The following is a 144,179-nucleotide window of genomic DNA, read 5'->3' as shown; positions in this document are numbered from 1 at the left end:
ACATATGCATAAGATGATATTTGCAAAACTGGATAAAATTTCTCCTACAAAAACTTGTCACACACACTACAGGATAGATCATCACTAGCCCCACACATCCATGCAAGGGAGTGAGGGGACATAAACCTTCCCCTTCCCCCCCTTACTTTCTTGCATGCAACCCATATCACAAGTTACAACATGGAAGAGCAAGCAAGTTCTGCACTGGCACAGGAAGACAGGAAAAGGTGGAGTCTTGGCTCTGCCCCTTTAGTATGCCAACCAGTGTAGCTGCACCAGCACCCCAGGTATAGGGGTGAGCAGTTTACTTCCTCCTTGGAGCACTAGGAAGACTGGGAGGCTGATTGTGACGTGGACTGTCACAGTCTGCTTCCTGGGGCAGAGCTATTACGCACTGCCCCTTGCTCAGCACACATCATAAAGTATCTAGTCCTACGTTAGAGTCATTAACATAAATATTTCCCTTCATTTCATTCTTTGAAAATACTTTACCCAGTGCTAGAAGGCTTTTTATTTGAGCCATTGCAATCCATCAAGGATAGATAAACATCTAAAACTAAGTGGATCATTATATACACACAGTGGCATAATATCAAATTATAGACCACCAAGACTGGACTACTTTAGCTTCAAAAAGGTTTGTTTACAAAAGAGTTTAAAAGGGAAATCTAATATTAAATTTAATATTTGTTTATTTTCAAAGACATTTAAATTTCCCAGCATCGTACATAAGTAAATAGTATTTTCCTTAACACCATAATCTATATTTTCACTTTCTATTAAATCCAAACCTTCAATGGCTTATTCACTATTTAAATACTACCTCTGTTGTCATCTCTACAGTATTCTTCAATCTCAAGTACCTACCTGTCTCATTTTTAGCCTATGTCAGAAAAGGAATATATTTTAGGTTACTGCACTAAACTTATATTGTATATTTTAATATACAGTAAAATATCCTCTTGTAGCATTTACACCAATTTTTCTAAGCATGATAACATCTGACACTAACGTATATTTTCCTATCATACTAGAAAACATAAGATTACATCAGAGACTTTTGTAAAGCATTTGCTATCGTCTAAATAGCTGACAATATAAATATGTTCAGAATCTTATTAGATCAATCACTTCAGATGGCCAACTTAGCCAGTGAACTAGAGTGCTCAAAATATTTTGAAGGCATTTTTAAACTTAATTTATTAAAACAATATGCCTACATTAGCTATAAATACAGGCCAAAATTTTCACAACTGGGTATCTAACATTGGTGCTCAATCCATATTTAAACAAACAACCTAATGAAAGTGGCCTGAATTTCAAACCATCTGAAAGCCCACAAATCCAATTGAAGTCAAAGGGTGCAGAATCTTTGAAAATCAGGCCACTTTTATTTAGATCTTAAATATGGCTTTTGGAACTTAAATTCAGGAATCCAGTTTGGAATATTTGGCCCCTGAATTTAGCATTCACAATTAACAAAATGATACAAGAAACAAAGGCGATATAGCCCTTAAAAAAAAAATCAAAGTGAGCTGATTTAGTTAGGAAAGCTCAACAACAAAGGCAATTAAGACTGGCCAGCTACATTAACAACACCTTTTTCAAAGAAATGTATTATTTTAAGAAAAAATTAATAGTTTTAGTAGGCTAACAATATTTTTAATTAACCTGCAGATTTTAAAAAGTGTCCCATTGTAAAAGAAAAAAAAGGGTCCCTGAATAAAGCAAAATGCACAAATTCAGTGCCATTAAAAGGCAGACACATGAGATCCCATGTATCTTGTGCCATTTGTAAAAAGGTTGTTTTATTATCGGTGTAACTAATCACAATGAAACCATCTCTTACAACCAAAGACATTATAATGAATTTTCTTTACAGCTACAGAGAAATGGGATTTGCTGTTCCATATCAAACTAGAACAGGCTGTATAAATTCTTCTTCATATTTATTGTTAAATATAATTTTTATCTATAAAATCAGCCATGAAATATTAAAAACTGAAACAACAGAATTTATATCCTTTACTTAATTTAGTATAAACGGTCTATTCACTAAAATGAGGGAAAAAAGGTTACATATGTATTATAGTCCCCGCATCCCCTCTCCCCCCAGTATTTCTATTATAAAACCCCTAGTTACAGGAATTTATAACTCAGTTGTAAAAATTCACTCCATACTAAGAGTTGGTATACTTTACTTCTAACAAATTTTTTAAAAATAAATCTGTTCCAGAAGAAAGACAAGGAAGGAATGCGGAGAGGAGGGAAGAAAGACAAGCAGAATAAAAACTTTAATGCTTATCTACTTAAGTCAATAATTAAAGGCTATATACTGCCCTAACTCCATTTGCACAACTGCTCTTGACATAAATGAGGCTTGTACACGAGGACTGAGGGCAGCACAGTATTTTGCCCTAAATAACATACCAGCAATAGAGAAGTCTGCTGTTAGTACCAATTACCTGTGGAGATTTAAGTCATCTGTTTATCCACAGAACGGATAAAATACAGGGAGTGGCAGTTCAGATTTCTTTTCATCACCTCCCACTAACTGTGCCTCAGCCTTGTGCCAGTGAGTTTTTACCTCAGTTTTCATGTCCATTCTAACATTGATGTCTGTGCCAAGACTGTTAAGAGAGGCACCATTAGTATAAAATGTGATCGTGTTTTGTGTGATCTGAACACCTGCCCACTAAGAACTGGCCTGAGACCATCAACTCATTTCACACAGGTCACTAAACAGACATTAGATGACAATTTTCAGTTACTGCTGACCAGGGCCAGATTCAGGCAAACTAGAGGTGAAAGGTTTTGTTCACCATTAACTCATCCCCGGAGCCATCCACAACGCTGTAAATTTGGAGGAATTAAACCTACTGAGTATGTGAAAACGAGATGAAGATTAAAATCTGCAGGTATTGCATACAACAGGGACTTTCTAAAATGCAAACATAAGCAACAGTCAAAATGGCTTCAAAGAGGAAAAACTTGCTCCCAAATTAGACAGTAAAAATTAGGGCAAGTGTATCAGCCAAAATTCAGTCTGATGAAATTTGCAAGAACAAGGTAAGTTAATGGCAGTCAAAGGGTTAAAGGGTATAAGGAAGAGCTTTTATTTAATGTAGCAGGGTAAATAATCACAAATGAATAAATTAACACATATGAATGTAGATTTCAAAAGGAACATTAACATGAACAGTAAGACAAAGGCAGGCAAACAGTGATGAACATTAAAGCCTTGGTTGTGACAAGTCCTATACAGCTGCCCATTAAGACCCCGCTCCACTGCACAGCCATGTGAGCTCCCCCATCACAGGAATAAGTATTGAAGTGAGAGAGAGCAGAGGCTGAGTGCCAGAGAGCAGTACTCCCCTCTGCAGCAATGTCTGCTGGGAGAGAAGAGAACCTTGGTTCTGCCTCACAATCCCAAGGTAGCTGACTGGCAGAGCTGAGTTGGCAGGAGAAGGAAAGCTCAGGAGCTGCAGTAAGTTACTTATGCCCAAGAGCAAAAGGAAAGAAGAATGGAATTGTGATTTAGAGAGGCTCATGTCTGCTACTGGGGTGCTGCAGCTGCACACTGTCCTTTAGGTAAGACTGAAATTGACAGGAATTCTACTCTACAAGCATTTAAGAGAATCATCTCACACAAACAAAAATGAGAAGATGAAAATAAAGACAGCATTTAATAACCAAAAGTCTATTTTATAAACTGAGTTTAGGCTGTCAGTCTTGACAATGTTCCTTTAAATTATCATAAGGTGAAATGACTGGATACATTTCTACATCTTTCTTTGCCTTGCTTATTCAGTCTACTAAGTGATTAAAAAAAAAAAAAAACAGGACACAACTTCAGTTTGACCCTCAATGAGTCGCATAAGTATTTTAAAAATTAACAGGACCACTGAATACTAATACTTTTCAACCTGTAATAATTGATCAAATGACACTGCCCTGTAATTCATTATGAACTGAAATCACAGAACTGACTAGTGTACTTTCAAACAAGTGGTTTATTGCTCTAGATTTAAAATGCAAAGTTTCCATTATATTTAATAACTAAAATGCATGCTGTGTTATGGTTGTATGTGGTGCTTGGATTAGTAGTACCCCAACTGAGTTAAACAATACCTTTGTCCTATTAGGGATCATATTACCATATCATCTATTTGTTTAAGAAAAGGCGGGAAAAAGCACAGCAAGGAAGAATGTATAAAAAAGAAATATGAACATCAAAACACACTGAAAGACAGCAAAAAGCAAGATAGTGAGAAGACCTGGAATCAGCAAGATGGCTGAGAGTGGAACAGCTGAAGTATTTATGCATTTCAAGTTTTCAGGTCTTAAGAAATAAAATGTTCTCCATTTGTCAATGAGCAGTCTCATTCAAAGTAAATGGTCTGAATCTCAGCATCTTCTCTTAGACACAATCACCACAAATTTAGAGAATACAGACATCACTGTCAAAAAATGGACTCTCACAGGCTGTCAGCTTCTTAATCAGGGTCTGACTTTGCTGGAAAGTGTGAAATTATGTAATTACCTACGCTTGGCAATTCTGATGGTTTAGACAATTCCAACACTCAGAACATCTTCTTTCATAAAACAAAATTCCTAGTGCATTATTGTTCCAGAGAAGATATTTGATGTGCTTTTTTCCCCTCTATCCCTTTAGCTTTCCTTATTAAAAACAAAACTGTAGTATTATACAGGCACCATTTTACTCAGGAAACAGAATTTATGAAGAGTGAAAAACAATTTTTAAAAAAGGGGGAAAACATGGTCCCAGTGAAATCAATTTCAATGGGGTTAGGATTTTATCCAAAATCTGCAACTGTAGGTCTCATAAAATGTGATTAACCTATGTAGGTATTTATAGCACATCCATACCCATAGCTATATTAACTGAGCCCTATGCAAATACAGATTACTCACACAGAGTTCTGCACCACTGTACAATATTTCAAACATAAATTTTTGGGATTAATAATCTTTAATTTCCAGTATAACCTATCATGATATGGCAGCACAAAACCCATTAATTAACCTTATGTATGCATGATTACAAATGTATCTGGTCTCTTACAAAACAGAACATTCCAAAAGGTACTCCAAAATATAATGTATTTAGGGTAGCAACATCTAAGACAACAGTAACCAAATGGGGGAAAATAAACAAACAAACAATTGTTTTCACCTCCATCTGGGTAGTTCAGCATCTTTTTCACCTAGGAATGAGAAATTGTGACTAGCTGGCATTTCTATGATAGGTTGCTGCTGCCCAGTGAGCTGTTTATTACTGAGGGGTAGAACAATGACTTCAGAAGTCAATCTACATTTCCCTTCTTTTCTCCTGCCTCTCCCTTCTCCTCTTATTCAGCTACCTACTCAATTTGTCATCCTATTGCAATCCTATCAATTGACATGAAATGAGTCAGAAGGGGCACTCAGACAAATATGGCTATGGATATCATTAGAGGAATAGTCTGATGAAAAATAATGCAAATCAGGGACAGTTTTGATTTTCTGTTAGTCTACAGGAAAGTTCTATTTTATTCATACCATCAAATTTTGGGAAAGGTTTGGATAAGGTTCCAATTTTGTCTCATTTATTAGAACATTTAAAGTGCCCAGTTTGAGAGATATAGTTTGTGGGTCAGATTCTGATCTCAGTCACATCAATGTAAGTCGGTGTAACTGCATTAACTTAGGTAGTTACACTCATTTAATGAGAAAATTCTGGTTCCATGTTTTCTTTCCTTTCTGTCTAAATTGCATATGTACACAGTAAACTCAAATTAAAGCTAAGTAATTAGTGCTGATCCTACTGTATTTCCCCTGTTGATAAAATAATAGTCAAATATTCAAAAATCAGACATATATAAGAATGTGTATAAGCAATGAAAGGTTTGTTTTTATCAACCATCTATCTAAATTCTTACAATAGCGACCCAAGTCTCAGTATGTGAAAGCCTACTTACTGTCCAAACCAGAGGGAAAAAATAAGACATCAGAGCACAACTTCATGGATTCCTGTAAATAACGTGTTTGAGGCCAGAAGTGAAAACTTTGTGTTGTACCTTCAAACTAGATACAGTTGAAAGATCTGACATTAGGGCATTTATATTCCTATCACTGTAGGTCAACTGCAGGCTTTTTCTTCATTTCTTGTATTGCATTTCCTTCTCTACTATTACAAACTAACAGCTTTAACCTGTTAAAAAGCACAGTTCTTTTCATTTAAACAAGAAAAATATTCTTTCACAGTTTAGGTAAAAGTTGTAAATAAGGCAACTCAAATTCTAAAATGAGAGTAACTGGGAGACATTCATTAGTGTTTGTGTTATAAATTCAAAACATGAAGCACAATATGCTTAAGGAAGACTTTTTTTTAAAAGCATTATTAGCCCTCAACTTCAAGCCTCCAACTTGTAAATAATTTAAAATGAAAATTTGAACAACAGAAAAAAATAGAAATGCAATTCAAATTATCCCATTGTTATACTAATAAAACTGAAAAACAATAGAAAAGAAGCCAGGCAGATCTTGAAGACAACATCCATAAAACATTTTTATGTACCATATCTTTGAACTAGGGCATTATGCTAGCACTGGATTCAATCCAAAAAAAATTAGCTCAGACTTGTAACAATCAGGCTGTGCCCGGTAAAGAATACGTATGCTAACCTAGCATTTTTAGTATTCAGTGCATTTTGCTTCTGACAGTGCTGAAACAACAAAGTATAAAGAAGATATGCTTCTGGGTGCCTTATCATTTCCCCCCCCATTTTGACTTCTCAGAAATATACAACCGATTTAACAATTTACCAGACATAGGGTGAGATAATTTCTTCCCTTTCACAAATGCAGAAAACCCAGATCTGGTGTATCTGGGATGCGAACATGAAAAGAAAGAACTATCACTTCTGCGGCATCATCTTTCCCACATGGGTACTCCACAAGAATTGGCCTCTGCAGGTGGAAAAGGCAGAGATGTAACAAAGGGGGTGGGGCAGAGAAGGCAAACATAAGGAAAGTCACCTCTGCCTTCCTCTGCAACTTCTCGCCCCCATCCCCCATACAAAAAATAAGGGATTCATGAGAAGCAGCCAGTGAAGACATCCATGGGAGCATGGCTCTTGCTGTTAAGGATTTTTGGAGTTCCCTATCTCCTGCCGAGGCTTTTACTTTATAGTGGATCATCTGAACTAAGCTGTAACACACCACTTCCAACTGAACATTAGGTGGAGGTGACACACATATAGTGTGCAACAGGTACAAAGCAAACAGCAAAATGCAGCTCAGATTGTCCCTGCAGAAAGTGTACAGGGTGCAGATGTATGGTTACATTATGAATTTGAGAGAAACTTAGCTGGAAATACTGTTGTTGCTAGAGTTATCTTACTTTTCCATTTCCAAGCGTGTTAACTGCCTGCTGTGGATCACCAGTAGGGCATAAACATGGTACACCTGTATTGCTTGGGACAGAAGTCCCCTCACAGGTAGCTGTAGCTCACTCATTAACATCTTATGTGGAGCAGCCATTAGAGAAGGACAAAGACACACAATGGGGTAACGTGCTTTACATCTGCTTTCAAATGTTTGGGTTAAAACATTTAGTTTTTCCTTAAGTCACAGATAAAAATTTACAAGCTTAATTCCAATTTAAAAGAGTTTATTGCATGATAATTTCTCTTTTCTTTTTACATTATTTTGTGAGAACTGATCAACGATACTTGTACATTTCTGTAATAAAAATGTCAACTAGATTTTGGGACCAGAGTTTTCATTCCTTGCACACACAAATCTCACAATAATTGCAAATGGAGATTTGGGGCACAAGAAAAGCCAGACCAGGCCCTTAGTCTGCATCTTAAACCATGCCTGATTCAGATATTATAAATTCTCTATACCCTCCAAATTTAGGTGTGGGCTTTTAAAGAGACCCTGCTGTGGGTTGTGCATCACATACTCATAGCCAAATCTATGAATTCTACCAAGTTACTAAGATAAAAAACTACAAACATCAAGGACACAAATGCCTTCAAAATTAGCTCACTAAACTTCATAAATAGCAAAGGGCACTAATGCTCTTTAAAGACAATAGAATAAAGTGATTTGGGAGTTTCTAAGGCAAACCATTTGATATATAAAATGGTTAAAAAAGATGGTAAATGTTTAAAGTGAAAACCTCCAATTTTTTCAAACTATCACTTTTCATATATGCCTTGACTGATTTTGGGAAACTTCCCTACAAAAATTATTTTTTACCACAAGATTGCACTTGAGAAATTGCAGGTGCATTTAGTATGAAATTTAGTAGGGTATGAATAAAAAAAAAAATCAGGTTTCTTTTTTAAAGTAATGAGGAGAGACTTTTAAGGAGAGACTTGTGTCTCACTATTATGAAAGGCAGCTGTCAATACTGAAAAGAACTTGTCCTCCTCTCAGATACATGACACACATCACTGTCAAGTTCGGTTTTTTTTAGTAAATCCTAAGTGTAAAATTTTCCTTAAATTGCACATATATCAAAATCCAAAGTATGTTAAAAAAAAAAAAAAAAGTCTCATAAAACACAAATTCATATTGGAATTGATGTGAATGAATTATACCTTGGTTAAAATTTGATATAAGTATTGCATAAACCAAAATATCACACATATAGATATTATAATGTTCTGATATAAAACCAAGAGTTAATAAAATCTTCCTTATTATTTATATTTTTAAAGATTCTTCTGCAAAAAAAAGTTAAAGTGGAAGACCAGTGTAAAACATGCCATGCTTCTTGAATAAAATGAGGCAAGTGTATGTTAGACCTTGCTATAAGTAGTTTTGAGATTAAAAATAAAAAGTGTCCTGATTTACATCCCTCTACTACCCCAAAAGGCAGAACATTCAACAAACTATATCTCATTGGACCTAAGATACTGTGCATGATACATACACAAAATCAGGGTAAGAGCTTAAATTCTCATATTTACACAGCAGACGTGTATGATGTTTTCCCTTTAACACTAAGAACCTGAGCAAGCCAAGAAGGTTTGCAACCCTCCTTTCCCTGTAAGGTCACAAATCCTGGCTAAGCAGTCAGACAAACTATCAAACTAGTCAGAGGAAAGGCTGACTTGTTGTGGAACAAAACAAAAGGTAATCAGCCCTGCAACCACACGTGGCAGAGCTTTTGAAGAAATGTCATACATCATCCAAAATAGTATTCCACATTCTGAACTTAACTAATGCAATTTTTAGGGTTTCCTAACTCTCAAATCTATGTAAAAAGCAGATGAGAATACAGATGAGGAATCTGTTACACTAGCGGTTGGGGTTTAAATTCGCACTAAGAATTGTGGAGGAGTCACATTTCTATAATTCAAGGTACACTTTCGAAGGACTTCCCTCTAACCAAAAAAGCTATAGGAAGATTCTGGGGTTTTTTAAAATTTGGAACACATGTGACCCTGTTAGAGTTCTTCTCAGAAGACCTGACTAGTGTTAAGATGTAGATAAGAGCCTACCTTAAACATATAGGTATGCCCCAGATAGCTGTAGAATCCTCAATCATTTCAGAAGCATAATTGGCATTTGGAGAAATAGGGCTGGCTAGAGTCAGAATCACTAGAGTCAATGAATAATTCCACAGAAGCAAGAAAGAAGTAGTTTCCCACCTTAGCACTCTGATTTCTCTTTGTGGAGCAAAGAAGGCCTGTAGAGTTTCCCTGGATCAGAAAGGTTAGAGAGGTAATTAACTGGTGGTCACATCAGATCCTTAATATTTTATAAGATCCTTCTCCAGTTTTAATATGTAGGTAGCTAAATACTTTAATTCATATCTTAGTTAAGTCTGATTTTGTATTCCAATAAAGTATTCAAATTTTTTGGATACAGTTTCCTCTCCTTATCTGAAGAGCGAAAAAAACACATCCACAGAAAATAGGGCAAAGATCGAGAATCAGAAAAAATGTAGGGTTTACAGATTTGTTCATTTTAAGATTTACAAAACTTAGTGAAGAGCAACCAGATGTTGTTTTGTGGTCTTGGCAGAGATGCCAAAGAGTCTTACAAAATAAACCACCCTTATGCTGCCCCTGCAGGGATTCCACCAGCTCAAGGTTGAGTTACATTGGGCCAGATCACACAGAGAAATTTTAATTCCACTGTCCACGCAGTACTTGTTCTATGGATAAATAAAGAACTTGATTTTCCAGAGCTGCCTGTCCTAGGCTTTTCAGGATTAAACCTTACACAACGTCGATCTATATGTTTATCAAACATTTTTTTATACAAGAAACACTGTCTTTTTTGTTTTGTTCATTTTATTGTTTACTTTAAGTCATTTCCTGTGGAAAGTGATAACATTATGACAAAAATGTTATTGATTGATGCAGCTTTTGTAACACAGTAATTGTCTCAACCTTTCCCTGGTCACACAGCAATAATGCCCTCCACCATATATTAATGGCTTTAGAACATTCCAAAACAAGTGAAAGTGCTTGTTTGGTTAGCTGGTGACAAGAGAAAGGTAAGTAAACTATAAAAATGAAGATGCTGTCCTCAGACCATCTCTTTATACAGATAATGTAAAGACCAGAACTGATAAGATAAACAACCCTCTAAGGGGGCACTGAAATGGGCCCAGTAGTTCTGGTGGTCTGAATCTTATTACTGTGTGTCTTTTCATACTGTGTTTCTGAAGGATATTCTGCACTCTCATACACAACCTTAATAATTTACAAAATGTGATTTCAGTGCATGTCCTAATAGTGCTTTTTTTTTTTTTTTTTAAATGAATGGATCAGACAGTGAGCTGTGATATCTTTTATTAAACAAAGCTCCATTGAAACCAAGATGGGTTTTTTTTCCTTCTTGTTCTCCAAAGGGTGACCACCCGCTTAAGAGTCTTCTTTTTCATAAGAGAACAAAATTCAATGCAACAAAATAAATGTGTGCACCATAATAGCTGAGAATTTAAATGCACAAATGAGAAAAAAATTCAAAGTTATTGCTCCATAGCAACCACAATTCAACCACGTTTCATATACCTATTTGGCCATAAGATGACAGCATAAACAAAAATACAAGACTGAATATATGCAAAGGTTCAAGTTACAATTACTAAGAAAAACATAACTTTGTATTTTTAAATTTTTGGTGTTTATACTCTCAACCATAATATTTCATTAATGCTTTTTTCCCCCCCAGTGAAGAGCTGCATTGACTTATAAGGAAATAAGGAAACAGTCCAATTAACTCAGTCACTGCAGTCCATGTTGTATGTTGTTATAAAAAGATGCAACTAAGCTTATGTTTTTAAAAATTTTCAACTAAGAAAACTTTAAATAACTTAAGTGATTGAAGCTATTAAAATACAGAAAAGTTTCTGCAGGAGAGTGATAGTAAAGGTTTGGCTCAGTGTTTTAACTTAGGTCATTTGAATTACATTTCCCAAAATGCTAATAAAACTGACATTTGAACATACTGAAAAAGTCACAGTCCATCATCTTCATGTCACATCAGTGCATTTGACTTTTTAAAAAAATGTATGGATTATACAATTACTGCCAGCCTCCATATATTATATATAAGAGCTACAATCTGATTATATGTCCATGTTGTAATAATTTATGAAATAAAGCTGGGATGACTATAATGTTACCTCTACAATGAATTTAACTTGCTGTGAATCGTCTAGGGCAGTGTTCTCAACCGTTTTGGGCTCAGGACCCATTTGTAAATCTTGATGGCCTATCACAACCCAGTAAATAGCTTTACTACAAAAAACATCTGTCTTAGTAAATATCTGTACTCACAATATATTATATACATATTAACATAGTAAGTATTAAGTAAATATTAATTAAGTATTTAATAACCACACTGTGCAGACAATAGCAGTGGCTCCTGCCTATGGTCACCATATATATATAGCAAGTGTGAAAAATCAGAACGGGGATGAGGGGTAATAGGTGCCTATAAAAGACAAAGTCCCGAATATCAAGACTGTCTCTATAAAATCGGGACATCTGGTCACCCTACTCCAGTTCCACAGGGCTGACTGGACTGGCCAATAGGGGCCAACTATCGTGACCCAATACATGGAGTCGCAATGCCACTAATTCAAATCTAATCTAGCTGGCCCCCTGTCATCATGACAGAAAGACAGCTAGGCCAAACCAGAACAGCAGTGCAACCCTAAGCACTAGGCAAAAGAGCAGGAAGCCAAGGCCAGCCAGCCTCTTGGGACTGGAGTTGACACTGTGGGGTGAGTGCAGAGTGAGCTCTGCAAAACCCTCCTCAGGGCTCCTATACAAACCCAGGGAGGACCAAACCCCCTCCCATGCAACCCTTTGACACACCCCAATTTTGGGATGTGATCCATATTAGGTTGAGAAACGCTGGCCCAGGGGACTGCAAGAGACCAAAATGAAGCTGGTAATTGTCTTCATCTTTCATACAGAGGTGTGACTTGCTGAAAATTCCAACATCTATCTTGGCCCCAGTAGCCTTACCCTTTACATCATAATGGAGAATTGATGTTAGGATTCAGTCTCTGCAGGCCATACCTCTATATTATTAAAATAAGAATAGCTGCAATCTGCTTTAATTATATACATTAGCTGAGCTGCTGGAAAGCTGTTAATGCAACCTTCAATGGGACGAAGTCCAGACAGCCTACATCTAAGGCAATTTGGATTCCAGTTATTATTATCCCATAAGTACCACAAATTTGCTTAATATATTACAGATAAATAAAAAACTCTGCTCCTAAGCTCTTGCAAACCTATTAAGAAAAATACTAAGGTGACATAAGGGAATAGGAAAACAAGGCTTAAAGCAATAAAATTATGTGGATGCTAAGATACATGAAAGTTACCCTTTGGAGTTTTTTCTCCTCTCTTTCTCCCCACCCATCCGCCCACATTTTGAACTGAAGATTAGGGTTTACAGACCTGATGAAAAAAATGTTTTAAAAAGAGAGACTTGGATAAGTAAAGGGTGAAAGCATGTGAAGTTGGATCAGAAGGGAAGGGCACCTACCTTAAAGGGCTTCTTAGAAGAAAGTAAAGGTGACGAGGATGGCTAATTTGGGTATTTAGGCAGACTAAAGAAAAATACTTAACAGCAGCCATTTTGGGTCAGACCAATGGTCCATCTAGCCCAGTATCTTGTCTTCCAACAGTGGCCAATGCTAGGTGCTTCAGAGAGAATTAACGAACAGGTCATCAAGTGAGACATCTCCTGTCGCCCATCACCTTCTGGCAAACACAGACTAGGGACACTTCAAAGCATGGTTTTGCATCCATGCCCATCCTGGCTAATAGTCATTGATGGACCTATCCTCCATGAATTTATCTAGCTCTCTTTTAAACTCCATTTTACTCTTGGCCTTCACAAAATCATCTGACTGAGTTTCACAGGTTGACTGTGCATTGTGTGAAGAAACCTGCCTATTAATTTCATTTGGTGACCCTTAGTTGTTGTGTTATGAGGAATAAATAAACACTTTATTTACTTTCACCACACCATGATTTTATAGACCTCTATCATATGCCCCTTTAGTCGTCTCTTTTTCCAAGCTGAAATGTCCCAGTCTAATTAATCTCTCCTCCTATGGAAACTGTTCCATTTCCCTAATCATTTTTGTTGCCCTTTTCTATACCTTTTTCAATTCCAATAACTTTTTTTTTTGAGATGGGGTGACCAGATCTCCACGCAGTATTCAAGATATGGGAGTACCATAGATTTATAAAGAGATAGTATATTTTCTAATTATCAATCCCTTTCCTAATGATTCCCAACCTTCTGTTAGCTTTTTTGACTGCACATTGAGTGGATGTTTTCAGAGAACTATCCATAATGTCTCCAAGATCTTTTTTGAGTGGTAACACCTAATTTAGACCCCATCATTTTATATGTATGGTTGAGATTATGTTTTCTAATGTGCATTACTTGGCATTTATCAACAATGAATTTCATCTGCCATTTTGTTGCCCAGTCACCCAGTTTTGGGAGATCCCTTTGTAACTCTTTGGAGTTTGCGTTGGGCTTGTTTTGTATCATCTGCAAATCTTGTCACCTCACTGTATACCCCTTTTTCCAGATAATTTATGAATGTTGAACAATACTGGTCTCATTACAAACCCCTGGGGGACACCATTATTTACCTCTCCCTTCTGAAAACTGGCCATTTATTCCTACCCTTTGTTTCCTATCTTTTAACCAGTTACTGATCCATGAGAGGGCTTATTTCATGACAGCTTATTTTGCTTAAGAGCTTTTGGGAAGGAACCTTGCTGAAAATCTAAGTACCTATATCCACTGGATCACCCTGGTCCACATGCTTGTTGATCCCCTCAAAGAATTCTAGTAGATTGGTGAGACATGATTTCCCTTTACAAAAACCATGTTGACTCTTCCCCATCAAATTATGTTCATCCATGTTTCTGATAATGCTGTTCTTTACTAAAATTTCAACCAATTTGTCTGGTACTAAAGTTAGGCTTACCAGCCTGTAATTGCCGGGATCACCTCTGGAGCCTTTTTTTAAAATTGGTGTCAGATCTGCTACAGAATCTGATTTAAATGATGTCACATGAAGTTAAATTATCTGTCACCTAAAAAGAATGGCTCATGTTGGGAAACCTCACTCACATCCTCAGCCATAAAGACCAATGGAAAGAATTCATTTAGTTTCTCCGCAATGGCCTTATCTTACTTGAGTGCTCCTTTAGCATCTTGATCAGGTACTGGGCCCATGGGTTTTTTAGTAGGCTTTTGCTATTACTTGTTGAGTCTCTATCAAAAACGGTTCTTCAGATTTTTTTTTTTCCTTCCTAATTACATTTTTACACTTTACTTGCCAGAGTTTATGCTCCTTTCTATTTTTCTCAATAGGATATAACTTCCACTTTTTAAAGAATGCCTTTTTTGCCTCTCACTGCTTCTTTTACCTTATTGTTTAGCCACGGTAGCACTGTCTTTAGTTCACTTAGCATGTTTTTTAATTTTGGGTATACATTTAAATTGATCCTCTATTATGTTATCTTTAAAAAGTTTCCATGTAATTTGCTGGGATTTCACTTTTGGCACTGTACAGCGTAACTTTATTTCTTGACAATAAGTTTCCAAAACAGTTCGTATACAAATGATTCTTTTCAGGGTCAGCAATACTTATTGTATGCATACTCGCTGCCACGCCGCCAGTTTTGAAGGCCGTCCACACATTCGTGCGAAAAGTGACCCTTTGCACAACGGAAATGAAAACGTTCCTTCAGAAAGTGGCACTGTTGGCATGTCACAACCCAACCACGCACCAGGTCAGGCCGCTTTCATTCACTGCCCAGGCAGCCTACAAACCTGCAGGCTTCAAACACGCCTCAACCTGGAGTAAGGCCCGAAGCCTATGTGGCGAGGTAACAAACCACCCAGCGCAGCCACAATTGGAGATTGAGTTTTTCTTGAGTGTCAGGGCCCTGCAAGGGGCACAGGCCACGCTGCAACCCAGCGCACCCACACCTTAACGTGACCAGGCCTCCAAGCAGCCCTGGCCTGCCTGCCCCTGCCACCACCTCCCTCCAAGCCCTCGGGCACAGCAAGTGCCAGACCAGCCCGTGTCGGGCACCCCCTTCCCAGCCCGGGCGGGGAGGAGGAGGAGGAAGAACAGGGCGGCCCGCACCCTGCGTATCACCACCCGCGGGGCCGCTGGGACTCCGAGCAGCCCACGCAGGACGGGTGACGACGCGCGTGGAAACAAACCCCAGCCCCGAGCGCGCAGCAGGCCGGGAACCCCATTCGCTCGCGCGCGCGCCGCGGAGACCAGTCCCCCATGGGGAAAGTACGCTGAGAGCATGCGCACTCCTCCTCGAATCAGGTACAGAGCGCTCGGCTTCTCGCGCGCGCCCCAGACAAATCCGCCGCCGCCGCCACCATCTTTGCCCCTCCCTCCGCGCAAAGCTCGGCGCATGCGCCTTTCAGTGCGCCAACCTTCTGCGCGTTCCGCGCATGGGCGTAGCCTTTTCGCCACCACAACCCAAATCGCATGCGCAGTCCTAGCGCACTGGGACCTGTCCCGCATGCGCACTCCCCCTTAATTTTTTTTTGACCGGGGGGCGGAACCATTTCAATGGCAGCGCGCGCCAGCCAATCACAGCCTGTTACGTTTTTCCCGCCCTCAACGTTCCAGCCACTCACATGCCCTTTCGTGGTGTTGGAGGCGGGACATACTAATAGATTGGCTGGTAAACGAGTTCCTGGCCGTCCGCCCACAAAAGCCAGAAAACGACGGCAGCAGAGAGGCCCCAAAAGCCTAAGGGAAAGCGCAGGGCCGATCTCGGCCAAACAGGAGCCCCATACACCTATCGAAGGCGTCTATAACGGTTGCAAAAGGCAGCCCGCTGGAGGGAGCCTTCTCAGGAGGAGAAACGGCCGCAGCCTGATAGGTTTCACTTACCGCACAGGGGGAGCCGTCCGCCTCCGCTTGTGATGATCTTGGTCACAAGTGGCGCGCCGTAGATTCGCCGTTCTGCGTCACTCACTCTCAGAACGAGGCACGTGGGGGGGGGAACGGGAGGAGAGGGAGGCGACGTGAGGTCACGTACGTGACACGCCGGAACAGGAGCGCGAGGAGGAACCGCTTGCATCTCCTCTGCCCCCCCACCCCGCTGCACCGCAGAACTCCGCGGCTGCCCGCGTTTAGTGCAATGCGCTGATGCCTCGCGCCGGCCCCACGCGCGGCCTGGGGTGGAGCCTCTGCCGCTGGCTGTTCGCTGCCTTCGCTTCGCGCGCCTCGTGGCAGCGCCGCCTGCGGGCGGGGGGGCGCGAGCGCAGGCCCGGGGCCTTTCCCTGCTGCCCTCTGTAGGCGGCAGCGGGCGGTGCTGAGGGGAGAGAGGGCGGGGCCGGGGAGCGTTGGGCGGCCCCGATCCGGCGCGGGCGGCCCCGATCCGGCGCCGGCGGCCCCTGCAGTGCGCCAGGGCGAGGCTGGCTGGCTGGGTGGGGGCAGAGAAAGGGGGCGAGCCAGGCGTGCCCTGCATGTCCCTTGGCCTCGCCTGGGGAGCTCAGTGGCAGGCCTGAGACCCCTCCTGGCAGGGTGGCGTGGCAGGCCAGGCCAGGCCGGAGCTCGGCCGCGGTTGCCCCCGTGGCCCTAGACTGGCAGGGTGGGAGGGTCGGCTAGTCCAGCGCCGGGCATGGGCGGCAGGACCCGGCCCTCTCTCTGCCAGGCCATCCCCGACGGGTGCCCGGTCAGACGGCTCCTAAAACGCGCCAGTGACAGAAATTCCACCACGGGCCTAGCCCACTTCTTCCGGTGCGTAGCTGCCCTGCCCCGGGTTGGGCGGTTTTCCTGGTGGCTCACCTTGCGCCAGCTTGAGCCCATTGCCGCGTGTCCTGTCCTCAGAGGCTGAAGAGAACAGTTTTTCTCTTTCCTCCGTGTAAAAACCTTTTATGTATTTGAAAACCGTTATGGTGTCTGTCCTCAGTGTTCTCTTCTCCTAACTATTAAACGACCCCGTTTTTTTCAATTTCCTCTCCTAAGTCATGTTTTCTAGACCTTTAATCCATTTTTGTTGCTCTTTTCTGGACTTACTGCAATTTATCCACTTTCCAGAAATTTGGCGCCTAGAACTGGACCCAAAACTTTGGTTGAGGCCTTATCAGCGTGGATTAGACGGGAAGAGTTACTTCTTGTGACTTGCTTACAACACTCCTGCTAAACAATACATCCCAGAATGATGTTTGCTCTTCCCCCCCCACCCCCCCAACAGTGTTAACACAGTCACATTTTATTTGTGATACACTATAAAGTCCCAGAGTATTCCTTCCGCAGTACTCCTTCCTAGGCAGTCTTTTCCCATTTGTATGTGTTCCTTCCTAAGTGGAATACTTTGCATTTGTCCTTATTGAATTTCGTTCTATTCAGATTATTTCTCCAGTTTGTCCAGATCATTTTGCATTTTAATCCTATTCTTCAAAGCACTTGCAGCCTCTCCTAGCTTGGTATGGACCACAAACATTGCAAGTGCACACTCTATACCATAAACTAAATCACTTATGAAGATACTGAGACCCATACAGTACTCCAGTTCCTGTGGCTTCTAGTAGAGATGCATCAGCAATGGATTGCTACATTCTTCCACCAGCTTGTAATGTTTCTGAATGATGTAAAAGAAGACATTTCCTGTTATTTTGATTCCAAGACAAAAGAAACCATTGTGATCATCTAGTGTGATCTCCTGTATAACACAGACTTCACCAAATAACTTTGCCAAAATAATTCCTAAAGCGATTTTTAGAAAAACATCCAATCTTGATTTTAAAATTGTCAGTGATTCATAGTACTTCTGTCTTCACAAAACATAGTATATGTGGTGTTTGCCACTGCAGCTTTCATTATTCTCACTTTATTATTACATTAAAAATAGAAGTGGTGAAGTTTTAGCTTTTCAGATTCTGTTTAAAACAGAGAATCAGTATGTACTAATCAAAACAAGGCAACTTCAACTATACCAAAAATTCTGTCTAGTTTTTTTTAAATAACTTTTCAGTTGTGGCTTTTATCTTTGTATCCTATTTTAAAACATGTCCTAATTATTTCTCTACCTATTATTCTTGTAATCTTCATCACATAGGTTAGGATCCTGCAAACTCTTTTAAAAACATACTTAGCTTTACTCACTATTCAAGTAAAGTTAATTACATACTTAAGGGCTTGCAGAATCTGGGCCTAATCCAGAATTGTTATGCAAGCAAAACATCCACTGAATGTTTTGGGGAGTTTTATGTGCTTTAAGGACTTCAGGACTTTAATGTTCCACAACTTGAAAAGGGAGCTATGGCTATTGTAGAAGTGGCAATAGTATTAAAGAAACAATGTTTTCAATGAAACATAATATGTAACAAAAATCTGTTGTTTTTTCTTTTTTTTATATAGGTACATATAAAAATTAATTTACTTTAAACTTTAACTGAGATATATACAATAATACATAGTGACTATGTTGAATTAAATTCTAACTTTATGTAAAGAATTTTAAAACAATCCTGAAAATTAAAAAATTTGTATCATTTGTATAAAAATAGTCAGGATGTAGCTGTTAAAATACATCAAAATGAGACATGCATGAACTTTTAATTCTAGTATCAACAAAAGATTATAAATATAAAAATATTTGCTTTTATTTTAAAAAGCGATCTAGAAACTATTATGAATTATTCTGCAATCCATATTCTTGCAAAACTGTAATTGATTTTACTGGGAATTTTGCTTGCTTAAAGAATGTAAGATCAGTTCTTTAATGTCCAGAGCAGCTGCTGTATTAATAACACTCTGCAGTTCAGCCAGCAGAGGGTATACTGTGCACAGAGACAGCGTTAACATTCCCAATCCTATTTCTGTGAACCAGGTGCCCATAGCCTCAGATTACCATTAAGCAGACGTTTCAAGGGCCAGATTCTGCTCTCTGTACACCAACACGGTGACTCTATTAATGTCAGTGGATTTATTCTGAAATTATACCAATGTAACTGAAAGCAGAATTTGTCCCTGTATCTGTACCTACATCAGAGTTTCATTTATGGAAGGCCAAACCTTTCCTGCTCAAAATTACCATTATAAAATGTAAAAAATCAAAAACTATTAAACATTAAAAGTATATAAAATTAATTATTTTAAAAGTAAATACACACAAAAAAAGTTACTTTCAGGCAGAAAGTGGAAAGATAATTTATTAGCTAATAAGGAAGGAAATTGGCAAACTTAAAATGCTAATGGTAATTATTAGAAAAAATTGAATTTAAAGTTACAATGATTCTCACTAATGGTTGGTTCTGCTCAGCTATATGCTGGATTTGGAGACTAGAACGGAGTGGCATAGGGTCTATTGCCCTAAAAATTTCTTCTTCGCTTTTACATAGCAGACAAGAGCTTCACTAAGCAGTTACATACACTACTCTGATGACTGCCTGCCCCAATAAAAGAAAAGGAAACCACAAGCACCTTTACTATACAAAATGTACAATAATTTGTGCAATTTTGCTCATATGATATTTCTGAAACAAATTCTATAAACAATTCTTCTAGATGTCTACATCAGTTACTATTATAAAAGTAACAGTCTGAACCTGAACAACAACAGACAATCCAAAGTATTCCCAGAATACTTCAACTAGAAAATGTGGTTAAATGGTTTGCATGAACTTGGAAGCTCAGTAATAGTGTTCTGCACTGCCATGCAGGGAAATGAGATTTGACTCAAATCCTAGTCTCTTGCGCCTCCATATCAAAAGGGTCTGGGAGCATTGTGGAGATGTAGTGTATTTAATCCCTAGTATAGAAAGCCTCATGCAGGAGACTGATATGATGTGAACAATTCCCTGGAAATAGGCTCAGATGCCCATATTTATGTCTCAATTTTTAGTGAGATCTACCAATAGAAAATTCAGAAAACTAGTTCATAGGCTTGCTAGTGGTCTAGGCAACTAGTGAGAAAGTATGCATCCACGTAGCTCTTACTTAAATCAGTAAAGCAATATAAAGGAAAATGTGGTCCCTTATCAGCTAAGCCATTCGTGGCCCAAGTGCCTCACACACAGGTGTGTACAAAATAAAACTTGATGTTTGCTTAAAATTGTGATAAATACTCCTAGTATCAGAAATCCACTCACTTTCCCACTCAGTAACTCATTGCTCAATAGACCCCAATGACACCTAGAGTAAGATGGAGAACTGTAATGATTAGAGTGCTGCTTGTGTATTTCAAACTTTGTACAATGCTTAGGTGTTTTGGTGATAGGTACTTAATAAACATTAATGTTCTGAAGAATATAATAATTAAAAAAGGAATCTCGACTGGAAGGTCAAGGTACTGTCTCCTGGAAGAGAGTCTGCCTCCACAGGGGATGCTAGAGATGGGTAAAGAGTTGTGACCCACAGACCTAACCATAAGAAAGTCCCACCAGTAAGTCCAGCCCCGTCACAGTGCCCTTAAGGGAAGAGCCAACTCCTCTGAAGTCAGTAAGAGTCTTTTCATTGACTTTAATGGGAAATGTAGTGGACCCCCCAGAAACTGAGGACGTGACACCAGTGGACATCATATGGGAGGACATTTCACTGCTGAGGCGACTCAAACATTTGTTCCTTGCTTGGTCTTTATTAAACGGGAAGTGATGGCAAACAAATTCATACCAGAACTGCTGGGCAGAGGTACAGGGTGAGGGTTTTTGTGGCCTAGATCAGTGGTTCTCAATCTCTTTGGGCTCAGGACCCATTTGTAAATATTTATGGCCTGTCGCAACCCAGTAAATAGTCTGGGGGTGGCGACGCTGGGGTGATTTTGATCAGCTCCTGCTGGGGTTGGATCCTTACCAGCACTCACCCCACAATGGTGGCTCCTGCAGCTCTTGTGCTGTGGGCCTGGCTGGGCTTGGCTCTCCATGCTGGGTGGTGCAACCTCTGGGATTGCAGTGCCGCTCAGGTTTGGCCCTGCCCCTCTGACTGGACAACATTTGTGTGAGTGGAGTTGTGCCCTTGCTCATGGGGGTGGAGTACCCCTCACTCAAATTTGGCCTACCCGTAGCTGGAGGTTTTTGTTTCAAACTATTTTAATCTGCTAGGAAGAAGAGTCAGGTAAAAGGAGTTGCAGACAAGCCTCAGATGAGGTTTAAAATTCTACAAAAATAACAGTAATCAATTGGCTAGATAAAGAGTGGTACCAGTGTTTGGACAGTCTGTGGTATTTAAATATTAGTAAGTTTTAGGAAAAGGATCTTTAAGGATAAAAATTATTAAGTGAATCTGGTGTTGGCAATTAGAAAATAGCTCTCCTCTCTGTTGGCTCCTAACTCCCTCCTCACTCCTACCCCCTCCCCTACCAATATTAAGGGTCTCACTTTTGATATAACCCTCCCCCCTTGCTCCTGGCCCCACCCTTCTAATTAGCATAAAAGACAAAGCTAATTAGCATGGAAGGTGGGGCTAATTAACATATTAGGTATTGATTGGCTTCTTGAGCCTTTTGGCATCAGAACCTAATTAACATGTCAGGTACGACCTGATTAGAATATTGAGTAGCCTTCACGCTCATTGGCTAAGCTTGGGTGACCTTTGCATGAACTAAAGCCACCCCTCCCTTATCCATTTTGACGTTCTCGCTCCTAACGTCACTCCTCCCCTACCCATTCTGACAAGCTATATATAGACAACTGTCAGCAAGCCAGCTTTGTAGAGAGCTGAAATTAACGAGAGAGAGAGGAAGAGAGAAGAAGATTGAGCGAACCAAGGAAAAGGACATCAAGGACCAACTTAACAACGGTGAGCAAGGGTGCACCTTAGGTTTTGGACAGCCAGGCTAACTGAGTCCCCACTCTGTGTCTGAGCCTGAGGTAGCTCTCTTAGCAATTCTGGGACAGAACAGAAGGACCTTCCCTGACGGACAGAGGGATGTTCTAAAGGTTGTGTAAGTAAAAGACCACCTGAGTTTGCATGTCAATAAAGTTGGATGCTTGTGGTCTGAGAAAAGTTTTCCCTGGCTACCCATCAAGCTAGCACCTGATTCATGGTTGCTGGATGATAGATGTTTTAGTATAAATGTGTTATGGTAGAATGTTAAGTATATTATTGTTGAATTAAAGGTATTAAGTAGTGTAGAGTTAAGTTATAGTCTTTCTTATACCATATATATTCTAGTATATTCTAGTAGTCTAAGTACTATTTTTCTGTACCGTGTAGGTCCTAATGGTTGTATTCTGAGATATGGTTACATGCCATGTTTGATTTCTCTCTCTTTCTACTTAATGTAACCGTTCACTTCTAAATAAATTCAATATCTGTTTTCAAAGTATCACAGCCTCTGTGTTCTATCTTGATCGGAGGGCTGTATCCGAGTCCTTTCAAGGGAGGAGTGCCTTCTTGCTGGTACATTCTTCCTGGTAACATACCCGTAGTCATGACAGCTGGGCTAAACCTGAGTGGTGCTGGGACCCTGGAGGTGACAGTGCCTGGACAGGGAGGCAACCCCAGTCAGTCACTTGGGACAGGAGCTGCCACACGACCCTTTGAAACTTTCAGGTGACTCAATTTTGGGTCCCAATCCCCTGGTTGAGGAATTCTGACCTATACTGTTATGATGAACATTATATACTAAGTCAGTAATCCTGAAATGGATACCTTGATGTACTGCTGAATGAATGTACCTCCTTGAGGTCTGGCATAATCAACTCCTTACTCCCATCCTAAGGTTATGTATGTAAATTTATCTTTTATCCGTGTTATAATATTAATGGTTCAAAATATGTACTTGTTTAAGCCACTTGAGCCATGCTCATCAATCAGTTAAAGACAAGTTCAGTAAGTGCTATATTAAAAAATATCAGAAAACAGAAGGTTGTGTTCAGTTGGTGGATCAGCACCTGATGTTAAATATTCCGTTTGAGTCCAAAGCCATTTGTAAAAAATAGTCATTGCCATTACTAAGAAATGGTGAATTACTTTCTCATGTATAGTAATCTCATTTTTGAAGCAATATAAAAGGGAGAATAAGCATATCACTTACCATGTTCTTTAATGTTTCTTTAAAGTTCAATTTTTTAAAGAAAATTAAGATTAAAATTTTGAAAAAGAACAACTCAGGATAACTGTGAAATCCAATATGTTCTTGAATACGTGCTTATTAAACAAGCCTTCCAAAAATGACATGGAATATATGAAGTAGTGTTTATAAAGGTTTATGAAGCCATATCATTTTCTTCACAGAGCAGCAAGTTCTTGAAGAAAAGCTGCATATAGTTTTGTTCCCTCAATGAAATTGTACCTAAAAGAAAACAGAGCAAACAATATACTTTCACTGTACACAACATAGGAGTTCTTCAGTAAATGAAATGATAAATAAATGATCAATGATAAATGATAAATAAATGAAAATAAGATACAAAATTTTAACTGGAAAGACAATCCTGGGAAAAACTTACCAAGTGATGTGATGGATTTTTCCATCACTTGAAATTTTTAAATCAAGACTGAATGCTTTTCTAAAAGATATGCTGAAGTTCAACAATGTTACTGGGCTTGTTGCAGGAGCTACTAAGTGAAATCCTATGGCCTGCGTTATACAGGAAGTGAGACCAGATCAATGGTTCCCAACCTGGGGTGCGGGACCCCCCTTTGGGGGTGTCAAAGATTAAGGGGGTCCATGAAGCTTCAGTAATATTGAGACCATTTAACACCACCCCGGCCAGAGCGGAGGAGTAGCCACCACAAGCCCTGCATTGACTCGAGAGGAAGAGCAGCCCAGGCACTTGGCTGGAGCAGAGCAGCCCCAGCCAGCCCACCAGCACCTGCTTCCATTACTCTCTGTCCATGAGGGACGGGAAGAAGCAAGGCCACACGGAGCATGTGGTGGTGGCTGTGCCAGGGAAGGCTTAGCTTCTGACTCAGGTAAGAGTAAATTATTATTAGTGGTAGTGGTAGTAGTATTTATTTATGTAATTTAGCATTATTATCATTGTATGTTTATAGGGGTTATAAATGTTTATGGCCAGTGAGGGGACGTGTGTTTTACCTAGTGTTAACTAGTGGAGCTTTTATTCAAAAAGGTTGGGAACCACTGTGGTCCCTTCTAGCCTTAAAGTCTCCGTCCACACAAAGGCATGATTCAGGTAGTCAGGTAAATATATCGATTGTTTTGCCTTTCACTTTTGATTGCTGAGTAAGCTTGAATCATTAACTACCATGTCACACAAAATAACTAAGGATCAAGAGAAAAAAATTCAAAAGTGCCTAAATGATTTAGGAGCCTTGACCCATATTTGTAAAGGTATTTAGGCCTTGCTCTGCTCAGTTTTGCAAGGCCAAAGTGACTAGATGTCGAAGTCTCATTTTCAAAAATTACTTAGGAGCATATGTCTCGTTGAAAGTCAGTTTAGAAAATCGGAAATAGGCTCTTAAATCACTTAGGCCAGATGTTTAAAAGTATTTGGGCACCTAAAAATACCTATCTGCATCTATAGGTACCTAAGTGATTTTGAAATTTTACGCGAAGAGCTGAAGTCAATGGAAAAATTCCTACTGACTTTAGTCAGCTTTGGCGCACGCCCTAAGGACCCAATCTTGTGAAAACTTAACACGTTTAACTGAAATCATTGGTACTACTCATGTGAATGCAATTATTCAAGCAATGTGTTTGCAGAACTGAGCCCTAAATTATACCCTTGGTTACAGTCACGGACCTCCTAATGAAGCCCATGGGAGTCACACACACTAATATGAGGAAAGAATTTGGCCTATGTTTTGCCTCAGCCACTTTAACAGAAGCTGTGGGTTGTGCTTAAATTCCAAATTAGAAAGATTTTACTCCACAGTTAATAAGATAAGTATTTCATTTTTTATTTAACTATTGTTCAGCATCAAGAATATAACTCGCAATAGATTCCTTGCAAGTAGATTTTTATTTAATTAAAGTGTGTGTCTCCTTTTTAACTTCAAATTATTCACTATGTTTACCTCCCAGCTGCTTCCAGTAACTTGTATGAAATACAAGTATCAATCATAGTTTCCCCAAAATAAAACATACACAGGCTATCCCCTCATCCGTCTTTTATCAAACTGCTTCTCTTTAATTAACACAAGAAATCATACACAACTGATATTGTGATAAAATCTGTGCCAACTACAGTTAATTTCACTACTGCCATTAATTAGAACTGCAATACAAGTGTTGAAGTGAATCAAGGACATAGGAAAGAAAGCATCCAGATAATGCCAAACACATTTTAACTAAATCGATTACTTAGAAGAGCTCTTCAACTTGGATGTTTTTCATCTGACTAATTCCTAAAAATCCAAATATGTTGTAGCGTGTTATTTGAATATAGATTTTTCAGGAGGTAAAAAAAATGGCATTTGAGATGAGGGACCTATATTTGCACCACTTTTTCACAGTTACATCTGGGAGTTCTAAATGTACATCTGAAAGTGATGTAAGTTCAAGGGTTTGGAGTTTTTTTTTTGTCAAAATACTGTATTTTTTCTTCTGAAATTATATTAATAATCTTTACAATACCAAGTTTTTTCTAAATTAAGTTTATCTTTAAAATTCTTTTCTTTATGATTTTTAAAAGAGTAAAAAATACCTGCTGATCTTTTCATCTTGCCCATGCAGAGCATCATCAGGTCCTCCTATTCCCAGTAACATTATACTTTTTCTAGTCACTTCCTGGAAATGTGTAGCAATTGGAATTGTTCCACCTGAACGGATCATGTCAGCTTCTTTTCCAAACACTTAAGAAGTGATGACAACAGCATAAACTTTATAAAAAATTAATCTGAATTTCTACAAGCTTAATGCAGTATCCTTCCTGCTTTTATATTTGAATAACTAAGGGCATTATTCTGATATAAACTAGTTTTCTTCATTTTTTGTTGGGGGGCTGGAGGTAGGAGACTTATAGACTACTCAAGAATATTTCCTTTTTCCTCTAAAAAGATATAATCTGACTTTGTTAGGCTTGAAGTCAAAGTATTAGAATTCATCCACACCCATACTTGTGTATTTTGCCTCTGGGCTGTATCCACTATCTAACTTAAGGTCCTGATCCAACAAATGACTTTACAATGGAACCTTGCACACAGTTGCTGAAGCCATGGGCACAGGGATCTGTCCACTGACTACAAATACTGGTTCATCTGAAGCCAAGTTACAGCAGAAGCTGAAAAGTGGTAAGAGCCATGAATGACACATCTATATGTGCTATATATGATAGTCAGTGTAGTAAAATGTTAGCAATGTACATTAATATCACTTGCTAATCAACGTCAAATAAACAAACAATAAAAACAGCTATATATGAAAGTAAAGCATCATGTGGACAATAAGAATATGTGCAGACAGAATGAGGGAAATAATCTGGTTTCATTTCTGTAGATATTAATTTCAAAAGGTGACATAATTGTCTAGCAAATAATCCATACATTATAAAACATCCAAACCTCTTTTAATTGCTTTCCTTGCAGCCAAATACTGAGGTTCATTTGTGTCAGATAGCCAGGGCTTTGATCCTATTTCATAGGTTAATTTAATGCTGTTAGCACTGTTCCGTTCAGTAAATTTCTTGTTCAAATAGTCAGTCACCTAAAGAAAATAATGAAAATATGAAAATGATTTTTTCTGAATATACTGAAGTAAATACATAAATATCTGTGTGTGCGTTTGTTTAAAATGGTGACATGTCAGAGGCACAACTGCCATGCCCAAGAGGTTAGAGAGACAAGGTGGGTGGGGTAATATCTTTTATTGGGCCAACAACACAAGCTGATCCAATAAAAGATAGTACCTCACCTACCTTGTCTCTCTAATATCCTGGGACCGACATGGCTACTGCTTCTACACTGCATGTTCAAGAGGTGAAATAGAAATACAGCTCAAGAATCTCACTGCTTGGACATACAATAATTAAAGTGAAATGTTGACAGTCTGGGAAGAGAGTCCCAGCCATGCTGTATTTTTGTTGGCCTCAACCCTCGACTCCTACACTGGCTGATGCACAGATCTTCATTTGTTGGTGCTGTCAATGGATTCTGTTCAGAAAGAATTAATCCTGGGACCGAACCATAGTTTTGCCAGCATCTGATGGCTGTGATTTGTGTTTGATTTTGGAAAATGATAGATGGTTTTGGATTTGCAGCCAGAGGGCTATGGAGTGACTGTGTATTATTTACATCCAGATTCTGTTGTTGGGATAGGTACATTATAGATAGTGAAACTGTAGTATGACATTTTTAACGTGGTCTTTGTTTAACATATCTCTTCTTCAAGACATACATGTGTTAGTTTCTTCTTATATAGCAGAGACTCAGATCCTCAGCTACAACCCAAAAGTACAAAGTGCAGCTTAAGAGGCACAGAGCATCAAAGAGGTCACTTTCTGCTAAGCATCATAGATGCAGAGCACATTCATTTTGAAGTGAGTGCATGCAATAAACAGGTATAGGAGGAATTAATAAAGGAAGGATCCACCTGTTTCTCTATTACAGAAGGCTCCATGTTCGGCACCAGACGTATTGAAAACTTTCCAGTTACTTTTGCAGGGATTACAGTCTTACTTCCAGGTGCAGAGAAAGCTCCTTCAATTCCATGGATGGAAAGAGATGGATAGCGTGATCTTTGCATTAATAATTCTTCCTGAAGATGTAAAAGAATGTATATACATTAAAGCAGAGGAGGCATTAAACAATAATTTGTAATTAGCTAGCACTTCATGTTATTTCACAATTACAGATTGCATAAATGATTCTTAGACAAGCATTATTATCAGTACTATTATTTCCACATACATACACAAAGAGTGGTTTCTTTAAGTGCGCTATTTATAAATCTGCCCAGAGATTGACCGTGTCAAATCTTCCATAGCTTGTTTTTTCTTAAGGATAACTCGCTGTAGCGAAATCAAAGCGATTCATTTATTACACCATAATATCTGTTACATATAGAGATGTCCAACTTTCAAGTCTTTACACTACTGCCCCATAGAAGTGCATAGAATTCATTTTTCTCAAGCCCACAAAGCAAGTCAGTGAAAAAGTATCTCAAATATAAATATTAGGTTTGCCGGTACCTTAATTTCAAGATGTAAAGTGGTATGTATGATATCAGATCAGTCATGAGTGTTCAGAACAAACCACACCACATGAAATACAGATTTTATACTAATTTTGCATCTCCAGAATGGCCAATCAGTGTATTTTCCTTGTGATGTGGGCCCACAACTTCTATTAGTGGAAATGGGTGTTACATATGCCCACTGGAAGAAGAACATAAGTGACATTAAAATAGAACAGTGAGCAATATTTTAGTTAATGTATTTTTAAGGAGCTCCAATTTTTAGGTAAGCTTTTTGTTAGATGGGTCACATTCTTCAATTGAAGATTGATTTGGAGGCAACAATGAAAATATGTGTCCATAGTTTTATATATTGAGATACCCAAATCCTTATTCCATGTTAGTCACAGAGCTTCAGTATGACTATGATTTATTATTCCAACTGAGGAGACTAAAACCAGTAAAGGAAAATTCTATTACCAATATAAAAATAAATGCAACATAGATACCTTAGTTTTGTTAAGAAACTGTTTTATTCCATATTTGGCCTTAATCTGGTCCAGGTCGTATTTGATTCCTTCATAGAGTTTCTTTTCTTTTTCAGTGAGCGGAGCTACTGCTTCATAAATTCCAGGGATCAGGATATGACCAGAAGAATCTTCAAGTGTATCTGGAGAAAAATCCTAATGAATTCTAATTGGTCTCAAAAAAGAAGATTCAAGTCTAATAAGCTCTGCAGGTGACAACAGTAATCTACAACAAAAACGTGTTTCAAAACTCTGCAGAGATGGTTTTCATGTTTAATACTCTATTAGACCTTACTGTTATATTTTAATGTCACTTATAATTGCAGTATTCAAGCTTTGTAGTTTTCTGAGCCTAATTTAAGTATTTATGTAACAACCATTTATAGATATGAGCTAGTGGCAAAGGCATTGTCATATGGGAGATATAACTTTGAGTCGTAAAATGAATTGCTGTCTCTATGGGCAGCGGGGATAGGAGAGGCACCACACTCTTTCCTGGGATAGAAAGTAACTTGTGACCCCTCTTGTGGATACATGGGCTATGTCTACTCTGTGAGCTAGGAGTGTGATTTCCCTATAGGTATACATGTAGTCACATTAGCTCTCAGGCAGCTAAGACAAGTATAAACAGCAGTGGATCCACAGAGGCACAACTAAGCTGTGCTAAGTATTTACTCACCTGAAACTAGTAGGTAAGTACTCAGCACAGATCAGCCATGCTCCGCTGCCACTACCTGTGTCTCTGCTGCTGTTGTCATTACCCTTGCCACCACCTGTGCCATTCCAGGTACACTGCTATTTATATTGTTGCTAGCTTAGAGCTAGTATAAGTATATGTGCACACAAGCAGGAGAATAACACCCTATGCTTGTAGGGTAGATGTAGCCATAGAGAGCTGACAAGGTCCAGATAAAGCAGCCTTCTGGAGGAAAAGTCGTCCTATGTGGGAGAGGAAGTAGAAGAGGAGAGGGACCAGGGCAATCAATCTCCATGAGGCTCAAAGAAAGAAAGAAAGTTGCTGTACATCAAACTTTGAAAGCTTACATTGTATTGCTAATCAGCATTATAAGTAAATTATAAAAAGTACAGGTGTGTGTTTCTGTTTTGGCACAAATAAATTAAGAGTGGGGATAATCTATGTATGTAGGATAAAAACATGCAGCTATGTAAATTTACACACCTGGTACATATTACGTTACTGTGGAATCAAAGAATTAATCATAAAATTGATTAATAGAATGCCTGGCCTGAAACTGGTCATAGAAGGCCTGGCCTGAAGTTGTAGCCTGAAACTGAAATAGAAGCCCCAGGCTAAACCATTAACAGAATGCCTCAACTGAAATTATGATAAAGATACTAAAATCCCACAAGAGGTCTCTGAACCACACCCCAGATGCAAGTTCTCTATTATGAGCCGTAAGCCTTATTGAAGTACCTGCCCCCCTTTGTCTTACCGGCCCCATAGAAACTCTCTCCATACAAATTAGCTTTTTTGAACAAGTATTGTGTAACCACCCATCTTCGGGTGTTAGCCAGGGTTCCTGAAAACTACATTGTATACTCAAGTGACTCATTGGGCGTTCCTGTGAGGGCGTCTGGTGTGCCCCACTGTGCATTGTGATTGTCTATACTAAGTATAAACTGTTAATCAAATTCCACTATGCGATCAACATGTAACTGAACCTAAGCAACCCCTATATAAGCCTTTTGTTTTTGGTAGCCAGGCGAAGTTCCAGCGTCCAGCATCTAGACATGCTACCTGGGCTTCCCTTTAGCTAAAGTATTTTGTATATGTGTGTGTGTCACAATTAAAGCTGCACTCGATCCAACTCTAAAGTATAGCAGAGTGATTTTTCCTCGACATTACCTTATAGACTGTTGTGATAGACACATTAAAAATGCCCTACAGTGGTCAGACATAGAGATTAAATACATAAAATTAGGAGCTTTTACTCAGGATGAGCATTGCTTATCACCATTTTCTTACAATATCCCTCCTTAACTTTTCAAATTACCGGCACAGAACTTTATAAATGTTGGTAGAAAAAAACATAAATAATGTCTCCTGGGGCAAATAAATATTGGAAGTCCAAGTAGGTTGCAACTGAAAAAGCAGTGGCTGGATACATCAAAAGAAAGTCTGTACCAATCCCAATAAACCCAATCTTCTTCCATATTTAAAGCTAACAGGCTACAGCCTGGTTAGTTCCTAGATGAGGGGCCTCTGCACAATATAGTCTTATTGCTTTGATTGCTCAGTGTCTTTGTACTGCGCATTCTCTCTTATTTTGAATCTCTCCTTGCTGTCTTCATTTTCTATCAAATTCACCTGAATCCTTTGCCCTTTTTTGTCTCCTGTCTTTCAAGATTAATGCTTTTATTTAAAGGTTATGACCTTTGGATTAAACTTATGTTTACCTATTACTAAAAGAAAAGCAGCTTTCACCCTTAGCTTGTGAACTAGGCCTATTGCTTTTAGATGCAAGTTAAGATGGCCCAGTTTCTTTCTGGAATTAATTGTTAACTGACAAAGATACTCTTTCTTTTGATTAAAATCTCAACTTTAAAAATGCATTAATGTAGTTAAAATACCACAGGCTGTAAGGAAATTCAAATTATTAACTATGTGGCGACCCCCATAGGACTTGAAGAGAGGAGCACAGGTTCCAGGAGGAAAGAGTTTAGAGGAGACATCAGGAAGTCTGTCTGTGTGCACATAGTTTGAATGCTAGCTGCAGTTGTGTCTGCACCTGTGTAAATAGCTGCTTTAATAAAAATCCAGCACAGAATCCTTTCATGTTATTAGCTAGCACACGGTATGTAAAACAAACAGAATTGGGGTTGCAATGTTAACAAACACATTAAAGTAAACACAGGTTGCTGCTGTTGCTTTAAAATGAATATGGGCCTAATTCTGCCATCCTTACTCACACTGAGTTGTTCCTTTTATGAGTTGCCCATTTAAATTAACTTGGCCCTATATAATTAAAGTAAATTACACCATTGGATCAAATGCTGTAGCACTTGCAATTATGTATACTATGGATCCAAACCAGAAGTTTTCTTTACTTAGTCCTTACTAAGAAAAAACTCTCATGGGAATTAATAGGAGTTTTGCCTGATTAACAATGGCAATACTGGGCCCAATACATGTAAGTGATGTTTTTATATGCCTGTGCTTTTTATTAGTTGGTGGAAGTAAGAACAATACCCGATATGCTTTGAAATGGAACAGACCTAGAACATGAAATTTATTCTTAGATAATTAAAGCAATACTCACTTAACAGAAATATTAAGTCACTCATTGCTTCATGTAACATACCCCCAAAGCTCCCTGAGTGTAAGTCTCGTTTAGCACATTCCACCTGCAAAAACGGAATAGATGAACACACTTGATACTTCCCTTACAAACCATGAGAAAGACTGCTTAAGTTTTCAGTTTTTTCAACAGAAAAAAATCTATGGTCATTTTTATTTCAGGATGTGTAGCTGTATCACCATAATTTATATGCTAAATTTTTTTGTTCTGCTTGTAATTTTGTTCTCGCTTTCATCCCCAAGGAAAAAAACCACATGTACTAATAATGCCCCTTTTTAAAATACTATTTATTTGACATCATAATAAATAACCTATTACCTGTTTACTTCTTATGACATTGACAGACTAGTTTGACAATCTTGAGAGACATATTTTTGCAAAAAATGCTGGGAACCTGTCTGAATGGTATTAAAAAATGAGAACTGACATTTTCCTGTTTTCTACCATTCCACATGTACTATAGAATAAATATTTTCTGGACAATGAGAATGAAACTTTCAGCATGAAAATTATGTTCCCAGTTCCATTTTTAATTGTCCTGTCATTTGGGGTGGGCTTGCTATGCAATGTCATAATATCTCCATGTTTTTTAGTAAAACCGTATAGTGTTCACATAACTAGGAAGCTGACATGATGAGAGATGTCTGCACAACACTGGCGTTCCAGCTGCCTTTTGCAGAGGTTGAGTTAGGGAAGCGGCGCTGAAGAAGATAAAGTAGAAGCTATACTTCCAACTTCCTGTACTGCTGTTGAACCAACAGGCACCAGAATAAGAGTTTTAAATCATTTTAAGATATTAGTTTATAGGGTCTGAAGTAGTTTTTATGGAAAATAAAATATATTTTGATTAAAATAATGTGGCCTATTTTTTTTGTCATTTGTCATTATAAATTCACGACTTCTGCCTTTTTCTCTCTCCCTGCTATCAGACTGTGACTTTTTGTTATAATTTATCAAGATAGACCACTAGCCTTACCAATGATAAATCTCTGCCTGCAACCTTAAATCCTATGTATTTCATGATCTCAGATAAATTCCTTGGAAACTGGCGTGTACAGGAAATCCTTAATTAATTAGTTAATGTTTAGTAAAGCCCTTTGAAGATATAGAGGGACAATTTCTCTTCTTAGTTAATTTCAGTGAGGCCGCACTGATATAACTGAAAGGATAATTGGACCCATAATGTACTTATATGTGAATTTACTATTGTTATTTCTATATACCATTATTACAAAGTGATGATTTCTTTAGTTCAGCCTTAAAATTACTACCAAATATAATAAAGAGGAAATAATTTTATAATCCTGTATTTACCTTTAACCCTGTGAGTTTATATATTTGGTAGGGCTATTTATGTTGGACCTGGATAAATATGAAGCCACTTGATAAATACACAGCTAACATTCAGTTAATGAGAATATAAGATCATACTTCTTTTCACACTATACCTCAACAAAGAAGTAGCAGTTTCCTCTTGTCCCATATGTAATACCAGGTTTGTTGCTGAGCCATGCAGTGTCAGTGACCACAATGTAATCAACGTCAAAAAAAAAATGTACTGTTTCTCTGGTCAATTAGCGTATTTAGTCCAATGGACCCTACTTCTTCCATGCCTTCAAGCAGAATCTTTACATTAACAGGAAGTTCCTAGGTGGAAATGTTTCAAAAAGATTTATAAGCAATTAGCTGTGTAATTGAAAATAGCAAACATCTTGATAGAGAAAGAAAAAAGTCACTTACATGTTTTTGAAGTGCTTCAATTGCATTCAGTACAGCCAAAACTTGTCCTTTGTCATCAGATGTGCCTCGTCCATAGAGATTGCCTTAAAAACGAAATAGAATGAGATCGAAATAACTAATAAAGTTTGTCCATTAGGCAAGTGCAGACAGTGGTGTTGCACAAGTGTAAGAGAGGCATAATATGATCTGTAGAAATTTTATTACTTATCATTGTGCACTAAACAAGTAGGAAAGAACCCAGCTAGACTTTCAGAGCTCAGGATGTATTTGCCAGGATGGTCTTCAGAAAACTATCTCTCTACTTTAAATGGATCATATTTGATGTGGAAATCACTGGAACACAATAAATATGTAATCCCAGGGTTGCAATATTTTACTGAATCAATTTTTAAAATAGAATTACGCTTTAAACTATTCATAAATGTAAATCTTCAGAAACTCCATAGTATTTCCTCCTTCAATTTACCATTTTGCATACAACTAAAACAGTATTTTGACAGGTTGTGTATGTAACACAGAGATCAACATACTTTGTAGAAAAAGTAATCGGTATTTGGAAACAAAGTCTCCTATAGTCAGGACTAGCTGTCCCACTGGTGTTCAGAATGTAGCTGGAGTATTCAACCTTGGTTATTCCAAATTCCAGAATTGGATTTGTACTGTATTCATTGCAAAGTCCATATTTACTTGTAGTAAATGTTTAGTATTCGACGTCCTTCCTTTTGTATGCTCATTTCTAATTAAAGTTCATTGGTAACTGATAGTTGAGTAGGAGAAAAATTATAGCAAGCTGATCAGAGGGGGCCAAAGTGATGTTCATTGCCTTCCAAAACTGGCAGAAAACAGGAATACAAAAACAATATGATTTTGCTCTCTTATTCTGTTCAGACCAGGAATGTCCACAAATTCAGTACAACCGTCCATACAGAATACTCAGCAGGGACATAAATAGTCTGAAGGGGGGAGAACAATAGCTGATCAAGGGAACTAAATGTCTGAACCATCCCACCTGCCTCAGAATTCTCCCTCTGCTATTCTGGCCATGGAGGAACAGTAGTGCATTGATTCTGTAGGTTTGACAGGAAATGGTAGGGAGGCACAAAAGTTGTATCTTATTTGGACACCTTAGGTGAAATCCCGGCCGTACAAAAGTCAATGGCAAAACTCCTGTGCCTCGATGAGGTCAGAATTTCACCTCTCATTTCCGGTGTAGGCATATGTGCAAGATACAGCATGGATTTGGGGCAAGATCTTCCATTCATCTGTCTTTTTAAGACAAATTCTTATTCTTGCACATAAGGAAAGAAAAGTTCAAAGGATTTTAATGGAAAATCTTTTCACAGACAAGGCAGGCATTTCCCAGAAGGTTTTCTCTTTTATCTGAACAAAACTATTTTGTTCTGTGCATTTGAATTATCTTCTTCTTTTTCTTTCATGATAAGGAAGCTGCTTTAGTATCAAGGGTCTCACTGTAGATACTGTAAGCTAGATGCTGAATGCTTTCTTAGTCAATCTTTGTACAAGCAGCCTGAGTACGTACCATTTTTCTCTGTCAATATATATGGCTCTGTGGACCATCCATCCTCAGTTTTTGCTGGCTGCACATCCATGTGCCCATAAAAACAAACAGTAGGCTTTTTTGGATCTTTCACAAAGTTTGCCAGAACAACTGGTGGCAAAGAGATTTTATTTCCATTGGGTAGCTAGAATAAATAGAAGATGTTCGTTATATATATTGATAGAGGCTTCCAAAACAAAGATTTATTGATTATGAAGTCACTGGAATTTGCACCAGAGATGATTTTGATCTTGTGTGTCTTGATTTTTTGTGTTTAGTTCTGTTCTTGTAAAAAGAATTTTAGAATGACAACTATATAGAAGCAGACTAGAATCTACATCCAAAGGCTATTATGCAAGGACGTATCATTTTCTGGAACAGTGAACGGTTGCATATGCACACACAAAAAAGTAACAATGCTAGCCATAGTGCAAAATAAGAAATGGTTTTAGGGACATGCAAACCATTTTGTTTCAGGAGATTGGTCCTGGACCAGTCACATAACATTAAAAACATCACTGGTGTGTGCACTGCCTCGGATTTAAGGGGGCAGAGAAAAGTTCTGGGAGCTCTAGTGCTAGGATGCAGATGCGTCTACCAACACCCAGCTCCACCTCCTCTAAACTTTGGGGGTCAGGAACAGAAGTTATGTTTCCTGCTGTCTCCTGGCATCCCCACTGGGAGAAAAAAGGATACTCGCGGCTCAGTGGCTCCCTTGCTTCATAAACGTGATTTTTAAATTGACGATGGCCCTTTAAATTCTGGATACTTAATCCAGCAGGATTACACTATTGGTTCCTGTGTATATAAATTCAGGGTTTTTTTCTTTGTAGATGTATTATTCTTACTTATTAATGCAAAAGGCAAAGAAAAACCATACTTATGGTGTTAACCCATTTTATAGGTGTGCTTCTTAAGTGGTACAGCGCTTAGGTAACACGGTTATAGCATCAAACAAAAGCTGGTAATAGATACTTAGATTTGTAACCTGAAAACACAGTGAAAATGTATTACCTCTTGCATGCCCAGATCTACCATCTCAACTGTTCCTCCTAACTTTCTTATCCTCTCTTCTGCCAAAAGCATCATGTTTATAACCAGATGTCTTTTTGAAGCATCATTGGAGTCACTTTCTATAGCCACCCAATCTTTGAGTCTCTGCACAATAAGAAAATTGAAAGTGAAGTTCTACATTCAGTGTATGTCTCTAAACTGACATCACAGCCTTCTGAAATGAACGTTACCTGAAAACACCACTGTGGCACTGGCAGACCAGATGCCAGTTCATGTCAAATCTGAGGGCCTCACTGAACATTGACAAATGCATAGCTGAAAACCAGGCTGGCTTATCGGTGGGTTAGTATAGTTAAAACAGATATTAATAAGTATGTGTTTAGTGTTTAGACAATGCTTGTAGAATGCTGCATGCATTAATCCGACTTATAGTGTCTGTCTCCCATGGTATAAAGTTATATTGAGTGTTTGCATTGTAAACCTCTGCAACTGTATAACTCACCAAACAGAAAAAGAAGCATTGATTAGTGTAAAGTGCTGGTCCTGCAGACAAGAGGGCCTTGGAAAGCAAATGAGTCATTGTAAGGCATCAAAAGGACAAAAACTTAGTCAACTGCCCTCCCCACTTACATGAAGAGGAGCCAGACACTGACACTTGTTCTGTCAGTTTGGATTCTACGGTGAAATAACAGGGGAAATAACTGGAGAGAGAGAGAGATTCCCAGCTCCCAAATCTGCCTAGCTCCATTTACTCCATCAGCCCTGGGCAGATCCCTCCAGTGCTGTGAGCATTGATTTCCAGTGCTGAGCACATCACAGATCTACCTCTGCCAAGGGGGCTTGCACAGGGGTTTCCTTTATACCAGGCACCTGCCTCACTGAATAATTGCATAAACTCATTAGCGCTCCTCCCCCTGCTTCTTTCAGAGAGACACTTCTGTGATTATTTTGTCTTCTCTAGAGGGCAGAGAGTGCATCATTTATCTGCGTGAGGAGGTGGGAACCTCACATCCTCATGTGCACTGTTATAATAATCATGGCATTGTTAGTTTATTATCCTCCTAATGCTAATGTCGCCCCGCTGCTGAGCAAGACATGACCTGGGTCTTGTAGGTAGGCTTCCCAGTGAAGGAGAAATCAGTGAGCAGAATCTAGGTTAAATCTAAATGTGATTTGCTTTATTTATACAAATATGCCAGCCCTGGAAGAGAGGCAAATAGCACACGGGCAACCTCATCCTCCAGAAATCTCAGCACACACCAATGCCTGGTTCCCAGGAAGCTACTCTGTGCCAATAATTGCCTCTGTATACAGAAAATAAAGCAGTGCAAATTCTGCTGTCTGCCACAGCTTCTCTCCCAAGACAACTGCATCACTGAACTCATACAGACACACTTGTCTTCCAAAGACTGAACATTTGCTCGCATGCTAAGAAAAAGAACTTGTCCGCCTGGGCAGCAAGCAGAGCCACCTAGTGCCTCCCACCATAATAATGACAATTCCTGGTGGAAAGGAACCAGGGGCTCCTGTGGGAGAGGGGAGTTCAGCCTCCAGCACCTCTTCAGCCCGGGACTGCCCTGCTGTGGCTGTGGAGCATGTTAGTGAGAGGCAAAGAGGCTGGGTGTAGGATGGTTCTTGTGATTTCTCAGAGCTCTGTAAAACACTCAGATGCCCCTAACATCCCACGTGGGTGGGGGGTCCTTCTTCCAAAGCCCCTCAGTAACTGAGGATTCAGATCTGGGATCTGTCAGTTTCCTGCCCCCTCCCTGGCAACAAAGAGCAACAGGCATTGTGGAATAAAGTGAATTAGGGAAGGGATTCCTCCTCTTTTGAGGTCCTGATTTGAGGCAAAAACCCTCCGTGAAAGCAGCAGGTGGAGAAGCTAATACCCCCACTGTCTCTCCGCCACCTGGCAGGCGATGTCAGGGATTCTGGTGTTATTGCCGTGGGACCCTGGGCTGCATTGCCAGTAGTCCAATAGCCTCACCTCCTGGCTCTGAGATCAAAAGTCCGCACACCCTGCTTTGCTGCCTAGATCCCAGCCCATACCCTCCTCTTCGCCTCTCTGCTACTTGGCTCAATTGGGAGGTGCAGAGGAACATTTGGGCAGGGCGAGGCATGGGTCTGCCCCATGTGTCCCTTTTTCAGTTTAGGGAAATATGGTCACCCTAACAATAAGCTTAGACTGTTTTTCACTAATGATAGCCCTGCAGAGCTAATGCAGTTGAGAGAAACTGAGGTGAATTCTATTGTTTCTTGTGCATCATCAACAAGATTGTTTGCTTGTTAAATCCCAAACAGTTGCACCTATACAAATCCAGTCAAAGACATGGTTTTGCACAGGCGTCCTTGAGGACATAGTTCTTAAACAATGAGGTTGTATAGGAGTCAGTGATGGCTTAATTTTATCATCAGAACCTTTATAACTGATGATATGTTGAAAGAAATACTCCTGCCTAAGCCTCAGATTCCAGGTCAAATATACAAGGCTGGCATTTATTCAAAATTTATTAAAAATCTTTTTATTTGTAAACTGAACACATTTCATATGGAAATCAGGGGGGGCCCAATTCTGCCAAATGAATTCATGTTAGGTTGTAATTTACTCCACCAGTTGTCCAGTTGAAATAAATGCAAATGCCTGAATAGAAAGATACTACTCAGTGTGAATAAGGGTTTTAGAAGTGGGCTCTGAGAAGCTATCACCCTATGATCCATATTTTCACATTTAGACTGAAAAATACATTTTAATGAACTTGCCAAAAATTGTTACATTTGTTAAATTGTTAAATTTGTGTGTTAATGTGTTAAATTTTTGTGTTATTTATTTTTGATGTTTAATCCCATTTATTTTAAATTGTCCCCACATTTCCAGTTACCAGTATGGTATGATTTTTTATATTCGGAGTGCATAGCTGCACAGTAGAAGTTGTCAGGGGAAAAGCTAGAAGTTTTGGTAGCTGGGTAGGGAACAGACGAGGCACTTTAGGTGGATGTTTCGACTAAAATAATTAGTAGCGGAATAGTTAATTTCAATATTTATAATGTCATCATTTGGCTTCAGAGACATCTACTACTGGAAATCAACAGGACAGTTCACACATCAGAAGTATTGTTTCAGGCTGTCTACAGAGGAATACAACACAATCATTTTACCCAAAGCTCATGTTTTCAAGGTTATTTTCACAATCATGAGCACTACAATATATAAATATATAAAGTTTATATTCCAGAATATAATCTTATCGTAATGGTCTGGCAAAGGGTGCATTCTGCAATAAATTCTGTGATTATAGATGCATGGAATACTCTGGGTCCGAGGAAAAATCTTGCACACTTCACTTAGGCAAAAACTCCAATGGTGCGGATTTGGCCCTTGATTCCTTATTCCTATTTATTGTTTAAAAATAATTGTTCTGTACATAGTACTTTTAGAAAGCTAAAGTTTATTTGTGGAAAGAAACAGAAAACTGATATGTCTGCTTACTCCTCTGTAAAGCTCTTTGAGATCGATGGATGAAAAACTCTATACAAAAGCTAAGCGTTTATTATTATTACTAATACTCTCATAAGAAAATCATATTAAATATTATCTAAAAAATAATTTATTGCATGTATATATCACTTTTCATCCAAAAATAGCAAAGAATACTATTACCAGAAGTAAAATACCAAATATGCTATGATGACTAATTGAACGTTTCAGGATTGTTTTTGGGTTTTTTTAAGTCTAACTTTCTTTGAGAATTCATACCACTAGAAAGTTACATAGCAACCATTCTTATTATACAGCAGTGTGCCTTACCTGCACATATTCATTTTGATGTTCTTCGATATACTGAAATATCTGATCTGAAGGCACAGATGCTGCTGTAGTAAGTGACATGAACAATATGACAAGCACCCAGGCAGTCTGAAAAAGAAAATCGGACTGTTGTAAAACAAGTTTTTCTTTTGATTCTCAGTCTTTATACAATGTTCAGTCTGAATGCTTCCAGGAAGATATATTTCCACTGCAAAGAATGGCCTGGGTAACTTAGTTAATAACAGCATCAGAAAGACATTGATTTCATGTTATTGCAGTTCTAGCTGCATTCTTGATCCCTAATAATCAGGAAAAGTTGCTGCGTCTGATCCAATTGCTGTTCTCCAGGGTACATTATGTTCCAAAGTGGTGTGTGGGGATCTCTGCTTAAAGCTGCAGCTCTGGACAAAATTATAGAGTTAACATGTAAAGAGAAGTCACTGCAAAAACTTCACATTTCTTATTGCAAATCCCTTTTAAAGTGGTGAAAGCAAAGAAGAATTTGTCATCATCAAGATAGCTCCAGATGACTTTCTTGTCCTTATTGGAAGCATTAATCACGAAATAGTGATTTACATAGGCCTGATTCTGGTGCCTTTGTTCATGTTGTGTAATCATCTTAACTGTCCCATGGAAACCAGAGGGGCTGTTTATGAAGTAAGATACTTCTCGGGGCTTGTCCACATGGTGGGAGTAATGCACTCTACGGGGGTATGATTTCTAAAGTATTCTAATGTATTGCCCTTCATTGCCCCATGTAGATATTGGAGGTGTGCACTAAAGATTCCCCAGTGCGTTTTAATGCAGTGCTGTTTAAAGCACACCAGCAGGGTATGGACCAATTAATGTACAACATTTTAGAAAGCACGCCCCTGTAGTGCTCATTACCCCACTGTGTAGACAAGCCTTCAGCATGAATCAAAATATCAGAATCTGGATCACGGTAACGTGACATTTAACTGCACCCAGGTAGCCAAAAGGCATTTCCATGGTAAACAGTGTGGGGCAGATGCTCCTGTGACTTGCACTCCCCATACACCATAGAGATGCGCACATTGGACACCACAAGTGAGATTAGATAGAAAGGACTGGAGCATGCTGAAGAAACGCTATAACAACCAGAGGAGAAAAAACAAATAGGAGAAAATACCCTGAAGAAGATGAGAGGATGAAAGGCCGTACAAGGTATGATACAGGTGATCACACTCAAAAAGTTTCTTTCATTTTGAGAAATTTTACCAGTTACAATGTGTGACACAGAAGGAATTTTTTGGAATTTTTTTTTTTTTTTAATTCCGTATGTGCCTCAGCTTTCCTCTATATTTTGCATGGCTCCCCTGTGGGGAAAAGGGAGTAAGCTTACTGTCTGAGCAGACTAAGAGACACAGGTGTATATGTCTTGCCTAGCTGCCTGAGCAGACTGAATGGATCATTAAAAAAAGATTGGCTGAGAGCAACGCATATCAATGGAAAATCCAAGAACACAACGGAAACACAACAGTCACCAGGATATTCCATTGATGCAGAGGGAGGAGGATTTCCCTGCCTCTAAGCAGGGAAGCTAAGCAGACACCCCAGCTCAAGAACAAAGGACTGGGAGGTGTGGGGTGGGGGGATAAGAGCTGACTTCTGGAAGAAGCTTGGAGCTCTTTTTCACCTGGGAACTGGTGACTAAAGAAAAAAGTCAGACAGAGACACAGGGCCCGAAAATGGAGTTCACTGCTGCTTGGCTGGTGCATTGCTCTGGACTGATCAGAATGGTCTATGCTTTAACCTTTGCTTCTTTGTGCTCGCCTAAGGATTTCCAGTGCCATGTTCCAGTTGTCTAATAAACCCTCCTGGTTTGAAAACACTGTATAAGTGTCACTGCAAATACAATCTGGGGTGCATTAGATCCTGAAGCGTGTACAAGTCTCCAACCAAGAGTCTATCTCAGTTGGACTCGCTGAGCAGAGCTGTGACCCTGGAGGTTCAGTCTCAGGAGGTGGTGAGGCCATGTGGCCTACCATGCAAAAAGAGAGACCCTCTTTGGGGTCTGGCTATACTAAAGGTTTTCTACCGAGAGACTGTTCAAAAGTTACCAATCGTATGGATCCATGACCCATTTTAGGTATTGGGTGTTTTTCTCAGACTGGTAGACCAAAATGAGGAAACTTTTAACGTTTCCACTGTAAGATCCCAGATCCACTCACCTGATGGTAGCTGCTGACATGTTCTGCAAAAATAAGGAAAAGAGGAAAGATGTGGGGTTAATAAAGAGGGGAAGGGGATGGCCCATATGACATGAGTTAGTACCTCAGTTTCCCTCTTCACAACCTCAGATCCTGAATACTTTTTTTTTTTTTTTTAAGTACATCCTGTACATAGAGGTCTATATTCAGCAGCACCTTTGTGGGTCTTTTATCCTGGGGATGATTTAAAGGAGCAATGAGAACATTCTGGTGATTATAGATGCTCGGGAATGCTTTACAGTGGCAGGGAGCTATGAATGGGGAGGTGTATGGGAACTATTATAATAACCCTACCTCATTCAGGGATTTCCCCCATGCTCAGCGAAACCTTACACAGCCAGATCTGCCATCTTTACAGCCCCTTTGCACTGGGTAACTGGTATAAAGGAGCCAGAGTGCAGGAGAGAATCTGCCCCATAAAATCTGCACACATTACAGCCAGCTTCAGCAAGTGGCATAAAAGAGCCTTAGTGCTTCAGAGGCAGCCATTCGAGAATTCTTCTTGTGCTGGGGAACTCTCCACTTCCTGCTGTACCTCTTATCTCCCACCCCATGTGTACAGTAAAGGAGGGAGGCAGGGAGCGGATCGAGGGGTGCATAACACGGGCCCAAAATAATTCCTGTTTAACCTGGAGCATAAGTTTTAGAAAAAACCGCCAATCCTGATTTTAAAAAGGAGGGGGAGGGAAGAAGGGGTGGAAGAAGCCAGCTCTAGCTATGCTCTATCCTCCAGTGATGGGAAGTCCCTGAGGGAGCCCAGGAAAAATCCTGAGAACCTTATGCCAGTTGCATAAATCAGGGCCACTCTTGTGCAGCCCTAACTTGCCCTGGTGCTGGGTGGCTCTGATTCTGGAAGGTATAGCTACCTCCTCGTTGCCCCTTCCTCTCCACTCCATGTGAGCTCAGTTACTGACTTAGGCTCTCATCCAGTCTTATTTATCTCTTTAAGAAGCATTTCAGTTCAGCTCTAAACATTGTGTTGCTGTTTTTAACATTACAATATATGTAATTTGTGCCAAATTATTTATCCTGAAAGGCAACCTTTATTCAATGCAAAATTAAAAACATAGTGAAGTATTGGATTCAAGCTAGTGAGATACCATCTCCATTAGAGTAAATGGAAGGGACTCAATAGTCTGGGGTACTGCACTTTTTTTCAAATGTCTGCACACGTGATGCTATATACATGAACAACAACAGACAGAGAAGTTGAACATCATTTGGTTTCATTACTCAGGACCAAATCATGTTCCCACTGCAATTAGAGCTTTCCAAATGAGTTGGCTGGGATCAGGCGTTGGCTTTTAAAATAGAAAGCAATCAAGACCTCTGAAAATTCTGAAAAAGGGGGAATCAGAAGATTATTCCTTAAGGTTAATACATGGTAATGTTAATACATGATTAATCATGGTATGGTTTAGATTGGTCATTTAGTTTCCTTTCTAAAGCACTTTGAATTCAATGGATAAAAAGTGTGATATAAGCACCATTATTATATTCATTACTTTAGTTATTAATTTAGCTTCCATGGCTGTGCTTATTCTTTTTTTCTTCTCACAGAAATTGTTGAAATGTTCATAAATGGTGCCATTCCTGATGCCAGAGAATGACAAAATTTCCCATTGATTCTTTAGGGGGAATAAGACTGGGTCCTTGAAGAGCTGAAGTTTCTCCAAGTTCATAATAAATAGCTTTTAACCAAGGAAGTCTGAAATTCTTTTAATTTTTTATAAAATTATTTAAGTCAATTGGACCTTTTAAAATTTGCTTTAATGCCTCCATAAAATCCTTTGAAGTCATTTTGCTCTTTGCATACTCAGTTCTCTCCTCTATTTTTCTCTGTTTTTAATGATAGCTCTTCTAATGTTGCCAAAACTGCAGTGTTATCACACTATTTACATACGTTTCTATAAGCACACATACACACACAATACGTTTGTAACTAAAAGAAAAATGCCCGGCTCTCTCGTACATCTTCATGTGCCCTGGGGCGTCCCAAATAGAATACAGTACCATCCTGCCATCTAAATATTGTCATTTTTCAAAAATACTCAAACACTCTTTAGTCTGTAGCATAATTACCTCATGCAACATAACAACAACAACAAAGCATAAAAATGAATCGGGAAATGGTTTACCATGGCCGTGGAATGGAGCAGCTACCAAAGGTGTCTCATTAGGCCGATGGTGGCAGAGTTGGTCGCAAGAGGGTAACAGTCTGAACTGTGTTGACTTCCTTTTATCTCGGATTCCTGCAGACTCTTGTCCAATAAGTCATTCCCCGCGTCTCTTCTGATTACCATTAGTTATTTAGTCTCTCCAAATATTTTGTTAACTATAGCTGTAGAACAAACATCTGTCGCATTTACTTAGATGCTGAATACCTGAGCTGCCCTGATCAACTTGGAGATAACGGTGTTCCTTTTTTGCCTTGACTAATATGAGTTTGCCCACACAATAAATCTCTCCTCTAAAACCCAACTCTTATTGTTCATTTGAGACAGATTATGATGTGGCATTTCCTTTCCTCAATTGTCTGGACTGAGTATAAAAAGAGAACATTTTTATTAAGATGTGTACCCTGGTATAATGTTCTTACACAATTATTTCCTGTGAGTCTTGTGACAGGAGATTCCTTTCTCCCCATTAAGCTTGTCAAAAATAATCATGAGTAAATTCTCACGTGTGAAATAATTGTTTGGGGTCTTCCCTTAGGTGGTTGCCAGTGTAATTAGCCTAAACTCACAGCTGTCCAGCACAGAGCTCCACAGATTCCAGAGGATGAAGAAGAACTAATAGCACAGGGGAAAAAGTTGACTTTGGAGAAATGCTGCAAACAGTTAATGCACTTCAAAGGGCTGTGCCAGTTCAGACATATGAAATTAAAGACTCTTTAACTGCTTTCAATTACAAACATGACAAAAGCACATTGAAAAACCCGAAAATGCCAACGAAAGAGAAGAGCAGAAAACTCTGCTACTCAGGGAGATTAAAGACTTGTAAAGAGATGTACCAGTTAGAATGAACAAATCAAAGGGTTAGAGGAACCTGAGCTGCACTGCAAGCATGCACAGGAAAATATCAACAGAACTAAATGATTGTTACTGTCTTCTCCCAGCCCAAAATCCATTGGGTTAGAGAACTCAGTGATCTGCTATATGGACTGGAGCAAATACACAGAGTTCCAATAAGAAAAAGTTGAATGAGGGAGTGTGATGTGATGGTTAGAGCTGAGTACTAGTTAGAAACTCCCCGGTTCTATTTTTTGGCTGTGCTTCTACCAGCTTCCACTGGTACCTTGGGCACGCCACTTTACTAACAATTCTGTCCCTTAGTTTACTCATCTATGAAATGGGTATAATACTGTTGCCCCACTGTTGAGTGGTAGCAGATGTTGGGGCCATGTAGGTCAATTTCCTATTGGAGAAGAAAACAGTGACATAGAGTCCACATATGTTCTTAGTGTAATTCCTTTTATTTACACTGTGCACTCCTCTCCTAGATCAGAGGTGGTCACAAACAGCATGCAAGCAAATACCTCCAGGGCCTGGTTCCCAGGAAACAACTCTGGCCTAAGAATTTATTCTAGTTTGAGAGTTTAAGACAGAGAGCAAACCATGAATAGGAAGGGGTAATTTAAAATTGTTGAATGCCAAGTACTTAGAAAAAGCCTTTGAAGGAGCTGTCGTAAGACAATGAATTAATATTAAAAATCTTAATTCCAGTTGAATTCCACTATTTCTGTATTTACCAATGTTTAGCCACTTTCTCCTCTCCAGGAATACATGGTCTAATCATTTGGTAATTGACAGGGGAAACTATTCAATTACAATTACATGTCAATATTCCAATAAAATAATTACATGAGTTTTCAAATCTGATCCCTTAGCAATGTTTCAGTTATTTCATCTCATGTGCATATTGGAAGCAGTGGCATGCATTTCATTTTTCAACAGCTTCAAACATGCAGTGCACTTCTAAACCTTTATTTGTACATGATTCTCCAGAGTCGTAAAGGAGGAGGTTAGACTGCTTAAGCCAAAACAGGTAGGTGTTTAGATTATTGCCTTGCCAGGACCCTTCAGTTTGTAGTCGTCATGTTGGAGGCTTCCTGTAACGGTCTGTGCAGCTTTGCAATCTCCAAGAAAAAGGCTGCAAACAGTTTTGTTCCTTGGATGTAACTGTGCCTGTGCAAAAAAAGAAAGGCAAATCAGTGTTGTTAAACAGATTGTCCAAATCAAGAGCCTGACCCTGTGAGGTGCTCCATACCTCAGTTCCTATTGGCTTCAATGAGACTTTGCCAGATTGGGCCCTACATGTAGTAGGGAGGGAAAGACAAGGAAAGAATTAAGTGCTGGGGGTTCAAGGTGCCAGATTAAAAGCCTTTGAGTTGTAAATATCCAATTTCTCCACAAGACAAATACATGGGAAATGGCAGTGCCAGCTTCGCCATACCATCTCACCAATATGCCTTATCCTGGTTCAGGTGAGAGGAGGGAAGGAAAACCACCTCTAGGGATGAGACTGGAAATCGATGTTCTGTGCCAGCTTTCTTTTCTTAGTGTCTCATAAGCATGTCATTAGTGCCAGCTATGATGGCAAATCTTTTTCTGTGAATTAACAGTATATCAGCACAGACTAACTAAGGGGTCAGGCAAAAGACATTTTCTCTCCCATCCTAAAAACACAGAGTTGTCTGGCCTTCCTTTATTTACATGGTAGGAGGATAGCAGGGAGGGATGATGGAACAACTGCATGAATTAAGGATGCTGTATCCGTTTCAACTCTGAATTTCCTGACATGCAGCAATCTGTGTATTCCAGAAAGATGATGAGAAGATTCAAATTTTTGCGTTGTGTCCTTTAAGTACTTCTGTCCATAATCTTAAAGTGTGGGTCGACTCTGAAAAGCTACTGCTGAATGTGGTACTGGGATTCCATGTTTACTGTCTCTCAATGATTTCCAGATCAAATGTGGTCAGTTTACAACAAAAAGATATTTTCTTCTAAATGCCAGACCTGCAAATACAAACCTGGGTTCTAAGAATCAAGCTGAGTTCTCCATCTCGTGCATCATCACATATTATAAAGGTTCTTCAGGCTTCATAGACCCTCGGTGACACCTACACCTAATCCCATTTGCTTCAAATTACGCCCTCAGTGAAAACTCACTGTCTGCAAGTGGAACTCATTGGAACTTAGTAGATAGGTAAAAAGGAATAGAATCCAGCTTATTCCCTTTTAGCTGTGTTTGGCTCTGTAGGACCAACACAAACAAACAGCAAAACTTTCTTTTTTGTCACTAAGGTAAGCATATGTAAGTCGGAATACCCCAAAATAGATTCTATTAGGTAAAATACATACAGCTAGGATTGCCAGTTAGAATCAGATGGGCACAGCCTAGTATGCTGGCATTGCTGTGGGTGAGTACTAGTACTTCAGTCCCTCCCCTCGTCTCTTTTGGTGCCCTTTTTTTTTTAACCTGCTTATTTTCTCATTTTGGGAATGCTCCCCAGCATCAGCTGCTCCAATGGGAAGCATCATCACACTCTTCCTTGTTATATTCTGGAACATTCTGGCGATAGGAATTGTTGAGCCATCCCGGATCATATCTGGATCTTCTCCAAAAACTGAAACACATGGAAACACAGGGCTAGAGAAGTTGTGTGCCTCTGCCCATTATTGGGGGGAGGGAGGCGCATGCCCCTGTTTTGCCCCCCTTTGTGCATGCCCCTGTATTCCACTGAAATCACATTGTATTAAGTACATCCTGATATTTCAATGGGCAGCACTGAGGTTAATTTTCCTCAGTGTGCCTGATACATAAGGCAGCAGTAAGCAGTTGATAGGAGTTACCTGCATCTAAATTCTCCCATGCACTGATGGGAGACTAGAACCATAAAACCAAACTGCAGCGAACTGCATGCATGTCACCAAATACAGACAAAGTTCATTCAATGAATCAGTACCTCCCCCCCCCCCCAAAAAAAAAAAAAATGATCTGGTTCACAGATCTAAATAATGTTCCAAACAAGAAAATAATTAATTTTAGGAAAGCTCATTTTCCTTTGTGCAAGTCACTGTTAGTGTGACATTTTAGGGTGGATGTTAAAAATAATAAAAGAAAGAACAAACCTGTTTTGATTGCCTTTTTTGCTGCCATATAAAGAGGATTATTAACATCAGCAACCCATGGCATTGCACCAATTGGCATGGACACCTTTAGTTTGTTTGGGCTGTTTCTCTTAGAGAATACATCCTCTAAATATTGTATCACCTAAAAGGAAAGCATCTTTTCATTAACAGTGTTTATACATTTCATCCTTCCACAGCAACATACCCAGAACTTGTGCACTCACAGACACACACTTTCACTCCCAGGCCCATAAACAGCCACATAGAGGACACATATGCAGTTCATTATTCTGGCTGTAAATTTTAAGTGTTGAGAGGATCTCTGAAAGGTACAGGAACTTAATTGAACAAAAGTTAAAGTTTGCCAGTATTACCTGATGTTCTACGATTGAAACGTTCATGTGAGGGACTTGCCGGATTGAAAATTTTCCTATTACTCTTGCAGGTATAACCGTTTTAATTCCTTGTTCGTGAAAAGCTCCTTCAATCCCATGGACAGAGAGAGAGGGGTAACGCCACAGGTGCATCAGTATTCCCTCCTTTATAATGCAACAAACAAAACCAAACAAAAACCATCACCATTCAAAACTCATAAAATTTATCTACTGAAAAGCTAAGTATCCTGCATGCTAAAATTTGTGCTTGATCACGCCTACAATTTGGAGCTAATTGATTTGTGATTAAAACCCATAGCCAGGTAAAGGTCTTTCTGTGTAAACACTGCTACTTCTTTTAGTCAACATTTACCTAGAGCATGGAAACATATGGAAGAGGAAAGCTATTCATGTACAACTCCAGTGACAGGAAGAGCAGACAGGTGAAAAAAAAATGGCATGGCAAGAGTGTCTTGGACGTGAAAGTGTATAATAAAAATAAACTAGGATTAGGAGTTTATTTTTGTTTTTAAAATTCTAACCAACTGATTTATGTATTGATTATTTAGCTATTTTCAATTGTCATTACTTCTAATTTTATAGAAGGATCATAAATCATGATATTCTCTCCATAAAGTATATGCTATTTGCTTATAAATATTTCAGTGATAACTTGAGTCTGCTTCTTGTTTAGAAAGTAGTAGTTGTATCTTAGGCAAATACATTCTGATGCCAACAGCAAAGGAATATATTAACCTGGAATATGATTTTTACCACGTTAACAGGGATCATTGTTATGTAGTCTCCAATCAGCTACTAAAAACCCTCAGATCTGACTGGCCACTGACCTTAGAACTGCTAGTCTACTCAGTTTACAAGGTTTTACACTATCTTCCCATACCTATTCATGCACCGGTTCAAATGATACTAAGCAGAACTGACCAGCTCTGATGGTGAAAAAGGGAAGAAAAAACTTTTAACAATTGGCATCTCAAGTCTAAACAGTGGAAAGGGTAACTGGACAGTCATCAGCAAACAATCCCATCCATTTATCTGGAGCAGATGCAAAAGACAATCTGTACCGCTTTAGTTATACTGATAAAGTTAAAGTGGCAAAAACTCTCTAGTGTGAACACAGTTATGTCAGTATAAAAGTGCTTAAAATGGTATAGCTTTTATTCCGGTTCAGGAAGTGGAATAAGCTGTACCAGTATATGGCACTTATATATTGGAATAACTGCATACACACTCAGGTTTTACATCAACATAAATATAGTGGTAATTAAAAAAAATCATATCTCTAACTGACATAGTTATACTGGTAAAACTTTCTAAGGTAGAAGTTCTTAGCTGCTGGGTTTTATTGGTATTGTTATTTTTGGGATAGTCGTTTTAAAATTCTGGCAAAAGCTTCTGGAATAAATAAAGAGGTACTTCTTTTGGTAAGCTTGTCAAACATCAAAATCTAAATTACATAAACAAATCCAGTCCCAAAACAGAAACTTTTCTGCTGCCATCCACTTTCCAAGCCTGAATACAATTTACTCTTTATGGTCTTACATAAGTGTTGTTTGTATGGAGTGATGTTGTAGCCATGTTGTCCCAGAATATTAGAAAGACCGGGTGGGTGAGGTAATGATACTAATATTAATAAAAGATATTATCTCACCCATCTTTTCATTCTAATAAGTGTTTTTGTTGGTTTTCTGTTGGGGTTTTTTTTGGTATTATTATTTTGTATTGACTATCTATATTTTAGATTACTTTTCCCTAGATGTTTGCATTTGACCAGGCCAATTTCTTTCTACTTCCTATCCAAGATTATAATTCTTTAAATTCCTTTGTTTTGTTTCCTGTGTTCACTATTGCTTGAAAAACCTTGAGTAATTTGGAGTAATCAATGAAAGAAATTAATGGGTCATTTAAACTATTTCTGCAGACCATTAATGAAGATGTTACTATACCTTAGTGTCATATAGGTACTTTTTCACACCACTATTATTTTTATGTTCCTCTAGATCAAATTCAATTGATTCATACAACTTCTTCTCCTCTTCCGTAATGGAAGCAACATCATCATAGATTCCAGGGATCAGAATACGACCTGATGTATCCACAAGGCTGTCTACAGAACAGATACCAATAGGCATAATTGGACCTTTAATTTAGAGCAGAGGTTCTCAACCATTTCCATACCGGGACCCCTCTTTTTCATATCAAGACCCGGTTGCATTTAGTCAAGTCATTCATTCCAATTTAACAATATGAAAAAGGACATGATCCCCAACCATCATACAATACTTTGACTTAAGGTATTTTCTAATTTACTAAAAAACCCATTGAGTTGCTGTTTGCTGTTCAGTCTGTCATGGAGCTAGTGGATGACATGGAAACATCATTCAGTTTATATAAGAATTAGCATATTTCAGAAGCCTTCACTAATAGCCCATCTACTCTGGACTTAAGCTGCCAATCATAATTAAGGTTCTATATTTGTTTCTTAATTAAAAGCATCCTTGACCAGCATCTGTGTATAAATGACTACTAAACATAAGAACAATCATTTGATGGGCACATTCCGAGGCCCTGTCCACACTAGGGAAATGTCTTTCTATTTCTCACGTCAGTTCAGCTGTTCCAGCACGGGTAACATTGGGAGCCAGTGTCAATAAGACTTGGCTTCAACAAGTCTAATAAACGTGCTGAAAATAGTGTCAGTAACTGGTGGGCAATCTAATCTATGGCTCCCAACATTGGTACTACTGGTGGAAATAGTGGGAAGTATTCGTATTTTAGGCAGTGCAACAGGGTGCTGAGCTGCTCACGCCAGCTCCAATTTAGGGAAGCAAATTGGAGCTGGCTGGAGAAAACCTGCACCTAATGAGAGAATGGGAGACAGCTGCCTGCCCAGTTAGCTAGGGACTGCATAAAGGGCTGACAGGAAGGAAGCCAGGGAATGGAAGCAGAGCAGTGGTTCCTCCCTCCTGGATGTAGATGCTAAGAGGCAAGCTGTGTATGGGAAAAGGTGGTGGGAGCACAACTTGTAAATAAACCTGCACCAGTGGTTACTGAACTCCAAGGTCTCTGAGTGACTTTGTGAGCACAGCAGAAGCAGAAGCAGGGCAGGTAGGGTGGCGCCCTGCTACAGACAGGAACTGAGGGGCCACATTTAACTCCAGAATAGGCCTGGAGTCAGCAAGGCACTTTAACATGTGTAACTTCAAGCACCTGAGATGTTCCACTGAAGTCAATGGGCCAACTTCACAAAAAGCCCCACACATGATCATCCAAGCTTTAGGATGCTTACACAAACCAAACGGAAACACTGAACTTTCCTCACCCATTACTAACTAGCTATGGTCTAGTAAAATGAGATGCAGTATTACCAAGCAGAGCTATTAGATCAGTCATTGGCTCATTAATAATGCCTCCAAAAGTTCCTGAATGAAGATCTGACTCACCACACTGCACCTGTGTGAAATAAAGGTAACACATTGACATGCAAAGGACACTGTTTTAATGCTTCCAAATCACTGGCTTTCCATAGGGACTCAGGTAATCTCAGTTTCATTGTTTATTTGTGGCATCTATTTAAAAAAAGAAGTACACTAGGTACTTCTAGGAAAATCTTTCTGCTGCAGTGTGGAAAACTCAAGGTCAGAAATGGTCTCAGATCTGCTTCTGGCAAGTGACAGATGGTCCAGTGGCTTTGTGGCAGAGCCGTGAGACAGACAGGTTGAGCTCCAAGCCATCTAGTAGCAGAGATGGATCATTTTTGCTGTTTTTATGGAGTCATTCTTCAGCATGGCTTGAAAGAGTTGTATTCAGGATCCTGAAATATTCACTTTTAGTCAAAATATTCATCGACTCATTTTATTCTTTTTCCAGGACTGAAGTTGATGTAGATTTTGGTGTGGTTCTCCAGGTATTAGGATGAAAGATAGGGGCAAAGAAGTAAGTATCTCCCCTCTGAATTCCTGGCTTTCTGACTCAAACTTCCAGCTAAGAAATTTATTTTCCTCTCCTCCCTATATTTCCCAGTGGCTCGTGCTGGTTGCCAAATACTTTTACACAGAGTACTACTTACTCTGGTCAGTGGCTTCAGAACCTTAGCGTGGTTTCTCCACCAACAGTCCCCACTAAGCTGTGCACTCTGCTGGCAGACAGCATGCATCGAGCAGTGCCTGCCACACAGGAGTGGGGCGGCAGCTGGGCTGGGATTGTACTTAAGCAGCTAAGCCATGCTGCTGCCTCTGCCACTGAGGCGACAACTTCTATTTTTTGTGTGCCAGCTTGATCAAAGCTCATGCGTGTGTATCTACCTGTGCTGGAAATTGCCCCTCCAGTAGCAGTGTAGATGTACCAGGGGGTGAAAGGGAGATTGGAGGAGAATGGGAGAGAAGGAGAGAGTGAAAGTGAATGTGCAATGGTGACTGAGGAGAAAGTGAGGGGGAGGGAGGGATTGGGAGAAGAGAAAAAGAGTGAAGGGAGCTGGTGAAATTAGGGGTGGAGAGCATGGGAGAGAATGTGGATGAAGGCTCTGCACTTGCAACTATTCAACTCGCACTCCGTCAGTCTGTCACTCTGCACACAAACATATTTACAGGGCCAGCGTCATCCTCCGCCTAAGGCCCAGGCCCAAATAAATCAATGCCAACTTCTCTTGTACCTCCACAAAGAAGCAGGCGTTTCCCCGAGTCCCATATGTGAGAGCTGGTTTCCTGTTGCTGAGCCAAAGGTTATCCGAAATCACAATATAATCAACATCAGAGAAAAAACGCTGTTTTTCTTCCTTAATTAATTCCTCTAGTCCGAAAGATCCTGCTTCTTCCATACCTTCAATAATGAACTTGAGGTTTACTGGCATGTCCTAAGTAAAAATCAACAAAGCCTAGGTAAGAAACCTGCATTTACAATAATTAAGAGGGCTAATATACTGGGCTATAGGAGGGCAGCCCAAGTGGGCTGTCTACTTAAATTGTCATCACTTTGGGGGCAGGGAGCATTCTTTGTTCAGTCTTTGCCAAGCACAATGAGGTCCTGGTCCATAACGAGGGCTCTTAGGCACAGGAATACAAGTAATAAATGAACACATCCCACTAGAAAGGGCAGTCCTGGAACATACAGTCTCAGGGACAACAACATTTCCTTTCCCTTATAAATTTTCTCTCTCTTCCTTATTTTCCTATTTCTTTCCTTGCTCTGTAACATACAGGCTACATCTTCACTGAGGTTTTCCTCAATATCTCCCACTGTTGCAGCTCCACCAATGCTAGCAATGGTAGGGTTGTCAGTGTAGGCCCATTGCTGGCATTTTTACCTTTTAGTTATCCAAACCTGCAGGATTAGACAATATGGTCTTAAAAATGCCAATGGGCAGTTGGTACTTCCAATTCTCTTAGCACCAGTGAAGTTGCACAGTTACTACAGCACAAGGGAGAATTTGAGAAAATCTTCAATACAAGCAAGGCCATGGAGATAACTTTCCTTAAGGGCCAGTGTGAGTTAGAAATGCACGTATGTTCTATATGAGAAAGAAAAATTAAGCTCAGCTTTCCGTTGTGATTCATTTTTAGGCTATGGAGGTTGTCTTTTAAGTTAAACAGAAAACATCACATTACATTTCTTCAGTTCGCAGATTTAACACCAGTGCAAATCTTGGACTTTAAACCGACTTACGGTATATTAGGGACAAGTTTAGCCCGAGTGTTCAGATAAACCAGAATGCTTCACCAAACAACAACAAAGAAATTAGGAATAAACTGTGCACGTATGTTGTGTAATGAACTGTACAGTTTGCGAGAGAGAGGCTGCAAGAGGATAAGCCTGATCTGCTTCACTTGGGAAAATGCCAACCTTGTTATTATTGATTTGAAAGTTGATTAGCACATTGTAGAAAAAGCAACCCTAAACCAAATCAGTTTACAACAACTGACTTGGACAGCAAATAATTTAAAATATAATTTATATATTTGCAGGCTAGCTGTTTTCCTTGCTGAGTTTCATATGCCGTTGAAAGAATATACTGTTTTGAATGAGCATTTTCTCAGGTGTTCTCATATCTTTATTCTGTCCATGGATACACACATGAATGATAGCCTGCAACCAAGAGCAGAACAGGAAGATGCAAAAACAACCATGACCAAGACTTGCTTTAAGGTCAGTTTATTTACAATTTTTAAATGCTCTCAAGCAAACCTGTCTTCCCAGGTATCAAAACCGCTTAATGCTTGCTTTTTCCTCGGTGCCTTTTATAGGGCAGGACAAGGACAGTCGCACCCTCTGCATTGTACTGAACCTGTTTAATATATAAAATGCCCAAGCACAAAATGATCTTGGGGTGGGCTTGGAAACAGCATTAAAAAAATATACTAATGTCTCCAAAATATATGGAACCTATTTGCTGGGATGAGGTTACATCTGAAATCATGAGTGTGTAAATTCACTCCTGCACAGTGCCACTGTAATAACAATAAAAATGTTCCTCATTGCTACCTACTAGTTTTAGTGCTCTGAATGCTTCCACTGCATTTATCCATGCCAGCACAGGTCCTTTGTTATCTGTTGTTCCACGCCCATAAAGATTTCCTTAAAAAAAAAAAAAAAAAAAAAAAAAAAAGCTTATATCAAACTTTGGAAGCTCAGATGCTGCTTCAGTGTAAATGGGTGAAATCTTGACTCTCCCAAAGTCAATGGCAAAACTCCCATTGATGTCAGTGGAACCAAGGTTTCACAGAAAATATTTAAGTAAAGGTGTTAGGCTTTTCCCAGTGGATTAGTGCACTCAGGCCCGCCGACAGGGGAAGGCAGGGAGGAGAATTGCCCAGGGCACTAGGGATGCAAAAGGACCTGGGCGGATGGGAGGATAGATACAACCCCCTCCCCCGAGGCCCCCTACACTCGCACTCTCTGCCCCTCCCCTGAGCCGAGTTTATTTATTACGTGCCATGCAGGTTCCTGGGTAGCTGAGGTGGTAGTATCTGCTACTCAGCTTCCCGGGTTCATCAGTAGCCTCCCTGGGGGGTCCAAGGGCCCCAGGAAGCTGAGTAGCCGATACCACCTCCTCAGCTGCCTGGGAACCTGCACGGCACTTAATAAATCAGCAAAAACTTCCAGCAGAAGTGCACTCGTACCTCAGCCACCCCTCTCTAGAGGGGCCATTGACTGTTCTGCCCAGGGACCCAGAACTGCTGTCGGTGGGTTTAGGTGCACTAGATCTCTGAGGATTCCCAGTTCAAACGTTGATTTGTGCCACAAGTCTGCTTGCTGCTTTTATTCTAGTTCTTAACAGAAGGTTGTGCAGACCACAACATTTCGGTACAGTTTGGCACAACATGCGGTTGCTGTGCAGATGAGGCCCAGAAAAAGAACCGTAAGGATGGCACCACTCAGCACTGATATGTGCAGGGATAGCACCTTACCTACAAGTACTATATATGCATGGTGTTACTATAAAACTTTGCAGACTGATATATTTGCATACACTTGTGAAGGGCCAGATTCTGCTCTTTGGTGTAAATCCAGAGTAAGACCCATTGAAGTCAGTGGAGTTACACTGATAAATTTGACAGGAATCAGTCCCAAAGAGTGGGAGGGAGTGGTCGAGCAGCTAGAACACAGGAGTGGAAGTTGAGATTTCTGAGTTCTCCACCTTACTCTTATACTGACTCACTGTGATCTTGGCTCCATAGTTTCCCCTTCTACAATAAATTGATTGCCTTAGAGCCATCTGATTTCTCTTGGGAGCATGATATTAAGGAAAGGATTACAACTGAGTTCCATGCATCACATTCCCTCACTATGGGCCCCTGTGGAAGGTTCTTTGGCAGAGCTCTCTGGAGCTGGGGTGCCACAGAAATGGGTAGACAAAGCAGAATGGGAGGAGGCGCTGATCATTCTGCATCATGATTTTCTGACACAGAGGATTTCAGAGCAGAAATGTGCTCTGTTCTGGGTTTTGCATAAAGCAGCAATAACTCCAGGAGCAGCCCTAGCTGTTTTGTTGGCCAGGTCAGCAAATGTTTTCAGCCCACTTCTGGCTGAGCAAAACAAACAAACAAAAAAACCCCCACTGCATGCAGCCCACAGCCAGCCAATCAGTGGAGCCAAAACAAAAACAAAAGCAGCCAACCAATCAAAGCAAACCCCCCTCCCACTCTGCAAAAAAACCAAAAAAAAAAAACCCCACAACCGCCAAGCAACACACAGCAGTACAGTGGTCATTGGTAGTTCTTTCCCAGCTGATACCGTGCAGTCACAAGTGAGGCTCAACTAATGGGCTCCTGAAGGCCCATTTCCCCTGAATTAGTCCCAGAGATTTCCACAGGAAAAGCACCTTACATCAGGCCTGAGTTTAGAGAGAACCTCCTCCCACTTTGTGTCATGCATACAAATACTTGTGTCAGAATAATGACCATGTACAGACCATCAGTTTCAGTCAGTGTGTAGGGGTCAGTTTTCCATCCATCTTCCTTTCTGGCAGTCTGTACATCCACATGTCCATAGAAACATACAGTGGGTTTTTGTGGATCTTTGCCAAGTTCTGCTAGAATCAGAGGAGGCAACAGAAGGCTCTGGCCATCAGGCAGCTGTGGAGGGTCATTAACACAGTAACAAAGAAAAAAACAAAGATTTGTGAGAACACGCTAGTGGCTACGAGAGGAATTGGAATCTTCAGTATTCAAATTACCTTTACTGATGCACTGGACGCTCATCAGAGCAGATTGGCAAATTTGATTTCCACCCCACCTCTAAATCTTATACAGAAACTAAAATTCTCTCTCCACCTATTGAGCTTCTGTGGTGAAATTGAAGAGCCCATCTAATGTTTAACTGTAATACAATGATAACACACACTCTTGGCTAGGCCCTTCCCTTCCCTCCCAAACTCAGTCTGCAATGGAGGTGATAGAAAGCTGGCCACATGTTGTGACATAAGAATTAATCAAAGGCTGCACAGAAGCCAATTCTGAGTTTGGTTTTGCAACCAAAAGAGCCCTGAAACTTCAATTAAAAAATTAAATATAAAGCCATGTTGGCAGGCAGCACTGGCAGCTGTTGCATACCATTCTGAAGACAGGTTAAGGTCTCAAGCTAATACTGCAATTTACTACTACACAAAACAGATTTCTGCAGAGGAAAGAGAGGACTGGATGGCTCAAAAAAGGAGCATCTCTCTGTTTCAAAGGAGGAGGAGAAGAGTTTGCAGACTGCACTGCATTAACACGTTTGGTCTGCATCAAAGGAAAATAGATGCTGCATTTCATTGGTGGGAGAGGGAATTTGTAAGAAGTCTCTATTGCTTTCTCCTTCCTAAATAATGAAAGAAAACTGATGTCCTGTTTCTTTGAATGTTTGAGCACTCTCCCTGTCCCCAGTGCAAAGCCGCACTTTTGTGTTGGTTTCAGTTTTGCTACAAGAACAATAAAGTTTTCCAAGGCAGCTAGCTGTGCTTAAATGAGCTCCTGGGTATCTGTATCTGCTTCTCTGCTGGGTCCAAATACAACATTTGGCAATGAAGGATTTCTATCCCATGCATGTCCAGTGCTCCCGCTGCCTGAATGAAAAGAAGAAAAGGTAAGGAAATAACATTGAAAGAAAGGGGGAAGTTCACAGAGGCACAAGGTGACAGATTGCTGCTTTATGCTGCTGGAACAGCATGAACCACTCAGCTAGAGAGGGGGAAATGGCAATTAAAAACAGAACAAAGGAATAGGCTGCTGCTCAGAGCTACTAAAAACAAAGCAGTGAGGGGGATGTAAGAAACCTTATTGACTGACCACGCGCAAGCAGGCAGACAGAGCAGCAGCTTAGCCTGCACAGAGAGTCTACAGACAGTAGAGGGAGCCCAAATACAGCTGAAAGAAGAATTCTACAGTTTGTTGTGTTGGCAAAAAGAGGAAGATTGAGCGCAGACACACAGTAAAAAAAAAAAAAAAGATTTCCTTGTGGCAGAGAAGGCATTCAGAAGGTGTGAAATCCAACAGGAGAACAGAGGAATGGCAACTCTTGCGGGCAATGCTGGTGAATTTGATGACAACTGCAAATCATGGGTGATGTATCTCAAGCATTTTGAATAATTTGTAACCTGCGATTTTATTCTAGTCAGGTAACGAATTACATCCTAGCTGACAGTGATGGGTCCAAAGGCATATGGACTGCTGCAAGACTTATTGTCTCCAACTGTGCCCAGAACTGCAACATGGATTCTCTGGACTTTAGCGTGAACAGAAAAGTTCATTTTGTGAACTGACAAGACAAGACAGAAACATGGGAATGTAAGACATTTCTGTGTGGCCACTGTGCACAAACTGCACATGCTGAGAAGGTTTGCTGGATTCATTTGCAAGAAGTGCCAGAAAAAAGGACATGTCGCTGTGATCTGCCACACAGTTCACAGAGTAATCATCCATCCAAGAAGACATCTATGAACCTAAGAGAAAATGGGAGTCGGGAATTCATAATGTGGAAAAAGACAAGAGCTCTAGTGCCACTGGCCAATACCTAGCACTACATGTGTTATCAGAACTGGCATCTGGGTGGCACACTTGATGGAAGGACTTTCTACAAGAAAGGAGCTTGATACCAGAGCTGTCATTTCATTGATTTCTGCATCTGTCTATCACTGGACTTTGTTATAAGTTCCTCTGGAAGAAACTGCCACAGTTTTGAAGACTTATAATGGAGAAAAATTAGTCCCAAAAGGAATACTCCAGGTGAAATTTCAACTAGCTGGACAATCAGTTGTTTTACCCTTGTACGTATGTACTCTTGTATAGAAGGAAAATATCCACTTCTATTTGGTAGATCATTGTTCATGATTCATTTGACTTGTTCATCCACAATTTTTAGTTAGGTTATATAGTCTTTAATGGGACTAAATTGGGGGGCCTGGATAATCTGCATCTGAGAACATTAAAGGAACTGGAATATGTAATTGCAAGCCTATTAGCAAGGATTTTTAATGTATCTGTAAACTTGGGGGTCATACCCCATGACTGAAGAATTACTAATGTACCTATTTTTAAGAAAGGGAAAAAAGTGATCTGGGAAACTACAGGCCTGTTAGTTTGACCTCAATTGCAGGCAAGGTCTCAGAACAAATTTTGAAAGAGAAAATGGTTAAGGACATAGAGGTAAATGGTAATTGGGGTAAAATACAACATGGTTTTGCACAAGGTAGATCACGCCAGACCAACCTGATCTTCTTTGAAAAAACAACTGCTTTTTTTAAACAAAGGAAATGCAGTAGAGCTAATCTACCTGAATTTCAATAAGGCATTTGATACAGTTCCACATGGGAAATTATTAATTAAAATGGAGAAGATGGGAGATTAATATATGAGAATTGTAAGGAAGTGGTTAAAGGGGAGACCGCAGCAGGTCATACTGAAAGATGAACTGTCAGACATGAGGGAGGTTACTAGTGGAGTTCTTGAGTAATCAGTCTTAGGATCATTCTTATTTAACATTTTTATTAATAACTTTGGCACAAAAAGTGGGAGTGTTTTAATAAAATTTGCAGATGGCACAAAGTTGGGAGGTATTGCCAATATGGAGGAAGACCAGAATATCATACAAGAAGATCTGGATGATCTTGAAAACTGGAATAATAGAAATGGGATGAAATTTAATAGTGCAAAGTCATTCTATTAGGGAGTAACAACAAGAATTTTTGCTATAAGATGAGGACTTATCAGTTGGAAGTGACAGAGAAGGAGAAATACCTGGGTGTATTGGTTGATTACAGGATTACTATGAGCTGTCAATTTGATGCAGCCGTGAAAAAGGCTAATGCAGTCCTAGGATGTGAGGTATTTCCAGTGGAGACAGGGAAGTGTTAGTACCATTATACCAGGCATTATAGCATGGTGAAATCTCATCTGGAATACTGTGTGTAGTTCTGGTCTCCCACGTTTAAGAAAGATGAATTCAAACTGGAACAGGTGCAGAGAAAAGCTACTAGGATGATCAGAGGATGGAAAACCTACCTTATGAAAAGAGACTCAAAGAACTTGGCTTGTTTAGTCTAACCAAAATAAGGCTGAGGGGAGATATGGTTGCTCTCTGTAAATACATTGGAGGGATAAATACCAGGGAGGGGAAGGAGTTATTTAACTTAAACATCAATGCTGACACAAAAACAAATGGATATAAACTGGCCATCAACAGGTTTTGGCTTGAAATTAAATGAAGGTTTCTAACCACCAGAGGAGTGAAGTTCTGGAACAGCCTTCCAAGGACAGCAGTGGAGGCAAAAGATGTAACTGGCTTCCAGACCGAGCTTGATAAGTGTGTGGAGGACATGGTATGATGAGACTGCCTACAATGGTATGTAGCCAATCTGTGGCTGTTAGTAGCAAATATCTCCAATGATCAGTGATGGGACATTAAATTGGGAGGGCTCTGAGTTACTACAGAAAATTCTTTCCCAGGTGTCTGGTTGGTGGGTCTTGCCCATATGTTCAGGGTCTAACTCATCACCATTTTTGTGGTAGGGATGGAATTTTCCCCCAGGTCAGATTTGCAGAGACCTTTGGGGGTTTTCACCCTCCTCTACAGCATGGGGTGCAGGTCACCGGCAGGTTTAAACTATTGTGAATGGTGGATTCTCTGTAACTTGAAGTCTTCAAATCATGAGTTGAGGACTTCAGTAACTCAGCCAGAGGTTGGGGTCTATTACTGAAGTGGACGAGGTTCTGTGGCCTGCAATGTACAGAAGGTCAGACTAGATTACCATGATGGTCCCTTCTAGCCTTAAAGTCTATAAGTGTATGTAAGCAATAATGTACATATATATTTGGGAAGATTTTTTTTTTTTTTTTTTTTTTTTTAAGAGTAGGGTGTAGGAATGTGATGTCCTGTCCCTTTAAATGTTTGAGCACTCTCCACTCCCCAATGCAAAGTCTCACTTTGGGATTGGTTTCAGCTTAGCTGTAAGAACAATAAAGGTTTCCACCGCAACTAGATGTGCTTAAATGAGCTCCTCTGTGTCTGCATCTCCTCCTTTTCTGGGTTCAGATATAACAGAAACCTCACTTCCTGGGGTAATGTTGTGATCCTATGCTTAGAAATAAGAATGCCTCTGTTTCCATGTGACAATGGCTGTCTCACTCCTTCCAACCAATGAGAATTATCCATGCATTATATTAGTTCTGGTAGTTAGAATACACAGGTAAAGCACAGCTCACAGTATTTTAAAAAACAGCAATGAAAAATAGGTACCTCCTGGGAGCCCAACTTTACTAACTCAGGGGTGGCTCCCAAAGCTCGAAGCCTGTCTGCTGTTAATTCCATCATTCGAGTTATTTCTTGTCTTAGCCGTGGCTGAATAGAATCACTCTCCACGGCCACCCATTCCTTAAGGGTCTGCAAAGAAGCCAGGGATATAATTAAATGAAGCAGTGGGGTACTGTATGAGATGGTCTGAAAACCAGAGCATCTGTACTGTGGATTGCCCTTTGAACTCAAAACATCAGATTTGCAGATGTTTTCATTTCAGCTCTATCATGGCCATGCTGTAGCCTCTTTGCCTGTTCTATCTGGCAAAGAAAAGACGGTTACTTACCTTGTAACTGTGGTTCTTCAAGATGTGTTACTCATGTCCATTCTATTCTAGGTCCGTGCACAGTTACCGGAAATTTTTTCCCTTTAGCAGTACCCATAGGGCCAACTCCCGCGCCCCCTGGAGCCCGGCGCCCATGCCACGGTATATGAGGTGCCACCAGCCCTATGCTCCTCAGTTCCTTCTTGCCATCAACTCTGACAGCAGGGACGGGGGAAGAAGGGGGTCATGGAATGGACATGAGCAACACATCTCAAAGAACAACAGTTACAAGGTAAGTAATTGTCTTTTCTTCTTTGAGTGCTTGCTCATGACAATTCCATTCTAGGTGACTTACAAACAATACCTTGGAGGTGGGTTCTGAGTTCATCAGTGAGCCGTTTGCAGCACTACCTTGCTGAAGATGGCGTCATCTCGTGCCTGTTGGATGATGGCATAATGGGAGGTGAAAGTGTGCACCGAGGACCAGGTAGCAGCTTTGCATATGTCCTGAATGGGCACCTGTGCCTTGTAGCCTGATTTTATAGTTATTAATTTATTGAATAGGGTAATAAGTTTGCCAATTGCTCTAATTAAAGGATCATGAGGTTCGTGTCCTAAATCAGGCTTCAGGTAAGTTTTATAAGGACACCGGGTACAACACAGGAAGAATTCCAGTGATAACCAGGATTTGTATAATTTTATAAATTTATTAAAACAACACAAAACAATAAACAAATGATTAATATAGAGAAAATAAAATGAATAATCAAATTGATAATGGATTAATACAATCTTAAAGGTAAAGACTTATTTGATAGATATATCTATGATATGCTTTAAACTAGTATACTCACACCCTTCCTGGACTTGGTTGAAAGAGATGTCTAATTTCTCAAGTTGGAGCTGAGTGGAATAAGAGCTGCTTCAAAGCTAAGAGCTATACGCTAAGACTAACATTACAACTTTAAGAATATAAAATAAAGAATGAATCTTAACACTAAATAAAACTTCAAGCAGGGATAGCTGACAGTCGACTGCCCCGATGAGCTGGATTTGATCTTACTTATACCCCCAAGAATATGGGCCCTTCATCCGGGCCCATACTTGGCCTTTCCACCTTCAAACTTTTGGGGTACATATTGTCTATTGGCTACTAGGTTCGTACGTATTATTGACGTATCCACATCCTTCTCCAGGTGGTCTTTTATCTCACCTTTGTTATTTCTAGCTTATTGTGGGTTCTGTGGTGTTCTTGTAAAGTTTCTTGGGCGTAACCTATGACTGCCCCTTCCCCTTTTAATGTCTCTTGACTTGTCTAGGGTAAAGGTTATAACCATATATGTCCTATCCTGTCCTACATTGATACTTATCTAAACCAAAGGTTGACTTGACTTGTCTAGGGTAAAGGTTATGACCATATATATCTTATCCTGTTCTACATTTATCTAAGCCAAAGGTCGAATATATATATATTAACGGTAGCTGTCATCCAGGATGTGGCCTGGAAGGTACCTTGCATTACAGCTGAATAAAATATCTAATTTTATTATTTCATCACACAATCATATCAAAATATATATGAAAAATATCTCTAATAATAATAATGCAAGCAAGCAGGCTAGTTCTATAGGCTACAGCCTGAAATGCCACCGACGGAAGCCTGCGCTCTGGTGGAATGGGCTGTGACCATCCCCGAAAGTGGGACTTTCACCTGCTCGTAGCAGAACCTAATACAGGAGGTTATCCACGAGAGGATCTGCTGTGCTGAAAGAGATGAGCCTTTCATTCTATCGGCCACTGCCACCAAGAGCTGGGTGGACTTATGGAATGACTTTGTCTGTTCTATGTAAAACGCTAGGGCCCTTCGGACATCGAGTGTATTACAACGTCATTCCACCTCCAAAGCATGGGGCTTTAGAAAGAAAACGGGCAGGAAAATATCCTGATTAAAATGAAATTGGGACACTACCTTGGGCAAGAAGGCTGGGTGAGGCCGCAATTGGACCTTATTCTTATAAAAAACTGTATAAGGGGGCTCTGAGGTAAGTGCCCTAATCTCAAATACCCTCCTAGCTGAGGTGATTGCTACCAGGAAGGCCACCTTCCAGAACAGCAATAGCAAAGGACAGGTTGCCAAATTTTTAAACGGGGCCCCCATGAGCTTGGAGAGAACCACATTCAGCTCCCAGGGAGGTAATGGATCCCTAACCTGAGAGTAAAGCCCCTCTATGCCCTTCAGGAACTGGACTGCCATGTCATGGGAAAAAAATGACTTCCCATGAATTGGGGGGTGAAAGGTGGATATAGCCGCCAGATGCACCCTCAGTGAGGTGATAGCTAGGCCTTGCAGCTTAAGGTGTAACCGGTAGTCCAAAACAGTTTGGATCGATGCCTGCTGGGCCAAGACCCCCCTGGATGTCACCCAGCAGGTAAACCACTTCCACTTGGATAGGTACAAAGGGGTCCACTTGGGGAAACCCCCACCTCTGGAAGAGCATGTCGACCACCTTTGGGTGAAGTGATCATTCATGGTGGGATAAGAAAGACCTGCTGAGGCAGTCCGCTGTAGTGTTCTTGATACTGGGAAGGTGGGAAGCCACCAGATGTATATTGTGTCGTATCGCAAAGTCCCACAGGCACACTGCCTCCTGGCACAGGGCTGAGGAGTGGGCCACGCCCTGCTTGTTGATGTAATACATCGTGGCCATGTTGTCCATCAAAACCTGGACCACCTTGCCCCTCAGAAGGGGAAGGAACACCCTGCATGCCAGCCATACCACCCTGTGCTCCCTGATGTTCATGTGCAACCCCTGGTCCTTCTCTGATCAGGTCCCATGGGTACTGTGGGTGGAGCTGATATGCACCCTCCACCCCAGGTCCAAAGCATCTGATATCAGGGTGACCGAGGAAACCAGCTCTTCGCAGGGCATGCCCTGCATGACCACCCAGGGGTCTAGCCACCAATCTAGGGAGGAGAGGACTTGCAGGGGCACTGTGACCACCCTGTCCAGAGAGTGTCTCCTTGGGGCATACACAGAGACTAGCCATGAGTGGAGCGGTCTGAGCCTTAGACACCCGTGGTGTACCATGTATGCGCAGGCTGCCATTTGGCCCAGCAGCCGCAAACAGGTCTGGGCCGTTTGTTGGGATGGTGCTGAATCACTATATAGTATCACAATGGACAAGTTTGGTGAGCCTGAGTGCTAGAGAATTCTGGGAGCAGGGCCTCATAGCATTAGACTGTGGAAAATCATTGAAAAGACCAAACTTGCCCTTGGCATCAATATGTGTCACAAATGTTTGTCCAGATCTTGTGTAAGCAGCTATGTGGAAGACCAGTGGTCACGGTCAGCCAATGGCCAGTTTGCCTGGTGTGTACATGTTGAGGCATGTAATGGCGAATCTGGGGCGAGCTGACCTAGGTCAACCGACCCTATAAAACAGGGGTGGCCAACCAGTCAGAGACGAAGAGTGAAAAAATAGATGTAGATATCGCAAAGAGCCACACATCTCTTACCCTCTGCTGAAAATTCACGCTGATGCGTCAATTTCGGCAGCACCTGGTCAATTTCACGTACAGTCTCAAAGAGTAGCAAAAAACAAATTGCCGCATGCAAAGAGCTGCTTGCAGCTCGCGAGCCGCATTTATATAAGCAAAGAGCCGCATATGGCTCATGAGCCGCGGGTTGGCTACCCCTGCTACAGAATGACATGAGATCAGGTACCTGGAGGGGAGTAGTCCACAATAAGTGAATATCAGCCAATTCCTGCAGCCCCCTCCCAAATTATGAATTAATTGGGACGTGCCACATAATTTGCTGGCAAAGCATATTCTGGGGACATGTGACTTCTTTGGGAAGAGGGTATAAGTATTGGGAAGATCACATGGTATCTAGCTTTTCTATCTATATCTCATATATCCAAGAGGGCCAGTGATACTGTCGGACAGAAGAAGGATTAAGATCAGAGGGCCTCCGGGTAACCTACACCCTGCTCCAAGGGATCATAGATCAGAAGGCCTCGGGGTAGCCAAAACTCCACTACGAGGGACTCAGAAAATAGACCAAGGACATGAGGGAACCTGAAGGAGGAAGAGACAGTCGTCACCTAGGAGTGGTAGCTATCCCGCTTTGCTTACCAATCAGGATATTGTGTGGGGCCAGCTTAGTTACTGAGGGTTTATGCTTGGGAAACTGAGGCTTACTAAGGAGAGGCATTGTATAGTCCTTTCTATTTGTCTGTGATATCTGCTGTTCAATAAACAATAGATCTGCATTGAAGATACTGACTTTTTGGTCTTCACTGGTATGGTCACTGGGTGCCCAGCTGTGGGCACATGAATTGATCTGAACTGGTCTCCAGCTCAACACCATTGTAAGAGGATAGGCGCAAAGGCTCCTGATAAGACCTAACATGGCTTTGAACCGAGGCTGCGGCAGCAAAACTCTGGTTTGTGTGGAGTTGAGAATGGCCCCAATGAACTCTAGTCTTTGCACTGGTACTAGTGGGGACTTTGCTCATTCACCATCAAGCCTAGGTGATGACAGTGGCCCGCATCAGGCTGAGAGTGATCTAGACCTGAGACTGGGATCTGCTCTTGATCAGCCAGTTGTCCAGATATGGGTAAATTTGCACGCCCTGCCATCTGAGATGTGCGGCTATGACCGCTATCCTCTTCGTGAATACCCATGAGGCAGAAGACAGGCCAAACGGGAGGGCCATAAATTGGAAATGGGAACAACCCACTACAAATCGGAGAAACTCTCTGGGCCTGGGAAATATTGAAATATGAAAATATGCATCCTTCAAGTCAAGGGCAGCATGCCAATCTCCAGGATCCAGAGAGGGAATAATGGAGGCTAGGGAGACCATGCAGAACTTGAGCCTTTTGAGGTACTTGTTCAACCTGCACAGATCTAGAATTGGCCTGAGCTTCCTCCCCTCCCCCCCCCCTTTGCCTTGGGGATGAGGAAGTACCGGGAGTAGAATCCTTTTCCCCTCCTGTCTGGTGGAACTTCTCCACTTCCCCCATTCTGAGAAGGCTTTCCGCCTCTTGCTTGAGGAGCTGCTCGTGAGAGGGGTCCCTAAAGAGGGACAGAGAAGGGGGTGATGGGGGGAGGGGAAAAAACTGCAGCGTGTTGCCCCTTGCAACAGATCCCAAGGACCCAACAGTCTGAAGTAATACAAGCCCACTCAAGAAGGAAGGGAGCAAGGTGGTTCAGGAACTGCAGGGAAGGAAGATCCTGGCTGGAAGCTGGTAAGCCCTCCTTGGGTACACCATCAAAATGGCTGGCGCTGCCTGCTGGAGCACCAGGAGGATCCCTGTTGTTGGGCTGATGAGGAGGAGGTTGGCGCCTTCTGAAGCTCCTGTCCCTGTCTCTCTTCCTGTAGGCACCGAAACGTGGGGACTGGTATCTGGGGCTGCTGCTGAGGGTGAAACTGCCTTCTTGAGGCCTGAGGCATATAGAGGCCCAGTGAACACAGGGTGGCCCTAGAGTCCTTCAACCCATGAAGCTTGGCATCCGTCTGATCTGAAAAAAGTGCACTCCCATTGAATGGAATGTCCTGGGTGGATTGCTGCACTTCTTGGGACAGACTGGACAACTGCAGCCATGAGCACCGCCACACGGCCACAGCCGAAGCCGTAGCTCTTGCCGCCAAGTCTGCTGTATCTGAGGCTGCCTGGAAGGCGGCCCTGGCCACCATCCTGCCTTCCTCCAGGATTGTTGTAAGGTCTATCGCCTGATCCTGGGGTAACGCCTCACCAAAGGCTTAAGGGAGTCCCAGAGGTTGTAACTATCTCCCTAACAACACTTGTTGGTTGGCAATTCTAAATTGAAGGCTAGCCATGGAATAAACCTTCCTGCTGAATAAATCTAGCTTCTTGTAGTCTATTTTTCAACATGGAGCTGGACTGCCCTTGCCTGTCCCACTCATTTGCAGCTGCCACCACTAAGGAACCTGGTGATGGGTGCGTGAAGAGATACTCAAATCCCTTTGCGCGGACATAGTATTTCTTCTCCGCTCTTTTGGAGATTGGTGGCAGCGACGACGGGGTTTGCCACAGGCCCTTAACCAGCAAGAGAACCCCTTCGTGAACTGGCAGGCTGACCGGGACTGGTGCCGCAGCTGCCAGGACATTGAACAGATTGAACATGGTTTCTCTGAGCTCCTCCACTTTTAATCCCAGATTAGAGGCCACACTTTTAAGTAGCTCCTGGTGGGCTCTAAAATTGTCCAACAGGACAGACGGGCTTGCAGCAGTTGCCTTGTCCGGAGATGAGGAGGACGACTGCACTGGCACGGGGGATGGTGGCATCTCTTGCCGTGGGGCCACTGATGCTGATGTCCCCTCCAGGGGGTCTGAATCCACCTCTGACTCCGAGTCCTAGGCCCCTTCCAGTGATTCTGGGTCCACTGATCGTTTTCCTGATGACCAGTAGGAATGTGGGCCTGGAACCACAGAGAAGCCCCATGGGTTCCAATACGGCCATTGCGTGGGCCATTGCCCCTGAGGGCAATCCAATGGCAAAGGATATGGGCCTTGGTCCTGAGTTTTTAGGTCATGGCGGTGACTGGAGCGGACGGCAGGTCTGTCCTCCTCTGAGGAGTAAGAGTCACTTGCCGAAGACCACGGTGGGGCTCTTGCCGACTCTCTCCCACTGTCCTGTGGCAATTCCTGCCAGCACCTAGGAGACAGTGATCGGCACCTCGACCCCTTAGATCCATTGTGGTCAGCAGCCCGACGACTTGCATGGGGTATCAGGGAACGGGACCTTGAGGACCGGTGACGGGACTGCCCAGAGTGGCACCACAGGGACTTACGCCGGGAAGCAGAAGAGCGCCTCAGTGCCGGGGTGCTATGCTGGTGCCGGCCGTTTCTTGGCGAGCCTCTTGCTGCAGTGACCAGTTTCGATGCCTGACCATCTTGGGGGAGTCCCTCGGTGCTGGAGAGCAGGTTCGATACCGCGAGCTCCTCTGTGCCAGCGATTGAGATTGTCCATGCTCCTTTATCAGAGTCTATCGTGTGTGGTGCTGCTCAGCCGTCAGTGGTCGACCTGGCGCCAGTGACCAGGAGCGTGACCTCGGGGATCTGCGACTCTGTGGCGGCAGAGACCTTCTCCTCAGTGACCTGTCTCGAGGCGACGCCCTTCGAGACTCAGGTGACCGGTGCAGCCAGTGAGGGGGTCCCATCACAGGCTTCCCCTTTGAGATTGGAGCCTTATCCCTTCCCGGCACCGGGGTAGGCTTAGGGGTGGGCGACAGAGGGAGAGCCAACAAGTCTCTTGCCGCTTGAAGTGCCTCCAGTGTCGATGGCACCATAAGCTGGAAGGACCCCCTTCCGCTCCCAGGAGTTGTGGGTGGCTGCCTCAGAGGGTTCGGAGCCCTGAAGGGCGAGTCCTGCTCCGAGTGCCCTGGCACAGCTGGCTGGGACAATGTAGGGCCGTCACTCGACCCCGCCTCCCTGCTCTTCTTCGGTGCAGGGGAGCCATCCTTGTCTGGGGGCTGCTTCTTCTGCCTCTTCTATGGAGAAGAAGGTTGGTGCTGCGATGTTTCCAGCGCCAGCCGGGCGCTCTGCACCAATGACATGCTTGGCACCGAGGTGGAACATGGCGGCTCCGAGGCTGGTCTCAATGCCGCTTCTATGTGAAGGGCAGTCAGGCGGAGCTCCCTTTCTTTCAGAGTCCTCGGCCTGGAGCCCTTGCAAACCCTGCACTTCTCCTTCCAGTGCGATTCCCCCAAACACTTCAAACAACTATCCTGGGGGTCGCTGAGCAGGAAGGGTTTGCCGCAAACTGTGCAGGGCTTGAAGCCCAGAGAGCAGGGCAAGCCCCGCTCCCAAGCAGAAGTCCCTAGCGGGACTAACACTTAACAGTAAGTGACTAACAAACTAGAGTACTTAACTAACAAAGAGCTACCTAATTAACCTAATCTCTAACTCTAGGAACAGGGGAACTGAAGTACTTGCGATCACAAGCTGAAGCAAGGTTCCAGCAACCGTCAGTGGCAGAAAGAAGGAACAGAGGGAGCGTAAGGCCGGCGGCACCTCATATACCGCGGCATGTGTGCGGGGCTCCAGGGGCCACTGGAGCCAGCCCTATGGGTACTGCTAAAGGGAAAAAAATTCCGGTAACTGTGCACGAAAGCACGCACACACCTAGAATGAAATCGACATGAGCAAGCATTCAAAGAAGAATTGTCAGAACGCTGGATCACTTTGTCTGTGGTTAAAGTGTCAGCGCTGCTGCTAAAGTCAGAGTGATCAAAATCTGATTCCCTCATCCATCTTTATAGCGCTTCTTTGAAACAACCCTCTTAATTCCTTCAGGAGACCCCAACAGTTCTGGCTACCTTTCTACTTGGCCCTCATGCTGCATCCTTTTGATGCATATAGCATACCTTGGGAGTATAGTTTCAAAGCAAACAAAATGTGCCCCAATAGCTTCCTTAAGGACAGATGCTTTCAAGAGATTTTACATGGACAGGATGGTCTCTCTTTCTGTCTTCTATCCACTTCGGTAATTCTAAACTATCTGTCATCATGGGATCTAAACCCCAGTCTAGGAGAACGTAGAGAGGAACCAGAGTAGTATTAAGGCCATCCATCTAAACTCACTTTGAACTGGGTAATTGCATTCTGCATGAATTGTCTAGACCATCCTCATCTAGTTTCAGATGTGCCCCCTGTTACAATGAATAAGTGCTATTGAGTAATTCTAACAAAATTAAGTGTTCATAATTTGACATTAACTAATCATGTCTGATCCATTTCTCTGTTCTTCCTTTTTCCCCAATGCAAACTGATCCCTATTTAAACGGAAAAAAAAAGCATCCTTGGAAAGGCTAGATTCTGGAAAAGAGGTGACAGTCCAAACAAACAAGCATTTTTGTGAGTGCACAACATAGAAATATCACAGGAAAAGAATCCTCAGCCCACCATCCAGTAAGCAGGGCAGAACTGCTATGTCTGCACTGCAAAGTGAGTGAAGCAGAAGCATACATGGCCTGCTACTCCCCCTTGTGCAAGGTTTTGGCTTAATATGGATTTGCATACTCTGCATGGATCTAGTGATGATGACCACAGTCCACCCATTTTGCCATGTTGCATAGTGCTGTGTGCAAAGCCACCACTGATCTATGCTACGTGGAACACAAGAGGAGTGCAGAGTCCCCCCTGCCCCCCCCCCCCACACAGACTTTCCCTTGCATAGCCTGCTGCACAGTGAAATGTGGCATTTCCAGTACATCTGAGGCCTTGTGGAGGTATGGAAGCCTGTTCAGTATTTTCCCCTTAAAAGAGAAAAGAAGAAGATGGCCTCATGAACATATATTGTTGGTCTTTATTACTTTATTTCTGCATTGTAGCTGTTTGACAATATGTGTAGTTCTTACCTCAATAAATTCATTTTGATGAAGATCAATGTACTGGACGATCTGATTCTCCAAGCTTGAGAAAGAGGAGGAGGAGGACATTCCTGCCCCAAAGAGCATCATGACAACAGAGATAGCCAATATCTGCAAGTTCAAGACAAAATTTGCTATATCAAAGAGAAGACATCCACAAGCATTTGTCATGTACATTTCACTGCTGGGCAGGCAGCCATAAATAACTGCTGCAGAATGGACAGGTCAAATCAGCTTTGAAGTCCTACTGCACTAGAAAGGCATTTAGCACACACACCAGACAGAGATTTTATTGGTTAGTCTGTAAGAAAAAAACAGTAAATGAGTTTTGCACTGTTTGGATTACAAGCAACATCTGGGAATGATTTTGATACACAAACATTTTCTAAAGAGACATTTATTTCTTCATGAGAAATGTGAAACAATCTTAAACTGTAGGTTCCACCAAACAAAACAAACAAACAAACATGGGGGGAAATGCAAACACAAACACCAATGGCCTAAAGGACTCATCTTTCTATTCTGATATTTCCAAAAGGAAAAAGAACCAATTCAATAATGTACATGCCTTATTTTATGTACAAGTTGTTTAAACGGATAACAATCCTGATGGAGAAGTATGTGAGGCAATAAATGGCTACTGTGGATGATTAAACACCAGAGCAAAGCTGAAATGTGATAACTGCAGAAGTCATTTATTTCCTCATGTAGTCCCACTGCCACAAACATTGGACAAAATAAGATTTAACACGCCATTGTAGTTAAAATATTGTTCTTGCTTCACAAGGGTTTGAAAATTCTTCTCCTGCTGTGTTCTTGGAGTTTCTGCTGATGGTACTTTAAGCTGGGAGGTAGATGACTGACATTAGTTTTTAGCCCCACCCTTCAAAATAGTTGTTTTGTAAGGAGTGATCTCTTTGGAAAAACGGATTCTGGGATTATAAACAATGAGCTGCCTGTCCAAAAAGTTGTACTTAAATTGAATTCACAAAACATGTTCTTAACGTCCACACTTTGATTCTTGCACTTGCAATGCAAAAATGTATTCCTGAAATTTTAGCCTCCAGTTTTAATAACAGTTTCAGTGATGTCTGTGAGAGAGACAAGATATAAAAAGTGAGAATGACAAACATGAGGAAAAAAAGGAGAGTGAAAATAAGACCATGTGGTGACATAAGTCAGCTTGATAGTTCCTGAAGGTAACAGATCTCTCTCTTTTATTAAATGTACTTACAATCACCAAAATCCACCTGAAACAAAACCAAACCTTTACTAGTTGAATGGTTTCTTTTAGGAACCACAGAGTAGGTGGTTCTTGAGGAGGGATTTGAAGAAGAGGAAAGTACGGTAAAAAGCATGGTGACAGCTGTGAATCTGAAAAAACTGACAGTGAAAGCTTTTAACATTGGCATGGTGGCAAAGGAAAAGCAAAGAGAGGCAAAGTTGTGAAGACTCTTGTAGGTGACCAAAAGAACCTTAAAACTATAGCAAAAATCATCTTTAATTCAGGCATGCTCTGGCATTCAGAAAACTAATCAGTTATTTCTATCCCTTTGCCCCCACCCCAGTTTCAACATTTTGTATTTACATTTAACTATATTAATCAAGTAATAAGATTATTTATTGTGAATACAATGCTTTAAAAATATAAAGTAACTATGTGAGTGCTAAACTCTATTTAGAATGCGAAATATTTCTAAATTTGTAATACAAAGATTAAAGATTCTTATACTGCTGAACAAAAAATCATATGTATTCTAATTAATCTGCAAATTCCTCTTCTGCGTCTTTCAGTAGAGTTTAGGACTCTGGAGGTAAGCAGTCATGTTGAAGGAATGTTGTTCTCTGTAGTTAGGACCAAATCCTCTGCTGTATCTGTTCTTTGATCAGGAACTGACAGAGCTGATGGAAGTTTTTCAAGTGATTTTTCTTGGGAGGGGGAGGTTGAAAATGGTCTTTTTTTGAAAGCAAAAATGTTGCAAAATTTTTTTTGTTTTGTATTTGACGAAATCTGAAGATGAAAATACTTTTCAAGTTTTGTTGGTCGTTTTTTCCTCTCTCTGCCTCTTTTCCTTTTCAGTGATAATTGGTACAAAGAGAGAGAAGGAAAGGAGGGAAACCTGAAACCTAACCCCCTTGCCAAATTTTTGAAACTGAAAGGGGGGGGGGGGGGGGAGGAATTCCTTTTGAAAATCTGTGATAAATTTTCATGACAAGTCTACCAGTTTTCAGCCTGCTTTAGATCCTAACTTTTGGGAATGTACTCAACTGGGTTACATTACAGCTGGCATAAATTAGCACACAGAACGGTGTACTCAGCTCCTTGATGGCCCTTCCTTTCCTTTTTTGCTTCTCTATATATTTAAATATTCAGGCGAACTATTCCTATTGCACTGGTTCCAGAGACATACTGGGTCTACTTCAAGAAGGAAACAAAGTATTCTTGCATGACTGGCTTGTCAGAATTTACTAATTTATGAATTAGGGTTATTGGAATGTGTGAATGTTTTGGAGAGACAAGGTGGACGAGGTTATATCTTTTATTGGACCGCTTCTGTTGGTGAGAGAGACAAGCTTTCAGCTTATACAGAGCTCTTCTGGAATGTTTGGGTCAGTTTAATGAGGGCTGTTAAAAAGAGCAAGTAGGAACTAAAACAGAGGTACCATGTCTCTGGATAATCAACTTCAGGAGAGATAAGCAAAGTGACTGGGCCATGAACTGGGAAGATGCTATCTCCAGCTGCCAGACAATTACATAATTGGTTTGCAAAGATTGAGGGCCTCAGATCAAAACCACATGAACAGTAAAAAAACAAAAACAAACAAAAAAACCCTCTTCCTGTAGACAGGGATGGGGTAAGGTTCCAGCAGCTGCTTGAAAGGATATGCTGACAGAAAGAGGCAAAGAATACAGGAGGGAGGTTGAACCGAGACACAGGCCCTCCTGGATATGTCCAAAATAGCTAGCCTGGGCAAAGCTTTCAGGTAAATGGTAAGCTTTAGAAAGACCAAGGCATGCAGACCTTTTGTGGTCTAAATTCTTTTCTCTGCTTGCTCTGTACCTGTGGCTGAAAAGACAATTAGAACTGGGAGAAAGCAATTGGACAAAACTTCTTTTCAACAAAAAATGTTGTTTTGGGTTGATCAAAATATTTCATGAATTTATGTTGAATTTGCATAATTGTTTTGATCAAACCAGCCCTTCCCCGCACCACCCCCATAGTCCCAGAAACTCAGAACAGTTCATTTCAACCTTTTCTTGATGAAACTTTTTTTATTTTGATTCAAAACAACTTTTCATTTAAAATTTTACTTCAATTTGGGTCAACCTGAAACATTCCCCCCCCCCCCCTCCAATTTTCCAGTTCAGCCACCAAATCCAAAAAGTCAGTTATCTGCACAGCTCCACAGACAATATGTTTGAAAGAAGTTGCTTTGAGTCATCTTAATCAGCTGCCATTCCTAGGCTCCCAGAGGGCGAATTTCTTGTAGGTACCTAATACAGTAGAACCACAGGGTTCCATCCATTGAGAGAGAGGTTAAAATGGTGAAATCTATTAGTTACCTGAAGGGTCCACTCAAGAGGAACTGTGTCGGAGTCAAAGGCATCAATTGCCATGTAACAGAACCGTGGGAACAGAGGGTGTTTTAGCCTAGAGATCTGGTCTAATGTGGGATGAACTGTGGAGTTCCACACTCTGGGAGAAGTGCAGGTCTGTCATTTAGAAAGTGTGACCATGGAGTGACTCAGGGACAGATCACAGGTACAGTTAGGGTGACCAGATGTCCTGATATTATAGAGACAGTCCCGATATTCAGTGTTTTGTCTTATATGGGCACCTATTACCCTACACTCCCTGTCCTGATTCTTCACATTTGCTATCTGGTCACCCTAGGTACAGTTCACCCTGGAACTGTCACAGTATGCAAACAGCGTAATAAGATATTTGTTCCTAGTGAATGGCAGAAATGTTGTTTTCATCTGTTATAACTCAAAAGTTTCCTTAAGGTCACCTTTGGGCCATGTGTGAAAGTTGCTCAGTTACCCCCTTCCCTAAACTTGACACAGGAACGACAACTCAGTTCCATGTCATGTGTCCTAATTTCATATTACAAAACAGGCTTTTCTGGGTTCTCTTAGCTGCACAGAATAGTTTTGACCGAGTTATGCATGTGTGCTCGGATAGAAGCATAGATTTTAAGGTAATCTAAATCAAACAAGAAAGGCATCTGTTTCTTTATCATACGTATCTTTTCCTTGTCTATTATAATGTTTTGCTGTTTCATATGCATTTTCATTGCAAGAAAGCAGCAAAAAGAGAAAGGAATGACTCCAGCTGATGGTTTAGAATGCTCAGTTACAGCATTTTAATATTACAGGAAGGATGCAACTACAGAAGAAGCTTATTTTTATTTTGTTGTTTCTGAAATGCCCATGGTGACCTCTCTCTCTCTTTTTTTTTTTGGTCTGTGTGGGCCTGGCTTGACATGAGTAATTGGTAAGGACTCATTTCTTGGGAGACAGGATTATGGAGGTAAATGGATCAGCAGCCTGGAAACAGAATGTCTGTACTAGCCAAGATAAGGTGGAACACCCAGGGAACCATTTACTATGGACAAGATAACACTTGATAAAATAAGCCTGGAATGTAAGATGAGGAGAAGATAGGGTGACCAGATAGCAAGTGTGAAAAATCGAAATGGAGTGGAGGATAATAGGCACATATATAAGAGAAAGCCCTCAATATTGGGACTGACCCTATAAAATTGGGACATCTGGTCACCCTAGGAGAAGAGTAAGTAATGCATGGACAGAGGATGCTGTACAGGGAATGGTTCCTAAAAAGTGACCAAGCCAGTCCCCAAATGTGTGATGCAGTGTACAGTAAATGGAATGGAATGTGAAAATGTATATAAAGGCACAGATTTGCTGTGTATTTTTAGATGTGTGGTGTCCTGTCCCTATGCCAGAGCCTGATCAACTAAAGTGTAGTTTAATTTTGTGCCAATAAAGAAACCTCAGTGACGAGTTTGGAGTTGAGCTTTGTTCTTGGGAAACTGGTTAAGGTCTCGGAGGCTACTGAGTGGATAAAGTCTCAGAAGCCCCCCTCCCAGCAGTCTGCTCACTATACAAATGAAAAGGCCGCCCAGTATTTGTGATTTTTATTCACAGTTTGCTTTTTTTTTAACCATGTTAAAAGCAAAGAAACTATAGCGCTGTGGGAAAGACACGAATGAAATGATTAATTTCTGCAAGTGTCCATCTGGAGGGGAGCTAAACATTTATTAAACAGATGTTGATGAAATTCTGCTCTTTTTGAGCAAAAAGTAAAACATGTATATGAAAGACCTGCAAAGAGAGAGATGAGAAAATACTTACGAGCCCTCAGAGGTAACAAGATGACCAAAAATATTGTAAATCCAAAAAGGAATTAGGTAGCAACTCTGTTGTGCTATTCACCAGGGAGGGAGGGAGGGAGAATTGAAAAGAAGAAACTACATGATACTTGCACTATCATTACACAAAACAGCAAGTTCTAGTTAACATCTCTGTAGCGAGCAGGAAGAGCTGGGTGAGGGAAGTTGGTTTAGTAAACAGAGGTGAGCCTTCTGGTAACACTAAAGCAGCTCATTGTTGCAACAACAAAAATCAGGCACTAGTTTCGGAGGCTGGTTCAAGCATGCAGCAGCAAAGGAAAAAACAAACAGTATAGTGTTCAAATCCTAATGTATTTGACTTGGTCTGGCCTTAGAGAGCCGCTAACAGCCCCCGGGAAAATTTTGAAACAATTGTTTTTAGAAATAATACATAAGCCATATATTCTGAGCACTTCCCTTCCTTCACTTCTTATTAATAAGCACATTTTCTGTGTTTCACTGTCCTCTTTTTATTCAAGAGTCATTAATAAGACAAGAGGAACTTTGTTTTTTAAGTGTTCTTCTGTTATGCAATTTCGGCCTTGTCTACACACAAATTGTACTGCTTTAACTATATCAGTATAACCTACCTCTAGTGGATTACATCAGCATAAATGCACTTTGTACCATATAGCTATTACTAAAGGTAATCGGAATACATTACAGAACTGTAAACCTTGGTCTACACTATGAAGTTTTACCAGCTAGGAGTGTGAAAAAAGTCATGCAGACAAAATCCTGGTGTAGATGCAACTATGCCAACAGAAGAGTGCTTCTGTCAGCTTAGCTAATTTTATTTGGGGAGATGGTGTAACTGTCAGCAGAAGAATTCCTTCTGCCAGCCTATGCTATGTCTCTACTTGGGGTCTCTGTCAACATAGCTATATCGGTATAGCTAAACCAACCAATGCTCTGTAGGGCAGACAAGCCTCAGTTACCTTTATACACATAACTGCTTCCACACTAGGGAACTATTTTGATAGAAAAGTCACACCTCTAACCAAGATAGGCCTTAGTTGTTGCTTGAAGTGACTGATTTATGCCATCACAAACGGGTGCTGTGGCTCTGGGGATGATCCTTTAAAGTCACCAAGCCAGTAGTCCACAGACTGAGAACCAAGCAGAGTTAGGGGTGGAGGTGGGATGTGTTGATCGGAGGTGGATCGTATGAAACAATTTCTCTTTTATAAAATGGCCCATAAAATGAAAAGGCTGGAGAATATCTGGGTTTGCATCCCGCTAATAGTAAACTCAACATTTGAAATGAGCAGAGTCTTCAGTTACAGCAAGGGTTAGTTTGGCAAATAAATGGTGAGTTTCTTGAAGGTTCGATCTTCCTAACAGAACTGCTATCAATGAAGGTAGTTAAAAATAAAACAAACAAACAAACCAAAAACTTATTACTGAGATGTTCTCCAAGAGCTATCAGCCTAGTGCACAAAAGGGCAACCATTTGTTTGAACACAATTCTGACTGAAGCAGTGGGACTCCTTGTGTCCACATGGCTGGTTGTAGTATTCAGAATTCCTCATTCAGCAATTCCCCACAAAAGGCTGGGCTATGCAAAAGCAGCATCCATTGTACTCCACAGGAGCAGAAGGCATTCAGCGTATTGCGGGAAAAGCTCAGCCCCTCTCCAAATCTGGCAGTAATTTAAGAAGGGCAAAGAAATGGGAGTTTCATCCTGCAAGACTTACAACTACAATGGAAGTTCTCTATGGGAAGTGCTGGCAGGATCTGGCATTTGGTTAGTAGGTAGAAAGCAGTTTCACACTGTAATAGCAATAATTAAAAGTGCTGTTTTTGGAATACTTTTGTAAAGCCTTTTCCAAGGCAGATAATAGTGCTAAGAATAGAGCGGGTGGGAAAATGAATTCTGTTTTGTGAAAAAATATGAGGTTTGGATTTTTTTTTCCTGTTCCATATTAGAGTGAAGAGAAAAACCTTTCAAAAATGTTTTGCAAAAAAACAAGAGTGAGAAACATCCAGCTCAGAACAGCCAATAGCCCAGTGGTGAGGGCACTCACTGGGGACCACTCTTTCAATCTCTCCTGGGGGGAGCTGTTCTACTTCAACCTAGTAAATATTTAGGTATTTTATAGTCTGATTCTCTCTCTGGCCCAATGAATATTTAATTATTTATACAAAATGGAACAGCTCCAACAAGAGAGATTGAGAAACATCCAACCAAGAAGAGCCAATTGCCTGGTGTTTAGAGCACGTCTCTGAGATGTAGAAGACCCAGGCTCAAGTCTCTGCTCCAAGTCAAGAAAGCTTCCTAACATTTTCCAAAAGAAAAACATTGTCAAAAAATTCCCATCCAGCTCCACTACAGAAGGCTTGGTCCTACATTCCTTACTCATGCACATCTCCTATTGAAGAAAAGTCAAGATATTTATTAGCACTATTTTCTATACGGCATATTAAAAGAAAACTCTGACCACTTTATGTTCTTGTTTTTGCAGCTTCCTTTATAGCAGGTGAGGAAATACAGACATTGAACTACAAGCCATGCTTCTTATTTTGGCAGCTCAAAGACAAAGACAATTTATCCACCTTGATTAAAAGGTTTGTAACTAAGAAAGGTTACTGATGGGCAAAATATTAACTTTTGGTTCAGAATTTTATGCCAACTTTTTAGTTAACCTGTCAACTAATAACAAAATCTAAAGAAGCCGTCACATACACACCAAGACATGTGGAATGTTTCCCCATTTCTTTCTGGAGAGTGGACTCTACACCCCAGAACCCCATGTTTACCACTGTTATATAATTATGATCTGTTCTGTACAAAGAAAGCCTCCTGTGGTATCATTTTAAAAGCTTTGATCTGCCGAACATTAATATCTTGTTGGATGTGCTCCCACAGTATGTGAAGTTATAAAATATTATTGGATATGCTACTCCAAACACACCCACAAACCAGCTTTTCAGGTACAACAATGAAGTGTCCAGACATGCTGATTGTGACAGTGACAGTGAGCTAAGCATCAGGAGGTAATTGAGCTAATTGTGACAGTGACAGTGAGCTAAGCATCAGGAGGTAATTGAGCTTTGCTAGTAAGTGCCAGGTTTTCAGGACCCTTACAAATGTTGTTTTAGAGCACTTAGGGAAGTTTAAAAAAATTATTATTTAAAAAAAATAAATCAAAACAAAAAACATTTTTCCCCAAGGATTAAAAATGGTTCCCTTAATTGCTTTATCTGAATAAATATTCCAGGCCTGATGCCCCATTGTTCTGCACTGTGTGTTGGCATGAATATCAGCAGCAAAATGATACAGTACCAAACTGGAATGGTAGCTGTGGTGTCTTTTGCTCTTTACACAACAAAGAAACCACATGGTGGCAGCTATGGCCCAAATAACAATATTTACGAAATATATATGAACATGCAAGGCCTATCTACCTAGATACTGATGTCCTGGCTGGTTTCTGGGGACTTTTAAAAACACCATAAGCGCCACCAGAAGACTCAAGCTATGTAAAGGGTTACTACCCTATTCCTATAACATTACTGTTATGTTCACAGCGTACACACAGAAAAATTAAATAAAAATATTGCAACATTATGTTATTAGCATTCAGGATGATAAGACACAAAAACCCAAAAACAGAGAGAGAGAGAAAACAGGCTGCCCCCGAAAGCAGTGAGGCACAACTTTGCTTTAACTTTGCTTTAAGATCTCTCTTTCCAGACTGACTCTGATCATACATACACTTTGCTTCAAAGCTTCCTGACCTGTAACCAGGAACAGGACCCCCATCATTCTTCAAGTGATAGCTTGTGATTCCAACACAGCCCTCAATACGCCACAACTACAGCAGTATTTTATATCCATGTCAACTCACTGAGCTTTGGTGTGAGCGACTGCACAAGGCAAAGGAGAATCAGGCTCTCTGTCTTATTTTGTTGCTATTTTTTCCCCCTTACCAAGGGGCTTTCGTACAAGTTTGAAAGAAGAACTTGCTATTGTTTCAGATATTTGGGTTTGAATAAGAGTTTCCTTCCCTATAGAGAACTGAATGGCTCAAGGGATATAAAACGGGAAATAAACATTTTGTATTTAGGGACCCAATGCTGTGGTCCTTTCTCAGGCAAAATTACCATTGCCTAGGTCACCTCTCATCTTCAAGTTGCAGACAAATTGGTAGTCACCAAGACACATCCCCATCTGATAGCTGTTTGGTAACATGTGAAATAAGATGGTCTCGATTTAGTCCACATGACCAAATCCCTCCACTCCCATCAGGTAATAAGAAGACCCCAGTTTTAGCAGAAAAGCCAAGGTCCTTGTTAGTAGCCTTACAAAGACTTCCCCATAGCATTCACATTGAATTAAATTCACATAAAGCCTGACTAACTGGGATTTATACAGATGAAATACAAAGGGTGGGAGAAGGAAGAGAAATGTATTTGTTTATTTATTCATTTTTAAAATGGCCCCTAGGCACAGTTCTAAGAACACCTAATTCTGATCTCAGCAGCCCTGATTTTTAAATCAGTCTAACTTCACTGTCTTTAACTGAGGTAATCCTGAAGTACAATGGTCAGTGAGATTAGAAGCAGGTCTATTACTGTAGCTCAACAGCATGCTAATGAGTCACAGCATACTACTGGAAAATGTGATATTATGCTAAGAAAAAAAGGGATTCTTTTGTTGCTTATTATTTCACTGCAAATAAGTCTTTATCTTATAATTTGTAACTTGGAACAAAGTTTAGAGTTCATGAAGGATCAGATTTATGATTTTGTTGTCATTATTCCATTTATTGGCCATCATAAACATTACAAACATTGTTTGAAAGCCTGTTTAAATGCAGGCAGCTTTATCGCCTTTAAAAAAAAAGTCTCTGATGGTAGCTTATTAACTACTGGAAGGGTTGATTTATGAGGAAAGACTAAAGAACTCTGAAAGTGTTCAGGAGAACAGCTGACTTCAAGTGTTTAAATGCTCAGGAGGGAGAAGAATTATTTACAGGAATAGAGTAGAATGGAATTAGTAATAAAGGGAGAAGAAAGAAAAGGAAGTTGTCTTAATCTATTTGTCTGTTTTGAATGTAGGCTCTTCTGGGTACAGATAAGCTCCCACATGTATTTGTATAGTGCCTAGTATATTAGGGCCTTGATCTCAGTTGCGGACTAATAGGTGCTAATGTAATAAAGATATAAATAAGAATAACTTACCACAATGAGACTATAGAGCGTATTGGGGGAAACCCCATTTCTGGAGCCAATTTAAATTTGACTGAGTAAAAACTAGGAAATACACTACAGGGAGCAATCCCTCACTGGCCAGGAAATTGTCTGGATGACACAATAATGGTTTTCATCTCTACCTGTCATTTTATGATTAGCTACCCTCCACCTCATAATAGCCACTTGTTAATACCTTGCACTATATTTCAGCTGAGAGGGCAATGTGATTACACCATACTTACATAGCCACAAGTGATTCCAAGTTTCCAGCCATGTTGTCTTCGTTCCTTTAAATCTAAATGCCGCTTTTAGAAAAAAGTAGTTAAAAAAAATTCTCTCGCAGAGCTGCAAATGCTGACTGGAAGGCCCCTTCCCAGAACACCCCTTATCCGCTAGTAGCGCTACACCATTCCCTTGCTGAGAAAAAGTCGCAGCAGCTGACTGGATCCTTACTTCTCTGCAATCCAGAGAAATTCTCATTCAGACACCTGTGGAGTTCCCTCGGAACTAGTCTCAACACATTACATGTTGGATTCTGGGAACAAGATTTTGTTCAGTGAGTCAACATTACTCCGCAGCAAAAACTTGACAGACAATACCTTTATATCTACACAGATAGGGGAAAGCCCTCTGTGGTTCTGAGTTGACAGGTGTTATATAAATGCTCTTAATATTAGCACATCATTATTGGGGAAAGGTAGAGTCAGAAAAGGCTTGGTCACATTGTCAAAAGAAAGTCACTCAGAATGCTACATGGAGCTTGGCAGCTATTTTGAATGGGAACTGCGAGGGGTGGGGAATGGGGGGAAAGCACCTTTTAGGATCAGGCCTGCAAAGACCTAAAAGGCTCCACCTCAGCTGTCACAAGGAGTACACCCATATTACCAAACCTCCACTTACCACCTCAAGGCAAATCCTGCAAGTCCTCCACACACATAACTCCCTCTGAAACCTCCTTCCCCGCACAGCACTTAAAATGATCAGGCCCCAGAGAACAGAAAAAAGACATTTATTTTTCTAATGTCCTTCTCCTCTGGGCTCTTCTGTGCCCTTATTTCTTTTTTTCCCCCCTAATAGAAAGCTTGGAAATTCATGATTTTTAAATTAAAGAGATATTTTCAGATATTAGTCTCATGTAAATGATGGTGAGAAGTTGTTCTAATCTTGAGACCCTTCAGACTGCTTTGCTGAGCAAAATAACTTCAGTGTTTGTTTCAGGGGGACTAATGCTGTACATGCAACTGCGATGAACACTCAAGTGAAGGGCTAGGTTCTGGAATTATGTTTATTGGATCAGTATGACAAGGGTATCGGTTTAAATGCTTGTGCAGCACTCCCCTCCTACTGTCTGGGAAAGTACAGATGGAGGCAGTGGAAGTGTGTTTTGTTTCCCCTTTTTTCCTTCTCAAGACCCATGATTAATTGGCTGAGGAGTTAATACACCCTGAGGCAGCACTGACTTCTACATAGTACCTTCGCTCTGCTGGAAACCTTCATTTTGAGGGGAGGTTCCAAAAACAGCAGCCCCGGGGGAAAGTTCTGGAAGCACATCTCCATTAGAGCTGTGGTGTTATGGATTGAAGGGGAGGCAGACAGTCAAAGCAAGGGGAGAGGTTATTCTCAGTAAATATATAGTTATTTCTTCTACAACTTGAAAACAGCAAAGCTCATACCTCAGACCACTCCCCAGCCTAAGTGTCGCCAGAAGCCTGAGCAGACTCAGCCTGACGGCTTGTCTATATGAACACTTAGCTTGCAGTAGGCTAGGGTGTAAATGTACCTCGCGCTAGCTTTCTGGGCAGCAACTCTCTATGTGGACCCTGCTACTGTACACTAGAAGTTCCCTAATGCACTTTAATCTGCCCTCCTTGGAAACCGGGAGTAGATTAAAGTACAGTAGGAACTTTTAGTGCATCACAGCAGGGTCAGTCACAGACAGTTAGAGCATGGCAGACTAGCATGAGGTAGATTTACACTCCAGCCTGCCTCAGACTAAGTGTTCATATAGACAAGCCATAAGCAGAACACCTTCATAGTTAACTAAAAGCTTGTGCACTCTCTAACAAAAGTGGTCATTGAAAGCACATGAAACATGATCCTGCCATACCAAAAGCAAAGAGGCAAACCTTTTAGATTTGGGTGCCTAAAGTTAGAAAGTTAAATTCATATTTAGACACCTAAAAAAGTGCCTGTATTTAGGCTCCTGATCCTATGCTGCTACTGAAGTGAATGGCAAAAGTCCCATTGACTTTAATGGTGCTGGATCAGCCCCTTAAATGTGGATTTAAGGGTCCAGCTTTAGGCACAAAAGTTTGAAATGTCAGCCAGATTATTTAGGAGAATCCTGGGAGGCGAGCAAAGTACCGATCCTTTTACTTACTGTATTTCAAAAGGGATTAGGTTTCAGAGTAAGTTAAAATGCTAGCCTTTCATTTAGAAATATGGATTCAAGCCCACGCTGAGGGAAAAGTGACGCAGGAGAAACCCCAGGGACACCTAAAATGAGTTTATTGGATAGCAATTTCTAGCAAGAAAAACCTATTGTTAGGGAAGTAGAAATCATGTGGTTTAGGACTAATGCGCTGTGGCAGGGGTGTTTTTGAGAAACCGGCATGATGACTAGAACATCATGTTTGGCTCTGACTGATAGCGTTAGGTCCCCACCCAGCAAATTACCTAAGAACACACTTAATTTAAGCACTTGGGTAGTTTTATTGATGATAATGGAACTGCTCACATGCTTAAAGTTGAGGACAGCCTTGAGAGCTTTGCCTGTATCTTTGGATATAAACTTGGAGCTTTCTTTGAGTGCTCCTGGAAGTTTTAGAAATGGGGAGAAAGAACAAAAGAAATTCTCTCTCAATATATGTACATGTGAGTGTTTTTAAAAGAGAAGACAGGAGCCAGGCAGATTTGAAGATAGACTAGATAGGAAAGAGAAAAGGAAATCCATGGCTACTCCCACTGGGAAAATAAATAAGGAATAAGAGGGTTTTAATTTGTGCATGTCCCTTTCACTTCCCTATGGTTTTAGTTTTAAAAATTGAAACAGTTACATCTTGGTTAACTAAGTCATGCCTGTTTATGTAAAAGGCAAATGCAACCAAAACACTGCTCCAGGAGACAGACCCATAGTTGCTCATGTGGTAAAGTCATAGCGCAATTTTTTTGAGGGAACTCCCCCATCCCCAAAATACCCTCTCCATTTCTATTAATTGGCGATACGAGAATTACTTTCACATGAGCCCCTCTTTAAAAGGGCTGTGCATGGAATGTTATTTAATATTGTAGCTTAACACAACCCCTTTGGTTATGTCAGCTAGGCTTTTTAAAAAAAAACAAAAACCTTTCACAACATGGCCCTGACTGCAGATCTAAGACTGCCCGCTGCAAATCTCATTTTGCATTTATTTGCATATCCACATCTTGTTTCTTTCATTTTCTCGCACTTGAAAGTGGACATATTCTTAAATCCAAGGCACACGGTTAAATAAGAGGACTTACCATGATGTAGTGTTGAAGATCAAGATTTAGCAATTCTTTTCCACTTCTTCTCTTTCTACATGGAAAGCCACTCTATGTGGGTCTTTTCGTTACTCCTGTTTATAAAAATAATATAAATGTTTTGCTCATCAGTGTTAACATTTCTCGTATCACAGGTTAATATCCAGGGTTATGGAAAAGGACTTTGAACATCAACAAAAGCATATGTGCACAAGAGAGATCAGATGGATAACATAACTGAGCTCAGATAGAATCTACCTCTCTTGGCTATGTATGTTGGTTCTACAAGGCTAGCTGGAGTAAAAACCTACTAAATTTATTTAATCACTAAAATCAGCAGATCTGACTGAATACAAACACGGAGCAGGTCTATTAATGGAGAAAGTGCCTTTTCTTATACATACTGTCACTTTTCATAGTAGTATCACACACTTTTGGTACATAGCGTAACGTTAGCCTGAAGTAATGTGTGACTGATACTCCCTTGATTTCATAGTTCAGAGTACACAAAATTTCTCTCTGTGGGTTATAATTCTACCTAGAGATTTTGTTCATCCCTGTGGCTGGTAATTCAGCCTTAAACTGGATAACTGGTTTAGTGAAGTCAGGTTCTCAATTTTAGAGTGGTGTGAAAATTAATGGGGCTTTTTTTAATGGAAAGATAAATGGATGTTTTCCAAGTCATAAAATACCAATTTAAATATTATGAAAAGTATTAGCCTACTTGTAAATCACTTACTGCCTTGATTTTTTAGGATTCTTTCAATGAATATTAAACATTCATAAATGTGCAAAAAAAATCGAGACACTGATCATCTCGGCTTGTTTGTGTATCATCCACCAGTATACCTCTATCTGACCTGGAATATTATTCTACAACTGTGACCTCCCACTAAAAGGCTTCTCTTGAACAAGCAAGGCTTGTAGTTTTATCAGATTTTATAACAGTTTTGAGATGTGGAACAAATTGGTAGGTTGAAGTCACTAAAATTTAGGATGAGGATATGTTTGTCATCACACCAGAGAAGTGTTCTTTTGCAAAAATGAATTAGAATTAATATTTTGCTTTATGTTCTTGTCCAAGAAATATGTAATTGGGATTTACTGACTTGCTTCTCACAAGGTAAAACAGTTCCTGAGTGCAATTATCACACAGACTGAAACCACAGTATCCTTTACTTTCAATTTAAAGCCGAATTGGCAGCAGGATCCCAGGTTTGTAAGTCACTATACCATCTCAGCTTTCTAAAAATGTCATTGTGTTGGACTAATAAATCAAATAAATCTTTTTGCTAGCAAGGAATTATATTTTATCTTTAAAAACACCACATCAGCTATGATTAAATAGTTATCTATTAACCCCAGTCCACCTTACAACTTTTAAACCTGGGAAAAGGACCTGAACATCCCTTAATACATGCACCTTCAGTTATGTGAATTGAATATAATCATTCAACTGAATGAAATTCAGGTACAGATATCTGAATGTGGCATATTTATATATCTATATCTCTATTTAAGCAAACATGTGGATTCACTTGACCCTGTAATACCCTAAATATTCACAACCTTTTTATTACTGACATTGGCACAAAAAGTGGGACTGTGCTAATAAAGTTTGCGGATGACACAAAGTCAGGAGGTATTGCCAATACAGAGAAGTACCAGGGAAGATCTTCAATACAAGAAGATCTGTATGACCTTGTAAATTGGAGTAATAGAAATAGGATAAGTTTATGGAGTGGATGGTATGAGGGTTCAGCCTAATTTGGCAATTAACTGATCTTTGACTACTGGTGGTAGATATGCCAATGGCCTTGTGATGGGATGTTAGATGGGGTGGGTTTTGAGTTACTACAGAGAATTCTTTCTCAGGTGTCTGGCTTGTGAGTCTTGCCCACATGCTCAGGGTTTAGCTGATCGCCATATTTGGGGTTGGAAAGGAATTTCCCCCCCGGAGGGGGTTCACCTTCCTCTGCAGCATGTGGCACAGCTCTCTTGCTGGTGGATTCTCTGTACTGTGAAGTCTTTAAACCATGATTTGAGGACTTCAATAACTCAGTCATAGGTTAGGGGGTCTATTACAGGAGTGGGTGGGTGAGGTTCTTTCGCCTGCGTTGTGCAGGAGGTCAGACTAGATGATCATAATGGTCCCTTCTGACCTTGTAGTCTATGAGTCTATTGATGTGACTAAGCATTTAAATAAATGCAGGGTCTTAAAGTATTATGAATGAGGAAGGATGGACCTTGTGATGAAGACACTAGACTGGGACTCAGGAACATTGGGTTCTGTTCACAGTGCTGACACAGATCTGTTTACTTAGACCACGTCTACTCTACCACTTATGTCGGTATAACTTATGTCGCCCAAGGGAATGAAAAAACACAAAGCCTGAGCTACATAAGTTAAACCTACAGAAGCACCCGTGTGGACAGCACTAGGTCAGTGGGAGAGCTTCTCCTGCCAAGGTGGCTACTGCCTTTCATGGAAGTGGTTTTGTTATGCTGATGGGAGAGCTCTCTTCCGGTGGCAAAGAGCAGCTACACGAACGATCTTACATAGGTACAGCTGTACCGCTGTAAGCTCTCTAGTGTAGATATGACCTTATATTTTTTGTTGTGTTTGGGGCGGAGGAGGAGTAGAAGGGCAATATCAAAATTTTGTTCTTGAGAAGTTTTGCTGTAGTATGAATATAGGGGGTACATTCTGCTCTGAATTACAGCACATGCACGCCTACTGAAATCAATGTAACTATATAAGTGAGGGAAGAATTTAACCCATTGTATGTGACTGAGGTATTAACTCTCAAGTGTTACATCAAGTATAGAACCTTAACGAGTTGATAATCCCAGTTCCAAGGAATATATTACACCCTTAGGAGTTTCACTTTCTAAGGCTCCGTCTTTTATGTGGTCTATTTGTATAGTGGTAAGAGAACAAAAACTATGAATAAAAGCTCAGGTTAGATTTTTTATTTCTGCAGTACTGAATCACCTATAGTTAATTCCTTGGGAATTTCTAAGCCATTTTCTAAATCCAGCTATTAATGTTATACTCTAGAAACTGAACTAGAACTTTATCCACCTCAATGAATAAAAATAGCACCACCAACATCTGAGGATCCACTGATTTTCCATTTCCCAATCCCGAAAAAGTCATTGTTTTTGGACCTGTTGAAATTTTCTTAGGTATGGGGCAAAATCCTGGCTTAACTGAAGTCAACAAGCACTTGCAGGTAATTCTAAGGGGCCAGGATTTCAACTATAAAGTAGATCAAAATCGTTTTGGTTGCCTTAGTATCATCAACTCCCCCCCCCCCCCCCCGACTCCTTCCTTTCCTTTAAATCTCCCTCAAAAGATCATGACTTGGGAACACTTTATATCTTTGGCCCATAAATTTATTGATCAGATATGAGTTATCAGCCTCTGCAACCTCACCATTCTTCACAGTAATAAAACCAAGTTACGTTGTGTTAGTCTACATCACAACATAGATTAACCCCAAAGACCCTCTTAAATTCACATTGAAAACAGAGAATTAAGTTAACCAGTGTCTTCATCATGAGACCTTCAAGGAGAATACAGGAAAAAGAAGCCTTTCTAGTCAAAACCACCTTATCATTTTCTCCTGTTTGCAATGTGAATCTAGAAATAGCTCTTTGTTCCAGCTAGAGCTCAGTTGCTGATGCTGATCTCCAAGTGCTTTGAATCACTCAAAGGAGAAAACTAATCAAACAAATAGGAGATTCATAGATTTCAGGGCCAGAAAGAACGATTGTGATCATCTAGTCTGACCTCCTAAATAACAGGCCATAGGTCTACCCTGAATTAATTCCTGCATCAAATCCAGTAGCTGTGGCTGAATTATAACATAGCTTTTAGAAAGACATCCAATCTGGATTTAAAAATTTCCAGTGATGGAGAACCCACCAAAGCCTTAGTAAGTTGTTCCAATGGTTAATTACCCTCACTGTTCAAAATGTGTGTCTTATTTCTAGTCTGAATTTGTCTAACTTCAGCTTCCATCTTAATAAAGGGTGAGGTTAGGGGCTGGGAATTAGACAGATAAAGTATAATTAGCTAACTGCTAGGCTAGAGAGAAGGGGGTGGGGGGATTTCTATTCTAAGAATCTGTAAAAAGCAGCAGCAACTTATAAATATGTGCTGTGACAGATATGACAATTTCCTGCAATATCTTTGGGAGATTTTACTGTATTAAGCTTACATATTATTACAGGACACGGATTGTATGCAATTCCTTGAGCATGGGTGGCTACAGCCCTCCAGGAACTAAGAACAGCGGGATTCGGGGGTGATCAGCAGATTCACTCAGGTTGTAACACCTCCAGAGAGGTACCAGCACATGGAGAGGCTTGCATATACAGGATTCTCCAGAGACCAAACATCCAAAGAAAGGATTTCTAGATAATTAGCATGAGTTTACACTGAATCAGGGTCATCTTTCTGATCCAGCAAATGGGGTGGGGCCAAAGACAGCTTGGAAAAGGCAGGAAGGGCTGACACTGTCTAAAGCTTGAAGCTGGAGTTGGGGTGACCACCCATCAGCTTACTAGCATGCACGTCAATTCATTTATTGTTTTTCCATACGTTTTCTCTGGAATGTTTTCACTTTAAGAATAAGCATGCTTTCTTAGAAAGAGCTGGGCGGTAATTTGTAATTGTGGACAATTACAGTTATTCCTTGCCTCTAAAGAGAAAGCAAAGCTCAGATGCTGGCCTATTTATGCATTCTAGCTTGCAGAGAACAATACCATGTAGTCATGGACTTATGCAACCTGGAAATACTTTGGGGTCAGGAAGGACACACACAGCTGCAGGTGATGGCCAAGGAGCCAGAGCCTAGAATGGGTTCCCTTGCTGGACTGCGGAGTGGCATACAGGTATAGTTGCCCTGATCTGTGGCATTTACCTTACCAGAACATTATTAATTTCTCTAACAAACTCCAGATTCTTGCCATCACAGATGCTAGCCATTACCCCAGGAACCAAAGAGTGCATGTGTCCATCATCTTTCCTATTGCTTCTGGTTTCACCTTGATGATTCCAGTTTCCCAGTATTGTCTACTTTCCTCTCTAAAAACAGATTACTACTACTTAGCACTGAGCAATGCCCAAACGTGCTGGGGCTGGGGGGACAGACATGACACTGGCTGGTATTTTCTGCATTAAAGAAATGCCGCACTTCAGATCCCTGCCTTCCAAAATGGAAATTGATCTTTGGTTTCTACACTCACACCCTTACACAAAGACAGCTTCTCCATACCTAGTGTTGATAGACAGCACCTCAGTTTAATAAGTAAGTATACAGAGACAGAGAGTATAAATAATTTGCCTAAACCCAGCGAGAGTGAGCCAGTATTAAAACAAGGGCTACCACTCTGGCATTCCTGGAACTCAGGTCTGCTCAGATCACTCGACTATGCTTTTCCATTGCAAGCTGCTCACTGGTTCACAGCCCTACTAACTTTGCTATGTAAAAAAAGCCTATTTTTAAGCTTGCCCTTGATGGTTATCCATCCTTTTGCAGCTCCCCTATCTTTCTTTTGGAAGGTTTTGGGTTGATATTTTCAGAACATTTCCTCTACTTCCTTAAATAATTTTGCTGTGTTTGTGGCAGGGATTCTGTCCATAAAATATTCTCCTTCTGAATCAAATAATTGGAAGGCACTAGAGGAGCATGTGTATGCCTAAGCTTCTTTTGTCTCCCCCTAATGAAGGCAGAGAGGCTGAACCATTTTTACATTTGGAATGGATAATACTAAATCAGCTGTTACTGAATACAGCTTCAGGGTGACTGTGCCCCAGTAAATCTACGTCCTATTCGTGCCTAGACAGATGTGGAACAATAGCATGCATTACAAAGGTAGAATATATCATCTTAAATATTAATGCTTTATGTTAATAACTAATATTCACCTTCCCATTTAAGGATTTGCTTTCATAGACAGTGAGCCATGTTAAACACAACACCTACCTCTCCAGCATTCTACAGGACTTACCATAATTCCAGTCAAGTCAATTGGCCTTAAAAAAAAAAAAAGCCAATTCATTTCCACCCTGTCCTGGGGCTGCAGTTGAACAAACAAGTTTCTTCTGTCTTTGTGTAGTACTCATTCATTCAGCACCCTTTTGTGATGAAGTTACCAAGACTTCCATAGGAATTTTACCTGAGTAAGGGCCTCAGGGTTGGTCTCTGACCATATTAAAAAGACAACTGTGAGAGTGTGGTTAAAACTCCCAAAACCAGACTCAAGTCTTAGCAAGAGTTCATTAAGCCAGAATTTCTACTCAATGCTTTTTCACACCAGTTCACAAAAGTGTCAGTAAATTGAAGCCCCAAGACTGAAGTGATGTGGTAATTCAATAAGCAGCAGTCCCGCTTCTGGTTACATGTGTAGATTTGTAGCTTTTCACATGAAGCTGTGTCTAAGCTATGCTCTCTGAGCTGGTTTGCCATTCTCCAAGACAAAAGTAATGAGGCTATTCAAAGGTCTGTTTGACTTATTCTTAAATGAGGAAGTTCTATTGCCTAACGGTCCATTAGTATCCAAAAGTGCCTGGACTCTCAATGTGACGTGAAATGTGTTATTGTGAAACTAGATAAATATATATTTGTATTAAACAGAGAAGGAAAGAATTTGTTAAAGGACTTTCCCTCCACTGATTTAAACTTTTTAACTGCAAAATAGTTAAACTTGTCTTAACATGACCATCAATAGTATGATACCTGGTTGCCAGGTACCTGATGATGCATAACAGGACATTTCTGAAACAGAGACTATTTCTAACCTTCACAGAAATATGCACTTTCCCCCCCCCTTCTTCCATACTCTGAAGATGGTCATTTCTTTTTTCGCTTTGCTTAAAAAAAGGCATGCAGTCTAGTGTCTTTACAATAGCCTCTTTTTGCCTTAGACATGCCTCTTCTGGTGTGTAGTACGGACCATATTTCTGTTAAGTTTAAGCAAAATACACCTGGAACCTTTTATGAAAGAAAGAACATGACACTTAAAAACTTGCAGTTATTTCTGCTGGTGAAAAAATGGGTGCCAATGGACCTGCAGAGCCAACTGCCAACATTTGAGAGTTGCTATCCATACAACTAAATATAAAAGAGAAGGAAACAGATGGACCAGGAAATTGATGTAAATTTTATATATTTTTAATCAATATAATGTAGCTGGTAACAAGCGGAGTGCCTCAGTGGTCGGTGCTGGGACCGGTTTTGTTCAACACCTTCATTAATGATCTGGATGATGGGGTGGATTGCACCCTCAGCAAGTTTGCAGATGACACTAAGCTGGGGGGAGTGGTAGGGTTTGCAGATGACACTAAGATGAGGGTAGGGATAGGATACAGAGTGACGTAGACAAATTGGAGGGTTGGGCCAAAAAAAATTCTGATGTGGTTCAACAAGGCCAAGTGCAGAGCCCTGCATTTAGGACAGAAGAATCCCATGCACAGCTACAGACTGGGGACCAACCGGCTAGGCAGCAATTCAGCAGAAAAGGAGCTGGGGGTTACAGTGGACAAGAAGCTAGATATGAGTCAACAGTATGCTTTTATTGCCAAAAAGGCTAACGGCATATTGGGCTGCATGAGTAGGAGCATTGCCAATAGATTGAGGGAACTGATTATTCCCCTGTATTATTCTACTGGTGAGGCCACATTTGGAGTATTGTGTCCAGTTTTGGTCCTGCACCACTACGAGAAGGATGTGGACAAATTGGAAAGAGTCCAGCAGAGAGCAACAAAAATTAGGGGGCTGTAGCACATGACTTATGAGGAGAGGCTGAGGGAACTAGGCTGGTTTAATCTGCAGAAAAGAAGAATGAGGGGGGAGTTGATAGCGGCTTTCAATTACCTGAAGGGGGACTGCAGGGAGGATGGAGCTAGGCTGTTCTCAGTGGTGGCAGATGACAGAACAAGGAGCAATGGTCTCACATTGCAGTGGGGAGGTCTAGGTTGGATATTAGGAAAAACTTTCATAAAGCGGGTGGGGAAGCACTAGAATGGGTTACCTAGGGAGGTGGTAGAATCTCCATCCTTAGAGGTTTTTAAGGTGCAGCTTGACAAAGCCCTGGGTAGGATGATTTAGTTGAGATTGGTCCTGCTTTGAACAGGTCCTGAGGTCCCTTCCAACTCTTATCTTCTATGATACTAAAGCTCATCTAATGAAATCTGTTGTCTTGTTAGCTCTTATACTTACTGTCTATCTTTAAAAATTAGACATTAATGGTGGCAATTTAGATAGAAGTTAAAAATGTTTTAAATTAATGTATTACCTACACAGCAAGAGGGGGGAAAAAGTGTTAAGAATAAATTCAGAGTCTATACATGAACCATATCTATCCTAAAATTAAAGCATATCTAACCATCCTGGCAACTCCTGTAATAGTCCCTGTAAGGGCACATGCATAAGAATGCATCTTCCTCATACTCTTATAAAAGAGAAGTTGGCAAGAGGAGCATGACCATGAATATTAGGAAACTTAGGGATGCGCCAGAAGTTTTGCAGATCTGGATAGCTGTAAGGAAAGATGTTAAAAGCCTACTAGTCATAAGAAACAGAAGTCATTTTCCAATCTGCTGCTTTTGATATTTCACTCAAGTTGCTATCAAACATTTTGTAATTAAACTAGACAGGGGATGGCCCCGCATCTAAGTTTTAAATCAAAAGGGTAAATATCAGAGACAAAAGACAGAACCCTGAGGATATATAGCTCTGCTACTGAAGTTTCCAGTATCAGAACGTGCCTAGAACAGAATGCTACCAATTTCTCACTTGAGAAGCTTAAATTGTAAATCAATGAGCATGCAGTAAGAAGAGAACTAGTGGGGGAAATTAAAAATAGAAGACAAGACTGTTGGGAACAAAAACAGTTATAAAAATTGTTTTATATCTATTTGATTGAAGTTCAGAAATGGGTACCCTAGCGGTCCATAGTTTCTTCATCAGGCTTCAGAACAAAGCCATCAAGGGAAGAAGCAATTCCATTTCATAACTTTCCTCATTTTTGGCTTGACTCTTGGACTGAATTTATGTTCAGTCAACTAGAACTCATTTCCTTATAAGAGAAGTAGTCATCTTACTCAAGTTGGAAGTCAGAAATTAGCTGTTTTTTGCATATGCAAACAGTGGATACATTTTAGACATGTCAGGCAAGTAGACAAATCAAAGGAACAGCTAAATATAGCATTATCCTTCTAAAATGCTTGGGGGTTTGAGCAAATTAGTGTCAACCTTTAGAAGTTTGTGTGCGCGCACGTACACACACACACTTAATTGAACAGCACTGTCCAAACCATCTTTTCTAGAGTACCATGTATATGCATTGCTTATAAATCCTTTGTCCTTATTATGTCTGCTTCCAAAGGAAGCACCAGTTTGGGAAAGATGCCAATCCTCTCCCACACACTTTTAATTCTCCTTGTTTTAAGATAAACTATAAATTGTAATGACCAACACTATATTTTAAGCACTTTATGCAACATTTCTATCAAATATTCACCAGCCATTGGTTTAGTCATACAGTAGCTATTGCATTGATGGCATGCTTTTCACTTTTGTGAAAGATCAATACAACAGGTTTCCATGATTCAGATGTGATATGCATAAAATGGCCACATTCCCAAAAGGAGAGGACACTACACTAATGACGACAAAGGAAGCTGTTCTAATACATTTGTTATCTCAGTCTTGAGGGCAGAAATTTAAGAGGTCCATGCTGCTCTCTGAGGCGAGCATAAGCTTGCTCAGACAGAATGAGGACACTGTACCACCACATACATCAGCATCATTTGGTCCATTTCATTGGCATGCATTTTAAGTAGTCCGTAAGAAATCTCAGAACCTCTAGGGATATGCAAAATTAATACCTAAATGAATATTTGAAAACTACTAGGAGACATACATTAACATTCAGGAATTGTCATAAGCCAATATGATGTAGAATAGTATAATCAAACTAGCAAGGGATAATGATCAAAATTATCTGCTACTAAGCTCTCTTCTATGGCCTAAGCAGATTCTAGTAAGAGTAATTTAAAACCTCTGCATAATTTTAGTGATCAGTAAGATGATTTATTCAGGTTGAAGAGTGACAAGCAAAAGCATATTTAGCACATGCATCTGTTCCATTTTAATTGAATGTGTTCAGCTGACAGGGGAAAAAATTTTTTTAAAGCTAGTGTTTGGCCAGAACAAGGGAGCAAACAAACCAATGCTCTAGATAAACAAATGTTATCTTATCTCCACCCTTACATTCTGACCCATGAAGCAAAGATCACAAGGCTGAGGTTAAATTAGGATGATGTAGCATGAGTTGTTTAGGAAAAGCTACAGCTAACTGGATATTGGTACACCAAAATCATTAGGCTAAATCAAAGACTTCTAAGGAGGGCAGATCTATTTTCTGGAGTTTAAATACATCTGCAGTTTAAAGAGAAACCAAACTTGACTGTGCCTAATTATCTTGACAGCCTTTGGCAGTGGTCCTATCTAGAAGGCTATACAGTATCTTTAAGGGAATTTAATGGCTTTGAGGGCAAGGAACATAATTGTTGCTTGTTGTACAAATGGAATAACATTCTGAAAAGTTGTAAAGTGTTAACTAATCCTCAAGACACCAATGAGGTAGGAAAGAGTTGTGCATTATGGGTCTGTCTTTTTCCAGACTGAGGGAACAGGCGCACATGTTGACTTGCCCAAGTCTTTGAAACAAGCAGATGACAGTCAGGGTTTCGTGGTTGTTATTCAGTACTCAGCCCACTGCTCCACATTATAAATCAAAGAGTAAATGCCAGGATCATCTGTGTTATGCTAGTGTGACATATGGATGTCCCATTTGGAAGGGTCATTCTCAGTTTTATGTATTTATGAATCCAGTACTGCCATCCTTCCTCCTCAAGCAGTCTTATGAAGGCCCCTGAAACTGGGAGCCAGGAAACTAAGAGTTAAAGTTTGATTGCCACTGACTTGCCACAGAATGAAACAGGCTACTTCTGCATCCACTCCCACTTAGCTGCAGTAAAAAGCATAATGGTTTATGTAAATGTTTAAATAAGAACTATTAAACCAGTGAGACTGGATATATTGTTCAGTGTGCTACAGGAAGCTTCAGACATGCTTACTGATGTGAATTGAGCCTCCAAACAGAGCAGAAGCTGGAAACAACTGCATGATCCACGTAAATGGAAGATAATCTGGACAGATTAAACCCACCAAAACTAGTGTGTGTGTGTGCGTGCACACACACGCAGGAGAGAATAAGAGTAATCTGATCCACTACTTCTCTCTAGTATTGATAGATTCCTCCTAAATCACCTTGTACTAAAGCAGTGTTTCTCAACCTGGGGGTTTAGAGGGGTCGCAAGTGCAGAGCTGGTATTGGGGGTGGCAAGAAAGGCAATTGCCTGGAGCCACAGGGGTGCCATGAAACAAAGTTACATGCCTCAGCCCCATGGGGGTGGGACTCAGGCTTCAGGGGTACAGTAGTTTGGAAAGGTTAAGAACCACTGTACTAAAGGGTTAGCAACACCAGAGTTGAGTCAGTTGGCACTTGTGAGGCTCTGTTCTGAGGAACTCTGTCAAAGATTAATAGTCACCTTCCCAAGGCAGCAGTTTACTGTGTTATCTTCTATCGGGGTTGTGTGACTGGATTCCAAAAGCCTGAAATATATTGGCAAACAAACTAGAAAATTGGTCAAGCCATAGTCCAATACTAGTGGTGTCAAATATCCCATACTCTTAGCAACTAAAAAGAGTTAATAAAAAGAAATTAAACTGTCAAGTCCTATTGTTTAGTTAAGCACTAAAAAAAAAAAAAAAAAAAAAAAAAGCCACGCACCCCCAAACCAAACAAACAAACCCTCCCAAAAAGGTGGTATGAATGTTCAGTTGAGGAGTTGCTCAGTTAAGATTTAGAGAATCACAGGTCTGGAAGGGACCTTGAGAGGTCATCTAGTCCAGTGTTTCTCAACCTGTTAAGCAAGTACCCCAGCACCCAATTTTCCACTCTGAGAAATACAATCTTTTTCCCCTTTACTGTTGGGAAACTGTCTTGTAAAGCAGGAGAGTTCTGAGTTCTGCAGCGCTGTGTGGCTGTGAGATCACAAAACCCCCTGCTGTTTCTCCCCTCCTTCCTTTCCTCCATATAGGAGCAAAGCTCAACGCCAGCCAGTCACTATGGCCTGATGGTGGGGTCATGTGGTGCTCTCCTCACACAGGCAGGAACTTGTGAGGTATGAACAGGCAGTAGCAACACACCAGAGTGGATAGCAGCGCTCCACATGGCCATCCCGGGCGGGGGAGGGAGGGGGTGTGCAGGCTTGGGGCAAATCACAGTGTGGGCCTCTCTGAACATTTTTATACTGGTAAAACCTAGGGCTGTCATAGTTGTCAATTTCACTGCTCAGCTAGAGCAGTAAAATTGACAAGTAAGCCTGCAGGTAGAGCCCAGCTCCAGGACTGGGCAAGCCGCTGGGTTTTCTGCCTGGCTTTCTGGACACTGGGCTTTGAGTCAGGGAGGAGAGCTGCCACCTGGGCAAGTTGCAAGCGGCTGCCACCTGGCTGCCAGTCTGGGAGGTGGGTGACTGCCACCTGCTCTGAACTGGGGCAGAGGAGGCTTCCCTGCAGGCTGGGACACAGGGATGGGGACAGGTGGCAGGCAGCTGGTGCCCATCTTCAAGCCAGGGCACGGGAGGCTGTCTCAGCTCAGAGCTGGGGCACAGGTGGCAGCCACCCAGCTGCAAGCCCAGCTGGCAAGGCGCAGGCGGCTGCTGCTTGGCTTCCCAAGAAGCCAGCAACTGCTTCCTGGCATCCCAAGAAACCGCCGGCTGCTGTCTAGCTCCCACCTCCCTTCCCTGGGTTTTTTGCCACATACTCCTTGCCTGTGTCTCAGGTACCCCCAAGGGTATGCATACCACAGGTTGAGAAACTATGATCTAGTCCAGTCCCCCCACTCATTGGCAGCACTAATTATTATCAGACCATTCTGACAGGATGGTATCTAACCTTACCTTAAAAATCTGCAATGATGGAGATCTTCCGGTGTCCCTAGGCAATTTATTCTAGTGCTTAAGTACCTTGACCGTTAGGAAATAGAAGAAAAGCTTCCTCTGCCCCCTACACTGGCAATAAGCAAAAATAAATAGCCTGTTGAGTGCTTTGTGTGCAGTGTATGGATAATTGCTTGCAGTCTGTTCACCCAGCAGATGGTGCTATATCATTCTACATTCTGGTTTCAGAGGGGTATCCATGTTAGTCTGTATATGGCAAAAACCACCAGAGTTTTGTAGCACTGCGTTAGTCTTTAAAGTGCTACAGAACTCTAGAATAGAGGAGTGGCTTGTATACTTCAACAGCTGAAACCAGAAACAACTAGAGTAGCACTGCTCTTCAGACAAAAGAAAGATGTTTATATCCACAAGAAATGAGTGCAAAAGTATGTAGTGAATACCCTCAGTGGCATAGCAGGTAATCTAACCTAATGCCAAATAGCCAAGTAAATTCAGTAAATTTTTGACTACACTACTGCATAGGCTTCAATGTCCAAGTATTCAAACCATGGCCATCCGCCAAAAGACCACCACCATTAGTTATCCAAACCATCCAAGATCATCCTAAGAAAGCCATGTTTTTCATGGGGAGAATTAGGTTTAAATTTTAGGTCCATCATCTTGTCTGTTCCTTGTAGGCTTCTGCCTCCTCCCTCAACTTTTCAGAGCAGACCCTTTTCATTTTGTTCAAACTGCAAAAGCCTCATCCACACCCAAGCTTGTATGTGCATCTGACACACACAGAAATACAGGATCATATTCATTCTTTTCCAGGTCCCTCCCAATAGCCTTTACCTCCTTTTTTAAACCAGTTTTAAACTGCTAGCCCTAATCCTTTGAAGTCCTACATGGCTCTGCCATCTCCACTTACCCAATCTTGTCATACTTCACCCTCACCCCAGCAAGACCAGCACTGATAAGACATTTCTCTGCAGCTCCTGTCTCACACGGTCTTCTACACTACCCCCAGGCATAAAAGCCATTGTTCCTGAGCAAAGTGTACATGTCACAACCCTCTTCTCTCAAGATCCTTCAGTGAGAAGTACATGTATCTGGCTAAAGATGACATTTTAAAGATCCACACATTCACCCTCTTTAGCAGGATGTGCCCTAGCCCTTACCACATAAACATGGATGCTGTCCCCTGCCTTACATCGTGGTTGACATTCTCCCTGCTCCAGAGGGATTTAATCATATTGACTGTATTACAGTGGTAGTTAACACTTTACTCTGTCCGTCATCCAGAAGACGGAGAAATGTCCAAGTAAAGCAGGGTGGACGGAGATACACAAAAACATTCCAGATAGGATTGCATTTTAATTCAGGAATAAGCACACTAGAATCTTCATATGCTAAGCTTCAGTAAGACTGACTTGCCATGAGAATTTCTTTTTTTGTAGTAAAAAGCAAGAATGCCAGAACCAGAGGCTGTTCTTACCTAACAGCCCATAAAAGAAAGGCCTTCCACCTATTAAGGACTAGTATGTGGTGAAACAGAAATGAATTATGAGTATTTGTATAGGAAACAGATTGCAAGATTTAATACTTCATCATTTCACTCTTAGATGGTTTAGAATCATGCTCACATTTATGGAGCTTTCCAGGGCTGCCAAGGTGCTGTGCAACAGTTAGGACAGCCCATAGCACTCAGTGCTGCACTCCTCCTCCCAGCTTTTATTGTAGCCAGGATATTCTTGCACCAAAACAGACACTTAGTTCTTTTATGGCCCTTATAAGGTGGTGGCTTGGAGAGTATGGGTCAGAACTGACCTTTACATTCTCAGATTAAGTTATCTGAAAGAAACCTAAAGAGCCAAGTGATAGAGCCATTTTTTTTTAATTTAGCAACGTTTACATAAGTACAAAGCAAGTTTTAGAAAAATGCCTGTTTCATTGCATGCTTTATATCCAGATGTCTGCAGACCTTGATGCAACAAGCATGAACAACAAGAGCTACATACAAGTTAGCAGTTCCACCCCTATTCTAGTCAGCAGAGATGGCTCCATTACAGCTTGCAGGAGTTCCGATATCCCCTTTGTAGTCTCACTTTGAGTGCTTCCAGGACTTACCATAGAGTCTAGGTTAACCTTCTTCAGCCACTGCAGATGGTCAAAATGTAAAATTCTTTAATTGATGTAGCTGGTTTAATGAAGCTGGAAGAGAGTTGTTTGGTCTCATTTTTGTTTTCAACAACCAGTCTGGGAAAGAGCGCATATGGCAAGCCGCAGGCTGGATTCAAAGAAACACATATGAAGTGATTCAGAACCACTTGTCAGATTCTGGGGGGTTCTCAGAAAGGGTTTCTTCCCTCCTTCTGTAGTTGGAGAGATTGAATGGAGTATGCACTGGAAGCAGTGTTTTGGTATTGTGTTCCAGGATTTCTAGAGTGGGGGGGAACTGATGATTTTCCCCTGCAGGAGTTGGAGTGTTGGTGGATGAAAGATAGGGAAGGCAGGGAGAGTAAAGCTGTAGGTATTTGGTAGTCTGAGCTTGCCAGAGGGATTTCCAGAACTCTGAACCACAAATGACTTCATGTCAGGATTTTCACCTCCCTAGTTCAGTCTCTTAGTTGTGCTACCTCATATAGGTATGCACTAAGCAGTTTCACTCCCTGGATGTAGTTAAACCTGGGGAGAAGAGAGAGTTTTGTGCATTAGTGTCTGTTCTTGTGAGCACCGCCAGGGTCAGCCATCAGTATTTGCAGTCTGTATTCATTCCTGCATCAGGAGCTGCCAGACCAACCGCATGAGAGAAGTTAAGTGAAGAGGAAGCTAGCAAGACTGTAGAATTGCAAGCAAGTGTATGCAGTGAGCCTTTGGTACACAGCAATGGAGGTACCTAGCCATTCATAGCTCCTCTGTAGAAGAAGCTATATAAATCCTTCCAGAGAGAAAGGAGAGAGTACACAACCAGAGCCACAAGTGGGTACTGGTGCATTTAAAGGCTCATACTAGGGCTCCAAGCTAGTGTAGTAACACGTAGAGCTGTGCAGATACATGGGGTTTTTTGGTATGGTGGTAATTCCAAAACCACATTGGTTTGAGCAAATGAGATATTGAGTTGATTTTGGGCATTTAATGTTTGTATTCTAATAAAGCTGAAGGAAAATTCAAAGTGAAATATTGAAATGCTTTGGGTGTTGCCAAATCTGCAGTTTGTCAAAAAAGTTTGGTTTTGGGTTTTTCTTTGGCCAAAAAAGTCACCCAGCTCTAGTAATAAGTCCCCTGGATCCCTTTAGTAAATCCCAACACCAGTGTCCCTTACCTGTTCAGTTTCTCATTCTGAGAATGGGCCCCATCATCTGCAGCCCCAACAGGAAGCAGCATCACATTTTTGCCTGTCGCCTCTTGGAAGGTCAGAGTAACGGGAATGCTTCCTCCCTCTCTTGTCATGTCTGGCTCAACTCCAAAAACTAAAAACAAATAGTTTTTGTCAGTTTTCTTGAGTTCTTGCAGCTTCCCCAGCATGTTTCCTTACTAAAGCACGTGTCATCTTTAGGGATCCCACAGCGGGTCAAATCGCCCCTCCAAATGTTTGCAGCTACCAGGACCACCTGTATGGGTGCAACCAAGGAGAGAACTTGCTCTTTTATACTGGTTTCCCGATTCCCACTTAGAGTTTAATGAACAAAAACATGCAGCCAAAGTTAGTGGACTGGTTCTAGTAGGATGACAAGGGAAAAAAAGACTTCCTATTGAACCACTACTTCCCGAAGCACCTTTGGTTTTCATCCCAGTATTGACCAAGTAGGACACCGTACATCTTGGTATTACGCCAGCATAGCTCCTTGTTTACCAGACATCTTACACAACCTTGTAATTTCAATGTAGCTGCAAGATGTCAATTTAATGCTGGTGCTAGAGAGATAAGACATTTGGGGTATCAGGATGGGCTATATCTGAATTCCCAAGTTGTAATTCCACTGACCTGTCTTCATTGCTCTTCTACCAGCCATGTAGTGGGGATGATTGAAGTCTGACACCCAAGGTTTTCCACCATGGCCCAGGTACACTTTGAACTTATTGGGACTTTGCAGCTCAGCAAACTTTTTGGTCAAGTAATCCTGAACCTTTGATATCAAAGGATTGAACAATTAGAGGTCTAGAATCAATAGAGCTAGCAGCACTTCAGTAGCGTTACACAAGTTCCAGCTGTGTCATCTTACTAGACAGACAGTTTAAGTGTTAAAGTACCAGAAAGTATGTAGCAGTAAATGGCTGCCTAAAGGCTGTACTTGTAACAAACCTCAAAACAGGGACAGTGTCTTTCTGTATAGGGAAAGCACATACTCATTGTGGGCAGTGCTAGAACAATAAAAATACTTCACAAATCTAGATCAGCAAGAGGCCAAAAGCCATAACAGAATAAGTCTTAGCTAGCTTAAAAGTTGGCTAGATTCCTGTTACTGTAATTCTAACATGCCGAAGTGCCAATCAGCTTGGGTCCCCACATTTCGAGCACAAAGACAAGCCTTGGCTCAAGGAGTTCACCATGCAATGGCCAGATTTTCAGACGGGCTCACAGCACCCACCTGCTTTGTTTTTCCAAACAGGAGTTTCTGGGTGCTGAGCATTTGAAAGTCTGACCCTGAAAGTTGCTACACTAAGATTCAGTCTACCAGCCTGAAGGTGAAAGCTCACTGGGCCAACTCCAGAAGTTTTCACCTTTAGCAGACATCAATCCTCTACGTGTCAGATTTATGCAAGGGAGATTTTCAAATGCATTATTGGAGCAGCCTGCAATGCACCCTAGAGTTAAATATTTATTGCTAAGTTATAAACTGTCTTCTAGCCATTTGTTTTTGTTCCATTTATCACAGTTGGACTAAGACACCAACACCATATCAAAACTTCAGTTTATAGGCATGTCAGAGCTAAGATGCTGCCTATATCTGCTGGGTCTAAATAAAAGGTCTTGTTAGAGATCAAGGACAGCAGAGAAAACAGAACTGTTACAGTGGTTGCAGGGTTTTAACACTGCTGCTATTCAGGCTTGTACCAGGGTGGAGGAAGAAACTGCTTTAAAAAGTGAATGATTGGAGCATTTAAGGCCAAGATTCAGCCATTCCCAATTTATACCTGTTTGTTGACATCATCTGGAGTCATGTCTGGCACTAGCCTGATTGAGAACTTGCCAGTTACTTTTCTTGGAATCACAGTCTTTGCTCCTGATGCAGAAAAGGCTCCTTCAATTCCGTGGAGAGATAAGGATGGGTATCTCCATCTGTGCATTAGGATATCTTTCTGCAGAAAGGTGGGAAAAAGTACTAAGAGTGAAGATTACAGGGGAAGTGCCAAGAATTTTTAGCTGTTACAGAAGTTGTTTTACTAAACCTTCAGTTACTTATAACCATGATGTCGGGACAAAATGTAATTACCCAGGGCAGGCAAGACAGCCTGCACTGAACCATAGAATGCCGGTCTGGTTCAAGGACAGATAGTGACTGAAGCAGCAATTTGAACAGGATGCCCAGATACTGGTATCTGAATTAATCCTCTCTGAAGGAGAGATAATTCAGTTAATTCTTACCTTGAAAATTCAGTTCAGGCCTAATAAAAAGCAGTTCTGAAAGGAGGCTTTTGCCCAGTTGTGGGGTAACCGCTTTTTCTAGTATGTTCCATTGGATACCCAACATTGAGACTGTATTGTAAGCAAGAATTCCTCTTGAAATCTCATTTACCTATGATTTCAGGCTGGCTAAGGTGGTCAGATAGTAGGAAAAGCTTTGTGGGCAGATTTAGATTCTTCCTTCATATCTAATCTGGAAACAGCTGGTACATGGTGTTCTATTTCAGTCCTTGCAGCCAAACTTACAATACACAACTGGTTCTATTTGTGCACACCATTTACCCTTAGTTAAAGCCACTAGGCTGTCATTTGACTAAGTCTCTGGATTTAGACAGCTACCAGTGAAGCATAGGTTCAGCTTGGGCAGTCAGTTTTGTTGTCAGTATTTGAAAGAGGCCAACCTCGAGAGAGACTCAAATTTTGTGGGAAAGATTAGACAAGGCTGAGAAAGCAATGTTCTGCCTCTCAGGATCAGAGATAAATAAGTGTAGGAAACTTTCTGGTTATGTGAACATGCAGACCAGTGAGACACTTGCATCTTACAACACATGAACAGCATGCAGAGGAATTCCATGTTGTTTTGGAGAGGCCCCAAGATTCCTGTTAAGATGTTATGTATGAGAAGTTTAAAAACACAAGATTGCTAAATCCTAGTCTGAAGCTTGGAAGTCTGGTGACATTTTAGTTAATAACTAGCTACTAAGGGACTTGGTGAGATTCATTAGGCAGTCATGCTAAACAGTAATCCCCATTAAAAGAGCACCCGCATTTGTTAGCTGCATGTGAGATACCAGGGTTTCTTCTGCATTTAATAGGAAGATCAACAGGATAGCTATTGGCCTGTTAAGAGAGACTACTGTATCAATAAGACTCCATTGAGCCTGGATATAGATGGAAGGGTAAGGATTCAGATATCTAATGAGAAAGGAATCTGACATGACATTTGGGGAAGTGAAAATGCTGCTGTGAAAGGGTAGATCTAAAAATGTGTAAAGGAAAGACACTTAGGAGTCTAGGCTAACCTAGTTAGCCAAGATCAGTTCTCTTCCTAGAGACTTTAAATGCTACCCTAACATAAGGCACATCAAGACTGTACTATGGTGACAGCATCCAGCACTGTAGGTAACAATCCTGCAGTGGTATAAAGTAGCCCATCCCAAAACCTTTGGGATGGATTTTATAGCAAACCATCAGAAGCCAGTTTTTCCAGTTCACTACAAATGCAGTGCATGTTAACAAGTAGCAATGTACATTAAATTTTTATAGCAGAAAGAGGAATTTGAGGTGGGGACAGAAGAGAAGGAAAGAAGGAAGGAAGTACTGCACCTTTGTGTCATGTAGTAGTTTTGTTGCTCCCACATCACTTGCATATTCCTTCAGGTCAAAGTCAATCTTCTCATACAACTGCAGCTCCTCATCAGTAACAGGCACCACTGCCTCATTAATGCCAGGGATGAGAATTTTCCCTCTCTTATCCAGAAGAGAGCCTGCAAAGAAAAAGCCTGCACGATCACTTTGAGACCAGACATAAGCACCAAGAGTGTTGTTTCCATGTTACTGTTAAAGCAAAAGCCCATGTCACTTGAAATCTTTGTTTCTTTAAATGCTTCCTGTGTCAGGGGACAAAAAGGAAGAAATGCAGTTCTATAGACACAGGTTAGAGGCAGCTCATAATGACTAGTTAACCCACTGAAAGCCTTCTCTGTATACTGTAAGTCGGCTTGTACACAGTTGTAGCCACCCAGTTAAGAGACACTTGGCAATTCTTCAGGTCATCTCTAGTTGTGAAGTGACTCATGGAACAGGTATATTCAAGACCTGCCTTTCCTTGAACTCTAAGCCAGAGTTCAAGTTATAGACCTTCTGTATCAGACTGTTTGAAGTCAGGTTCTTCCATAGAGAATTGTGTACTACATTTTGTAAGATGGCTGGCATGGAAGCAGCCATTTACTGACAAGTCTGAAAAGCCCATAAGTCAACGTTTACCTCAGCTTTCCCTAGAACCTTGATGTAAATATCTAAGCAACAACTCCTTTGTCAGGTGGGCATTTCCGTGCATAGGGCATTTTGCCTGCAGTTTCTGCTTCTGCAGGTTTCTCATGGAATTCCACAATTTCAGTGGGTTACTAGTTGGCTAATTTTAGAGTCAGTCAAATGGTGCCCAGTAAATTTGACATTGGAGCCCTTTTAATATAAATTAAAAACAGTTTTAATTTGAACTGAAGAGATTCTTTGCTGTTTATTAAGTAATAGGACAACTAGTCAAGCATTGACTGGCCAACAGTTATGCTGTACCACAAAGGCAAATATTTAACTCTTACCCATCAGAGCAATGAGATCAGTCATGGCCTCATGTACTGAGCCACCATAAACTCCAGAGTGAAGGTCTTTGTCACTGCATTCCACCTGGTTTGAAGCACACAAGCTTGTAATCAGACAGACAGTTTTGGCAGCGTTTTAAATAATCCCTCAGTATGGCCTATGCCCCTAGTAAAGATCAGCAAACAAAATGAGAACACCCTATGCTTTCAGCCTAATACTGTCTATATAGAGCACCTGTTGTGCTAGAAATGTACCAGCGTCGCATGAGACATCAGGTTCAAGGTCATAAGTCTACATACAAAAACCATCTGATATACCCATAGGCTGAATGTCTTACCTCACTTACACGAGGTCAGTTGCCTGTATTAAAAAGATCTGTGCCCCAACTTGTGGCGGTGCTATAGATCACTAGGAATGTTTGTCCAGGATATTTTAATGACTTTAGTAATGACTCATGATTCAACCGTTTGAGAGCTACACCCCCCTCCCAAATTACGATAGTTATTCAATAGGGTGAAGGGAGGGCCTTGCAAAGGGCATACAGGAATAGAGCAAGTTATGTCATACTGGAGGATATTGCTTATCTTCAGAAGAGTGTAGATCAGAAATGGATGTACCAGGATATTAAAGCCAAGCATTAAGACAACAACAACAGTTCCTTAACAAAGAGATTCTGTTTGTGAGCAACTTGGGTTTAAATACAGGACTGAAGTAGTGTTTACTCTTTAGGACTTTACCTCTATGAAAAAGTAGCAGATTCCCCTGAGGCCATATGTAATACAGGGCTTCTTCTTGCCTAGCCAGTAGTTGTCAGAGATGCAAATGTAGTCCACATCTTTGAAGAAAGTGTTTTTTTGAGCAAAAATCAGTTCATCAAGGCCTTCAGATCCAGACTCCTCCATGCCTTCCAAACAGAACTTGATGTTCACTGGGAATTCCTTTGGAGTGACACAAGCATGAAAACATTCAATGTTGTTCAGATACCAGTTCATGCAGATTTGTTATGTCTTCTTGCAATTAATGTAATACAGGCATTCCAGTTTCAGGACAGAAATGCTAGTATAACTTTAAAGCGCTTGCAGTCCTACTGATGCCAAGTCCTTATTGTCAGTAGAAGCTCAGACTACATAGTCCAAGATGATGGGGCAGACTTGCTATGTTCTATTCAAAGAGCTACTTCATTGTGAGGGTGAGATTCACAGGGGGGGGGGGGGGAGAGAAAGAGGACGACGCGACGGGGACGACGACAAAACTTTTAGGCACTGTCCTGCTTAGTGGAATTCACAATCCACTGGGTTAGAAACCCAGGCTTTTCAGATGATGCATGGGGAGAGTTGTGTGCCAGAAGGGGATCACTGAATATTGAGTAGCAAACCAGCTTGAGCTTGCCAGTAGGAAATATTGAGGAGAGAGGAATGGCCTAAGCCCTGCTTAGAGTTAGGCCCTTGGCCAGAAAGAAGAGCTTCCCACCACACAATTCACTCCCAGAGTGAGGGACCTAAGCCAGTAAGTCCTTTTTCAAAAGGGTAGTGGGGGTGATGATGCCACCAGCCTCCCTACTCCACCCCCTCAATCTTTAGCCAAGTGGTTAGAGCACTCACCCAGGATGTGGCAGACCTGGGTTTGAATCCCCACTATGCCTGATGTGGAATAGGGATTTGAACTTGGGTCTCCCACCTATGTGGGAAACTTATGTGCCTGGAGACATTAGGTACTTACAGAGTTGAGCCACAGTTAAGCAGAGGTTTGTGAAGGTCAGTGGTGCCCAAATGTTGCATTCAGGCACCCCAGTCCCCCTTGCGAGTCCTACCTGTGGGTGAATCCCACCTTTTGTGCTTGTTCTAAGAGCTAGTTGCTCTTTCAGCCGTTACGCTCCCCATTCTGTTCCAGAAACATGTGCCACCTTTGCAATAATGATGAATAGTACTTGGAGATCAAACCCATCCATGATTTTAGCTACATTTTATGGAATTCATTGTGTTATTGAGCTATTAAGAGGATTTTGGCATTAATTAGTTTTGCAACAAGGGTAGTCGTACATCGATCTATAGCACCTTCCATCTGAGGCAGCCCTTAAGCCATTTAAAAAAAAAAAAAAAAAATTGTTGTCACCTGAATCAGCCATCCACATTGCTACAGGTGGGGAAATAGAGGCCGAGGGATATAGTCTGCCAGATGCAGCAATAGAACCCAGGTCTCCCAGCCAGAGGCTGTTGCCATACAGGAACCAGTTAGAGACTGCCTACCACAGAGTTTGTCTGTTCTAATTCCTTTGAAATCATAGGCAGCCATTGCCAAGCGTTCTACAATAAGGACAGTGATTGCATGTAAGGAACATGCAGTGACCTTGACTAAAAGGAAGACAGACGTGCCAATTTGTAGAGTGCCAGCTTTACTGTTCTACTAGAATATATGGGGTTGCTGAGGCTCTTCCTAAATTTGGCAGAGTTGCCAATTTAGTGTTAGTCTCAACTCATGCTCCCCTCTCAGCCTCAAACTGCAGTGGCAATTTTACTCATCTCCGAGACAAATTGTTAAAAAAAAAATCAGAGCAGCTTTTGACAATAAGCCCGGAGGGGGAATTAGCTAGGCTTCACAGATTCTCCTGAAAGAGGTTTCAGCATTTATTTTTCTATTTGTCTCATTTCATCTTTGGCTAATAAACACTGAGGAAGTAAGACTGTAACAAGAAGTGTCCTAATGGCTGCTCAGAAGGACACAAGGCTGACCAGTCAGCAGACTGGGTTATGTTATAACTAAATTGAGCAATTAAAATCTAGTGTCTAACTGCACAAAGAGAAGGGCTTAGATTAAATCAGTACTGATACAGTAGCAGTGCAGTATCATTCACTAGACTTTTGACTAATCTGAGGCTAAGACAACCTTTGTACTGCTTTACACTAACAAGCTGAGTTTAGCAGAATACATTCTGGGGGGTACGATACCTGTTTCGTTTGTTGATAAGCTTCTAGGGCATTCAGCCAGGCGAGCACTGGACCTTTGTCATCTGTTGACCCTCGCCCGTACAGTTTTTCTACAGCAATCAGATACAGGGAGAATTAGATACAGTAGAGGAGAAAGTCCGTATGAAGTCTTGTGCATGCAGCTTGCCCCACATATAAGGCAAGCCTTAATATGCTAGCAACTTGCTGCTCTCAGACATTCCTAGCATTGTTGTGTCATCTTTGCCTCAAATTCTTCCAAGGTGACAATGCCAGAGTCACTTGACTTTAGGCTTACAGTTGCGGCCTAGCATCGTGTTTGACAGAAATTAAAGTTTTCCCATTGAAAAAGCTTGACAAAATTGAAAATTGTCATAAAAATTCAGCAGCAAAAGCATGGCTGAAGAACGAGTGACCAAGTCACGAGAGCTCTAAACTGAGGTTAGGGGCACATCCCTGCTATTTTCCACACAGCCAAGTACAGACTGTCAGACAGTGAAACTAGTACTATCAAGAAAAGTATACTGAATTCCAGGTAAAAGACTCATCTGGTAGACAGATATAAGAACTGGTGGCTGGAAGCTGGTGCCAGACAAATTCAAATGAAAATTAAGGAACATTAATCGTTCCATCCCTTGAAGTCATTAAATCAAGATGGGATGCCTTGCTGGAAGATGTGTTTTGATCTAACTCAAGTCATTGGGCTCAATACAGGGCCCAGTATCTGGGTGAGAAATCCTATGGCCTGTGATACATCGGAGGTCACATTAGGTAATCTAATGACCCCTTCTGGCCTTAAGATCTGTAACTAGGCAAAACAAAAACAAAAAACAAAAACAAAACAACTTTTTTTTCTTGAAACGTTTAGTCAGTAATATGGTGTCCTGCAGGGTACTGCTTTTTAAAATTAATTAGGACTGAAGAGGTACTTTGTCGACCAGGAAGTTCCCCTTTATACCAAGAAATATAATATGCTAGATGTATGCATTTATTTTGGTAGCAACAGTTCAGTGGTATATTCCAGAAATATACTTCCTTTTTATTAGTGCTTTTCTATATAGTTAAAAACTTTCAATCTCTGATGTGACTGTATAAATTACTATCAGTCCCAGTGTTCAAGAGCAATTATATCTAGGTTGATCATTTGCAAGTTATCTTGTACATTTAGAAGTCTAAGCATCAAGCATGTGGTGCTATTTTTAAAGAAATGATCTTTTAACCCAACACATTTCTGAAGAGACAGAACACATACTTCATCCTTTCTATTATTACCAATATTTAGAGATTTAAAGTTTTACCACTCTTGTTTTTGCTACATTGAACTATTTAAAAAAAGGACTTCAAGTTGTTAATGCAGCTTATTTCAAGCAAGTAGTGTTAATGAATAGGCACCTATTTAAGTCTTATGAGCCCAATCCTAGAATCTAACTAAGTTGTTCTTAGCATGAGAGCTGTGTGTGTGTGTGTGTGTGTGTGTGTGTGTGTGTGTGGGGGGGGGGGGGGGGGGGGGGGGGGGGGGGGGGAAAAGGGTCTATATGCCATTTTTATGCATCTTCCATTTCTACACCTAATACCATCTTGGGCTGGCCTAGGACCCAGAACAGAATTAGAGCAGTCTCAGGGCTCCTAAACACATGTTACATAGTGGTCCCTACAGGAACCCTTTCTTTTTGGGAGGATTGCCTGATTGCAGCAGAGCTCTGGCTATGTCCACTGCATACTAGTACTGGCAAGGCAGGGCAGAACCTTTTCCATCAAGCCTCAGGTTTCATTATGCTAGAGGAACATCAGCCCTTGTTATGCAACTTTACTACTTCTTTGTGCTGCTCCCGCGGCACAATGGAGCCAGAGCCAAGGATAGGGCGTGGCCCTTTGCTCTACCTACCAACAATGATTTAGTTGGACTTGATCATGTGTAAAGTCTAAGCTACTCCAACACATGAAGCTGGCTACTAACACCAAGGGCTTATCAAAGCAATAAGGCTTACATAGCCTATTTGTAAGGCACTGATTGATGCATATGCATCAAAGCGAACTAGATCAATTTAAGCTAGTGTGGCCTACCTTGCCCCTAAATTTTCATTATACATCCTTGGACTCTCAAGGCCATAAACATAGCTTATCTGTTGAAACGTGGAGAGGCACCATCACAGCAGGACAAATGTCAAAGAATCAGGAGGGAAGAAGAAAGTCTTTTCAGCGCACTTTACTAATGTTGGCCCCATATATGCGTGAGCAGGAGTCATTGTATGATCTCACCAAGGGAGGTGTGTTCCCCCACCTTGTAGCGCAAATCTGTCCAGGGGAAAAAATTCCCCCAGGGGCAAGTTTTGTACAAGACATCTTCCACTGTTCTGCAGTGCTCCCAAATGCACTGGCCAAGCCTGCACCTAGCTAAGCCAAAGTAAACACCATAATGGTCATTCTGGCTTGTGCTGCAAGCCACAGGGCAGCCCAGGGAAGGTGCTGTAATCATGGCATAGGGGACTGTTTAAGTTATGCCAGGAGTAGTTTTGATTCCTGCTGCAACCAGAATCCTAGCGTCAAAGACCAAGCAGAGCCACTCCCCTGGCTCTGACCTGCTAGTTTGGACAGCACAAGAACTCAGCCCTAATGAACAACTGCTTGTGACCAGCAAGTTACCATGGAAACGGATGGCAAATTCAACATTGCCATTACATAGCAGGTCTGAGGGAAAGAATGTGTAAGCACCACTTGGACTGTCTGAGAGGGAAGGAAACACAGCCCATTTGGAACATTTGAGGCCTTGTATTTTCCCCTTACTTCCAGGGCAGGGCTTGTTTACAATTTTTTGTTTTTAATACATTTAAAGGAAGGTTTGAAAGCTAGTGCTGCAAGCTCTTCCATTCCCCACCCTTGCAGAAAGATCATCCCACTTATGAGTTAAGAGAATGCTTGTTAGGACTCTTCCCAGGAGGTCTATAGCTCTTACCATCTCTTTCTACCAAGGTGAAAGGTTCACTGTCCCAGCCATCCTCCAGGGCTGCGGGTTGTACATCCAGATGCCCATAAACACACACAGTCTTCTTTTGTGGGTCTGAGCCAACTCTGCCAAGAATAATTGGAGGTAGTGGGATCTCTGACCCATCAGGGAGCTGGAAAGAAGAGGAATTTTAGCATAATGAATTTTAATAGATGAGTGGGTTTAAAAAAAAAAAAAAAAAAAAAAAACTTAGAAGCATAATTTTTAAGATCCATAATTTGGGTTTTGTAGAATATTTAAATACCAAACGCACACACACTTGGATTTGTTTAAAAAACAAATGTCTGCTTGAGTAGCACTGCAGCACTGTGCAGATGAGCGCAGTGATTTTACACACCATGTGCAAGTAGCTAAACACTGAAGTGGTCTAAGTCACATTGGACAGGGAAGTTAATACCCAATATTAACATTCTCGCCTATGATTTTAAGAGGAAAGCCTTATCCACAAGTAAGGTAAGTTGTTTAAACAAGATACAGAGAGTTTGATACCTTATGTTTAACTCAGCATATGAAGAGCTGGGCTCAAGTTTAATGTTTGATTCTCAGCTCAGCTCTTAAATTGTACTATGGCCCTTTCCACATCACAACTTTTTACACCAAGTTTGTAATCAGTTAGTGACATGCTTGGCTCTAAATCTGGAGTGCATCCATACATGTGGTTTACATGTATGTTTATTAGCCAGGCTTTTCTTATGCTAAAGGCCTGGGCACACCAATCTTCTGTCTATTTGGCAAGAGCGCTGAAGAGGTTACAAGACCCTAACTGGGTCTGGTGAAGTGAAGTGGTTTGGTTCAGGTCACTAGAGCATCCCAGAGTCTAGTTGTCCAGTGTACATGTTCTCACTGCACCACCACCAAACCATCTTGCCAAGGGATAGCTACAATCATTTCCCCAGAATAGACAGCATGGTAGGTGTGGAAACAGATGGATTAGCATCAGGTGTGAATCAAAACTATCATGTGGCTACAACTCAAATTAGGACTGTTTTAGCCAGGTAAAGATGCATCACAAACCAGCTACAAAAACACGGCTGTGCAGGTAGTACAGGCAGAGCCTAAGAACACATTAAGTCATCTACTGAAGTTCAGGGTTAGGTAACATGCCATCTGTTTACTGTACCATACCAAATAAGAAGAGATTTAATATTTACATGAAACCAACACTTATTTGAGGATGCCTTAAAATACAGGTATGTGTTTAAACGCACTTCAGTAGAGAACTGAATACAGCAGCCTGAAGTTTTAAACTCACTGGATGCAATTTAATAGTCAATTTAACATTTAGTAAATTCTTCAGGTGAGCAGGGTATGGGGTTTTTTTTTTTTTTTTGGTAAGAAGTTTAAGTGCCTTTATATCACTTCGAGTAATTCATGACAGATGCTTCATTTTCAATGCACGTTAGTCACCATATATTTAATTTGGCTGACATTAGTCAATGTTACAACTCTGAAGCCAAATCCTATTCCTTTGGTTGTTTTTAGTACGGTTTATGCATAATAAAAAATAGTGAGAGGCTAGAGCTGGTGCTACTTACAGAAATAAATTTATAAAGACGTGCTATCAATGATCTTTAGGTTTGGAAAGCCTTCATTAACAAGTATTATTTAACTTTTGATTAGTCACCTCACAACAGGGATCAACCTTTAATTCCCTTGCAGATTGCAGAACTAGATTTTAGTCTAGTTAAAAAAGCTAAACACAACAAACAGGGCAAGGATCATTCTTTAGACTATATGAGGAAGAGTAATTGATAAGAGACCAAGCATGACCAAACCAGCTATTGTTCTATTGGAAGTTTCTGTGCTGTGCCAGAAACTTGTCCTAGTTTAAGGACAAGTACTTTTAACTTTTACTAAGGAAGTTGCACGCCTTGTAAGTATAGGAGAACACATATACATACTTTGCTAATATAGCAGTGTTTTCCTAGTAACTGCAGTTTACAAGTTTAGTATGAGAAACATGGTCATCACCGCTTCAGCAACATCCAACGCTGCCTGGAATGGGTCCAGCATATTACATTTTACAGGTTGAGGGAAGAGGAGCAAGAGCCAGGATTTTAAACCAGAAGATCCAGTTAGTGAGAACCTGTCAGAATAGCATCCCCTACTCTCCTTTAGGAGCAGCAATGTGTGTAAAAGCTAACATTTAAGATCTGCTGGCTTGAATTTAAATTGTTTGGTCACATGTATTGTAGTGCATTGTTTGTACTGTGACCCTGTTCCCATTCAATTGTTCATTCAATACATCCCAAACTCTTATTACCACAATGCTCCAGAGGAAATCCTGACTCCTGGAACATTTAAAGTTGTAGCACAAATTCCCCCAATATCTAGTTCAGGGATCAGGCCTGGGATCTGAAGTGGACTAGTTCTAAGTAGCTGAACTAGTTAGTATCAATAAGAGGCTTCAGACTGGGAAGTAGGAGAAATGAGCCTACTCCCATTTCAGCAACTGCTGGTCAACCACACATGGGTTGCAACCTGTAGCTGGTTGCTTCTTCAGGGATCTAACTGGGATGCAGGATGTAAGTATTCTGCCTGAGGATTATTTTCTAGCAATGTGGTAGCACCATGTGAACATCTCCTACCTTTTGGGTCCCAATATTCATCAGTTGAGTTGTGCCGCCCAGCCGCTCGATGTCCTTGGCAGCAACTTCCATCATTCGTTTGATTTCATCTCTCTTCTCCGGCCACGCCGACACACTCTGGATTGCCACCCATTGGGCCAGCCGCTATTTGTAGATGAAAGTGTTTGAGTGGTTTTACAACATTTGTGTTCAGTCCAGATTGTTCAAAGCAGCAGATCAAAGGCACTTTAGAAATACATTTTTCAGTATTCAAAAATTTGGTATTAACCCTTTGTTGTATGATTTCATGTTTTACAAGGCTTGAGGTGATTGACTCTGGCCCTACTCTGTTTTGAGAGAGAATCAGTAGCATGCTATGGCTGCTACACTTGAAAAGGCTTTCCATAAAGTGGCTTTTTAACAAATGTGCCCTCCACCCAACCCCAAAGACAGCAGCAGAGGGAGGAAAGTGTTCAGTCTTACTAAGGTTTAAGTGCACTCCAACATGGATGTGCCCTGCTTCAAGTCTATATAAAGTCTTTCTACTATCTACCGCCAGCTAGTTTTCATTTAACAGTTCTCTGAAAGATTAGGCCTTCCCCTTTGTACTAGAGGTCCCAGGAATACAATCTTGGGCTCTTGTGCAGATTACTCTTATATGCCTATTGATAAGAGCCATGCAAAGTATTCAAGTTTAAGCATTATATTGATAAGAGATAATTGCAATATGACCCTCATTTTGTAATGAGTTAAGATATAGCACACAGCAGCCTATTTTCTACAGCTATTCCCAGACAGCCTTTGACATGCGTCTGATCATTAGCCAGTGGAATATTTGGTAACGCAGCGATATTTCCAGTTTCTCCACATTTAATGAAGGAAGATGAACATGGTGTCAGCACAGGACTGAAATCCAGGAACTACCAGATCCCACTCCTGACTCCGACACTAACTCCTTCTATGTTTTGTTTGGACATCTTAACCTGATCATTTCCCCACTGTAAAAGTATTTACCTTGTAGGTCTGTTTTGAAATTCAGTTACAATTTATGAAGCACTTTGAAAATGATTATTTTTAGCATAAAGTTCTCCTACTTATTCACTGGAAGTTTAAACGTTTTACTACAATAGGGTAATATCAGATTATATTTAAAATTATGCTGTTCACAGTCTCTCCAACCCCAACTTACATGTCACTTAAGTCACTGGGAAACCAGCAGAACCAAAGGCTACAAATCACCAAGCTGACTGTTAATCTCACCTGTTAAAATGCTTTTCAAATTTCATATAGATCTATTTGTCCTATACTACATTAGGACTGTAGTTTAATAGTTGTGTAGGAGAATTCTTACCTGAACATACAGATCCTGGTGTTCATCAATATACTGAAAGAGCGTTTTAAGGGCAGACATTTTCTGATCAGAATAAAGTTGTTGAAAACTCTGGGAGGAAAGAAGCAGTTCAGGGTTTAGAGCCTTAAGTGTGATACACCCAAGCTGCAAAAGCAGTCCAGAGAAACCAACTTCCTCTTAAATTTTAAGTACTAGAGCTCCACATGCCTTAGAAATTGCAACACTGCAAATCTAGTCAAATTATGGGTATCTGTGACTGTATGAGGCAACTCCCTGTGTGTGTCAGTCTGGAGATCACATGACAGGAGAGTGCAGCGGAACAGAAGCAATGTTAGCTGAATCATTAAGATACAATAAAGTGGTGACAAAGTTGGAGACCAATACTATGAAAGTATTACAATTTTATAAGTCCATGCTGCAGGAAAAAAAGTATTTGAATAGTTGTCAATTTACTTTACAGCCAACTTATACTACCAAGACCATCATGCATCTTGCTGGGTTTTTTTTTTTAAATGAAAACTTTAATTTAGTTATAAGTACAGTATGTTTACATATTAACTACAGCTTAAGTAGTAATTTTAATCTGAAGTATTCTTTTCTAGTATTCTATTTAGTCTCCATTGTGTACTCTTTCCAAAGCTGTATTTTAGAGAATTAGGCAAGCTATGGAATGGAAGGAATTTAACATATTGCAGATTTAAATGAAAAATCACCACCTAGATAGTAAGTGCCAGTATTTCTAATACTGTGCTACTATTTTCACTACACCAACTTCTGCCCCTTCTTATGCTCCTGCAAAGTACTAGAACAGCTGTATTTAAGAGTGGATATCCTTTCCGCTACTTGCAAGAGTTAAGGAGAAAGAAGCTTTTGGTGACCATTTACTGTTTCGAAATTCTAGAGCAGGAGTGGCCAAACTTACTGACCCTCTGAGCAGCATACAACAATCTTTAGACGTTTGAGAGCCAAGGTGCATGCCTGCTGGAGCACAGGGCTTCAGCCCTGCAGCAGGATGGTGGGGCTAGGGGCTTCTGTCCTGTGGGAAAGGGGATCTCAGGCTCTAGTCCCACAGGGTGCACCTGCCAGGCTTGGGGCTTCAGCCCTGTGGGGCACATCTGCTGAAGCCCTGAGCCCCAGTAGGTGCATCCCATGTGGCTGAAGCCCCAGACACCCCTCTCCGCTGGGCAGAAGCCCTGAGTCTGTCTGTCCCCCCCGCTGCAGTCTGATAGGTGGAGAATGGGGGAAGCCGCCACGAGCTGCACTTCAATTGTAAAAGAACCACACGTGGCTCATGAGCCGTAGTTTGGCCCACCCCCCATTCCAGAGTGGGACTCAGCTTTCCAGAGTAGGTTGGGAATGACTAAGAAAGAGTTATTTGCTACACTGCTTGAGTGGCTCCATGAAGTCTGGAGAGTGACTGATCTCATCATGCTACTCAGCAAGTGTTCAGTGCATAGCCAGGTGATGCCTTGTGACAGTCTTATGTTTTATGCTGGACCAAGTTCTGTGTTTGGGGGGGAGGGGGGGGGTGGGCGCGGCACGGGCAGGCACAACTAATTTTTAACTTTATAAATAATTTTCTTTCCTTCTTCCCTACCATGAGGATAATCAGCACTTTTCCAATCGTTATACTTCAAACACTGTATTCAAAGTGATCTCAGTCAGCCAACTCAGTAAATACCTTTTCTCCACAAGGAGTAAACTCTGGTGCAGTATTAAGAGTAAAAATGAAAAATGAAAGCTGTTACAGCTCAGACTTAACCAGGGATTTCCTAGGGTTCCCCCCCTGCAATAAAAACCAAGTTTTACAAACACTTCAAGGGATTGTGTTTACAGCCAGTATTTAGACTCTAAAGTGCACCAGCATCAGATGTGGTCTCTAGGACAAAAAAAAAAACCAACTTCTGAGTACACAGAGAGCATCTCCACAGTAGACATTGTCACTTTCTGCTCCCACAAAAGCAGCCAGGCTATTCAGTAAGAAAAACTTGTACTGGAGTTTCAGACAGTAACTGTGCTAGTTATTGTGGTGGTAACTCAATCAGCCAGGCTCCTTTCAGAAAAAGCTCTGTGGGGTCTCTTCCCCCCCCCCACCACATACAAAGCTGAATGTTTATGGAGTTCTGTTCAGCAATGAGGAAGAGCGACAGACAGCACTGCAATTTACTAAAGACATGTATTCCAGTAAGTCAGATGACTTCAATTTAAGGTTTGCCAGCGTTTGCAATCTCAAGGAAGATAAACCAGTTAAGCCACCTAAGTTGGGGGGAGTGGGCGCGAGGATGTGCTTTAAAGCTGCATGTTGTGGAACATTCTTTTCCACTTGAATGGAAACACAGAGGCATGGAGCTGCAGAAAGACACTTACACAGTCTAATAGCATTGTTTATGTAGCGCCTTTCATCTCAGAGCACTTCTCAACAGCCATCATCTCCAACTGCAGGCAGTGAGCCTACTATGTGTAATTCACTCATGATTTTTGAAAAGGGGATTAAATGCAGAAACGTGTTAGTGTAGTATGGTTGAACTTTAAAATTAAAAAAACCCAACAAAATAAAAGTGTTGAGCTGTGGTTCCCATAGCAACCCCAGTAGGTAAGTGTTAATGTCTATGATGCAGAGATACTATGCGTTCAATTAAGCAAAATGATGGTCTACATGGGAATCATGTTTGAGTCACCTGGATATAATGAAGGGTTTTGTTTTTTGTTTTAAAAAGGAACTGGTTTTAGCCACACAAAAGAAATACTAGATCATGCTAGCCTTGTGGCTCAGTACTGAAAGACCCATGGCTATATTCTCCTTCCTCCCAGACTTCCAAAAGTGATTTGTGATTCCGTGCCATAAGAAGGCATGGCTAGACTATTAGAGAGTTATCAATACGTGTTACAAAGGAGCAAACACTATGAAGCATTGTCACTAATTTCTCAAAGTGAAAGTAACATTTGTACGGATCACGGAGATTGCATAAGCTACTCTTTTCACATGAGGCAGTGTGGGTTGACTATAAAGTAGGAAAAAGGTCCTCTCAAACACTAGAATGGAGCCCCAAATGACAGCCCTGTTTATGGGGTCTAGATATTCTGCTATCTTATGCTACCACCTCTTTCTGTTTAAGGGGGAAAACCATCCTTTCATCCACAAATAATGCACTGTAGAGAAGACACCCTATTGACCAGTTTTCCTGGAATGAAAGGTAGGAAAACATGAGTTTCTTGAAGCTACAGACCCATATGGTGCATCATGTGGTTACCAGTTAATAAAGCAGGCCACAGAAAACGGAGGTGGCAGAAGCACTCCTTGAGTGATCTTGTAGGGTCGGATACAAAGAGGAAGAGCCCAAAGTAGAGGAGGAGCTGCAGAAAGAGGTAGCTTCACCCATTTCCACGGTCAGTCACAGGTCAGAGAACCAAGCAAGAGGATCAAGGCTTGATAGCCGGGCAGGATATGGAGTCGGCCCCCCAAGTTCCTTCACCAGGAGGTTTAGCCATGGGCAGGGACCGGGTATTTCAGACGCAGCGGTCGGAGGAGACAGCACCCTAGTGCGAGCTGGCAGGCGCGGTCGTGCCTCAGCGTGGAGAGCATCCCCACCCTCATCGGGACGCCCCGGCTGGGATGGCGGGTTAAACTAGTCCCTGCTCTCAGAACAAGGGACGCAGAGTTGGGAGAGGGCAAAGGACCTGCCTGGGGCCCATGAAGCCCGGAGGGAACGCAGCCACACGCGCAGCGCAGCGCGGCGCCGGGGATCCCCGCCGCCCCACCCAAACACCCACACCCACCCACACACCATCCCCATCCGACTCACCCCGTGCAGCAGGGCAGGTCTCCACCTCCGGGCCCGCAGGCGGCCACGCAGCAGCGCCCTGCCGCCGCGGGCCAGGATCAGCGCCGCGGCCATGAGTGAGACGGCTCCCCTGTCAGCTGCTGCGGCTCACTCCCGGCAGCACTGGTAAATGGAGCGCGGGGGGATTTGAACACCCCCCTCCCCGCCATCTGGCCGCCCGCAGAGCCACGGGGGCGGATGGCAAGGGGCGGAAACGGACTGAGTCTGAGCAAACTTTGCCTGACCGGATGCACAGCCGCACAGCCACCCGCCAGCCCCACCAAAGCCGCGAGCTGAGGCAGCTCCCGCAGTTAACGGGAAGAGCCCGGGGGTCTGCCACTTACCCGGAGCCACCTCACCACGCAGCACCAAGCTCCACCAGCCACCAACGATCCTTCAGAACCTTGTGCCCAGCTGGAGTTTAAATCCCTCCGTGGGCCCGCCCCTTGGAACGCGGCCGGACCAAATCAGCGTCTCGCTTTGCCGCCCTGGGCAGAAGCAAGAAGCAGCCGGGACGCGTCAGAAAGGGAGGGGGCGTGGCTGTCTCCGGGGCGGGCGGGGTAACGCCACATTGAACGCCACATTCAGGGGGAAAGGAAGGTTCCCGGTCAGAGGCTGCTGCTCTCTAGTGACTCCCCTGGTGGGGTCGGGGTCCTGCAATGACCTCATCCCGCGAAAGCCTATTTGCAAGCCAGGAGTCTCCTGCTAGCGGGACAGGGGGAAGGGAATGGCTGGGCTCCTGCTGGGATCCTGGAGAAGGGGAGGGAGGAGAATGCAAATGAATGAGGGAAGAGAGCAGCTTGTCCCCTGCTGTGCATAATCTGCCATGGAGTCTTCCATTGCCATTGGAGAGGGCCTCACAATTGACAAACCCAAGTATTCAAACTCACAAATCAGTTCCCCATTAATCACCAGATTAGTTTAGAAACCATGCAGAATGTTAAAAATAGTACATTTGGGGCTCTTTGTTTGTCTTCTAGGTTTTTAGTCTTCAGGGTGGACTCAGCACATATTTTAAGCTTCTCTTCACAACCAGGAGATCTAGAAATGTAAGGGATTTTTTTAATGAAAGGTGAGATTCTTATGTAATTGCATGATTCCTGGTAGCTGGGGCTTTAAGAAAAAAATCAACTATTGTGAGATTTGTAATCAAGTTATGAGAGTTGGTTACCATGGATATCTAAACATTCTGTTGTAAAGATGGTGCCTATTACTGTTCAGCTCCGTCAGCACTGCATTTTACCATTGAGGTTTCTCCATTGACTTTTCTCCATATGGGGTTCCAATCCATCACCTCCTTTATTAAGAACAATAATACTTTCCCTTTATTTATAGTGTTTCACCCATAGATTGCAGGGCATTTTATAAAGGTGATGAGGCATAATCATCTCTAATTTATAGATAGGTTAATTGACATAGAAAAAGGTTAGGTGTCATGTTCAAGGTCACGTAGCCCAGACAAAAAGAAAACTCAGGTCTTCTAAGTCTTAGTCCAGTGTCTTATCCATATTGCTGAGTGTGTTTAAGTGAGAAAGGAAGGTTTATGGGTAATGGTCTGAGAGAGGAAGTGAAAGATCCCATAGCAGCCTGCATGTTTGTGAATTAAGTCCTGCTGGAAAGAGCTGGCTTGGCAGCCATGGAGACTCAGTTTTCATTTGATCAATGAAATAGGTACAGCAGAGGTGGCAGTGCTGAAAACGTCCCCGGGGTGCCTTCCAGTGTGCTTCAACCTGACCTAAAGGGTCCATTTCTAGGTGCTTCATAACCATTCCGTCTTTGGCCTCTCTTGAGATTATCGACAAAGGCCTCAATCCCGCAAATTGTTCCATGCGGGTGGATCCCCGTGTGGATGCATAGACCCACTGAAGTCAGTGTAGGAATCTATCTCTGTGGTACAACTTGCAGGATTCAAGGGCAAATTGTACAGCAGGCTGTAATGACCATCAGAATATTTTCTTCTCTGAGGTCTAACAGGCCAAAAAGAGGAAATATTTTCCTCTTTGAGGTCTAACTGGCCAACAACCCTTTGATCACCAAAGGCACCCTCAACAGTCATTCAGCACCTGCTGAGCCTGTTGTTGAAGTGCTACTTGCTGTTGTTTAGGTTCCTGGTGTAAGGCTTCATGAGCCACGGAAGCAAGGGGTAGGCAGGGTCTCTAAGGATCACTATGGCATTTCTGCATCCCTCATTTGTAACTTCTGGTCTGGAAAGAAAGTCCCAGCATGCAGCTTCCTATACAGCCCAGTGTTCCACAAGATGCGTGCATCATGCACCTTCCCTGACCACCCCACATTGATGTCAGTGAAATGGCGCTGGTGAACCACCAATGCCTGCAAGACCATGGAGAAGTAGCCCTTTCTACTCCGTCGCAAGATAGTCGGGGCCAAATTTGGGATATACTGTACACCATAGTTTCTCAACCTGTGGTATGCGTACCCCTAAGGGTAAGCGAGACACAGGCGGGGGTACATGGTGAAAAAGCCAGTGAAGGGGAGTGGGCAGCAGCCACCGACTTCTGGGGAAGCCAGGCAGCAGCCACTTGCTTCCCGCCCGGTCCCAGCTGGGGGAGGCAGGCAGCAGCCGCTGGCTTCCTGCCCGGTCCCACCTCCTAGCTGGGAGGTGGATGGCAGCCGCCCCAGTTCTGGGAAGCCAGGCAGCAGCTGCTGGCTTTTGGGGATGCCGGGCAGCAGCGGCTGGCTTTTTGGGAAGCCAGGCGGCAGCCGCCCACATCCTGCCTGGTCCCAGCTCCCAGGTGGGAGCCTGGAAGCAGCCTCCTGCACCCTGCGAGCTGGGCTCACAGCTGGGTGGCTGCCACCTGCGCCCCAGCTCTGAGTCGAGAGACAGCCTCCCGTGCCCTGGCTTGAAGATGGGCAGCAGCTGCCTGCCGCCTGCCCACATCCCCGGGTCCCAGCCTGCGCGGAAGCCTCCTCCGCCCCAGCTCGGAGCAGGTGGCAGTCGCCCACCTCCCAGGCTGGCAGCCAGGTGGCAACTCCCCTTCCTGACTCAAAGCCCAGTGCCCAGAAAGCCAGGCGGAGAGCCCTTTGGCTTGCCCAGTCCTGAAGCCTGGCTCTACCCGCAGGCTTACTAGAGCAGTAAAATTGACAGTATAAAAATGTTAAGAGGGGCCCACACAGTGTGATTTGCCCCAAGCCCGCACCCCCCTAGGGATGGCCATGGGGAGCGCTGCTATCTACTCTGGTGGGTTGCTACTGCCTGCTCGTACCTCACAAGTTCCCGCCTGTGTGAGAAGAACACCACATGACCCCACCATCAGGCCATAGTGACTGGCTGGCGTTGAGCTTTGCTCCCATATGGAGGAAGGGGAGGAGGAAGGAGGGGAGAAACAGCAGGGGGTTTTGTGATCTGCCACAGCCACACAGCACTACAGAACTCAGAACTCTCCTGCTTTACGAGAAATAGTTGTCCAGCAGTAAAGGGGGAAAAAATTGCATTTCTCAGAGTGGAAAATTGAGTGCTGGGGCTACTTATTAAAATTTTCAGAAGTTAGGGGGTACTTAAAAGGTTGAGAAACACTGCTCTACACTATGAAATGCAAGATAGGCTGAACTACTTATAAAATAAAACTACCAAATAACAGTAATAAGATGAATATTGCAAAAGTATGGTGGTGGCTGGAAATCCTTTTTGAAAAGAAGTGATTGCTTCTTCCTGCATCACGCATGTGCTGTTTTTCTTCTTTAAGCATGTCTGGTATTTCATCAGGGTAACTGCTTTTCCAATGACTCTTGACTGACCAGTCTCCCTGATGAAATTATCTTCTGTAATTAACTCATCTATACCTCAGTGGCTCTGTATCTTTCAGGGATACCATATGATCCTATCTTTTGATGGGTGCCACCTCAGGTATTCGTTAGGAAAGGGTGGAACTTTGTGACAAACAAGTGCTGGAGTGTTGACTAAACAAAATCCAGGCGGCTAACAACTTTTGAACTGAGTAAAAACATGTAGGTCTTTCCCCTGTTGTTTTTGTTTGGACTTCCTCTGTTCTCTCATGTAATTACCAAAGATGCTTTGAAAACACGGAATTTAAGAGTATAAAGAAGGAAGCAATCCCACTAGCAAGTGCACTTCAAGACTGAGAATTCATTCCAGACACAGAACTGTCATCTCGCCTAGCTTTCTTCTGGGACTATAGACCCAGCTCTCGGAGAAGGCTAAGCTGTCAAGAATTGAAACCACCGCCTCTTGCCTTCATTGGTGAGGTAAATTGCTTTTGCAGCTAATATATACTGGACTTTTCATTTGGGGGCTCATTTTATAAGTGTTGTAATTAAAGCCTTTCTGTCATTATCGAACAGGTATCGTGTCAATTCCTGAACACACTAATATTAGATCCCAGTTGGTCAGGTAACATATGCATTCCATCTATGGCCCCGCCACAGTTAAGGAATTCCATTGCTTCAAAGCCGTCAATTATTTCCTGCACATTACTGAGAGTCACAGTCCCCCTTAGCCGGAGGCAATTAATGGCCCTGAACGTTTCATCGCCTTAACCCCCACGGTGAACTTTCCAACTCCAAACTGATTCATGACTGACCGGTAGCAGTTTGGAGTTGCCAGCTTCCACACAGCAATCGCCACTCGCTTTTCCACAGTGATGGCAGCTCTCATTCTGGTGTCCTTGCGCCGCTGTGCTGGGGCAAGGGTCCGCACATAGTTCCAGGAAGGTGGATTTTTGCATCTGAAAGTTCTGCAGCCACCGCTCATCATCCCATACATATGTCGCAATGAGATCCCACCACTCCACTGCTGTTTCCTGAGCCCAATACCGATGGTCCACCATGGCAAACGGTTCTGTGAATGCCAGCAGCAATCTTGAACTATTTTTTTCCATGGCAGACTGCAAGACAGGCACCAACGATTCACTCTGTGTTTCACAGCTCATGAAGTACTCCAGGACCAGCCACGTTGTGTTCATAACACTCATCACTGCTGGTCAGCAGTATGTGGTGCCTCTCTGTTCTCACACAACTCTGTCTCTCTCAGCCACTTCCTTCCCAAGATAGCAGGAAGGGGTCACAAGCTGTCTACTTCACACATACACACAACCTGCATCACAGGCTTCCTCAAAAGCAATTTAAGGGCACAGTGTACATTTACAACTACATCTACTGTAAGGCTATGGACACTTTAATAGACTCATAGGCTCGCTCTCCTCCTGTGGGTCTGTTACCATTGGGAATACAACAGTACAAGTCTTGTTAAAATTCTGTGCCCCTCTTGTGCCTATGGCAGCTTGAAATCTATTTAAAATGCTGGTGTGCTCTATCATTGAACACACATAGCTGGTTTTATGGGTTTGTTAGTTATCTATAAGATTTATGCAGTTTAAGTCCACTCATTGACATCAAATTCTATCCCTTTCTGCAAACAGGCACCTGGGCATGAGCAGAACCATGTGGATCCTGTGTTATGAAATCCCAAACCCTTGCCAGGTTTTGTTCCAAACGATGCACTCAGGCCAGGCTGCTAGAAAGGCTCCTGGAATTTCAAACCTTTTGTGCAGACCTGGACCGTGCCAGGTTATGGGTCAATCCCTCCCTTCCCAAGTTTCTGACGAGAAACCGATGGGTTTGTTTGAAAGAATGCAAAATTTACTTTTGTTTTCGGGTTTGTTTGAACTGAAACTCAAAGTGAAACTCGGCTGGTGGGGTGAGAAGGGCACCCACTTGAACTGAAACAACCAAACACAATTCTATCAATCTAATATAATTAAGGCACATCCACTGCATCCACCCTTTTGCTGTCAGTGCACATTAGAAACATAGGGCCACAGACTCGGCTAATATAGCCCCATTGAAGGCAAAGAATAATGTCCCAAACTCTATCAGGTAAATAATTCCAAAGAAAAATAGTGGCATTTTGAATATGATCAGTCCCACAAGTTTAAAAAGTATGCATCAGGCCTCTCAAAATCATGAGTATTGGCTTAAAATTCATCCTCAGTCCTCCTCACAAATGCTTCTCCCGTTCATTCCTAGCTGCCCTGGCTCAGTAGCTGCCAGCCCAGATTTTTCTGTAGCTATTGCAGCCCCTTCATTTTCCCCCAGCCCCCCACCAGTTTTCTACATTCAAAAACACAATCAACCTGTTGCTTCCTCAAGTCCTCCTGCTCCAGAGTCCAGGTGGTCTTGTCTCCTCCAAGGCCAGGCACCAGTGGCTTCTAGGGGGCACAGCTCTAGGAGCCAGTGGATTTAGTGGTTTCTCTTCTTAGCACCAAAAGCATGCAAGCACAAGACAGAACACAAAGGCTCTGCTAGATCCTCATCCTTTTCTTCTTTCCATTGCCTGAACTCCCTTTGTCCTCCCCTATAAGCTCCATCCTGCCTAGCCTGCATGCTGTTACAACCCACACTTCCTTCATCCAGATGTCAAGATGTCACAGCACCACAATGAGGCATCAGCTAGCCTGCGGAAACACAAAATAAACCTGGAGAGCTGATGGCCTCCCTCAGGGACTGTCTGAAAGCTAGAGATGAAGGGCCTGCTCCAGAATTAACGTGTGGGTTGCCAACATATTAATTTTGTTCTGGCCTGGTATTCCATATTGCCATGCCCTAATGTGGCCCTGGCACGGTATGTACAGGCAGCCGTTCTGGGATCTCAGGCTCACAGAGGGCAGGCATCAGGCTGTGAACGATCCCCCCTTCTGATTTCACTCCACAAATGGGTGGTCTGTCAGTAAGTTGTTTCTTCCCCAGGATTTGAGAGGACTGGTCCATGAGTTGCGGAGCCAGCATGTTTTGTAAAGCCTCCAACATTGGGCCCAAAGCGGTTGCTTGCTTTACTCAAGCTTAAGACCAGCCTCAGTAGCGTTCTACAGTGGACTAAACATTAGCACCTGTGTCCATCTGTTCAGTGGTTTAGTTCCTGCTTCTGTCTGCTCCTCTTGTTACTCTGGGTTCATCAAACCAGGAAACAGGTATAGCCCTTCTGCCAGTCGGAGTCGGCAGCAACAAGGGGGACGGGGGTTCAATATCTAGGGGTTCCTTTTCGACAGTACAACACAAAACTGGTTTGCGCCCCCACCCAGTAACCTGGGACAATTACACACCACCCCTGGGCGCCTCTAGAGGCAATACTTCCTCTCTCACAATCACAGAGCCTGAGTGTAGAAAAGAAACTTTTAATAAAAGGGTGTGACAGAACAGAGGGTGGCTACGCCCCTTCTGATTAGGCTGAGTCAGAGCCCTGGTCTAACAAGAAAAAGGGGAACAGCTGGTGACCTGGTCCCGGGGAGATAAATAGGCCAGAGCAGGAAACCAGAAAGGGACGGTGGCCAAGCATTGCAGGGGAAGTCTGGAAGGCAGGCTGCCTGCTGGCCAGGAGGGATGCAAAACCCTGAGTTCCTAGAGCAGTGGTTCTCAAACTTTTAAATGGAGCCCCCCCCCCTCTCCCATGGACCTTTGTGTAACACTTGGGTCCCCCTTTCCTCTGAACCCCTCCACTTTCAGAAATAAACAGGGCCTACATATATATCAATAATGGCTGACATCTCCAACAAAATTGAAAACAATAAGCATTCTAACAAAATAATTTTATTAAAGTACCATGCTGCACCTGATTAGTGCAAGAGGTGTGCTTGTTTTTTGCAGCAGAGAATCTCCATTCTTGGCTGTATTCCTGAGATGACAATCCGAAGATCCCCTTCCACTTGAAGAGTAAATCGGTATTTGTTCTTAATGTAAACCAGTGCAGAAAAGGCTGTTTTGCATAAGTAGGTTGACACAAAAGGTATTAAAATGTTCATTGCAGCTTCTGATAATGCAAGATACTCTGCAGCAACTGACAGCCAGAACTCACTTAGTGGGGGTGGAAGCAAATACTGTCTTCAGTGATCGGTCACTTGACAAGTGCAGAAGGGCTTGACAGATTGCTGGGTGCGGTAGTTGCAAAGGGTTGACAAATCCAGTCATACTTATCAAGAGTTAAATCTTCAAAGTAGTTCTTAAAATGAGTGCTGAGGTTTGTGAGATGATTGTTGATTGTTGTTTTCACAAGTTCAAATTCAAGTTTGTTTTCCTGTGAAAATTCGTTCAACAATGGAAACATCAGCGTTGCCACTTTCCAGCCATTCCCTCCAGTGGTCGAGTTTCTTTAAAAAGCCATCGATCTTGTCACTTCATGACAGAATGTTGGCATTGGGACTCTGAAGTGAGCCATTCAGCACATTTACCTTTTAAAAAATACCTGCCAAGTATGTGAAGTTTGATAGCCACTTAGAATCAGTGAAGTGTTCTGTGTATGATGACCCATCGCCAAGAAAAAACAAACACAGCTCATCTCTCAGCTCAAACAAATGCATTAGGGATTTCCCTCGTGACAGCCACCACACTTCTGTATGAAAGAGCAGCGATTCATGTTCGGAACCCATTTCCTTGCATCACATTGCCAACAACCTTGAATTTTTGGGTTGAGACTTCACAAAGTTTACAATTTTTACTGCTGTTTGCAGAACACAATTAAGTTCTGGTTCAAGTTTCTTAGAAGCCAGAGCTTCCCTGTGTATGACAGTGTGTGACAAGAACATGTGGTGCCACTTCCAGAACTTTTGCTTTTAATCCAGTCTTTTTCCCCATCATAGCGCCAGCTCCATCTGTGCATACACCAACACAACATTCCCACTTCAAGCCTTCTTTGCGCATTGTCAATATTGCAAAATATTTCTTATCCTGTTGTCTTTCCTGGCAGTGAGATGCAAATAACAAATTCTCATGTAGTTTCCCCTCATAGCAATATCTTGCAGCTCAGCTATTCGTGTTTGTATCAGATATATCTGTAGATTCATCAATTTGCAAGGCAAATTTGGGGCTCTGTTTAACATGTTCGATAAGCTGAACCTTTATATCTATAGAAATATCTTCAATGCATCTTGCAACAGTCATTGGACAAAGGAATAGCTTCAAGCACAGTTGCAAATTTATCTCCATGCATAATATGACACATTGTTACCGCAGTAGGAAGAACTAGCATTTCTCCCATTGTGTGTGGCTTTTTAGATTTAGCTATTAGGTATGCGTAGGATGCTCAAAGTGCTTTTGTAAGTATTGTAGTTTGTCTTCTCATTACATCCCACTGACCTTTCAGTTCTTGTTCTTTTCGCTGAAAATACTCAATTGGCTTGTCAGCATGTGTAGCATCTTTAGTGAGCAAATGCCTCTTTAGCTTTACGGGTTTCATGCTAGCACCTCTGAACATAAGACACACTGTCGGTACTGCTCACCTTCAGTAAGCAAGCAGGTGAAGCCATACTGAATATATTCATCTTGATATTTTCTCCGTTTACCTTTCTGTGTCAAGGCTGTACTTTTCCACTTCACTGTAGTGGCCTGCATTTCACTATCACCTACTACTGGGACATCATCAAAAGTTGAATCACTTCCATTGCCATCCCTGTGTGTCTCTTCAGGCGTTTTTTTGTTCTCTTTTGCTCGAATGAGCCAATGATCCATTTGATCAAAACCACAGTAGCAGTGTAGTTTGTAAATGTGTAAGTACATTTGTAGTTTGTAAATTTGTGTAATTAAATGTCTGAGTGCAGTGGATGCACACAGGGAGATACGACACCACGTAGTAGAGGGGCAGCAGGCGGCAGTGTGGGGAGCAGTAGCAGGGAAGCAGGAAGCAGGGGGTGGCAATGGTTGCAACAGCAGCAGGGAGCGTGCCTGGCAGTGGCAAGGGAGCTGAGGTGGGGAGCAGCGTGGGGAGCAGGGAGCATGCCCAACAACCCAGGCTGCGGCAGCTGTGCAAAGTGTCCTCTATTCCGCCAGCAGCCTCTCCCCGCCTCCGTTCCCCTCCAAAGGGTCCCTGACCCCCAATACCTGCCCGGGGCTGCCTGTGTGAGGCGCTGGGGTCCCCACCGCCACCCGGCCCCACTCTCAGATTGGCCCCCCACTTTGAGAACCTCAGCCCTAGAGTGCCTGGGGCAGGAACTGAGAATGAGTTGTATGACTGTAAATAAAGAAGCACGGGTAACTACAAACAAGCAAGGTGTGGTGACTCCTTTATGCCAGGGGAGTGAAGCCTGTGGAGGTGAACAGGAGGGCCTGGCCATGCAACTTCCTACAAAGGGGAAAAGTAACCCAGCATTAACTTGGGAAAATGCCATAAGCAGATTCTCAAGTGTAAAACCACAAGCAAAACACCCACTCCCGAGTACATTGGACAGTTTCCATTTGCCTCAGTTTAAGTCCTTTGATGTGCCCCTCCCATCACAGCACCCTACTCACAGCTGTTGTCCTTAGTCAGGGCAGAGCCAGAGTTTTGAGGTGCAGCTGCAGAGTTTACTTCATACCCTGGTTGGGGCGGGGACGGGGGGAAAGAAGACTCTTTGCTCGCTCCGTTGTCCAGCCATTCCACCAGCGCCCTGCCAGCCACTCCCTGCTCTGCTGGCTGTCCTCACTGATGCACACCATTGCCTTCTGCTGCAACCTGCTTCTCTACGCAGACCTCCGCTGGTCAGTCCCTTGAGGTTCTACTCATAGTGATTGTCAGCCCTCAGTGGGAACTTCACTGCTGACTCAGGCTGGGCAGAAAACACTGTCCCACAACAAGTGATGTCACCTCAGATCACTGAACAAAACAAAAGACTCCTAATGGAGTCCAAAAGACTCCTTAATTAGCTTTATCTTTGAACAGTGGGGAAGGGCTGGTTAAACCATGCCTAGAAGTCTTACACAGAGCCACTCCTCCCAGCAGGGACACCTGTCCCCACCCCTTCTACCTTTCACAGGGGTTTGCATCAGAGCCGCCTGCTTACTGAGTTCAGTTCAGATGAGGGTGATCCCTACATCAGGACAGGCTAAGCACAGTTCTGCTGCCCTTTACTCATACAGTAATGGGAACAACATTTCGTTACCCCTGCAATTAACACTAAAGTGATTTGTGACCCAACACCAGCCAAAGTGATCATTTGGGCAAAGCAGTCCCATCATGCTGAGCGAAACAAGGGAAGAAAAGGACAAAACGGGAGAAATATAAAGAAGTGAAAAAAGATGAAAATATAGAAACACAGAGAAAATGGATTGAAACTGAGGAAAAGAAGCAGAAACTAGAGGAGAAGAAAGGAAGATGGTAAAAATCCATCCCATCAGAAACAGTTTCTTGGGAGTCTCAGGCAGAGGGCTGTCTCTCAAGAAAAGCCAAGTAAGTTCTCAGACGTGCAGGAGCAAGAGACAAAGGCTTCATCACACAAACAGATTTAACAATTGTATGAAGTCCTGCTTGCAGGAAGAGGGACAAAATCTGGACCATCCCGCACAAACTGAGACAGATGACAACCAGATGGCCCAGTCCTGTAGGGCTGAATATCCTGAGGACACTTCTCATCATGTCACATCCATCTTTCATAACAGGGATGCAGCCAGAAAGCCAAAGCCCATTGAAATCAGTGGAATGACTTCCATTGACTTCAGCGGTCATTAGATCAGGCCCACAGCAAGTTAAGCTTTCCCATAATTTTCTTGTATTGTGTTTCTCAACCAGGTCCCGAAAGGCGTCACAGGGCACTGAAAAATGTTGTTAGAGTTTAAAACGCAGAGAAAATCTCACTCCCCTGCTCCCTATATGCACTCACCCTTCAAAACCAAAATCTGCCATCCTCTTGAAACAGACACAAAACAATTATATAGTCTTATCATTGTTATCACTGACACATTTTTTTACTCTTGCTTTTAATGTAAATGTAAGGGGGTCATGACAATTTGTCGCTTCAAACATGGGGTTGCCAACCTGAAAAGACAGAGAAACACTGCTCTTGTAGAAAGCAATTCCACTTAAAAATAAGAGGTATTTAATGCCAGCTTCCAATATCAACATAGTAAAAGATGTGGAGATGTGTGAAATTGCCTGGAAAGTAAGCCTAACAGAGCAATTTGTCTTTGTGACTGAGGACCAGATTCTCCCCTGTGCACATTATTTTTGCATAGGGGAGGGGAACCTCAATGAATAGCAGATTTCTTGAGGAGGGGGGTTTGCCCCCTGTGGAAGTAGCCAGGGGTTCCACCTCCCAGGTGTCTAGCTCTTGGAGGATCTGTTTGAAACAAGGGGTATTTGTGTCATTGTCCTTCTTCGTTTTGATCACTAGCCTCCGTACGGCTCAGGATGCAGGGGATTCCCTCTTTCTACCATGGCTGCTCCTGGTGCCTTTCTCAGTGCAGCCATAATGGTGCTTCCATACACAGAGAGGGAAGCAGTGTAAGTTTCTCCATGCTCTGTCTGCAATAACTCAATGTTTTGCACCACCACCAGTTTGGATGTGGAGGAGAAGAATCCTGTGGAGATTTGTGGCCTCCCATGCTACCACTCATAATCTAGGGGGCCAGTACTACTTCAAGGATGCTTCTGTGGAGTATAGGAAGAATTGGAAGGAGCATGCGGCAGAGGTGGCACTGCCCCCGCCGCCCCATGCAGCCCAAACAGCATCCCCACAGGAGGAACCAATGGAGCACATGGGAGCCATTAAGGCTGATGGATATTTTACATGAGTACCACTAAAACTATGTAACAGTGACTGAGTTGGCCACCAATCCCTAAACAAATGTAATACGCTATTGGATGTATGCAAAACTATAGTGCATTATCCTAAACAAAACTAATTAATCGCAAAGCTTAATAGCAAATTGAAAGTCAAGAATGGATCACAGTGCAGTTTTCTCCATATGCAGTCATTCATAATTCACAAGGAAACTGCTAGCACAGCTCCAAGGAAGTAACTGAAAGTAATTGAAATAATATTGAAAGTATTATTGAAGTAATATTGAAAGTGTTCCATGACCCTGCTCACCCCTAATATCGGGAGAATATTCCACATCCCCTATGCATCTGAACTGGGTTTATAGGAGGTAGAATCAAAACCTGTTTGAGATGGGCTCATGCATTTATAGAGTTACTTAGCTGCTCATCATATACTTTGAACATATAGAATACCAGCCAAATAAGAGCCAAATAAGAGATTCATGATTAAAGTTCAGATTCAGTCATGTCAATGAAAAGGGGTAGAACAAGTTCTTTCCAGTTTACAAAACCTCAAGTGTGTAATATCAAAAATATCCACTTGGTGGTCTCTTGTGCCTGCAATGAACGTGTCTTTTTTTTAAAGCTTAGTATTTGTTTTTCATTTTTTTCCTACTAACAGAAAGCATTCAAAACTCTGGAAACACTTGAACCAGATTCTTTACATTTAGAACAATAACATAATGAAATGCAAGCATCAAATCTTGTCTATATTACAAAAGTTGCACTCATGGAATGAAATGGATTTCAAATCAGTCTAATTACATGGGTGCAAACCTGTTGTTGGGAGGCCTAGCTTGGCCTACGTTGCTTGACTGAGTTGCCTGACCACTGGTGAGTTGCTTGAGCACTGTTTGAGGCCTAGCCTCAGCTAGCCTCAGCAGCTTTTTACGATTGGCAAAGACCAACAGACTGCTGAGTAGCCCTGTGGTAGCTCAGTTACCACGCACCACAGCAGATAGCAAATAGCGTGGGTTTTGTACAACACAGCAAATAGTTTGTTAGTTTTCAATTGTATAAAATAAAAATAAACAAGGACAAAAGTTTATACATATTACATTAAGTGATTAAGGCATGTTCTTTCCCACTACCAGATGTTGTTTTGCTCCAGTTATCATAATCAAAACATAAATGTGTAATTAGTATGAATAATAAAGTATATAAAGAAGTAAAGAACATAAAAACGTCACCCAAAATAAGCAAATAAAAAACAATGTGTACAAAAAAAATAAAAAGCCACCACCCAGCCAAGGAGGCGTGCTTCATCGCTGCCTGATTCCCACAGGACATGCTGATGGCCTGATCCCCTGGCAGGGCTCCTGAAGCAAGCCATTCCTATATACAGCTTCTGAAGTAAACACATAACTATTTGGGTCTAGTAAATATAAATATGTTATAATTAATTTTTGGCTTTGTATTAATCTAACTATCTCAAAAATCCTTACACATTAAACCTTACTGATCTGCAAATTGGGCGTACCGTGTCTCACTAGTAACTTCACACTAATCATAAAAAATGCCCTGCAACACTCAGATGTAAACAAAATTAAACTGGTCAGCACTAGACTAATTTAAAATTGAGTTCAACATTGCAACTTTTCTAAAATAGCCCAAGCCTTTAGAATCTTCCCTTTATCAATACATATATCATTCCCTGGCATAGAAAAAGGACAGATTACCTCTCTTTCCCTTTTGTTGTACTATGTATCGAAATGCTTGATCCTGCCTTAAAATACCCACTGGACTATCATGAAAACATGGAAGAATCTAGGTGTGTTTGAGGGATTTAGGATTCATGGTATCTGTAAATACATGCATGAGATGAAAGGCAGTGGAGAATCAGACCTGTATTTTTCTCTATAATGAGATAATAATAATAGTAATAATAATAATAATTTTAAACAAGTTACTAATATAGATTAGGTGTTTAAAAATGTTTATTCTATTTCAGAACCCCAAATGAGGGAGAACACAAAGTGCCAGGTTCAGCATGTAGCCTAATCTATAGTAATGGGTAACTTTAACCAATTACCCACTCCACAGTGAGGGTTTACACCTCCTTTAATCTGTGAGTTCAGCCCCAAGACTAACTACAGCAAAGAGGTTATCAGTGGAAGAGGGACCCCATGGTGTACAACAGGGACACACAGTGCTCTTTTTATAATTATTTTAGTTAGCCAACCACACAGTACACACACAGCAATAAAGGAGATAAGGAGAGAGAGATTGATCAATACAGAACATATAGTATTTGCATTATTCACACCATGACTTGTGGAAAAACCCATAACATTACTCATCCTCCACATGAGTGTCATCATCCTGGCGTCTCCCCCACAAGGCGCACAGGCCAGGATACACCTTTTACAAGGTGTTACACTGATGCTGACTGGTTTTATACATATTTATGAAGATTTTTACCCCGTTTTCTTATTTGAACTTCCACACCCCACCACTTTTGGGTTGTCCCTGTTTTCCACTGGCTAACTTGTTAGTTCCACTTAGGCTTATGAACATTTACATCACCTTATCATCATACTAACAGGCAGTTACCTTAAGGAAGTCTCTAACATTTCACCCTGACTACCAACAGTCATCTTGTGGTGTCTACTGATCTCTCTTGGACATTATTATCCAGTAGTTCTTTTCAAAATATCAGCAAATCAAAAACATAGACACAAACTCAGCAAGTTTATTATTAACTTACTTATACTAATTTATATTTATACTATAGCTAATTTATCCTAAATCCTAATTTGGCTAAGATAAATATTTTACAAGGCTGAGGCCTGTAGGCCCTGTGTTACATCATTAATTAATACTTATATTTCACCACTACATCCTAAATATACCTGATATCTTGTACCATTGGCTAAAAATACTAGTGTAAAATGGCTATAACACCAGGGCTGAACAGAAACATTGATACGAAATGTTGGAAGGAGTTGTAGCATTTTACTCTGAGGTGTGCCTTTCACTCCACTGACATACATACAACATGCTAAACCCTACAGCTTTTATGGAATCTAACCACTTGATGACAGGTAACATGAATTGACAGATTTGTAGGAGGTAGAACACATAGTTTACCTCATCTCTGCCTGTATTGTGATTTAAAACATTTTTGGTACATAGAATAACATTCCAGGTTTTAGGGGTTTCTTTGGATCCTGGTTGTTTTGTCTAATTCAGTCTTATCTATCTAGGCATTTATACCACAGTCATTGCCAAGATACCTGATTATCTTCCTAAAATGACAGTTTCCGGTTGAGACAGACAAAGCTGGTGCGAGGTAAGTCACTGATTCTAGTTTGATATTTGAAAAGAAGAACAAGGCAAGTTGTACATCAAAAACATGTAGGCTGGTGTGATAGGGCAAGGTCCTGCCCGTCTTCTGCTCTGTCTACACAGACTATTCAGAGACCTTCAGTTGTTAAACTTCACATTGTATAGTTTATTTACATTGCTCTTCCCCCATTACTGATCCATACACCACATCATTTACAGTGTCTGTTTCTCCTCAGCCATCTGCCAAGGAGAGGGAAGAGGTTTCTCCACCCAGAGATCCTTCTTGGTTCTGGCTCTCCTAGTCTGACCCTCTCCCCTCAACACTGCCTTCCTGTGCTTTTCTTCTACCCTCTGTTTTAATGGTCTAATTAGCTCTTTAATCCTCTCCCTCCCCTTTGTAATCTGCTAATTAGGCAGAGGCAGGTCCATGGAGAAGTGAGGAATTAACTGCTGCTTAAGTGATCAGAGTGCAGGCTAAGATGTTGGTTTCCAGATAGAGGTTGGTCCTGGCAAGTGCCACCAGAATTGGTGACCTCCTGGACTACAACCGGGGGGCCTGTGTGGATCCCCTGGCACTTGGTTAGTGTATGGGATTCTCCACTCCTCATACCCCCAGCGCATACTCCAGGAGGTAAGGGCAGCCTTACCACCCACTTCTTGGGTTTTCCTTCAGCGGGTCCTGTGGGATGGAGCTCCCTGCCTGGCCCTCTGGAACTTGTTATTGGGCCCCTGCCCCTTGAGCCTCCCCGGCCCCCGCTCCTCCATAACTCGAGCTGGCTGCACAACCTGCAGCTGGTTTGTTTTCAAACTGTGTCTTGGACATGTTTGTACATGCTCATGCTCCACACCTTTCATTTCCTTACCCTTGTGTCCTGCCCCGATACCAAGAGGTGGGACATTCTGCCATCTGTGGAGGGTGAAGAACCCTGGTGGTCCAGCCTATACTCCACCTTGGTCCCATGGCCTGCTGGGGATATTAGTTGGTGGCTCTTTCATGGAGCCATAAGCATGGGCATGTACCTGGCGCCGTTCACCCCTGTTCCTGACATCTGCCCCTTCTATGGTGTGAGGGAGAACTTCCGAATATTTACATTGAGTGTGCCAGGTTGCAGCCTCTTGCTGGTTCCTCCAGAACCTTCTCCTAAGGTTCTGGCTGCACTTTTCCCCATCCCTGATATATGAACACCCCATTTGTAGCCCCACAAAGCTGTGAGACCTCTTCCTGGTGTTGGCGAAGTTGGCTATCTATAACACCAGGAGGAGGATGCTGGATGGGGAGGTGCTCTGTGACTATGGGGCCTAGTTCCATTTCTCCCTTGGTTCACGTATCCACGGAGAGTTCCTCTGGGCTGGGTCCGCTGGCTCTCTAGACACCTTTGTGGAGCAGTGGGCGCTGTCCAGGGTTCTCTGCTCAGTGTCTCCTTCTGGCTCCCTGATTTTCAACTTGTAACCTCACTCCTGTTCCTATTTTTCATTTGTAGTCCCCCAAATTAATTTGGGCCCCGGGGTTAGTAGCTCCTCCCCCTTAGACTGGGGGAAAGGTCTTCAGATGTTGGCAGGCTTGCACCCATCCACCCCTGAAACTCAATTATGTGTTGATTCCAAGCACTTTGTCATAGGTGGAATCCATAAATGGGTAAAAGGGAATAAGAAAAACAAAATAGGTTTGGGTGACATGAGCAACTATACCTATGTAACATCTGCAGCAAGTGAAATACAAACAGAGCAGGCAAAGATATAGCACAAATCCATCATCCTCCTGACATACAAATATACCAAAGCTTTTCCATTTACACACTTTTTCTTATTTTAAAGAATGAATGATTTCCGGTTTCCCCTACGTCCCCGGAAGCTCCATGCTTCCTGAAATGAATTCACACCATCTGTCTCAATCTGGTCTGCAATATAAGCCAAACAGCACAGAATGCTGTAAAAGTTTTGTTAACAGTCCCCAGCATTTTATTTTTGATTAGTGGCATGAATGAGGAAAATACATTCTAGTTTCACTGCTAGACCTAGCACTCAGCAGGAAAATTACAGTGCCTGAAGGATATGTTCAAATGTATGCCAAACCTTGTGATGTTTCCAGATTACTCAACTTCGCCACAGGAAATCAGAAAGAAATATTTATATGCTACAATGTATTTTTGAACTGCAGTCCAGTGGGGCTGGCAAGTTTCTGAGCTTCCAGCAGAAATAGTAGATTTGTTTGTGCTGAGCAAAAGATAACTGAACCCATATCACATTTTCAAAGGCGAGTCCCACAACTTTCATGCTAATATAGTAGGTGACGAGATCAATGGAGCGCCATTTTCAGCCATAATAAACCAACTGCACAGTTCATTAATTTGGGTGTGAGTGGGGGATCTTATTTATTTATTGATTCTTTTTAAAATTAGATAGTGAATTGCATGTTCATGAAAATGAGGACTAAGGGCCCAACACTGCTATGGGTTGAGCATGGTCAATTCCTACTGAAGTCAATGGGAGAGGTGTGCACTCAGCACCTACCAATATTGGGTCCTAATGGTCCTGACTTGAGCCACTGGGTAGGCACCATGCCAGGCTTCTCCACACAGTTCTGCCAAGGCATCTCATTTCTGGCCCGCAAAGTCTCTGGCTATTCCAGTCCTGAACTGTGCCAAAATGCACGGTGCTTTTGTGATGTGCTTAAATGGAGATGAAGATGAGCCCAAGAGTGTTTTCTTTGTGTCCTAAGCAGTACTCCAACCTTTCAACAATTTAATTGGCCATGAATTAATACATTTATTCCAGATTTATTTTTACTAACCTTTATGGCATTTGCTTTGACTTGGTGCCTTCCGTTTAATTCTCATTCTGCTTATTTCTCAATAAAAATATGGCAAAATCATTTCTTCCTCTAGGAATATATTCTGTGCAAGATTTGCAGTGTGACAATCATGGAATCATAGACTCATAAGACTGGAAGGGACCTTGAGAGGTCATCCAGTCCAGTCCCCTGGATTTATGGCAGGACCAAATATTATTTAGATGAGGGGTTCTCAAACTGGGGGTCGCAACCCTTCAGGGGATGGTGAGGTTATTATGTGTGGGTTGTGAGCCGCCTAGCTCTGAAGGCAGCGATGCCGCCAGCAGCAGTGCAGACGTAAGGGTGGCAATGGGGCGCTAAGTCTGCTGTGAAAAGTGATACTGACAAAGTTTCTTTGCACCCCCCTGATTAAACTGTAACTATTTAAAAAAATAGCTTTTCTGCTTATAATAATTCAATAAAAATGTGTTTGTTTTAATTTAAAAGTGGTGAGAAAAGATAAATTCATTTTAAATGCTAGAGTTATAAATTTAGCATTTAAAATAGTGTTAAATATAAAAAATATATTTTTAATTTACAAGGGGACATTGCACTCAGAGGCTTGCTGTGTGCAAGGGGTCACCAATACAAAAAGTTTGAGAACTCCTGATCTAGACCATCCCTGACAAGTGTTTGTTTAACCTGCTCTTAAAAATCTTCAATAATGGAGATTCCACCATCTCCCTAGGCAATTTACTCCGTTGCTTAATACCCTGATAGTTAGGAATTTTTTCCTAATGTCCAACCTAAACTGCCCTTGCTGCAATTTAAGCCCAGTGCTTCTTGTCCTGTCTGCAGAGGTTAAGGAGAACAATTTTTCTCCCTCCTCCATTTGGCAACCTTTTATGTACTTGAAAACTATTATGTCTCTCCCCGCCTCCCCCCTCCCAGTCTTCTCTTCTCAGACTAAACAAATCCAGTTTTTTTAATCTGCCCTCATAGGTCATGTTTTCTAGAACTTTAATCATTTTTGTTGCTCTCTTCTGGACTTTCTGCAATTTGTCCACATTTTTCCTGAAATGTGGCGCCCAGAGCTGGACACAATACTCCAGTTGAGACCTAATCAGCATGGAGTAGAGCGGAAGAATAACTTCTCGTGTCTTGCTAACAACACATCCCAGAAAAATGTTTGCTTTTTTTGCAACAGTGTCACACTATTGATTCACATTTAGCTTGTGATCCACTATGACCCCTAGATCTATTTCCGCAGTACTCCTTCCTAGGCAGTCATTTCCCATTTTGTATGTGTGCAACTGATTGTTCCTTCCTAAGTGAAGTACTTTGCATTTGTCCTTATTCAATTTCATCCTATTTATTTCAGACCATTTCTCTAGTTTGTCCAGATCATTTTGAATTTTAATCCTATCTTCCAAAGCACTTGCAACCCCTCCCAGCTTGGTATCATCCACAAACTTTATAAATACTCTCTATGCCATTATCTAAATCATGGATGAAGACATTGAACAGAACTGGCCCCAGAACTGGACCCACTTGATACGCCCTTCCAACTTGACTGTGACTATTTCTATATTTAAATATATTAAAGGAAACAATTTTTTTCTGCATCAGAGTCTATAACTTTTGAGGGATTCCCAAGTAAATTGCTATAATGCATGGATACAAATGGATTCATATTATACAGGACGGATATTAGTGTTCAAAAGTAAAGATGGACTCAAATCAATATTCTCCATCCAAACATCCCTGAACTTTGGTGAAGTCTGAATTCAGATCTGAAATTTGCAGCTAGATCCTCATCAGTATAATGGCCTTTTATCCAAACCCTTGGAAATGTCTAGATCCATACCTGAACCCCAACTTTCTAGCTCTGATCCAATTCTGCTCAAAAGGTCCCCATTGATATAACACATTGTAACTACAATGCTACATAGACATCATTATTCTTTTGGTGCTTAGTCACCAATAAGATCCAAAGTCCTGAAGGCCTTTCATGCATAAAACTCCCACTAAAGTCAATGGGATTTTTGTATCTGCAAGAACTGCAAAATTAGGTGCAACACCCTACTCCACTGACAGAATGCTTTATGGAAATCTCCTGGGCTGGAAGGTATCCTTACAGAGTTTTGTTCCTGTGGTTTTAGCACATTATGAGGGAGGAGGGGATCTGGCACCTGATGTGTAGCTTGGATTTGCTGTCAATAGAGATGTTTTTGGGAGGAGCAACCAAAACAATAAAGGCAAAGAGAAAATTGCCAGCTATTTGTAATAGAATTCTAGCTGCATTCATTTTTCTCCAATTTTGTTTAACCTTCTCCTCCTGCATTAATGTCTCCAATGTTGCCATAAATTCTGTGGTCCCAGACCTGCCCATGAGTTACTTTAGTCAGATAGATTTGAGTTTGAAGGATGGGACCTTGAGTGAGCATCACTCCATATCCTAGCATGAAGGGAGCAGTCCTGGATTCTGTACACACTCCAAACTCCTAATGATTTCAAAGTGTGTTTTGAGTGCAAAAGGAATGCAGGTTCAAGCCGCAAAAGTCTGTTTCCTCTTTTCAAGTCACAAAATCTACGTCAGGAATAACTCGTGTGTGTTTCACAACCAGGGATAAGAAAGAATGATACTCATATAATACTTTACAGACATTAGCTAATTATACTCCTTGGAAGTACCATAGGTCCATAAGTGCTATTATCCTCATTTTACACATGGAAAGATGCTCACGTACAGAGAGATCGAGATTCCCATTTTCAAAAGCAGCCTCTCATTTTTTGTGGTGCCTCAACTACTGGACTCAACCATTTTGAGACAGGGTGGAGTCATAAGTTGGCCACACAAAAACTGGGCACACAGTTAGAGAAAGCTTCTGAAAATTTTTCTCTCAAAGTGAGAACTAGGATTAAAAATCCAGAGATCCTGGCTCCCAATCCCTTGTTCACACTACTCACAGCCCTAATTTCCCTGAAATCACTTTGTGCCCCCAGCATTTAAAATCAAGTCTACCTTTCGGTCTGATGGGAAAAAAATATTATGATGCCTAGGTGTGGTGCTGTGTCAGCATGTAGATGTGGAAAGATGGGAAGGAAGATAGAGGGAAAAGGTCACTAAAACACAGTAAAAATACAAAACGGGGCTAGTGCTAAAGTTTCAGCCCTGGGGGCTCTTTTAGAATGAAATAGCAGTGCTTTTGTTTTCTTTTCCTCCTCCTCCTGCCAGCCTGAAGAAGGCTTCAGGGCTAAGGTGTCTCTCGAACCTTTTCCTCTCTCCATTTTTTTCCATCTGTCATACACGTTTAAAAAGATTACTTCGAGCCCTGATCCATCCTGCTGGGGGATCAGTGCTGAGCATGCAAAAGGTGTGGACAGCACCGTGCTTGCTCTAGTCATGATTTTATCCCTGCAGCACACGAATTCCCTTGCTGCTTTGAGAGGTAACATTCAATTGTATCAACAGACACATCTTCCTTTTCGGTGACTTGGGCCAGGCAGAGAGAGATTTCTCATGATGAATTTGGACATGATGCTACAGCACAAGTATCTTTGGGGTGATCATTGTCCCCAGCTATCCAACACTGACCACCACATGGGGAAATTAAATTAGTTTACTAACAAAACCCCCAAACAGTGACTTACACAGTGCATACCTTACACATTTGTATGATCTTTCACAGTTTACCCTGGTCTTCCTTTCCTCTTCCTCCACCTGTGAGCCAGACTCTGTCACCCTTACTCATGTTAAGTAGTACCTGACTTTGTGGGTAGTCCCACTGAATTCAATGTATTTTACTGCCAAGGGGCTGCTCATGAAATGAGACACAATCCTGTAAGAGTGAGGGCAGAAGAATCTGGCCCTCTTTTTAGTGCCATTATCTTACAGTGAGCCAGATTTGATACTCTTCTTATGCTGAGTTGCACCTTACTCCAGGAAATCGATGGGCCTACCCAGAGAGTAAATTATTACTTACCTGGATGTGGAGGAGGGGGGAGAATTGAGCACAGTATTCTGAGTGAGGGCCAGACTGTGCCCAGCCCTGAGTGCCGGCACAAGGAGTGGGGGGAGGATGCAAGGATCCTCTTTCCCATTTTACCCAGCACAGGGGCCAATCCTAACTGCAGGTCTTGCTCTCACTCAATGAAGCTAGCCACTGCAGCCACTCAAAGGAGGTGGAGCGGGGCCACCCCACACCTCACCACGCCAGCCAGCGGTGGAGCTGTCCCTTCTCTGGAGAGGGTGGGGCTAACCACACCCGGCCCTCTCTATAAGCGTGCAACAGTGCCTACACCGCAGACATCCCACCGAGGTGGGGCGGCTACACCCACTCCCAGAGAACATTCACCGTCCCCATGGCCCTGGGCGCTGAACGCCACAGCTGAGCTCTTCGGGGCAGGGGCCTGTGAATGTTGTTTGTGAGAGCGCCTTAGCCGGTGCTGTACAAATAATAACGCGCACCGTGTTGGAGCTGGTGTAACTGGTGGAGGGTAACATGCAGTGCTTAATGTGTGGGAGGGGTGGTTTTTTAGGGGGGGGGGGTCGGGGGAACATGCAG

General features: G+C 41.7%; 4 protein-coding genes across 6 annotated transcripts in view; all 4 read right to left on the bottom strand.

Annotated features, from left to right (window-relative positions):
• ZNF407 (zinc finger protein 407) overlaps window positions 1–16,539 on the bottom strand; it is a 416,443-nt gene extending 399,904 nt beyond the window's left edge. Inside the window, 1 exon segment of the mRNA XM_067537513.1 lies at window positions 16,454–16,539. The gene's annotated coding sequence lies outside the window, so the exon portion shown is untranslated.
• Window positions 16,540–22,968: 6,429 nt separating this feature from the next.
• LOC137146305 (beta-Ala-His dipeptidase-like) lies at window positions 22,969–46,071 on the bottom strand. Its single transcript, XM_067537512.1, is given in 13 exon segments — window positions 22,969–23,804; window positions 26,122–26,269; window positions 26,978–27,119; window positions 28,005–28,169; window positions 29,096–29,256; window positions 32,395–32,479; window positions 33,882–33,986; window positions 33,988–34,080; window positions 34,174–34,256; window positions 35,714–35,876; window positions 36,746–36,889; window positions 40,551–40,658; window positions 44,920–46,071. Coding segments are annotated over 13 exon segments (1,464 nt in total). The 5' UTR covers window positions 44,923–46,071; the 3' UTR covers window positions 22,969–23,740.
• A 183-nt stretch (window positions 46,072–46,254) lies between these two features.
• Window positions 46,255–86,506, bottom strand: CNDP1 (carnosine dipeptidase 1). 2 transcript variants are annotated; one of them, XM_067537509.1, is made up of 13 exons: window positions 86,362–86,506; window positions 83,100–83,162; window positions 72,229–72,351; window positions 62,514–62,657; window positions 57,715–57,877; window positions 55,789–55,877; window positions 53,959–54,159; window positions 52,676–52,760; window positions 51,254–51,414; window positions 49,290–49,454; window positions 48,916–49,057; window positions 48,263–48,410; window positions 46,255–46,968 (listed from the first exon to the last, which is right to left on the bottom strand). In XM_067537509.1, the coding sequence occupies exons 1-13, from the start codon at window positions 86,362–86,364 to the stop codon at window positions 46,863–46,865; spliced, it is 1,593 nt and encodes a 530-aa protein (XP_067393610.1). In that variant the 5' UTR covers window positions 86,365–86,506; the 3' UTR covers window positions 46,255–46,862. The 2 variants fall into 2 exon arrangements, with proteins under 2 accessions (XP_067393610.1, XP_067393612.1); XM_067537511.1 differs by lacking the exon at window positions 83,100–83,162 and having other exon boundaries at window positions 46,258–46,968.
• A 13,828-nt stretch (window positions 86,507–100,334) lies between these two features.
• Window positions 100,335–121,509, bottom strand: CNDP2 (carnosine dipeptidase 2). Of its 2 annotated transcripts, none has more exons than XM_067537508.1 (12): window positions 121,363–121,509; window positions 117,198–117,287; window positions 115,868–116,011; window positions 113,229–113,391; window positions 110,279–110,367; window positions 108,071–108,271; window positions 107,333–107,417; window positions 106,338–106,498; window positions 104,522–104,686; window positions 103,371–103,512; window positions 102,708–102,855; window positions 100,335–102,070 (listed from the first exon to the last, which is right to left on the bottom strand). In XM_067537508.1, the coding sequence occupies exons 2-12, from the start codon at window positions 117,255–117,257 to the stop codon at window positions 102,001–102,003; spliced, it is 1,428 nt and encodes a 475-aa protein (XP_067393609.1). In that variant the 5' UTR covers window positions 117,258–117,287; window positions 121,363–121,509; the 3' UTR covers window positions 100,335–102,000. The 2 variants fall into 2 exon arrangements, with proteins under 2 accessions (XP_067393609.1, XP_067393608.1); XM_067537507.1 differs by lacking the exon at window positions 121,363–121,509 and adding an exon at window positions 121,001–121,022.
• Between the last annotated feature and the right edge of the window lie 22,670 nt (window positions 121,510–144,179).

The sequence above is a fragment of the Emydura macquarii genome, unplaced genomic scaffold, assembly GCF_026122565.2.
Source record: "Emydura macquarii macquarii isolate MOO-44397 ecotype Brisbane River unplaced genomic scaffold, CSIRO-AGI_Emac_v2 contig_431, whole genome shotgun sequence".
Taxonomy (NCBI): Eukaryota; Metazoa; Chordata; order Testudines; family Chelidae; genus Emydura; species Emydura macquarii.
The sequence above is the reverse complement of the archived record's forward strand: the minus strand, read 5'-3'. Positions and strand labels throughout refer to the sequence as shown.

Coding starts and splice junctions, on each gene's coding strand:
- CNDP1 (XM_067537509.1), bottom strand. Junction 54,160..55,788: donor CATTCAGAGCACTAAAACTA/GTAGGTAGCAAT, acceptor ATTTTTACTTAG/GACATGCCAGTAAACCTCAA. Junction 48,411..48,915: donor AAAAAAGGCAATCAAAACAG/GTTTGTTCTTTC, acceptor CATGTGTTTCAG/TTTTTGGAGAAGATCCAGAT.
- CNDP2 (XM_067537508.1), bottom strand. CDS start 117,257: ATGTCTGCCCTTAAAACGCTCTTTCAGTATATTGATGAACACCAGGAT. Junction 106,499..107,332: donor TGATCTCATTGCTCTGATGG/GTAAGAGTTAAA, acceptor TTTTCTTTGCAG/GCTCTCTTCTGGATAAGAGA. Junction 102,856..103,370: donor TAGAAGAGCAATGAAGACAG/GTCAGTGGAATT, acceptor ATTTGTTTTTAG/TTTTTGGAGTTGAGCCAGAC.